At 36.6% G+C, this 144,179-nt stretch overlaps 1 protein-coding gene and 2 long non-coding RNA genes across 5 annotated transcripts; 1 reads left to right on the top strand and 2 right to left on the bottom strand.

Annotated features, from left to right (window-relative positions):
• Positions 1–71,247: 71,247 nt before the first annotated feature.
• LOC120771210 lies at positions 71,248–73,307 on the bottom strand. 2 transcript variants are annotated; one of them, XM_040099113.1, is made up of 4 exons: positions 73,209–73,307; positions 72,786–72,955; positions 72,620–72,709; positions 71,248–72,535 (listed from the first exon to the last, which is right to left on the bottom strand). In XM_040099113.1, exons 3-4 carry the CDS (start codon positions 72,690–72,692, stop codon positions 71,403–71,405), a joined length of 1,206 nt encoding a protein of 401 aa, XP_039955047.1. In that variant the 5' UTR covers positions 72,693–72,709; positions 72,786–72,955; positions 73,209–73,307; the 3' UTR covers positions 71,248–71,402. The 2 variants fall into 2 exon arrangements, with proteins under 2 accessions (XP_039955047.1, XP_039955046.1); XM_040099112.1 differs by lacking the exon at positions 73,209–73,307 and having other exon boundaries at positions 72,786–73,111.
• Positions 73,308–82,472: 9,165 nt separating this feature from the next.
• LOC120771211 lies at positions 82,473–110,810 on the top strand. The gene is made up of 2 exons (XR_005704958.1): positions 82,473–83,374; positions 110,581–110,810. It is a non-coding gene; the product is annotated as an uncharacterized LOC120771211 (long non-coding RNA).
• Positions 110,811–128,445: 17,635 nt separating this feature from the next.
• On the bottom strand, positions 128,446–130,145 carry LOC120771860. Of its 2 annotated transcripts, XR_005705008.1 has the most exons (4): positions 130,004–130,145; positions 129,341–129,882; positions 128,631–128,827; positions 128,446–128,567 (listed from the first exon to the last, which is right to left on the bottom strand). It is a non-coding gene; the product is annotated as an uncharacterized LOC120771860 (long non-coding RNA). The 2 variants fall into 2 exon arrangements; XR_005705007.1 differs by having other exon boundaries at positions 129,341–130,145.
• Between the last annotated feature and the right edge of the window lie 14,034 nt (positions 130,146–144,179).

Genomic DNA, 144,179 nt, shown 5'->3' with positions numbered 1-144,179 from the left:
GCTCACATTGTTAAAGTTTAACAAATAAGAAAGCACTAAGTTCGGGTGCAACCGAAAATTTTATACCCTTTCGACTTGCAAGAATACTTCATGGTGAAAACAGTCATCCACAGGATTGGCATCCATTCCATTTTAAAGTGGGATTCATTCAATGTTCTCTACTTTTATAAAGAAAAAACACAGAAACTTTAATTTAATTGGTAATGTTTATTATCATTGGAAAGAACAATCTTTGGTATTTATTTTTTAAAGATTATCTCTTTCTAGATGGTCCAACCATTGAGTCGAATTTTTGATGACTCGTTCCAGCATTTCGACTGGTAACTGGCGAATGACATGCGTGATGTTTTGCTCCAAAACCTGAATTGAAACGGGATTGTCCGCATAGACTTTAGACTGTACATATCCCCACAGGGAAAAGTCTAACGGTTGGATATCACATGATCCTAGTGGCCAATCGACCGACCCAAAACGTGGAATTATGTGCTCACCGAAGTGTCCTCTCAATAAATAAAATGATTGACGCTTCAATTTCAGGCATCAAATAGTCGGTTATCATGCCGCGATAACGGTCGCCATTGACGGTTACATTCTCATCGGCATTATTTTTAAGAAATGTGGACCGATGATTCCACCGGCCCACAAACCACTCTGAACCGTTTTATGAATCTCTTCAGTTTGCTATACGTTCCAAATGAGGCTGTTTTGCTTGTTTACATACCCATTAAGCCAAAAATGGGCCTCATCGCTGAAAAAAATTTGTTTCGAAAACGTCGCATCTGCTTGGAACATTTCAAGAGCCCATAGAGCGAAGCGATGTCGCTTGGGTTTTTGCATAAGTTGTATTTTGTAAGCTTTCAACCTAAGATTTCGATGTAAAATGTGCGAAATCTTTCCACACGTCAGTCCGAGTTTCTGCAAACAGCGTCGATTCGACGCTTCACGGTCTTCGTGTACTACTTGAATCTCTTCACCGCCTACTGGTCGTGGTTTATTTATCGAATAATACCCAATAATCAATGCTGGGTCTGGATGACGTTTTACTTCTAAAGGTATTTTCCAGGCTTTGATTTTTGCAAGTTGCAACAGCATAAAGTGTTCGGTTGAACCCGAATTTAGCTCCTCCTTACTTTTTTTCTATAGTATAGGCTATCGAAATATGCAAAAACAAAACCAAAACAATTTTTACGAATGTACAAGCTTGGTCTGATCCTTAAACACTCAAATATGTATTTGACAATGTTTGGAATAGAGATCATGGTAAACCTTTTATGAGGACTCTTATTAGTATTTAGGGCTTTATAAGCACTAATTTGGTCAAATAAGCTTTGAAAAACGAGAAAGCAAGGCAATTATGGCTGCGAAGGCTTAACTTTTTGATATTGTTTACCGCCCAAAATTATGCTATGTAAGTGGGTTGAACACATATAGCCTTTTTTTTGAAATTTTGAAAAATTCTGTCCCAAATTTTGAAAAATAAAACAAGAAGATACATTATCGGCGACTGCACCGAAGTTGTAATACCTTTCCCAACTGCTCTACTTATAGCCTAAAATGGTAAAAAAAAAATTTGATTTTGATCGGTCGGTTTGCAAGACAGCTATATGCTATAGTGATCCGATTTAAAAATTTTTCTTGGAAATTGCATCGTTACCTGGGATACAATGAACTATGCCAAATTTCGTGAAGATATCTCCTTAAACACAAAGTGTTCCATACCAAAGGCTGGATTTGATTGATTAGTTTGTATGACAGCCATATGTTATATCCGATCTGAACAATTTCATTGGAGATTGTACCGTTCTCTTAGACAATAATTTATTCAAATTTTCGTAAAGATATTTCATCATTGAAAAAAGGTTTTTATACAAGCACATGTATTTCACCGTTCAGTTTATATTTCGATTTTGACTGACTGTTGATATCCGCAATTTTTGACGAACCAATTTCACAATTTAACTATTTATTCCTTCTCTGTATATAAAGGGCTTTCGAATAGTGTTTTTTAACCTCTGGAACAAAAGTGATATAAAATTAAAAACTTCTATTATTTAAAGGTAAAAATTGCATTAATTCGCTACAAAAAATAGCAACACTGTTGCACATCTACAACCACCGCATAGTAAAGTACTGAGAGATTTTCAAAAAGCTTGATATCTACTATACCAAAAGCTAATAGCATATGAAGCAATATTTTAGGGTAGGCGAGAGAAAGAACAGTTATACATACATATTTGAATGATGGCAAAAGAAGCAAAGAAGCACTTTCCACATTTTAAAGATTCAGTGTTAGCTTTTAGGTGAGCAATAGAAGTGAGCAAATAAAAATGAGAATATATAATACATACATATTTATGACTATGTATGTATGTGTACAGTTAATAAATATTTGTATCTGATAATTACATACATATATGTATGTATAATAAGTATGGATAGGAAATACAATAACTAACTTCTCAAAATTCGAATAAATATACATTTCCTATATTTTTGATATAAAGAATTTATAACATGCAGTTTTCTATGAGTAATAATAACAGAAAACATATTATTAGGCGTACAAGTATATATATACATACACACATATGTACATAATGCCGCACTTAATACAATCTATTTAGCACTTCCCCTGAAAGCTGCTAAGAAAATTATTGATTTTTATGTCGCTGCCCACGTTGCCGCTCAGCCCCTTAGTAGAATCACAGAAATTTTGCTGAGTATGCTTTGAGATACACACATACATATACGTATATGTGCATACATATGTATATATGTATATGTATGTACATACCTACGTATATGTATACTTTAAGTAATTCACGATTTTATACATATATGTAATTCTACAGCGCACAGTGGCAGCGCGTAAACTTGAAGAGCGCCAAAAGCTGTTAAAATGAGCTTTTGTAGAAAATAACAACCGTGAGATACTTTTAGAAGAATGCACGCACACACTCACGCACACATATACACACATACATACATACACTTTTATAGTTTATTACCAACTTTCAGCATTCCAATAGTTCGTACGACTGCGGTATGCAGAGAGCGAGAGAGGCACACACGCGCGCTTTTTGGGCGCACCTCATTTTTGTAGCGTTAGAAGCAGAAGCGTGTTAAGTGGCGCGCTGGCAGGTATACATACATAGATACCTACACTATAACTACGCACACATACATACATATGTATGTATATGGATGAGCAATAGTTTGCAGACGCGTTATTTGTTATCTTGGCTACATTCTTTGTACTTTGTATTTTATTATTGTTGCAGTTACGACGACGCTGCTCTCGCTGTCGACCTATTTACCGTATACAACAAATGCGGATATAAGTACATACATACTTATATACATTCATATGTACATGCACAAGAGCGAAACAGGGAGCTTTTAGCAGCCACAGGCAAATAAGCGCGCTGACAAGTTTTTGTTTTTTTTCTGTAGCGCGTTAGCAACACGCTCTGTACTGGCGGTGGCTCCTAAGCAGCATTTAAATATATATATATACATATATATGTATGTATATACATATACATATATTCATGAAAAAGGGGAGAGCGCACACCATTAGACACAGCTACACTGCCATTCACGCTCACTAACATAGATACACTCGCTTGCGCGGCGAATGGCGCTCTCTGGCGTTGAATTCCTACACAACCCACCACCTCACCGCACTGCGAAATGCTCCAGCGCAACCACACGCGCCATACAAACTTGTGCGCCTAAATAAATGTGTGTGTGTACATCCATGTATTTTCCATATATTTTCCATAAGATACAAAAGTGTATCTGTGCGCGCGCCTAAACGATTGCGTAGTAGCGCTGCAAAGCTACAAAAGTCTAACGAAGGAACGAACGAACGCGCATCTGTTTGAGTGCCAGCAGCGAAGTTAGAAAATATAAATTAAATAAAACAACAACGAGTACAGGAGAACAACAAAAGCAGCAAATGTTCATATAGAATATTTTTCGCCCAGTTTTGTTGTTGTTGTTAGTATGTGTATGTATTTTTTCATGGCCTACATAAGAAATTGTTTCAATATCGCTTGGCTACTCGTATCTCTAATAATCCGTTGAGCTTATCAGCATTTTCAGCAATTCATATGCTCATATAATGGAATTAGAAAACAAAAATTCTTTACATTTTTAATAGCGCATTTCATTTAATTTAGATTTTTCGTTCTTCTAGGCGCTTAGAATTTAGTAGTTATAGATCGCTAAGCGTTTTTTGCTGCATAGATACATAAAATATAAAAATTAATGTTCCTTCGTAAAAGTCTAACGACCCTAAGTATTGAAAATTGTAAATATGTAAATAAATAAATAAAAATTTTTAACATTTAAATTTAACATCTAAATTTATTTAAAATTAAATTCACTCAAAATTCTGATCTGAGGAATTCGCCTATGATTGCCAATAATACTGGCAGTGTGAGGCACTCGGAAAGCAAAGAAGAGAAATATGACGTAAAACATGTGTCTACTTAGATGATTATACAGACATACATACATTTAAACAAATTAGAATCGAATTCTTGTAGCATCTGCAGTTATACACCACAAACATGCCTTGAGCTCATGAAATCTCTAAGCAATCATAAAAGATGATCCAAATGCCAATTTAAAAAGCTTTTTTTTCATATTATTGCAAAGAAGAGTAAAAACAAACAATCGATATGTGTTTATTTTGTTTCCTTTTTTATTTTTGAAAACCAGTAAATGGTCATAAGTAGAGCTTAATGCAATAAAATACGCAGAACAGCATAAAACTCTAAAACGTGAACACGATTTTTTGTGTATTGACCATGCTAAAACTTGAACAAAGCAAGTAAGCTCTAAATCATGAACAAAAACGTTTCAATGTTTGAAATTACAGGTATTTTGCATCGATCTCAAATTTTTTTTGTTTTATTTTTTCATGAAGCGTCTAATATGTATTAGATTTAGTGTATAAAAATAAGTTCTAAAAAAGCTGTGTTCTCGACGTTAAAAGACAAATCTGAAATTCTCGGTAATTTACAAAAAGGGTCGAGGGTAAGGTTTTAATGGAAAAAACAAGAAAAAACGTTAACTTCGGCTGCACCGAAGCTAATATACCCTTCACAGGTGCATTTCTTTTAGTAACTATGTTTCCAGTTTGTATGGAAGCTATATGCTATAGTAATCCGATCTGAACAATTTTTTCGCAGATTATATTATTATCTTAAGCAGTAATCCATTTCAAATTACGCGAAGATACCACGTCAAAAGCGAAAGTTTTCCATTTAAGCCCTTGATTCCGATCGTTCGGTTTGTATGGCAGCTATATGCTATAGTCAGCCGTTCTGAACAATTTCTTTCGATATTACATTATTTCTATAAAGAATAACTAATACCAAATTTGCAAGTATTTGATTCCGATCATTCAGTTTGTATGGCAGCTATATGCTATAAATAACCGATCTGAACAATTTTTCGGAGATTACATTGTTGCTTTAGAAAATAATCTATACCAAATTTCGTGATTATATCTTGTCAAATGCAAAAGTTTTGCATACAAGAACTTTTTTCCGATCGTTCCGTTTGTATGGCAGCTATATGCTATAGTAAGCCGATTTGAACAATTTCTTCGTTTATTACATTACTATCTTTGAAAATAACATGCGCCAACTTTTGTGAAGATACATTGACAAATGAGAAAGTTTTCCATACAAGAACTTGATTCCGACCGTTCAGTTTGTATGGCAGCTATATGTTATAGTGGTCCGATACTGGCAGTTCCGACAAATGAGCAACTTCTTGAAGAGAAATTGACATTTGCAAAATTTCAAAACGATGTCTTAAAAACTGAGGGACTAGTTCGTATATATACAGACAAACGGCCAAGGCTAATTCTATTCAGCACAACATACTGATCATTTATATATACATATGTATATATGTACTTTATAGAGTCTCCGACGCTTCCTTCTGGGTGTTTCAAACTTCGTGACACACTTAATATACCCTGTTCAGGATATAATAAAATGTTGCTTAATTCACGATTTGCATTAAAGTAAAAAGACAAGGGATTTCAAAATGCGTAAACAACACATTTTTTTGGGTTCAAAATGGAGAATGCTCTTTATCGTTGATTTATCCGTATGCGAAATCCAAAAATCTGCATTTAAAATTAAAGGAATACGAAGCTGATTTTTACGCTAGCGATGGATGGCTTCAAAATTTCAAGAAAGGATAAGGCATACAGCCTCAGCAAGTTAACTCTTTTATAAAAAAACTTAGGGATAAATTGACCGAATTGGACTTAGTCAGGGATCAGCTATATAGTGCTGACGAGTTTGGTTTATTCTTTAAACTTCTGCCAGAAAAAACCTATGTCTCCAGTTCGAAAAAAAGAGCCTCAGTCGGAGAAGCAGGGGATCACGTTTGTGTGTTGCTCAAACGCCACTGGAACTCATAAGCTCTAAATCTTGGCAATTGGAAAAGCAAATAATGGATGACGTCGACAAGTTCTTCTCGAATTTTGTCAAAGTTTTTCTAAAAATTAATGTGTAAATCATTTTTAAAGGAGAGAAAATTGTCAATTAAATGTTTTTTCTACTAATAGACAACGCTCCACCTACAAAAATTGCGCAGTGCTTATGCCACCGAACGTTACTTCCCTCATTCAACCGATGCATCAGAATGCATTAAAAGGCACCAATCTGCTCTACAGAAACTGTCTTTTAGCTTTAATAACAGCGACGATATCTGATTTGTTCCAGTCAATGAAGAGGCTAACATTAAAAACTGTAATAAATGTTTTGGAAGGTGCTTGGAGTCCTGTCAGTGAAGAAACTCTTGCGAGTTGCTGGAAGAATATATTAAATTTTACGGAAAACGACGAAGATCAACAACCAACTATAAAAATATATTTATTCTGATCTTGATCGGTCAATTTGTATAGCAACTATTAACTAGGGTGATCCGATCTGAACAATATGTTCGGATATAGTAGTGCTACTTTGGGTAATAATATATGTAAAATTGAGTGAAGGTACCTTGTCAAATTAACAAGTTCTCCCTAACAGAACTTGACGTCCGAAAAATTTCATAACGATACCTCAGAAACTGAGGGACAGGTTCGCGTATACATATATGAACTGGCAAACAAACGGAGACGGTTAAATCGTCTCAGCTCGTCACGCTGATCATTTACTTAATATTGATGTTGATCTCTCTTTCACCAAGCATTGTAGCGCTCTGTACTCGTACAAGTTAAGAAATAAAATCATAATTTTCTCGACTCTTTCACAAAGTAGACAAAGGACTTTGGGTACCTTCAGATACCTAACCTACTATATAATGGATATTCAAAAAATAAAACTGTCATTAAATACTATATACATATATATGTAGATTCATCAAAGTAGACCAAGTAATATATCATGATAATTATAAGCACAAAGATCTTCCAACAATGGATCAAAATGGAACCTTTAGCGTACGTATATACGCTGCTTCTAACGTTCCGAAATCGAAGACAAAAAGCCGAGGAACACTTTCGATCCATTTACACGAAAACGATGGTGGCAGAACTGAAAATTGACGAAGAAAAACCAAGGCTCTGTGGCCGACAAACAAAACGCGAAAATTTCTTGCGAAGAATACTACAGGGTCTCAGTGTAAATTCCTCTGAAGAAATGGAAAATCTTATTGACTACTTGATAGATAGACTCAAAGGCTTTTAAATTTGATATTAGAAGGTCGATTTGAAATTTTTCCACCATGATATTAAACTGTATAAAGACTACTATAATAATCTTGATGTTTCAGGTAAATAAACATTCCCCCCCAAAAAACTATTTCTGGATCCGCCTCTTGAGTAAGTAATAGCCTAGTAACCACAACAGATCAGGACTTATAACCGATCAATGGTTAGCAAATAGGCAACGTACCTGAAAATTTTTTGAGAAATATTTTTTCCCGCAACGCATCAACAACAGAAGACATTATATTCTACAATAATGGAGAAAGTGAACTGAAGCTTTGAAATAGGAAATTATTTTCAAAGTAATTTCCTTGCCATTAGATCTAGAAATCGTCTTAGAAAAAAATATTGTAAGTTCGCCAAAACACTTTCTCGAGTAATTTGAGAAACAGAGCTCATTTTATCGCTTGAACAATGAAAAAATATGTAACGGAAAATGATTTTTGAAGTGAAACGTTTAAAACCTCCCGTGTAATTTCTCAAAGAAATTATAATTGTTTCTTCCATTTTTTCCTTTAACCATATGATTGCTCGGAACAACGTAATTCCCATAACAGAAAAAATTAACTAAAAAATTAATTTAATCTAATCAGCGCCAGACTACTATATTTATCTAAAACTAGCATATCTTAAATACATTATATTTATGTGGGAACTAGAAGCTTTCATATAAAAACTTCAGCGCTCTTAAATCGCAAATACTATACCTACATACATACGAATACATGTACATATGTATGTATGTATAAATCAAATTTGATTAATTTAGTTTTTATAACCTTCAAGGTTCTTGCAATTAAAAGACATGCTTAGTCAAGCTGCAAGGCAGTAAGCGAATGACGGCGTCGAATCAATTTAAAAGACTATCAATGATAATATCAATATTCTCTTGAAGACATCGTAAAGTGCGAATTTGACATAGCCATAGTCAGATTAAAACATGCGCTTTCTGACTGGTCTCGAACTAGGCTTAAAACTGGAATATTTTGAAGTGTGATTGAAGGAGAATAAACTAATACTCGTACGAATTAGATTAGTTTGCGCTTAGAAAGTTCATATTGAAATTTTACTACTTTATTATTAGACCTAAAGTTATGAGACTGAAAATGAAAACCCAAAAATATAACAATTATATGTAATACCTATATATAATTTAAAAATGCAGTGCATACCCTTTGATAAATAACCAAATCACTCTAGTTCCAGTATGAGATTTTCGATTTTCACTTATATATTCACAAAAAAAAATCTGAAAGGGAAAGAAAAATATTTTGAATTAATTTTTACGTCGTAAAATAAAGCGGTTTTGAAGTATTCTGTTGTAGAATCAAAAAATTTATTCAACTACTCGATTTGTATTCTACTCTTCTTCTTCTTCTTTACTGGCATAGAAACGATAGGTCCAGAAAATGCGCTGTTTCGACGGCGTCGGACCATAGGGACAGGGGTGTCATATGTGTAGGGTTAGCAGGGCATGCAAAGAGGTGGTTAGTGTCATGAGGGGGCTATGTTTGATATGTCCGTGTCGATTCTGGCTAAGTAGCAGTTTAACCTGCTATAGTATTCAGAACGAAGCTGCGCAAGTGTCACTCTCGATTCTCGCGGCAATTCGAGCTTTTCGTTTGCAATGGGTGGTGGTTTGACTCCCAAGTACGGCCTTCACTGAGAGGTAGTCTAAAGTTTTAATGGCTCCACTGTGGATGGCGGTCAGTGCATGTCCGAAGTTTGTTGCGTCCGAAGTCTGCTCTTCAATGGGAGACGTCAAGTGGCTCCTGTTATAGTCCGGAGTGCAGTGATCTGATATGTCTGTAGCTTCCTCGTCTGCGTTTTACTGTATCCAGGCGATCATATTGGTGCGTCGTAGTTAAGGACCGGCCGGCCGATTGCCTTGTATGTTGCCAACAACGTTTCTTTGTCTTTTCTTCAAGTACTGTCAGCTCTGTACTTTGGCAATAATCGCGGTCGTGTGAGCAGTGAAGGAGTACAGACTGTCGAATGTCACACCTAAAATCTTTGGGTTATTGACAGTCGGAATTTTAACGCTAGTCTTTACTCCTTCGCCCAGTTAGAGAATATGGTTGGTGTGGATTTAGTAGCTGAGAGTGGAATGGAATGAATGAGGAAAATTATTCCTTCGTCCGCTTGTCTGTATATACGCCACCTAGTAACATAGTTTTTGAGATATCGTTCGGAAATTTTGTACACGTCCTTTTAGTCCCAAGAAGCTGCTCCATATATCTTGGACCAAATTAGCATAAAGCTGCCATACAAACTGACCGATCAAAACCAAGTGCTTAGGTTAATTAAATTTTCCATACGAAGCGCTTAGAGCCGATAACGAATTTCTTGAGATGGCTAATGTCGGCTCCTGATTCGCCAAAGGCTGAGATGTTTTAACCTCAGTTTGCAAAAGTTGGACAAGAAGGAGAAAGAGTGTGGTTATTTCCAACTCACCTTCTTCAATACAATTTGCATCCGACTGGATTTTTAGCCTTACATTATGAATATCTATTGGACAATGTCTAGAACTGTGCAAAGAACAAATAGTTCACTAGATCTCCTACATTCTTTCTAGGCTATAAACATCTTCGGAATAGAAAAATACAATAGGGTGAAGATTACAAACAATGCCAATATATCTAAGATACGTAAATTGGCACTGACAATTATTAACGATTTATAAAAAAGAGGAATTATTACCAACGAAACGAACAACGCGAAAGTCCCCAGTCTACCAAACATTGTGACCATAAATTCTATAAGAATGATCACAGTATAGTGTTTTTCTTTCTTCAAAGTTTTGTGAAGAAATTCAAGTATATTTTTAAACTAGTCGGACGATTGTTGCATAATATTTGCACCCCGAAATTATCCACTGTTAGTTAAAATCTATCATGTTGCATCAATACCACCTCTTGAGTATGAAAATATCTGCGTGTGAAAGGCGCTCTTCAAATGCACTCAGCATATTTATTGACATAGACGCTCAACCACCCCTCTCCTCCCGAACATTTTTGTTTATTTTTGCAGATATGCATCTTGCGCATTGCGAGCGTGTGCAAATAACATGTTGCCATTTTCTTTGTTTTTATTTTTGCGATTTTTCATTTTCTTGGAAATCATCAATGTTGTAAAATCTAGCATTGTTGTTGTGCGCTAACATCGCATGTCTAATGCATCATTTTTGTTGTAGCATATGCCCATAGCGATGAGAGCTTACAAGTTCGAATGTGCATATATTTTTAGCAATGATGTAATATTCACGTCAACAACAAAACAAAATCAAGAAATATAAGAAAAAAGAGCAAGTTTATGAAAATGTGAGAAAAGCAGACGATTTTTTACGAAATAAGTTTAAGTGCCACTGGCGAGAAGGTGAGACGACAGGTAAGTACTTACAATTGCCCAGTATTAAGAGGCCCATTTCAAGGGCATTATTAATACTTATCAGCTTACCAGGGAAGATTGGAATGTACACTGAGTTGCATGAGCTAACAAACTTTTGAAAACTAGTAGGTGGAAGAGTAATAAATTTAGTAAAAGTAATGAGATAAGAAAGAGACTCGACATCCACCACCACCGTCGATTTCAAAGCTGCTTTCGACAGCAACAGGAGCTGCTTGTATGCCGCTATGTCTGAATTTGGTATCCCCACAAAACTAATATGGCTGTGTAAACTTACGTTGAGCAATACCAAATGCACAGTCACGATCGGGAAGGACCTCTCTGAGCTGTTCGATATCAAACGAGGTCTCAGACAAAGCGACTCTCTATCGTGAGACTTCTTCAAGAAAATAATTCAAGCTGCAGATCTGATTAGAGAAGTTACAATGCTCAGAATCCATCATTCGATTGACGCTTGTGAGCGATTATTTGACCTAAAATCACATTTTAACAATCAACCACTCCTCGTATTCACCTGATATGGCACCGTGCGACTTCTTCCTTTTCGGAAAAATGCAATTGCCCATGAAAGGAAAGCGTTATGCGTTATGCGTTATGCACACTGGCGGCCATACCGGCCAACGAGCTAAAATACTCGTTCGACATGCTTTTGGACCGTGCAAAGAGCTGTATTGAAGCAGAAGGAGACAATTTTGAATAAAATAAATTGATTTTGCCGAAAAAACCATTTGTACTGTTTTTTTAAGTCCTGTTTATCGAATCTTCCTCTTGGAAGTTTTCGTTGTGGCAAACTTTAATAAAAGTAAAAAAATATTACTCTAAATACAATAAAATGAATCAAAAGATATGCTGGCTTACTCAAACGACAACCCAAACCATAAGTGGCTGCTAATAAAGCAATTTTTTTATCTATTGCCAAGCTACGAAAGCCAAACAAATTGTTTAGCAAAAAATTAGCGATAATTCGACAAAAAAAAAGCACAAAGTAAAGCTTAGCAACTGGAAAGAATAGCGGCAGAGGCTAAAGTGGCGTCACAAAGCGTAAAGCAAAATAAGCGAGCATTTGCCGGAAATGGTATTTTCGCTGTTGTCGCCACAAAAGTGGAATTTATCGAGAATTTCAGATGTGTTTTTGTCGGTTGTTGTTGTTGATGGAGCAAACTTTAAGTCACACTTGACGATGTGGGAAAAAACTAATGGCATGCCGTGACAGACATGCGTATATGTGGGTATGTCGAAAATGACGGATATGTTGGTCTATATATGTATAACCGTAAACTTGATTATATACATATACATATAAGTATGTACATATGTGCGTAAAACGGATGACGATTTTAGTGACTATATGCTAGTTAATCTAACGTACATTTGTATGTAGTATACGGGTCATTCCATTCAAATATTTTTTTGTGTTCTTTGATGCTAAATACCATTAAGGACACGTGTTTTTGCTCCAAGACCTGAATCGAAGCGGGATAGTCCGCATACACTTTAGAATTTACATATCCTCACAGGAAAACGTCTAATGGTGTGATGACATGATCTTGGTGGCAAATCGACCGGCCCTAAACGTGAAATTATCCGAAGTGTTCTAACACTTACCGATCCAAACGGGGTTAGATCGCCGAAAGAACAGCCCTTGGCCGGATGAAATCCGAGTCGATTCCGGTGCGTAGAACCGGCTGTCGTGGGAATTGCGAAGTGTTCTCGCAATAAATCCCTTGATTGATGCAATGTAAAAGAAGTGAATCCGTCTTATGGAAACGAAATGTCGCCGATATCACAAGCTTCAATTTCAGGCAGTCGATTATCTCGGCGCGATAACAGTCGCCATTACCGCTTACGTTCTCACTGCCATAATTTTTCAAGAAATACGGACCGATGATTCCACCGGTTCACAAACCATTATTTTTTCTGCATGAAATGGCAGCTTTTGTATCCCTTCAAGTTGCTCTTCGTACCAAAGCGGCATTTTTTCTTGCTTACATACATCATCGCTGAATAAAATTTGGATCGAAAACGTCGGATCTTCTTGAAACTTTTCAAGAGTACATAGAGCTAACTGATGTCACTTGGTAATGTCCTTGGACAAGATGTATTTTGTACTCTTTCAATTTAAGATCTCGACCTAAAATGCGTCAAGTCGTTCGATATGTCATTCCGAGTTGCTGCGAACGGCGCCGAATCGACTCTACACGGTCTTCGTGTACATTCTCAGCTACGGCTGCTATATTTTCTTCACTGCGTGCTGGACGTGGTTTATTTGGTCGAATATTAACTAACAATGAGTGCTGGGTTTAAAAATATGTAATGTTGCTGCGAAAAGTACGCTCAGTATGCCGACTATGTTGACCTTAAGTTGAGCGAAGCGCACGAAACATATTCTTTACAGAACGTGGAATTTCATTATAAAGTTGACCGATTCGTAAACGTTGATCAGGCGTAAATCTTTCAATGATGAAATGCCAAATAATACTGAACAAAAATAACACGATAGCTTGACGCGACTCACGCGTGATTTGTCAAAAAAAAGGCTATTGAAAAAAGTACCTCTACTTGGATCACCCGTTATATATCTCACTGGAAAGCTGAAAATGTTTCACATTTTGTCAAAATAAAAATATATCATTATTTTGCTTGAAGGAGAACAAAAAAAAAATATTTCGCACGAAAAAAATTGTGAATGTAAATTAGAGAAAAAATCCACGTAGTCGAAAATTTCAGTTTTCAATTTTTAAACTGTCACTATTCGCTAAAAATACACCATTTTTGACTTTTTTGTATGTAGTTAACATTAGCTTACCGTTAATTCTGAAAAGGTATTTTCTTTTTAAACCTCGTCATGGACGACAAATTAAACGGATGTGCGTTACTGATTGCTTTCAACATCAATCACAACAATCAATTCAATATTTTATGAAACTGTTGTGGTAAAAATAAGTACACTTTCTATGCGAACTGTCCTGAATAATCTTGGATTACGGCCGCGACGTCCAGCAAAAAGAAAAACTCTTTTCATTACCCGAATGAAGGAACAACAGCTAGAGTGGGTAAAATCACACAAAACTTGGGCTGCAATCGACTGGAAAAATATTGTTTCTGCCGACGAATGCAAATTTAATTTGTTTGTACCCGACAAAAATGCCACAGTGTGTAGTAGGAAAGGCGGCCGTTTTTCGAAAGCTGTGTTTTGCATACCATAAACCATTCGCCCTATTTAATTGTGTGGGAGGCTATAACCAAGTTTGGTGTTGGGCAGCTTATTATGCTTAAAGGATCTGTGAATGCCGAAAAAATACAAAGAAATTTTAAAAGAAGGCGGTTTACCAACTATTGAACAGCTGTTCGAACACACTAAAAAAGTTTATTTTCAGGATGATCCAGCCCCTTGCTATAGAGCCAAAACAGTAACTAAAGCTAAAAAATATGGAAATAAATTTTACAATAATGCATTGGAAATACTTAAGTTACAAACCCAAAAAGACTTTTATGAAATTGAGTCTTTCACGTGGCCAGGAAACAGTTCAGAGCTCAAGCCAATTGAGAACTGCTTGCATTATATAGGCCAAAGGAGAAGAGAAAAATGTCCAAAATGTTTAAAAGAAATTTAAAAATAATAAAAGCTGTGTGGAATGAAGAAATTAATAAAAATTATTATTAAGGCTTCTTTGAGTTCCTGCCTAGCCGTAGGTGTGTTCTACAAAATGCAAAGAATTTTTTTAACAAAGAGTTTTGCTTTGTTATGTACATATTCTATTTTAAATACATAACATATGAAACGTAAAATATCTAAAAAATTTGCTTAAAAATTATATTATTGTTCATTACAAATTTTTGTTTAAGGGTTTCTTATGCGTGAGTTAGGGAACGTATTCCTTATAACAGTAACAAACATCAAAACAACCTTTTGTTTCAGAAAACAGAATGCATCAAAACAACCTTCAGTTGGAACAATTGAAATGCACAATCACTACAACAAACAATCCTCCACAAACAAACATCAAAACAACCTTGAATTTGAATACCACAACAACCTTATGTTAAAACAAAGCATATGTAAACAGACTTAAACAAATAATATAATCTGTATTTAAACAAACTATCAACTAGTAATAAGTATCATACTAGTTAGTATAAATGGAAGTAATAACCATGTAATAAGTTATAGCTGGACCATCGAAAAACGCTCCTCCCTTCCTCAGTTGCCGTCCGTAGCGAGCAAAATGTGTCAAAAGTTAAGCCCGTAGAAATCAGCCATCTTTGTTTGTTTTCATTTGAACAATGTTGCCATTGCAATTACAATTACATTTTTTTTTTAATTACATTTTTTCATAATATAAAATATGAAAGCTCAAATCAAACTATTAAAAATAGTTTATATATTTATAAATAATAGCATTCGACTCTGATTTCGAGTTAGTTTAAGAAAATTTCAAACATATTGAGGACAATTTTTATAATTACTACAGTATATCAAGACGGTAACCCTGCGTTGTGAGAGAACAATCAGTTGACTCTGGAACTGGACACGTGGAAATCTACGGTATCCTATGGTAAAGTGAGCGGTAGAAGCGGTGTTGGCTGATAATTTACATTGCGCTCCCATAAGATAGGTCGTATCAGCTGATTCGGGCCACGGTTTTGCGGAATTCGCTGTTTGCGCTCTTAGTCTTAAGAGTATAAATAAAAAGTACACATTTCGGTGCAGCTCAAAAAATCAAATCGTGTGTGCTTGCATTTTTCACTAAAACATGTCTTAAACTATAAGTTTATTATATAAAAATGCTTTAAACATGAAATAAATAAAAGTGGTGGACTCTTAGAAAAACTGTCTAACTTAAGATAACATGATCCTTTTTTTACTATATACAGCCACTGTGTAAAGTGCGTAGTTTTATTTTCGCTGAGTGTACTTTTGTAAACATATTGTCAATCTAAGAAACAAGTTTACAGAGCATATGCATATGTACGTATATAGTACATATATACATTTGAGGTGCATTTTTGTGTTAGTAAGTAAATGGCCTAATAAATGGCACAGATGCATTCATGGTTAGAAGTTACTGTACGATTTAAGCTTTGGTTTCTGATTTGGTTTTTCGAAGCCATGAGTCCAAAACGTTCTCTATTTGCTTTAAACCTATTTTTTAAGGTTATTGGAACAAAAAAGGAAACAGTTTTACGCAAAAGTTAAAATATTTCGCCTTAGGGTATTAAGATAATTCGAAGGGAAAAATTACTGAGTAGAGCTACATTCTTTACGATTGATTTTTTTCGTGTTTCCTATTAAATAAGAGGTAATTAATATTTTTATATATACATATCTTTGAATATGTAGCTGCGATAATCCAAAAAGTCAAAATCTTATAACAATACAATAATAGTTCAAAATTGAGAAAGTCAGAACAACTACAATTTAGCCGAGCTGTAATATATACACTGGCGGACACATAATTAAGTTACCATATTTATTATCTTCTAAGATATACATAGATTTATTTAAAATTTATCGAAAAAATTGTTTTCAATTCGATGTGCGACAAAAAATTCATCATATACGTATATCACTTCAGATTTTTGGTTAGTATATTGAAAATAATACTAAAAAAATTAAAATTTGATTATGAATTAATGTTTTCAGTTAGTATTTTGTCGGATAGACTTTTGATTCATGCACAACTTTACATCTTCTAGGCAGACTACCGACCAAACGCTGACATCGCTTAGTTGATATGCTCTGCCATATTTCCTTGACATTTTGAAATAATTCGTCAGCATTTTTGCTTGATTTTTTCCCCAAGCCTCTTTTGACATCTGCCCAGAGGTTTTTGATTGGATTTAAGTCCGGACTCTGGGCAGGCCAATCCAAAACCGTAATGTTTTCGGACGAAAGCCAAGTTTTAACACTCCTAGCAGTGTGCTTGGGGTCGTTATCCTGCCTAGAAATGTATGGTTCAGGCATGTGTTCCTCTGCAAATGGCTTCATTGTACTCGACAATATATCTTTATATAAATATTGGCATATTCTTTGAGTTATCCGTCAAATAGGACCTACACCGTATCACGAAAATGCAGCCCAAACCATCATACTGCCTCCACCATGCTTAACCGTTTTTAAAGTGTATCGAGGGTGAAATTCCTTGTTTGGCGGGCGTCGAACAAATTATCAAATGAATCAAACAAATTAAACTTGGATTCATCGCTCCACAGTATTTGTTTAAAAAAATCTAAGGGTTTTCCGATATACTCCTTTGCAAAGTTTGCAGTTGCGATACAACCCCGTAGCCCATTTTCAAGAAGACAATGTCTGATGATTCGTGTTGATACATCGTTGGTCAGTTGATCCTTTATCGTGCCGAGAATTTGCCTGGAAGTTAAAAAAGGATTCACCTTGCAAATTCTACAAATTACACGATCGTCCTTTGAAGTAATTTTTCAGGGTCGTTTTTTTCTTATTTTATTCCCTGTACTTCCGCAATGAATCAAAGCATTGTGCACCATTGATTTTGAGCACAAAAGCTCCTTCGCTATGGCTCTTATGAACATTTTTTCCTTCACGGACTTGTAAATAATCATTTTCCTCAGTTCTGGAGTACAACTCTTTTTTCGACCCATGTCTAAAAATTTTATTATTTGAATTTGAATATTTAGATAATATACAAATTTACACAACTTACCGCAAGTTTTTGTGTTAAAATAATAAAAATTCAATAAAAAAAATTGGTGTCCTTAATTATGTGACCAAACACTAGCACACTCAAAATACAATACGAGTAAGTTCATCAAACCGCCGAATTTTAGTCAAAGTGTCTAAATTTGTCACCCAAACACATGCTACATTTCTGTGCACAGTTATAATATACCGTTGCAATTTACAGTGGGTCTATAGGCGAAAATTTAGTGCTAAATATATTGAACTGAAACGCGTGCTTTACTCAACTTTATTTTGTCCCTAATTATGTGGCCACCAATGTACATGAAGAATTCTAATATGTCAAAACGATGAAAATATTAATATAAATATAATAATAAAATATTATTATATATGTACATGTGTATATACTATACTTATCTAAAACTCTGCAAAAAAATTTATCGAAATTACCTCAGGAACTCTTCTTCTTTACTGGCGTAGAAACCCCTTATGCGGTCATAGCTGAGTAAACAAGAGCGCGCCAGTCATTTGTTCTTTTTGCAAGTTGACGCCAATTGGAGATTCCAAGCGAAGCCAGGTCCTTATCCACCTGGTCTTTCCAACGGAGTGGAGTTCTTCCTCTTCCTCTGCTTCCCTCGGTGGATATTGTGTCGAATACTCTCAGTGCTGGAGTGTTTTTATCCATACGGACGACATATCCGCTGTCTCTTTATTCGTTGAAGTACATATCTCATCGTTCCATCGAATGCGATATTCGCCGTGGCCAACGCGCAAACGACCATAAATCTTTCTACGCCTCTGCACCATACAGCAAGACGTAAACAATGAATGACTTGTAAAGTTTGGCCTTTGTTCTTCGAGAGATGACTTTACTTCTCAATTTCCTACTCAGTCCGAAGTAGCACCTTTTGGCAAGAGTCATTCTATGTTGGACTTCGAAGCTGGCATTGTTGTTGGTGTTAATTTGGTTCCAAGATAGACGAAATTATCTTTCTTTTAGCATTTCCTGAAACCAATGGTTTCATTTGCAGCTGTACGTAAAGAGCTTGAAATTCTGTTGCGCAATTCCCTTATGACGGGTTACTGATGGGTGCTTTCAGAGCGCAAGATTGCAAGTCAAGCAGAAAATCGTTCAAATGTATGTTGTGATTGCAGCTTCTCGACGTCGAACATCCCTTGTGTTTGTTGCTGCACTGAAGCGGTTGTGTATAGTCGCTTTAACGAGATAGTGATGCGAGTCAATGCTAGGGTTTTGCATGTCTAAACCACTGAAGACGTAGTTCTCTGATCGTCATTCACTTAGGAGTGGCAAGAAACGATTATTTTACATATGGCTCGAGCAGTTCATGACTTCCAGCCTTCGACCAAGTATCCTTCGGATAGCCAAAAAACATCCGTTTGAAGGCAAGCTAAAGTGAGAAGCCGAAACATCCCTTCCCAAGGTTGTGCGCTGGGCTTGGAACCCGCCGCGTAAAAATACTACCAAAGAAAAGAATAAAACAGCCTCGGATGGGAGACCCAATTTTAAAGGATTGCGATAGAAGGGCATGCAGCAGGAATGTCCGATCCCTTAATAGGGAAGGTGCTGCTGCCCAACTGGTGGACGTCCTATTTTTTAATTTGAACTTTTATTGAAAAAGCACACTTACAATAATATTATTAAAAGTATTGCACATCTGAAGCTGCATCCTTTTCCCCATCTTTCTGGAACGTTTGCAGATTCCATCCCAAAGAACTGCGACGGCTTAGTAGCTAAGGATGAATCAAACGAATTTTCGATCTCCTTTTTTGAACAGCCGTTTTTTCCAAATAGTTTCTAAATGTTCTTGCATCTTGAAACCGACCGTTGTGATGGAAAACTTTTGTTCATGACTAGTCTCATTAGTACAACATTTCCATATAACTTTTTTCCATAGGACTTGCAATCTCCCTTTTCATGACCACAGATCGCACGTAAATTATTTTTCCCTTAATGTTTGTTATTTCCGTTTCCGATGGATCACAATCTACTGTGAATTTATTATACTTTCGGAACAAAGTTGCTAAGGAGAGTATTATAGTTTTGTTCACATAACGGTTGTTTGTAAGTCCTAAAACTAAAAGAGTCAGATATAGAGTTATACATACCAAGGTGATCAGGGTGACGAGTAGAGTTGAAATTAATTTGGATGTCTGTCTGTCCGTCCGTCCGTGCAAGCTGTAACTTGAGTAAAAATTGAGATATCATGATGAAACTTGGTACACGTATTTCTTAGCTCCATAAAAAGGTTAAGTTCGAAGATGGGCGAAACTAAGTCATAAATAAAGATATTAAAGTGAAATTTGGCACAAAGCATCGCATTAGGGAGGGGCATATTGGACGTAATTTTTTTGGAAAAGTAGGCGTGGCCCCGCCCCCTACTAAGTTTTTTGTACATATCTCGTAAACTACTGTAGCTATGTCAACTAAACTCTATAAGGTCGTTTCCTTCAAGCATTTCCATATACAGTTCAAAAATGGAAGAAATCGATAATAACCACGCCCACCTCCCATACAAAGGTTAGTTGAAAATCACTAAAAGTGCGTTAACCGACTAAAAAAAACGTCAGAAACACTAAATTTTACGGAAGAAATGGCAGAAGAAAGCTGCATCCAGGCTTTTTTTAAAAATTGAAAATGGGAGTGGCGTCGCCCACTTATGGACCAAAAACCATATCTCAGGAACTACTCAAACGATTTCAATGAAATTCGGTACATAATATTTTCTTAACACCCTGATGACATGTACGAAATATGGGTGAAATCGGTTCACAACCACGCCTTCTTCCAATATAACGCTATTTTGAATTCCATCTGATGCCTTCTCTGTATAATATGTATATACATACATTAGGAAATGAAAATACAATTCAATACTCAAAGTACAAAATTGATCTTGTCTAATTAATTTTACAGCAAAATAAAAAAAAACATGTAAATGACGGATAATGAAATCTCGATTATCACTTTATCATGCGAGAGTATAAAATGTTCGGTGACACCCGAACTTAGCCCTTCCCTACTTGTTTTTTTTTATAATTTTTAATTTCTGCGCTAGTCTACTTAACCTATTTTCAAAGAAAGCTATTTTTTTTAATTTTCGTCGAAATGATATTGAATACTTTTTCTTATTTTTCTATTTTTTCTAATTTTTCCTGCCAAATTCACCTAAATAACTACTCCTTACAGCGCTCATTTGCCCAATTATTGGCTGAGGCAGCATTTTCCATACTTTTAACTCAATTTGGCTTTTGTGGCTAAAACTTTCTTCGTCAATGCAACTGCAGAGTGTTTACCACAAACCGTGAAGCATAGCAATGCTGAAAAATAATGTAAAGCATTGTGAAGCATTAAATTAATTACGTATACGCAGCGGGGGCAGCAAACAAGGAAAGCATGTGGGAAATTTTCGTTATACTGACTAAAAGTTGAAAATTTTTCGAATATAATACCAAAAATGTATTTAACATATTTTTATTCAAATAACGGCACTTTTTAAATTACACATTTCGTTTAGCTGATAAATCAGTGCCGGCGGCTTCAGTTTATTACCAACACATTCTTCAATGGCAAACCTAAAAGAATGCCAAAATAAATATTTAAAATATATCACCCGCGTTGTGTGCTCAACTATCGTACATTGCAACTTAGCTGCTGTCAAAAACAGCATTAACAACAAAAAGTTTAATGATGCTTAATGACAACCGCAAATAAGTTAATGCCAAGGTATACACCGGATAGTGGTGCGGTGCGATCGGTGTGCTGCAATTTAAGGTGGGCGAGAAACTCATTAATGGTAAATATAAAATCTGCTCATGGCTATTATCATTTATATGCTGCCACTGTTGGTTGTGTTGTTAGCAGCAGCAACGCCTTGGCGGAGCAACAACTTCAACTGATCTGGGGCATAAAGTGCGAGTGGCAAAGCTAATTTCTGCCATTCACCGCTACAGCAACAAAGCAAACCGCAAAAGTCAACACAATCGCAACAGACTCAGCAACTACCGTTATGGCTACTGCTGCTGCTGACATTTCTGGCGCTCAGTCAGTGGGTCCTTTAGCAAATTGCAACAAATTTTATGCTCAAGTGGCAAGTGGGCAGGCAAGATAGAGGAGAGCAGAAAAAATATCAACAACAACAAATTATGGCATGAAAAAATGTATAACGGCAAATGTAGGCAATTAAAAGCGTTCTTTGTAGAACGGCAAAAGAAGTTAATTATGTGAGTTAATTAACTCACCGGCTTGCATTAATTATGAAATGGCTGTTTGTATGTAATATTAGTAGCCTATACATATGTATGTACTAAAAGCCTAAGTCTGATAATTTGGTTTCGCTAATTGCGTGCGTAATCAAAGGACCTTGCGTCTAATAATTCACCGCTTACTTCTGAGTTATTAGCTGTTATTTGGCATTAAGAGATGTTTAAAACAAAATAAATGTGGTAAATTTACAACTTTTCAACCATAATAATTCATAAAGAGGAACCGTTATTGCGGTTTTATTTTTATAATAGCTAAGTAACAAGTAAGTGCCACATTCTGTAGGAAGGATTCTATAAATTTAAGTTTAATAGATTCTATCAATTTTTGATATATCGATCTGAAATTTTGCACACTTCTTTTTTTCCGCAGTTTAGATCGGCTCATAACATATAGTTACCCTACAAACTGAACAACCAAAATATCCTTCTATAAAAAATTTGTATATTTGATTCCTGAAGTTAATCCAGCCTTCTTCTTCTTCGACATTAGTGGGGATCATTATTGCCTTCTTTGCTATTGGTATTCATAATACTATGTACAATACTATAAGATCCTCACGATAAGGACTTCGACTATCACAAGGGCAACGTGATCCATTCAAACAGAAGGTATCCTGAAGTCTTTCAGTAGGTTCTCCAAAATTAAGTTGCACTGCTTTATTTATTGCAGGCCAGTTTCTACTCTCTTTTTATCCAGGGATGTCTACGGTTTTGTAGCCAGCATCGAACTATTGGGCTAATCTTCTATTGATTCGAGTTCTCCGGTGCCTGAGCATCTGCGTCTATGTCTTTTCAGGGGATATAAGTACTCTTGTTTACATTGACACTAACTCCATAAGACTTCTTTGTAGAATATGTTCAAAGGAAAGCATGCCCGAATATTGGAATTTAAGTGTGCTCTGCCTATTCCACACAAAGGGATACCTCATAATCTACGCTAACTAACATGGGATAAGCCTCATCAATTTTGAATCTAAAGTTCTATCGAGCGTATTATGTAAAAGATTAAAGCAAACCGCCAAAAAACTAATTGGACCTTATCAGTGTGCTTTAGACCTAAAAAATCAACGGCTGACCAGATATTCACCATGTGCCAAATTTTGGAAAAGACTCTTGAAAAGAGAATCGACTCACACCACCTTTTCGTCGATTTCTTAGCTGCTCTTGACAGCACGAAAATGATCTGCCTTTACGACGCCGCGTCTAAATTTACTACCTCAGCAAAACTAAAACGGCTGTGTAAACTGACGTTGAGCAATACAAAAAGCTCCGTCAGAATCGGGAAAGCCCTCTCCGAGCCTTTAGATACCAAATTAGGTTTCAGACAACCTTCACTCCTGACTTCTTCAATCTACTCTTGCAGAGATTATTTCGAGCTGCAGATCTAAATTGAGAAGGTACAATCTTCTACAAGAGTTTACAACTGCTGGCTTACCCGATGCCATCGATATCATTGGCCATAACAGCCGCGCCGTCAGTTCTTGTTTCTCCCGATTGGATAAAGAAGTGAAGCAAATGGGTTTGGTAGTGAACGAGGGCAAGACGAAATATCTCCTGTCATCAAACAAATAGTCGTCGCACTCGCGAATTGGTTCCCACGTCACTGTTGACAGTCGTAACTTCCAAGTTGTAGATAATTTCGTCTATCTTGAAACCACCATTAACACCAACAACAACGTCTGCCTAGAAATTCAACGCAGAATAACTCTTGCCACCAGGTGTTACTTCGGATTCAGTAGGCAATTGAGAAGTAAAGTCATCTCACGACGAACAAAGTCCTAACTCTACAAGTCATACATCATCCATGTCCTGCTATATGATGCAGAAATATGGATGATAACAACATCTGAATAGTCGGCGTTACAAGTATTTGACAGAAAGGTTTTGCGGAAGATGTATGATCATTTACGTTTCGGTAACGACGAATATCGCAGTCGATGAAACGATGAGCTGTACGAAATATACTATACGACGACATTGACATACTTGTAGTTCAGCGAATTAAGAGACGGCGGCTACGCTGACTATGTCATGCAGCCGGATGCAAGAGAACTCTCCAGCTTTGAAAGTTTTTCAATTCAGTACCCACCGGTGGAAGCAGAAGAAGAGGAGACCTCCACTCCATTCGAAAGACCAGGTGGAGGAGGCCCTGGCTACACTTGGAACCTCTATTTGGCACCAAATAGCAAAAAAGGAAGAACGACTGGCGAGCTGTTGTAACTCGACTACAACCGCGTAAACGGTTTCTACGCCAATAAAGAAGGAGAAGAAGTCCATACTTATGGGATAGAGTTAGCGATGAATGCACCTATCGCTTGGTGATACTATTTGAGGCTTGTCACTCGGGAATCAAAAAACCTAGACCCAGTAACCGAAAAGCTTTTCATCATCTTAGCAAGGTCAACAAATAATTTTCTTAATCCATTATAGAATTCGAAAACCCTTTAGTAATTTCATGTTATCTGCTACATACATATATTAATTCTGAAATAATTTTTCTCCGGATTTGAGAAAAAAAATAAATACTATATGATAAAATGATTCAAAAATAATAAATTTACTACTTTTTCGATCGATTTAAGCTATAACGTTGGGGAGTACTGAGAGAAATATTTGTTTACATTTTTCGAGGTTATCTTTTTTCCTCTAAAAAAAACCGCCATTTAAAACTCACCAAATATATGGAAATAATTAAAACCAGAAGCTAAATGACCCCGCATAAACTATGGCCCACAAAAACGTCTAAAAAAATAATAACCAAATACATACCACAATAAATGGGTAAGTGGAAATAGAAAGGCCAAACTAATGAAAAAAGCGAGTGTGGAAAAATTGAATTTTACGCAAGTTTTATACAAAAGAAAAAATAAATAAACATACACAATAGGCAGCAATTACTGTTATGGCGTAGTACCGCCATAGTTGTTGTTGTTGTTACTATTGTTGTTGTTGTTTTAGTTAGTTTCGTTATAATGACTATTTGGTCGCTATTATGATTGTTCTGTTGACTTTATTGTTGTTGTTGTTGTTGTTGTTGTTATGATTATAGTTGTTTTTGTATTTAAGTATATAATATACAAGTATATATGCAGCAGCTTTATAGCGCGAAAGTAGGTCAAGCATTTGTAACATTCGCATGTGTGGATTTATTTGGATGTATTTGTACATAAAATGCTATATATATGTATGTACATACTTATATAGCAACACATATACATACTTATATGTATGTATAAGTATATAAAGTGTCTATAGAAAATATACACAAAAAATAAATTCGAATTTCTGTTTTTATTTCAGTTTTTCCAAGCTCACACGCATGCATATGCATACATATATCACTTTACGCATTTAAGTACATAAAAACGTGAAAAGCCAACGCATAATAAAACAATTACAACCGCAACACACATACATATGTATATGTATATTTACTCATATAAGTTTATGCTGAGTGCATTGTGCATAAGTGGGCTGGTATAGGTATAATAAGTATAAATATATATGTACATACACATATGCGTATACACATGCAGCTATTTCCATAAGTATAAGCATGAACAACACTTCACAACTTCTCATATTTTGAAAATATGAATTTTTATACTCTCGCAACAAAGTTGCTAAGGAGAGTATTATAGTTTTGTTCACATAACGGTTGTTTGTAAGTCCTAAAACTAAAAGAGTCAGATATAGGGTTATATATACCTGATCACGTTCAGGGTGACGAGTAGAGTCGAAATCCGGATGTCTGTCTGTCCGTCCGTCCGTCTGTCCGTCCGTCCGTGAAAGCTGTAACTTGAGTAAAAATTGAGACATCATGATTAAACTTGGTACACGTATTCCTTGGCTCCATAAGAAGGTTAAGTTCGAAGATGGGCAAAATCGGCCAACTGCCACGCCCACAAAATGGCGGAAACCGAAAACCTATAAAGTGTCATAACTAAGCCATAAATAAAGATATTAAAGTGAAATTTGGCACAAGGGATCGCATTAGGAAGGGGCATATTCGGACGTAATTTTTTTGGAAAAGTGGGCGTGGCCCCGCCCCCTACTAAGTTTTTTGTACGTATCTCGGAAACTACTATAGATATGCCAACCAAACTCTACAGAGTCGTTTTCTTCAGGCATTTTCATACACAGTTCAAAAATGGAAGAAATCGGATATTAACCACGCCCACCTCCCATACAAAGGTTATGTTGAAAATCACTAAAAGTGCGTTAACGGACTAACAAAAAACGTCAGAAACACTAAATTTTACGGAAGAAATTGCAGAAGGAAGCTGCACCCAGGCTTTTTTGAAAAATTGAAAGTGGGCGTGGCCTCGCCCACTTATGGACCAAAAACCATATCTCAGGAACTACTCAACCGATTTCAATGAAATTCGGTACATAATATTTTCTTAACGCCCTGATGACATGTACGAAATATAGGTGAAATCGGTTCACAACCACGCCTTCTTCCAATATAACGCTATTTTGAATTCCATCTCATGCCTTCTCTGTATAATATATAGTACATTAGGAACCAATGATGATAGCGGAATAAAACTTTACAAAAATACGGTATTTGAAAAATATGTAAATGACGTATAATGAAATCTCGATTATCACTTTATCATGCGAGAGTATAAAATGTTCGGTGACACCCGAACTTAGCCCTTCCTTACTTGTTCTCATTTGTTTTGTAATTTGTTCATTTGTTTTGTTCGCTGTTGCCGTAAAGTGTTTGCAGTTGTTGTTGTTGTTTGCAGGTACATATGTACATACATACTTAATTTAACTCTTTATCTTTAACATCAAAGGCAGACAGCAGCAACATGCTGGGTGAAGGTCTGTCCAAATGGCAAGAAGCGATTTTACCTTAAAAATTGTATATTGTATGTACATGCATGCGCATACATATATTACGTATGTATACACTTCTTTATACAGTTGCGGTCAAAAAAATAATAGTGCGCAAAATGTAGAAATTAAATAAGGAAAATGTCGGTTTGTTATTTGCTTGACATAGATTTTAACAAACTCTGTGGCATCACTATTTATATTACCTCCTCAAGTGTATCATACCGTGGTGATCCTAGATGCTTGCAGCGTAGTCTTGCCAATGCAGGAAAAGTGCACAAGAGATGCTCTATTGTTTGGCTGGTGCCTTGCTCTAGCCTTTTCCTGCTGTCTTCTCGATCTGTTCGCCCCATTCTGCGGACCTGTGTCGCCACCAGACAGTGACCAGTTATTATTCCTATCATGTTCTTACAGTCTCTCCTATCGAATGCCAATAGGAATTTTTCGAACTTCTATGGATTCCCCAACGTTGATCAAGTTTTCCGCTGTTAGCCGTACACCATTCTTGGCAATCTCGTCCATCATTGCCCTCCATGACTTTGTGACCACCCAGTAGAAGTGAAGTTGCTTGCTTCTGGCAACACTTTCCACTGCTGCTTCCCAATATACTTCTGACCGATATGTGATACGAGATTACTGCCTTGATTGCTGCTTGGCTGTCTAAGTAGATGTTGACTCTGGAATTGCCTGCACGTGCATAAGACGCCAACTCCGCTTCTTTCACAATAGCAAAAACCTCAGCTTGAAATATATTGCAGTGGTCCCATAATTTAAAAGGCTTACTTATGCCTAACTTTGGATAGTATATCCCCGTTCCAACTCCATCGTCCCTTTTCAAGACATTCGTATAAATGTTTAGAGTGTTGCAGATAGCTAACATATCTTTACCCCAACCATCCTTTTCTATGTTTACTTTGAACCTTCGTTCCTAGTTGAAAAGTGGGGTCATGTAGCTGGCGTTTGTCCAACCGCCATTACCCACCGAGCTATGCCCGAAGGTTTGCTTGCAGCCAGTAGTCGTCCCGCCGATTTTGCTGCACAGTTTTCAGCGAAATGGTCTATAGGTTGCAGGTTTAGTACCAGTTCAACAGCCGCCATTGGAGTTGTACTTAAAGATCCAGCTGTGCGAGCCTCTGAAACCTTTCCATGGACAACGGTAGATAGATTTCCGTATGCCTGTTCACCATACATACTACTGCACCGCAGAGCAGAATTGGTCAAACCTTAGCTGTGTAGTACCAATGAGAGAGAAAGAGAGCCCCCAGGTTGTGCCGAGCATTTGCCGACACGCATATAAAGCATTGGTAGCTTTTCTCACTATTTCTCCCACGTTGTGCTACCACAGTAGTTTGCTGTTCTAGACAACCCCAAGGTACTTGGTGCGGCTCTTGAGAGAGGGTTGTTTTCCATTTATCGAAGAAGGAATTTTGTGCTTTCGTGTGAACACAATCAGATCCGCTTTCTCCGAGTTTAACCCCAGACCCGCTAGCGATTCAGTAAAGGTGTGGCCGCTAGCGACACAGCTCATAGGATCAGTGTTCCCGCCGGGGGTAGCAACCTCTTGATACACTGGCGTTTGAACTGATATTCCAGTCCTTTGCTTTGTTGACTTCCATGTTGAGTTTTATGATTCGGGGCTCTACTCTTCCTTACCTTCAGGTACCTCATTAGGAATGGCTTTTGAATGAACAATTCACCTACATCTAAGGATGCATATAAAGCAGTCCATCATAAGAGAATTCTTGCGAAAATACGTCAGCCCTCGCTAAGAACCGCCTTCCTTCAATGTAATGACTCTGATAGGAGCAAGCTTGAAATCATGATATTGTAAGAGTTATTAACACTATTTTTCTGAAACCACTGCTGTGCTGACTTGCTTGTACTTTGGGTCATTGTCTTATTGAAAGACCCAAAGTAGCGGCATTTCCTCGCGGAAATTCATACTTATGTCCATAAAATGTTTCTTCATTTCGCTGGGCGCCAGTCGAAGTGGTCATTTGCAAACTTCAGTCGTTAAGCCACGTATTTTTTTTATAACAATGGCACTTTTCTTGCGATATGAGCTTTCTACATTTGCCTTCAGACTTAGTTCTTTCTTAATTTTTGTTGCAGGTGCAAAAGGATTCTGCTTTGATAATATTCCTAGGCTCTTAGCCTCTCTGGCAGTTATGGCCGGGCGACGGCCACGTGTTTCAGGATTCGGTATATTTTAAGGCATTGCGAATCGTGGTTGGTGAACAACAAATTAAATTTGCAACTTCTTTATACGTTTTGCTTTTTGAAGTAAGTTTTTTATAAGATCGCGTTGATAAGCTGTGTTGTGCTAACTTTCTCCCATTGATGACAAAATTTGAATAAGATTTTTACAAAATGATAACAAAAATACATCAAAACTCTCAATACTTACTTTTCTGAAGATTGTTTAACCAAATAAAAATTGTATACTTTCCACAAAACAGTATTTTAAGAGGAACGTCAAACAAATAAGTCAATATAAGAAATTATAAACGCTAGACTATATGCCACAATAGCACTACTATTATTTTGACCGTAGCAGTATTTTAATGAGTGGCACTTGTAATTATAAAACAAGAAAAAACGTTAACTTCGGCTGCACCGAAGCTAATATACCCTTCACAGGTGTATTTCTTTTAGTAACTAACTGTTCAGTTTGTATGGAAGCTATATGCTATAGTAATCCGATCTGAACAATTTTTTCGGAGATTACATTGTTGCCTTAGAAAATAATCTATACCAAATTCGGTGAAGATAAATTGTCAAATGTAAAATTTTCCATACAAGAACTTGATTCCGATCGTTCAGTTTATATGGCAGCTATATGTTATATTGGTCCGATATCGGCTGTTCCGACAAGCGAGCAACTTCTTGAAGAGAAAATCACGTTTGCAAAATTTCAAAAGGATGTCTTAAAAACTGAGGGACTAGTTCGTATATATACAGACGGACGGACGGACAGACAGACAGACGTTAAATCGACTCAGCTCAACATACTGATCATTTATATGTATACTTTATAGGGTCTCCGACGCTTCTTTCTGGGTGTTACAAACATCGTGACAAACTTAATATACCCTGTTCAGGGTATAAAAATTACATACTCAAAACAAATAGACGGAAAGCTTCTCAAAAAGACTTATTTTCTCATGGTTGCATATTTGAAGGGCGTTTTCGAAATAATAACAGTAAAAAGCTTATATAATATACGCGCACATATTGTGAACAGCAATTGCGCTTATTAAAAATTATAATTTTTTATGATGAGTTGGGAAAATGCTCACTTTATTCACATAATTCAAGGAGAATCACAAACTTTTTCTAAAGCTGCAAAGCCTTGGTTGCCGCCCCTTAAATGAAATCTTATTTAACACAATTGAATTCATATAAAATATTTGTTTGCATTTTTTCATGGAGTTATTTGGTTCATAAACTATGAATATACAGATATTCTTATCTCTTAAAAAAAAAACATATTTTATTTACAATTTATATGTACTTATATTTTTAAATTGTTGTTGAAACGCAGACGTCTAAAAAAGTTGATAAAAATTTACTTATAAGAAATATCTATATTTATTTTTGTTTAATATTATTATTATATATTATATATGTATATATAATATTTTTCATTAAAAGATTAGTTAGATATACTATAGTGATCCTGAACCATTCTTCAAATAAAGTGAAAAAACGTCCCTGTCTATGCCGCTGTAGCGTGGAGGCGTTCGCTTGTAATACCCAGAACGTCGGAGACCCTATAAAGTAAGTATGTTTATATTCACAACTTTATCGGTAAAGTTTGAAATTTTTGATGTCATAACGTTTTGATATACGAGAGCTATCGTTGTGTTACTTCTTCTTTATTGTGTCTTTGTGATGTTACAGTAACTTAACAGTTTCATCTCACCCAAAAATTGAATTATTTTTTACATCTTTCGACATATGTATATAGGTTATCTCAGTAACAGTATCGTCACGTGACCTATCGTGCGATTGAGACAACTGCAGGCATTAGCAGCATACATTCAATATTGCACGGACATTTGACTGTAAAAAAGTATTCACATTAGATCCCACACAATTTTTCGATGGCTCAAGAAATTATACTGGTGTCGATCAGTCAAGGGAAATATGTATTAAAAAATGAAATAGCGGTACACGTATGATTCCAAAAGTAACATGCAATCGACTGTATGGATATTTGCAGATAAACCGATTCCAACAAAAGCTGTTCGCGCAGGAATCATTTCTAAGATTGCCAGGTTTTTTAGAAAAACTGAATATCAAATAGTTTTTTGCAAGTTGTCTTCCAAGAAATCAGGACAATTAACCGCCGAAGACTAATTCCTCTTCACCAAGACCATTCGAGCTGTAACACATCGACTGAAATAACTGCATTTTTAAGCACTCAAAACATCGTATAGTTTTTATTTGACACTGAATCAGTTCTTTTTATTTCCATAAGTAAAAAATAATCTAAAAGGTCACCGTTTTTCGACACCGAAGAAATGGTTAGGGTGCTTAGAATGCATTTGATGTTCAATCAAAGTGGTAACGGTTATTCGACAATTGTTTTGAACGCATGCAACATCAATACATTATGTTAAGGGAGAATATTTAATAATATTTATAAAAAAGTCGATTACCTACGACTAATATTTGTATTTGTTTTCTAAATGCGAAATATAAAAGGCAACCTTCGTACATGCGAGCTAGACCTCAATTTTCGAGATGTTGATCAAATTTCAAATTTTACCCATGTTCTTTTCTCATCAAGAAACTGCTTATTCGTCTTACAATATACTTCTTCTTCTTAATTGGCGTAGACACCGCTTACGCGATTATAGCCGAGTTAACAACAGCGCTCCAATCGTTTCTTCTTTTCGCTACGTGGCGCCAATTGGATATTCCAAGCGTAGTCAGGTCCTTCTCCACCTGGTCCTTCCAACGGAGTAGAGGTCTTCCTTTTCCTCTGCATCCCCCGGCGGGTACTGCGTCGAATACTTTCAGAGCTGGAGTGTTTCCGTCCATCCGGACAACATGACCTAGACAACGTAGCCGCAATACAATATACTTAGCTCCCACAAAAACTGTCCGATCAAAATCAAGTCCTTGTATGTAATACTTACAGCGTCTTTACTTCTTCAAGCGTACACGTGGTGGCCATATAAAAGAAATTAAACGCCGTACATAATGGCGTCGAACGTACTTTCACATTAATAAAGAAAGAATTTTTTTGTGGCGCTCTTTTTAAAAAATCCTATATCTAGTTATAAGAAATGCAACAGGGAAGGGTATTTTTGCTTCGGTGCAGCCTAAATTAACGTTGATCTTGTTTTACTCGAAACTGAATTTTTCAAATCGTTTGTTTGATTGATGTAAATATAAAAAGTACACAATCTATGAGGAAGTTTCAAAAATATTAAGATGACCTCTGTTTTTGTCTCATATAAGACCGTCATAGAATCACCGGCGTCTGCAGGGCCGGCCATGAAAAAGTTGAAACCGAATATCCATGACCGCCATTTTGTAACAAGCTTGAAAGTAAAATGCGATTACATTTTCCTTACGCATAGAAAATTTTTTTGATATCAGCCCTGTTTTATAAGTTTAATAAAAAACATAAAAAAGTAATAAAAAAAATAGCCCTTCTTAATGAATTATTTAATTGGATCACATAACCTTGCATACAATTATGAATTTTGGTATTAAAACTAAATATGGGAAAACTAAAAAAAGTTTTGTAAATAGAATAGCTTTTTTTAAATCCACCATATGCCATGGAATACAAACTGCCAGATGTTAATTATCTCTATGGTGAAAAATAAACTTATTTACAAATTCATACATTTATAGCATTGCCTGTTCGCATTTAAATATTTGCTAATACAACGCGCTGTCAATAAATACACACAAAATTATTTAAATTAACACGCCACAAATAGTCTACACAGGCGTAAACTCTATGTACTTAAATACTATATACTCATAAATATACACTAAAGTATATGGTACATACTCAAATGCATCCAACATTTATAGATAAAACGCAAGAAACTTTTAAATAACATATACATACATTTTTATAGGTATATACACAATAAAGGGTGATTAATTTTACCCAATAAAAGAAGTCGCACTGCAAGGAAGAACGATATAGCTTCCAAAAAACTAAGTTGAAATAAGGTAAACTTATTAAGACCACTGAGGAGCAAGATCCATATTTAAGGAGTCTTCATTGAATCATCCTGGGGATAAAGAATTTAATCCAAAAAAAAAAAAACGTTAACGTTGGCTGCACCAAAGCTATAATATCCTTCACAGTTGTATTTATTTTAGTATAAAATGGTATAAAAAGATCTTTACCTTGATTATGATCAGTTTATTTGTAGGGCAAGTATATGTATGCTATAGTAATTCGATCTGTCAAATTAAAAAAAAAATTGCACCAGCCCTTTATTGCGATCGTTATATACTATAGTGCTCCGATAACCTTTTTCTTCTTTACTGGCGTAGACACTGCTTACGCGGTTTTAGCCGAGTGTCAACAGTGACATGGGAGCCAAGTCGCGAGTGCGACGATTGGTTGTTTGATGGCGGAAGATATTTCATTTTGCCCTCGTTCACTACCAGACCATATTGCTTCTCTTCCTTATCCAGTCTGGAGAAAGCAGATCCCACAAGGAAGCTGATGCATGCTCCTTATTAGTTCTTCGCTATCATATTTGATTATCTTAGCCGCCATTTTATTAGCCTCCGCCACATTGCTGTTCTTCAGACGGGTAAGTGCTAGTCGAACTTCTTCATGGTTAGGCAATGGAAGAACGTGTGCACCGTCGTCATCGATTGAGGACGGTTTCACCATCTCCTGGCGTTATGCTTTCACTGCTTTTAGCAGGCTGGAGCGGTGTGAAGTGAAGCTCGCTCTGGGCATTAGTCACTAGATCACCTCTCGGGGTTCTATAAGAGTTAAGAGTTCTATAAGAGTTTAACATAAAAACAAAAAAAAAAAAAAACTACGTTTTTGCCAAAATGTTACAGTTAAGCGAAAAAACATCAAGATATGGAAACATTTAAAAAGTCATAAAAAAACTGACACATACGAACGCCAAACCATTTGAGGCTTTTACTATACTGAATTTCTCAGCCCCAGACAATAATCCCAAAAACGTTCCACTGTGTAATTTATTATCCGCTGTCTCGGAGCTGTCGATTCTTTACATAGCTGCTATGATTTTATGTTATTAGACCAATTTATTATTAAAAGCAAAAAAAAAAATAATGTGACACCCTTTAGTCAAGCTCAATATGCAAAATGCTAGAAAATATTGAAATAGTTGCTTTTCAGAGTTTTCGTGTGCATTTGTATGTCTCGGCTCGTAAATGTGTTAATGAAATGTGCAATAATAATAAAACTCAGGCCATAAAATACTTGCATGAATTGTAAATGTGGTCAACAAAGTCATAAACATTACAACAAAATGAGCGTAAAAATGATCACGTTTTCAAGTTGAAAATTCATTTAAAAGTTTTTCTTGCCTCACTTAAACTATTTCTCACATTGTGGACATATGGTATATATGTATGTATGTGGATATTTATATTATATATTTCCACACAACTTGTTCGGAGAATTATTTAAATTTTTCAATTAGAATTTTGTCTTTATAGATAACTAAGAGAACGAGATCACTCGAAAAGGATGAAAAAAGAATACTATCAGATTTTAAATACTTTATGCTGATATGGTATTTCTCATTAATAGTATTACCCTATAAACATAAAAAACAAACAAGTTTAATCTAGAACTAATGGGGAATCCAAGTAGAGGTACTTTTGATTTTTGATAAAATTGCCGCATTTGGGACGAACAGCAACTTGAAGAGGTTCACTTTCTGCCATTTCGTCCAGAAAAACGGTTTGCTGATTTGCCGCTGGAGAAAATGCGCAGTGCGCTATATCATGGATAGTTCAAGGCTAAGAGGGAAGATTGGAGGAGGAATTTTCTGTAAATAGCACTACCCAAAGCTTAGCTTTAGGCAACCGGAGTACTGTAGCGAATTTCAGGAAGAAGGAGTGAGACTCGTTTCGGTGTCTGGTCCCTAAAAAATGTAAAACCCACGAGCTAGCAAAAAGAGGTATCTCATATTGTGCTCTACCATTGGACCTATGGACTCCCTGTGAACTCAGCAGGCGTTAGTCGACGAACAGCTTTTGTGCGGCTGCGAGATCCTTGTGTCGAAGTTCGTCTTGACGCAATCTTAGGAGTTCTCATTGGAAATTGTTCAATATGCATTCATGCTATATGCCAATTTTCCAAAATAAATGGAAGAAGTTGACGTGGAATTATTCAGGCTCTTTCTCTACTACTGTCCAGCCGTTACATTCAAGACTGACATACTTTAGTCTTCCGAACCGAAAGACTTAGCTGAAACTGACATTGGCCGATTTAATAAATTTGTGATCGGCTCAAAGCGGTTTGACGAATTAATAGGTCTTTATGACCAATTTATAAAAATAATGTCATTTGCTTTGTCTGAAAATATGCTCAGATGCAGATAATGCTGCTCGCTGAAATATTCTTTAATACTAATATTTTATTTAATGTTCAAACATATTTTTAATAGAAATTAAAACAGACATACTCCAATGTTAATCAAACTAGTCGGTCTTAAATTTGATTTCAGCGGAAGCTTTAATGACATACATATCTCTTCTTATTTTAGGAATATAACAAGTATTATATACTTCATAATGTCCATTCAATTTGTTGCTATTTTCGACACTTTGTTCATCATTTGACAAATTTTACAATTCGGACACTGAATTCTAATTAATTCTTGTGTCTAGCGCTGATCAAAAGATTTTAATATTCGTATTTTTGTCGCAATAATAGAATTTCTGAGAGCAAATTACTAAAGCGCATATGTATATTTGTGTATTTATCTTTAATGTGTAATAGACTCATACCAAACGACAGGAAACATCTGTTGTACACACCTTGGAAATTAAACTTTTTTTTGTATTTTTATGGGGAAATTTCTACGCTTTGCAATCTTCTTCGCGGCGGCATCTTCTGAGGAATCAAATGTACATATGTACATTTGTATGTAGAAAGCTTGTATACAAAAGTACATATGTACAAAAAATTTTTTAGGTACATACTTACATATGTACATACCGATGTCAGACGTATGAGTAACGGTATCGGACAAATATGTAGATATTTTTCTAATAGAATTTAATTGCAATTTGGGTTGGCCCAATAGTAAATATCTCTTTGATTGTACGTACTAAAATTGAATTATGCATCCTCAGCTCACTGAATCTACAATACAAGAACGGAAATTATTGTACATATTTCTGAGTTTTTTGGTCATACTTTATCAATTATCTCATGTTGACCCTTGTGAAGATGGTATAAACATTAGGTATATGCTTGGGATATATCATTAAGAATATTGGGATATCAATGAAATTATGTATTCGATACCATTATGTACGGAACTCGATTTCTTTTGCATGGCCACCACGGGCACGCTTACAGAAGTCCAGATTCTTAACCTAATTTTCGGCGTTTTTCAAACATAAATCGGCCGATACTTCTGCAATTTCACGTTCGACATTCGTACGAAGTTCATCAATCTTCGCTGGCTTGTTCGCAGAGACCATAGAGTTGACGTAGCCCCACAGGAAATAGTCTAACGGCGTCACATCACACTACCGAGGCGGCCAATAAACTGGGCCATTTCGTGAGATAACACGTCCACCAAACTTGGTTTTCAATAAATCGATTGACATTCGCTGTGTGGCTTGTGGCATCTTCCTGTTTCAATCATATTACTGTGAACCAATTCCGGCCAAAAATATTCGGTTATCATTGAGCGGTAGCGATTCCCATTCACAGTAACTTGCCGTTCTTGATCATCACGGAAGAAATACGGCCCAATGGCATCGTCGGCCCATAAGTCGAACCAAACCGAAATTTTTCGCTATGAAATGGTGACTCATGGAGTACGTGTGGATTTCTGCCTGACCAATAATGCATATTTTGCTTATTGACGAAGCCATTCTGACGCTGAAGATGATTTTTCGATGAAAATCCGGATCATTTCAAGTTGTTGCTCAGCCCAATTCACGAAGATACGACAATTCTTGTAATCACGCGGCTTCAGTTCTGGCGTCAATTTGAAGTTGTAAGGATGTAGGTCAAGAGCTTTTCGCAAAATTCGCCACAACGACGTCACAGAGGGAGACGCTTGAGAACAACGTGTGAGAGACTGATTTGGGGTTTCCTCAGTTAATGCGCTAGCGGCAGCAATATTCTCAACACTGCGGCACTTCTTTGTTTCACTGGCACGGGATGATTTTGTACTGTGCCTGAAAATTCAAATTTTTGCACTAGACGCTCAATTGTGAATCTGACATGACGATTATGACGACCATAAATTGGACGCAGCGTTCTTAAAGTAGAGGCCATTGAATTTAATGGTGCTTGATTTCCATTCAGAAATTTAGAAAAAATGTTTTTCCCATACATCACACATATCCAACAGATCTAACGACCTTCAATTGACAGAATAGAAGTGTTAGCCAAACCCTGAAACTTCAACAATTTGTGAGACATTTAAAAACTTGTCTACCAACCCACCATTTCTCCATATTCTGCGTGTGTCTAATCCACAAATTAGAACCTCGCCGCATGAAATTCCTTATTCAGCACAAGTCACGAATCAAAAATGGGAAATAATTATGTACGAAATTAACATTAAAGTTAATTGAAAGCATCAGTCGATTTATTAAGACGTTAAAAGCAAAAGTCCGAAAATGGCATCATACGAACGGCTACACCAGACAATAGGTGTTTATGAGTGTGTGTATGTGTATAGATGTTTGTGGTTTGTTAACTTGTGCATGTTAATCGAGGTAGTAACTAGGAACTAAGAGGCTTATGTACATATGTATATAAGTACATAGATGCACGAGAACTATAAAGAATTAGAAGCTCTATGTTTTATTTATAGACGAAGTGATATCATGTCATGACATCATGACACACAGCCAGCAAGAGACATCAACGCGCATCACTAAACGCCAACACAAACAGAAAAACATACTAATTTCCATAGAAGAACAACAAATAGATAGCTAGTGCAAATATATATGTATATACATATCTATTTGTTTGTGTTTGGTAGGCTCGTGTGGGTTGTGTGTTCCTACGTGTCAAAGATCTCAGATCTATCGAAAACCTTAGATACACACACAAGCTTTCGTACATGCATTTATTATATGTGTCGCCCTTGCCCTCCGCTCCATACGGCCCAGCCATAGAATTGAGTTAATCTAATGAATTTCCATGGACATCAATGCATCATTGCATATTATTAGCCATGTTCTCCCTGGTGGCATGTAGGTGGTTGCAATTAAGTATGTAGACTCATGCTGTTTGTACAGCGACCAGGGCGGTAATTAAATAGCAAACAACCGGTAATACGATGCTGTAATGTAAAATACATAGTGGAGAATTCAGGTAAGGAATCTATGCAGAAAATTTGTACACAAATTTGATTGAAACTATGGTCAGCTTCTACTAACATAAATCAGCTTACCTTTCACTATGTGTGTCTGACCAAAGTAGCTGTGTGTATGAAGCATGTCACTACAAAGCCCAGAGTCGGTATTTCGAATAGGATACTTTTAAATTTCTAGATATAACGAATGAACTTATTCATGTGAGGTGGCTTGAAACTTGGAGACTTCTCTTTAAAAGCAGATTAGAGAAGTTATGCCTTTGATTACTCATTTAGGCCATTCTTTCAGAGAATTTAGCTCAAAAACACTACAAAGAAAGCTACAGGAAGTACTAGGAGATATTTACAAGATCTTTTTATTTCTTTGTGGCTTAAGCTTTCTAAATACTTTAAATAAGCAAATACACAAACAGAAAATAAGGAGAAGAACAAAAATAAAAACTATCCGAAATCAAAGCGCAGCTCAAAGTAGAATGGACTTATAGCTGTTTTCGATACGACAAAGTTTAGATAATGGCGAATAGAACAAACAACTGGAATAATCCCACTTTGGTAGCATTACAAACACCTGTACTACCACCTCATCTATGTACATATATTATAAAGAATTCGCTTTTTTTTAAAACTAATAGCAAACCCTTATTTTTAAAATAAAGCTAAATTCCTGGCAATAACAATAAATTACATATACAAATTTCATTTATTCTTGAAAACCACATATCTAAAAACAAACACTCTTGTGTTTAGCAATTGAAATATGTGTAAAATTTCGTTGATATTTTTCCATATCGAAACTGTGATCCAACACAATGCTGTGCGTTTGTAAGGCGATTCATTTTGATCCAAGATTTTAACCTAAACCATACCTAACAATAACATATTTAAATGATGGCACATGAGTTTTGCTTATTTTATCGATCATTTTAAATTTCTAGGAAAAAAGAAAATTCAGATCCAAAACATCATTGTACTTTATAATAAATCTAATCCACTTTGGCTTATGATTTAATGCTACATTATATCGATTCGTAAAACATGTATGGAGGATTGAGTCATGTGCAGAAGTTCACGCAAGTGAAGAAAGTTCTCTGATCGCCGTTCACTTCGGAGTGAACAGAAACGATTCTTTTACACATGGCTCAAGCAGCTCACTACTTCCGGTCTTTGACCAAGTATCCTCTGGGTAGCCTAAGAACATCCGTTTGAAGGCGAGCTATGCAGGGGATGTGCGCTGGGCTTGGGACCCGCCACGTAAAAAACACCCCCAGTGAATAAGTATAACCAGCCTCGGATGAGAGACCTCCCTTTTGATGACGACCATGACAAACGAAATAAGGACTACGAATTGAGGGCATGCACCTGGAATGTCAAGAAATGCGATGGACGGGACAAGGACAGAGACGAGTAGGTCCTTGTGACATTTACTACAGTGGCCATATAAAGGAGCGCAAGTTTGGTGTAGGATTCGTGGTGGGAGAGAGACTCCGTCGCCGAGTACTATCATTCACTGCGTTAAATGAACGTCTAGCAACAATCCGCATCAAAGCTAGGTTTTTCAACATATCGCTGATTTGCCCCCACGCCCCGACGGAAGAGAAGGACGATGTGACCAAAGATGCCTTTTATGAGTGCTTGGAGCGCACTTACGAAGGCTGCCCCCGCCACGATGTCAAAATCGTGCTTGGCGACTTTAACGCCAGGGTGGGCAAAGAAGGTATCTTTGGCACTACGGTCGGTAAATTCAGCCTCCACGACGAAACATCCCCAAATGGGTTGAGGCTGATTGAGTTCGCCGGGGCCCGAAATATGGTTATCTGTGGTACTAGATTCCAGCATAAAAAGATTCATCAAGCTACCTGGCTGTCTCCGGATCGAAAAACCAGCAACCAGATCGATCATGTTGTGATAGACGGAAGACACGTCTCCAGTGTTTTAGATGTGCGTGCGCCCCGAGGTCCTAACATCGACTCGGACTACTATCTTGTTGCAGCCAAGATTCGCACCCGCCTCTGTGCAGCAAAAAACGCACGCCACCAAACACAAGGAAGGTTCGACGTCGAGAAGCTGCAATCACAACAGACAGCCGAACGATTTTCTACTCGGCTTGCACTCATGCTCTCTGAGAGCACTCGTCAACAACTCGGTATAAGGAAACTGTGGGACGGCATTTCAAACTCCTTACGTACAGCTGCAACCGAAACCATTGGTTTTCGGAAAGTGCAAAAGAACAGCTGGTACGACGAGGAGTGCCGTGTCGCAGCGGAGAGAAAACAGGCTGCCTACCTCGCAACACTACGATCGACCACTACACGTGCGGGATGGGATAGATACCGTGAGTTGAAGAGGGAAGCGAGACGCATTTGTAGACAGAAGAAGAAAGAGGCCGAAATGCGTGAGTACGAAGAGCTTGATAAGCTGGCCGACAGGGGTAACGCTCGAAAATTCTACGAAAAAATGCGGCAGCTTACAGAAGGTTGCAAGACCGGAGCATACTCTTGTAGAACCCCCAAAAGGTGATCTAGTCACTGATGCCCAGAGCATACTTAAATTATGGAGTGAACACTTCTCCAGCCTGCTGAATGGCAGTGAACGCACAACACCAGGAGAAGGAGAACCCGATTCCCCAATCGATGACGATGGAGCAGACGTTCCATTACCCGACCATGAAGAAGTTCGAATAGCAATTGCCCGCCTGAAGAACAACAAAGCGGCAGGGGCCGACGGATTGCCCGCCATGCATCAGCTTCTTTGCAAAATATGGTCGGACGAAAGTATGCCCAACGATTGGAATTTAAGTGTGCAATGCCCAATCCATAAAAAAGGAGACCCCACAATCTGCGCCAACTACCGTGGGATTAGCCTCCTCAACATCGCATATAAGGTTCTATCGAGCGTATTGTGTGAAAGAGTAAAGCCCACCGTCAGCAAACTGTTTGACCTTATCAGTGTGGCTTTAGACCTGGCAAATCAACAACCGACCAGATATTCACCATGCTCCAAATCTTGGAAAAGACCCGTGAAAGGAGAATCGACACACACCACCTCTTCGTCGATTTCAAAGCTGCTTTCGACAGCACGAAAAGGAGCTGCCTTTATGCCGCGATGTCTGAATTTGGTATCCCCGCAAAACTAATACGGCTGTGTAAACTGACGTTGAGTAACACGAAAAGCTCTGTCAGGATCGGGAAGGACCTCTCCGAGCCGTTCGATACCAAACGAGGTTTCAGACAAGGCGATTCCCTATCGTGCGACTTTTTCAACCTGCTTTTGTAGAAAATAGTTCGAGCCGCAGAACTAAATAGAGAAGGTACCATCTTCTATAAGAGTGTACAGCTGCTGGCGTATGCCGATGATATTGATATCATCGGCCTCAACACCCGCGCCGTTAGTTCTGCTTTCTCCAGGCTGGACAAGGAAGCAAAAGAAATGGGTCTGGCAGTGAACGAGGGCAAGACGAAATATCTCCTGTCATCAAACAAACAGTCGTCGCACTCGCAAATTGGCACTCACGTCACTGTTAACAGTCATAACTTTGAAGTTGTAGATAATTTCGTTTATCTTGGAACCAGCGTAAACACCACCAACAATGTCAGCCTAGAAATCCAACGCAGAATAACTCTTGCCACCAGGTGTTACTTCGAACTGAGTAGGCAATTGAGAAGCAAAGTCCTCTCTCGACAAACAAAAACCAAACTCTATAAGTCACTCATAATTCCCGTCCTGCTATATGGTGCAGAGTCTTGGACGATATCAACAACGGATGAGTCGACGTTGCGAGTTTTCGAGAGAAAAGTTCTGCGAAAGATTTATGGTCCTTTGCGCGTTAGCCACGGCGAATACCGCATTCGATGGAACGATGAGCTGTACGAGATATATGACGACATTGACATAGTTCAGCGAATTAAAAGATAGCGGCTACGCTGGCTAGGTCATGTTGTCCGGATGGACGAAAACACTCCAGCTCTGAAAGTATTCGACGCAGTACCCGACGGGGGAAACAGAGGAAGAGGAAGACCTCCACTCTGTTGGAAGGACCAAGTGGAGAAGGACCTGGCTTCGCTTGGAATATCCAATTGGCGCCACGTAGCGAAAAGAAGAAACGACTGGCGTGCTGTTGTTAACTCGGCTATAATCGCGTAAGCAGTGTCTACGCCAATTAAGAAGAAGAAGAAGAAAACATGTATATTTGACAAAAATCCTGCATTACTTCGAGTAAATATGAAGGTCGAAAATAGAATAAGATCTCCTGATACAGCGTAACTCTAAAGCCGGATCAATTGAAGAAAGAGTTCACACTGAACAAGAAAAGTCGACAGAAGACCCAATATGTTGCCCTAGTTTTAGGCAAAATATTCTTAAACTAAAAACCCCCTAGATGAATAACAAATACCTGAATTTTTTTGTGCAATATCGTAATATTTGCTTCAGCTTTCATAAACTGCAGAACGTTAAAGATAAGTGAACTTATGAAACAATAAAACATTGTTAACAGAAGTAAAAACGGGTATGTTTTTTAAGGAATGGTACCAGTCTTTTTAATATAAATTAAGTGTTTTTGATTAATTATTTAATTTATTCCCTAAAAATTAAATTTATTAGCAAACAATAAAAGTTATTTTCTTTATTTAACAAGCAGAGTAATTAATTATTTAACAATTAGACGGGCCCAACTGTAATTGGCGTCATTAAAGTTCGTAATTACAACAACAGTAAAGAAAAGTGGAAAAAGCTATCAGGGACGCTGAAAAGCAATGAATGCGATCATTAAATAAAGTTTATGATTTACACCACCACACCAATTAAAAGGTCATTAATATAGGTTTTGTGTAGGCCTATTAATGCTGTTGCATACTTTGCGGAAATGAAATTCGATGACAGATTTACAAATATACATATATGATGTATGTTCATAACATATACCAGGTAGAGATTAAAACATGATTAGGAATGATTGGGTTCAGGGGTCTTTCTTTTAATTAGATTGTCTGCCATAAAACTGTAATCTGTCACGGACATAAGCGAAAAATTTTTCCGAAGAGACAGATGTAATGTATTAGAAAAACACAGAGCTTATGAAGCGCTTAAATGTAGTCTTATCAAGAACTTTGCAATAACGGGCAATATTAACAAGCATCGATTTTTATCCAGCTCCAGACATCTAAACTCATTTTATTCCTCAAGATTATTCAATATAAAGAATGCTTTGAACTAGTATACAAAAACACTACTACTGGGAGGATTCTATGTATATTAAAAATCCTATGTATATTAAATTGAATTAGAGTCCTGAATGAACGTTTTTTTAAGAAAACGCTCTAACACTTTCTTTATATCATATGACCAATACCACGTTGTTTTGAGTTCACTATACATAACCAAACTTCTTACGAAGTTCAAATAGAAACAGTTCGAATAAAACCCAATTCCAAAATGCTTTTACTTAGTTAATAGCATACAATCAGTGGCTAAGTCATATTTGCGCCTCAGGATCCCGTTAAGGAGTAAGACACTATAAGGGAGCATAAAATCATGTGTAGATCAATCAATTTATCAAGTTTGAAGATTCAGCTGATGAAAAATCATCATTCTTTGGTTAATTTTGTTGACTTTAATAAGCAAATCGTGCGATGACCCTTTGATGGTGTTTTTCAGCATCCACAACTGTCTTCTTGGAACGAAATTAAAAAAAAAAACATTTTTAATCTATATGAGAATACCCAGAGAAGTACGTAGCGAAATTTGATAATACCGATTACTTCAAAAATTCTAGGCATTTAGACAGAAAAATATAATTTTTAGTAAATAACTTCGTAATAAACTCGCCTTAAAGAAAAGATTTTTAGAAAATTATTCTGTGGTCATAACCCTTAAGACAGAAATAAATAAGGGTTTATGAGTTTTTTCACTAATTTACCTACTAAAAAATATAGAGTTGAACTTAAAGTGAGGTGGATAGGGTCACAGTGATATGCATCTATACGGTTGGGTCCAAACTAGAAAATAGTGTAGGAAGTGGTGTCTTTTCAGAAAAATTAGATACCAGAATCGCCTTCTATCTACCGAACCACTGCTGTGTCTTCCAAGCGGAGATCACAGCAATTAATACTTTAGTCTTCTTGTTCTATCCCTAACTTGTTCCACAAACAGGAAAACGTGGTATCAATGAAATCTGCGTCGCACATCTCGACTATAAAAATTCAAAATTAATGACATGAGAACTCTAATAAGAGCGCCGGCTGACAACATTTGACCTTATGATTATTTTAAAAGCTGTCAATAGATACTTAGATGAGGAGGAAATCAAAAGTATGTATAGGAAAATAATCACACTCATGGGTTTCTTGATGATGTTTCGCAAGTTGCACAGATAAACATTTTTGTGTTAATGAACTTCATCAGAAAGACCGGTTGGTTCAGAGAGCACATAAGCATAGTAGTTTACAACCCGATTTTTCGCACATTAAATGATCTATTTCGAAAAGCAAAGCTAGTGATTTGGACTGGTATATTTATGATTACTCTGAACTCTGAGAATGGAGATCTCCAGAGGTATCATCAGAGGCTTATAAAGAAGAAACAGCATAGATATCGTGTATAAAATTTAGCAGCTGCTTTATTTCACTGTTACAAGGAAACTACTCACGTGGTTGTGCATTTTGATTCGATAATGCAATTAAGTCAAAAGCGCTCTACCGGCTGAGAGGTCCATCTGTTTTGTTAGAAACGGACCTTAAGGGAATAGGCATTTTATTTAATGACTAATTAAAAACAAAGTACATTTACAGAATTTAATGTACTTTAATAATAGACGATTCAAAATGCTAAGTTTTGAACACTCTTGTGAACATAGCTGAGCACCAGATGGGCCTCCGAAAAAAACATCTAGCGGAGAGAAAATTGTTTCTGTTTAAAAATTCAAATTTATAAAAATGAATAGAGATAATGATCGAAGAGCTAGGCAAAATTTTGACAAGATGGTGTATAAATTTCAAGTAAAAAAACAGCAATTTACGAAAAAGGTTCTTCGCCCTAAAAAGAAAGTTTCGAGAAAAACGCTTTTAAAGTTTGGAGATCTGATTACCTAAGTCAAAACATTACATATGCATGTAAATAAGTATATCGAAATGTATTTGCCGATCAACAACATAATTTCAGGGAATACTTCCAAGTACATTCGATTGTATGTATGTATACCTTGTGACATACCTTGAAATAGACATGTGGATATAACCTCTGAATGCGGTCCAAATTTAAGATGAGCCATCGCTGAAAGCCTGGTGAAAATGTAAACTTCGAATACTGAATTTTCATAATCAAATTTTCATTATCTTAATTGCACAATTCTTAATTACGTTATGTAAATTAAGAATATTACCTAACTCACAAACAAACAACAACAAAAACCAGGTAAATAGCCAACAAATTCTAAATAAAGCGACCGATTGCGGAATTCCAAATTTCATTAATTCACTCGAGCTCGAAAAATATACACAAACACACGTGGATATGTATATATATATATATAAATATGTATGTGTGCACATTAAATGCGCCTGCACGCACTTGGTCGTTGGTTGCACAGCTGCAACATCAGCATTGTTGCAATGTGCAACGTGCAACATGCTGCATTTGCGTTCACAGTGCGTGTCGATTTCAAAATATCCGCAAAGCGAGTTCAACGAACTCATTGTTTAGTTTCTACTTCTCATTTTTTTGAGAGTTTTCCCCTTTTCGTTTAATTTTTTTTCAAGCGTTTTTTGTGTTTCATTTTTTCGGAGTTTTTCCCTCTTAATTTCTGGCTGCTAGTTAATCGTTTTCGGAGAGTAGGATTTGGAAAATGCCACAGCATTTGTTTGCATACGAATGGGCAGGTAGTTTTTGTTTTGTTGTTGTTGTACGCGTATTAGAGTAAACAAACCTCATGCCTGCCTGTGGCGTGGCGCAATCAACAGTGGCAAGTAGCGGTTGCATGCAGCATGTTTACGTCATAATAGCTGACAGACGTCGCTGCCACCAAGTCAGGCGCGCACACAAACTCACACATACGGTGCATTAGTGTGGGTTTATGCATATATATACGCAAATATGCTGCATTGCATTGCCGTTAGCTGCCGCTGCCACGCTGTGGCATGCAATTGGAAAAGTGCACACGCAAGCAAGATTCAAAGAAATGCATGCAAACACTCGTATTTTTGTTTTTATACCCTAAACAGGGTATATTAAGTGGGCCAAGAAGTTTGTAACAACCCGAAAGAGACAAACGCTTCTTCAGCCTGCTGAATGGTAGCCAAAGCATAACACCAAGGTGAACCCGATTCCCCAATCAAAGACGATGGAGCAGACGCTCCATTGCCCGACCAAGACTAAGTTCGAATAGCAATTACTGATAAGAACTATAGAATAAGGTCGGAAGAAAGCATGTTTGAGCCAACTACCTAGGGATAAGGCTTCTCAACATCGCATATAAGGTTCTATCGAGCATATTGTGTGAAAGATTAATGGCTTCCGTCAACAAACTGATTGGACCTTGTCGGTGTGGCTTTAGACCTGGAAAATCAACAACTGAACAGATATTCACAATGCGGCAAAAGTCACTGTTGACAGTCATAACTCCGAAGTCGTAGATAATTTCGTATATTTTGGAACCATCTTTAACACCAACAACGACGTTAGTCTCGAAATCCAACGCAGAATAACTCTTTCCAACATGTGCTACTTCGGTCTGCGTAGGCAATTGAGAAATAAAGTTCTCTCTCGACGAACAAAGACCAGACTCTAAAAGACCCTCATTATTTCCATTCTACTATATTGTGCAGAGGCATGGACGATGACAACATCATGTAGACATTACGAGTTTTCGAGAGGAACGTTATGCGGAAGACTTATGGTTCTTTGCGCATTGGCAACGGCGAATACCGCATTTTATGGAACGATGAGCTGTACGAGATATACGCTGACATTGATGCAGGTTCGCTCATGTCGTCCGAATGGACGAAAACACTTCAGCTCGACTCAAATCCCGCAGAGGAAGAGGAAGACCTCCACTTCTTTTGAAAAACCAGGTGGAGAAGGACCTGGCTACAATTAAAATCTCCAATTGATGTTAGACAGCGAAAAGAAAGAACGACGCGCTGTTGTAAAGTCGGCTATAATCGCGTAAGCTGTGTCTACGCCCATAAAGAAGATATGAAAGATCATTGAGGCCAGCTAAGTATATCGTCGATATCGGACCACTATATCATATAGCTGCTCTACAAACCGAGTGATCGGAATCCAGTACTTGTATCGTTAACTTTTTCATTTGACGGAATATTATCAAAAAATGTGGCATGCAATCTTCGAAGAAACTGTTCAGATCGCATGACTATAGCGTATAGCCGTCACACAAACTGACTGAGCACGCTCAAGTTCGTGTTTAGAAACTGTTTTATATATTAAAGGTATTCCAGTTTCACTACAAACGAAGTTAATGTTTTTTTCTTGTTTTTGCAGACTAACATTCATGCCAATTGCACTTTTCATGGGAAAGTCTACGTTATTCCTCGTCTTGGCGCGCTCCGCTCACTCTGCTGGACAGAAGTTTATGCTGCAACTCTTATACATACATATGTTCATGCACGTGCGTGTGCATACCTTCGTTCAACAGCTGTTTGACGCATACATTGCGTCCGTCCACGCAATGGAATTGTTGAATTTTCCCATTTACCGACATTTATTTACGCGAAACCCTCACGGGAGTATGCTTTGAATTGGTTAGTTCGCTTCCTTTCGCATTCCCTTGTTGATTGGACTTGGGTTTTGCTTGATTCTCTTTTCAATCAAGAGCACTTGCGTTGCCAACACACGCACAAATATGCACACGTGCAGCTCATTGCCTTTAATTTCGGATTCGAATGCAACGGATCCTCATTTTCCCCGAGTTCATTGCACCCCCCGCCCCGCCACAATGCGTTTTCTCTCGCTTAGACTGCGATTGTCATTGTTTTTGTAGTAGTAGTTTCAGACGCCGCATGCGCTTGAAGTCACCACCATTAAGCGGCGTGCGTAAGTCGTAGCACCTTCTCTTCAAGTCGCACGCTCAGCACCAACGAAGCTGTACTACTCAACAGCGTCGCCGTCTTGTTGCCAAGGGTTTTCCCCTAGTTTTCATGCATAGCAAATGCGTGTCGGGCATTCTTCTAAGTCATGTTTTTTCGTTCACTTTACTTTTTTGTTGTACAACAATACTTTCTTACTTTTCCACTTTCTTATTTTCGTATTTTTTTCGTGATCTTTTTTCACTTTATCCCCCTTCGGCTTTCGTTTGTGATGTCATAAATATTAATGAGTTTATTGAACTCTTTCCTGGATCAGATTTCAAGTTAACGACCGTCTTTAGAAAATTGTCTCCGATTGTTTACCTCGTCCTGAGTTCATTGCCTTCTTATGCGTAAGTTTTTTTTTTGTTTTTTGATTTTTGGTTTTCGTGGAATAAATAGGCCAACCAATCTGGTGTTTTTTATACAATCAGTTTGTAAGTTGCAAAGATATATACGTGCACACATAGAATTACGTATGTGTATTTATAAACTCGGTAATGAATGTCGTCAATGGGATGTCAAACCAAGGTGAGGCGAAGTGAGAGATATTTTTGTGGTGAGGCAACCATGCCACATTTGCGGTTAAGTATTAGATAAGCAACTAATTTGGAAGTAAAAAGAACATACATATAGACACACCTTGATACATACATACGTGGTTACAATAACACTAGTGCTTGAAACGATCTCCCACTTTTTTCACTAATTTCTAGTATTACACATACAACCACAGCGTGTCTCCACTTCTGCTGTGAAACTTATCAAAAGACCATATCTCGTTATATAAATCAGAGAAAGGTAATTCGAATATTTATTTTTGCGTATAGAACATATTGATCCTATTTGGATACGAGCTTCATCTTCTTTACTGGCGTAGACACTGCTTACTCAGTTATAGCCGAGGTAACAAGAGCGCACCAATTTTTTCTTTTACGCTATTTGGCACCAATTCAAGATACCAAGTGCAATCAGATCCTTCTCCACCTGATCTTTCCAACGGATTGGAGGTCTTCCTTTTCCTCTACTTCCACAGGCGGACGACATGACTTAGCCAGCGGAGCCGATGTCTCTTGATTCGGTGAACTCTATCAATATTGTCGTACAACTGATACAGCTCATCGTTCTGTCGAATGCGATATTCGTCTTTGCCAATGCGCAAAGGATCATAAATCTCCGCAAAATCTTGCTCTCGAACACTCCCACGGCCGACTCAGATGATGTATGTCATTGTCCATGCGACAGCCCTATATAGCAGGAAGGAATTAAAGAGTGACTTATAGAGTTTTGTTTTTGTTCGTCGAAAGAGGACTGTCCTTCTCAATTGCCACCTTAATCCGAGGGACCACCTGTTGGAAAGAGTTATTCTGAGTCGGATTTCGAGGCTGACGTGGTTGATCCTGATTTCATGATAGACGAAATTATCTACAACTTCGAAGTTATGACTGTCAACAATGACGTTGGTGCCTAGTCACGAGTCCCACGACTGTTTATTTAATGACAGGAGACTTTTCGAATTGCCCTCGTTCACCACCAGACCCATTTGCTTCGCTGCCTTATCCATTCTGGAGAAAGCAGAACTAACGGCGCAGTTGTTAATATATCAATATCATTAGCATACGCCTACAGCAGTGCACTGTATTAGTAGAAGATGGTACCTTCTATGTTTAGTTCTGCAGCTCGAATTATTTTTTCCAAAGGTGGGTTAAAGTGGATTCGATAGGGAGTATGCTTGTCTGAAATCTCGCTTGATATCAAACAGCTCTGAGAGGTTCTTCCCGATCCTGACGGAGGCTTTGTGGTACTCAAAGTCAGCTTACACAGCCGTATTAGCTTTGCAGGGATACCAAGTTTAGACATAGCGGCATAGAGGCAGTTCCTTTTCGTCCGGTCGTAGGCGGCTTTAAAATCGTCGATGAGGTGGTGTGTGCCGATTCTCTTTTCACGGGTTTTTCCAAAATTTGGCGCATGGTGAATATCTGGTCACCTGTTGATTTTTCAGGTCTAAAGCCACGCTAATAAATCCAATCAGTTTGTTGATGGTGGGTTTTAATCTTTTACACAATACGCTCGAAAGAACCTTATACACGATATTGAGAAGGCTAATCGGTAGTTGGAGCAGTTTGTGGGGTTTCCTTTTTGTGGATTGAGCAGAGCGCAATTCCAATCGTCGGGCATGCTTTCCTCCGACCATATTCTATAAAACAGGTGATGCATGCTCCTTATCAGTCCTTCGCCGCCGTATTTAAATAGCTCGGCCGGTAATCCATTGGCCCCTGTCCCTTTTTTGTTCTTTAGACGGGTAATTGCTACTGAAATTTCTTCGTATTCGGGCAATGGAACGTCATCGATTAGGAATCGGGTTCACCATCTCCTGGTGTTATGCTTTGGCTGCCATTCAGCAGGCTGGAGGAATGTTCTCTTTTCCATAACTTCAGTATGATCTGAACATCAGCCACTGCTTATTATCGAGTGTAAGCAATATACATACTTAGATATCTATCTTGTGAATAATTTTATTCCGAATTGAAAAGTTGAAAATTGAACATTTCTAACTTCAGTAGACACTTGAGTTCGTAACTCCCAGGAAGAAACAGACACCCTATGAAGTATATACATACATACATACATAAATGTTCAGCGGGACCATGTCCGCCTGTCCGTCTGTCTGTATATACGCGAACTAGTCCCTCAATTTTTGAGTATTGCTCTAAAATTTTGTAGAAGCTTTTTTCTCCCCAAGGAACGGTCCATTTGTCGGAACCTCCAATATCAGACCACTATAACATGTAGCTGCCAGATAAACAGAACGATCAAAATCAAGTTCGTGCATATAAATTTTTTCTTGTTTCTTCTTTTTAACAATTTTCCAAAACTTAACTCGTTTTTCATAACTTTATAACTTTTGTCTAATAATTGTATTCAAGCATATGTTTTTCGGTTGAACCACAGTAATCAATCGTTCCACACATTAGCTAATGTGTCTTGGAATTTTGGTGCCACATTCACAAACGTATAATCATAACCTCAAATTAATTTGGGTCATTCTTTCTTCCGCTTGCTCTATTTTTCGTCTTCCTCTTCGTTTGTATAACTGCGAATGTATTCGTATGCATATATGTGTGACTGCAGTGCTTTGTCGTTCTATGTGTGGCATGCAACAATCGTTTCCGCATCGCTTGGTATTTCAGCATGAAATATTTTTGGCATTTTTGAGCGTTTTGACTGTGGAAAATCGACAATTCGTTGTTTGTATGTATGTATGTTTGTGTGTTGTATGTTGTTGCATGGGTGTGTGTGTATCTTTTTTCTGACCTCATTTCTTTATCACACTCCGTTGCTATGTACCGTTATGCGTAGAATTTTGTGTGTTATTACACGCGGCAACTTTTGTTGCGGCAATTCTTGGTTTATAGGCGAGCGGGCGACGAGGAGGGGAGAATCGCGCCGAGTTTCCAGTGTTCAGCAACACGCCTTGTGTTCTTATTCGTAACAGTTCGCTGCGACGTTCTTCGGCATTCGTGTTCTTTCTTTCGTAGTACAAAGTAAAGAGTAGACAATGGGTTAAAGTAAAGTGAAAGAGAATGAGAAAAAAACTCGAGCACAGTTACGCAACACAAGTTGCTCGTGTGAATGTAATGGGCGACAGCAAAAAAAAATCGCCCGAGAATTGGCAACAAAAGTTGACGCGTGTAATAACAGACTATCTGTCGATTCGTGCTATTTCGTAGTTTTTTTAACCCTCTTTCTATGGCTTATCTATTTCTGCACCGCTTTTCTCGCATAAAGCTCTCAGGCACTTTTGGTATTCGAAGTTTTTTTCGTTACAAGTTTTATTTTTTGACTGCACTTATGTTGACTTGATTTTATTGCATTTCTTCACGCAAGCCCTTTCTTCATTTCTTCTTTATGACTTGCCGTATCTATATAATTCTTTGGCTTTGTTATTGCTTTTCGGCTTTGTTGCACTTTTCCTGTTTGTTGACTTCTTTTTCAAACTGGTGTCTATAGTTTTTAATGATTGTCTCACTTCCTTCCATATCGTCTTTGCCGTCTTTTTTGCACAATTTTATTGCACTGTTTTGTGGGGCTTGCAGTTCTTAAAGTTTCTATGTTAGTTTTGTTTAATCTACATATAGTACATACATATACATATGTATATGTACATGTATGAGTATTTATTTGCGCCCTTTGTTGCATTTCCACTGCTGAAACTTTTATTGGACCCAAAGAACAGCACATATGTATGTATGTATGTACATATGTACAAGATTCATCTCTGCAGTTAACTCGCATTACTAGGGGTAGATTTCGCCCCGGTTAAGGCCAACGCCACGGAGTGTCTGTATGTACTCCAATATACTTATGGTAGTAAGCAATCGCTGCATAACGTTGCCAATGAGATTTTGGTGTCATATTTACTTATTTGCAGCAGCTGAGTGAAGGAATTTCCTAATGAACACGAAGACTCAGCCGAAGTTTGCTGAGGCAAATGTTTTGGAAATGCGGAAAATGTAAAGGTATGCGCTTATTACTGTGTAGAGAAATTTGTGGTATCTTAGACCTAAAGACTAACTTCTTTTCGGAAGGGAATAAAAAAATATAAGGTGAAACGAGGGTAAATAGAAGGATCATACATATATACCACTGTGAAAAAAAAGGTAAAACTTTTTAATTTAAATTTCGCGCGGCAATCTGATTCGTCGAAAATTTTTTTCCAGGTTAGTATGACTATCAGTGACATCTGTGCTTAATGTCACATGAAAATAATCATTAGTGTTTAGTATGCGCTTGTCTTTCTGAAGTATATAATTATTCAAAGAGGGTCGAGAACACGACGAACCACGTCCAGAACGGTCATCAACATCAACTGATAATCAACACGTCAATAAAATGAAGGAATTGAAGTTTATCAATCGACGATTAAAAGTCAGAGATCTTACCGTCATCCTTCAAATATCGGAAGGATCAGTGAAAACCATTTTGTAAGATTACTTGGGCCTGAGAAAATGAAAGTATGACTGGTTTAAAAATGAGTAAATTTTTTCAAAAAACGTCGTCGCGTTAGCATCTGTGGAACAATTTCAACTTTCGGACTAACAAGATGCCATGAAACGTATTATTACTGGCGATGAGTCTTGAATCTATTTTTACGACTTGGAAGCAGACGACCAATCTGCCCAATAGCGTGACAAAAACGAACCGAAACCGAAAAACCACGTCAAAGCAGGTGAAACATTTTTCTTTGATTATCGAGGTTTCCTCCGACCGTCCAAGCTGTCAACATGAAATACTACATATTTGAATGTTATGCAACGTTTGCGCGAATCTATTCATAAAAAGATACCCAAATTAAGGGCCGACAACTCTGGGTTTTTGCCCCACGATAATGCACCGTCGTAAACTTCGTGAATTTTTCGCCAAAGTTTCAACCAATGTCGTGCCGGAACCACCCTATTGGCCTGATATAGATCCGTGTGACTTCTGGCTATTCAGCAAACCCAAACGACCGCTCCGAGGATTCCGTTCTGGGTCAATTGAAAACCGTAAACGTGAATAGCTACGCGTAGTGAAGGATATTCCGGAAATTGACTTTAACAACTGTTTCGAGGATTGGAAAAAACGTTGGCACATGTGTATTGGGGTCAAAGGGATTACTTTGAGGAACACGACATAGATTTTGAAGAATAAATTCGGAGTTTGTGCTCATGCTCGTATGTATTTACATATGTATGTAAGTATGTCTTTCTATAGATTCTTAGTTCTAACTGAACAATAGATGGCAAGATGCCGGAATAGCTTTTGGAAAATTTGGAAAAGAAGTATAAAATAAAATATATCTAAATATATAGTTATCACGGCCAATTGTCGAAAATATCCATAAAATAATGGAAATGGAAATAATTGGATTGCACAAAAAACCCGGTTAAATGGTTCTATTAAATAAGGTAGGGTTCGAAAAGAATCCGGATGTATTAGTCTGTTTGTCATCTTTTATCTTTAGTGTGATGGAAAGTCGGTCACTCATGACAACTTCACGCGAAAATGGTCGTGATCGAATCGCGGTTAGCTGTGTTTTTGCGGCCACACTCTTAATCTTATTCTGTCAACAATTGAACTGTCTAAAGCAGTGGTTCCCAAACTTGTTTTGCCTACCGCCCACTTTGAGAATAAATATTTTTTTTTTAGCGCCCCCATCACCTATTTAAAAACCACTATAACTTAAAATTAATTATTGTGACCTACTTATATACATATGTATATTAACGGAGAATTCTAAACGAAACTTTTACTATAACCATCAACTTGAAACCTAAGCGCAGTAGGTAACATACAACGGCGCTTAGGTCTCAAGTTAACTCTTACGGGCTCCACCTGCCAATAAGAATGATTATTGAAACACAACTTTATAGTATTAAAACAGAGAATATTATATTATCTGATGCTGTTTAATACGTTTGTTAATATCACGTTCCAATTTACTCAAGAAAAGTCGCAAGTCGCCACGTTCGGTAAGTCCGCGATTACATGCGGCAACTTTTGTTGCTAATTCTCGGGCGATTCTCTTTTGCTGTCGCCCATTACCTTCACACGAGCAACTTGTGTTGCGCAACTCTGTTCGATTTTTTTTCTCATTCTCTTTCACTTTACTTTAACCCATTGTCTACTTTTTCCTTATAGGTATTTGGGCCACTCTATTACATATGTATATTAATCAGCCCTGTCAATTAAGAAATACATTTTATTTATTAAAACAAAGATATATCACCCTTTTTACTATCGTCTGAATCAATTTGTATGGCTTCCTCCATACATTTCACAATATCTTTAATTAATTCGATTTTTTCGTCATACTTCATTTTCTAAAATATTTATTTTATATTATGTATATTTGTATACATATTTGCAAATTACTTACCAAAAGATGAAATTAAATTTTTTAAATATATTCAAAATATTAATTTCAAAAAAAGATACGCAAATGCAACTATGTACTACGAAAGAAAGAACACGAATGCCGAAAAACGTCGCAGCGAACTGTTACGAATAAGAACACAAAGCGAGTTGCTGAACACTGGAAACTCGGCGCGATTCTCCTCTCCTCATCGCCCCTCGCCTATAAACCAAGAGTTGCCGCAACAAAAGTTGCCTCGTGTAATAACGCTCTAACAAGCAAACGATTTCTGTTTTTAGTAAGCAGTGTTGTCACAGCACTAAATCTACGTTCATACAAATATGACGATGGTAATGCTATCAAGAATCGTTGAACGATTGACCACAATCCAGGGTACAATTGCAAGATCGGTTTTTGTAGCCAAAATCCTTGGTAACCATTTTTGAACTTGATTTTTATTTCCTCGTTTGTTGTCAATTCTATAAGTTCTTCTTCCAGCTGAGGTGACATTGCTGTGTTGACATTTGAAAACGGATCCAACACCCAGTCTGGTATTTCCAAGTTCAAAATGTCCTGGTATCATTCGGTGAAGTCAATGTGGAGGTTTTCCAAATGTTGGCAGTAGGCAAACAATTCGTCGTTACTTTATGATACTGATAAATTCGGAAAATTGTGAAACTCACGTCTCCCCAGATTCTTTTTGTGTAGAAGCAGTTTGGCTGCGAAAGCAGCAACGACGTTTTTTGTTTTAATTAAATTTAGTTTATCGCCTTGCAGTTGGAGATTCATGTCGTTGAACAATTTATACAGGTCTGTCATGTAAGCTATATCATTCTTTGATGTTATGAGCTTGTCTTGAAATTCTGTATCTTTAGTTTCCAAGAACTCTATAACAGAGTGAAACAGGTTGTAGAATCGGGTCAGACAATTGCCTCTTGATAGCCAACGAACTTCAGTATGAAACAACAAACGATTGAAATCCTCGTCATTAGTAACACAAAGCTGATGAAATAATCTATCATTCAAAGAGCTGTTGCGGATTTTATTGACTGCTTTGATGACATATTGCAGTGATTGAAATAGTTTTTCACTTAAGTTTCTAGCAACTAAATGTTGTCTATGAATAACGCAATGTACACCAAGGACATCTGGAATTTTATTTTTTAAGTACGCTATGAAGCCTTCATGGCACCCTGTAATAGCTGGAGCGCCATCCGTAGCAACTGAAATAATATTTTTCAAAGAAATTTCTTTCTCATCGCAAAACTTTTCCAATATATTGAATATGGTTTCGCCTTTTGTATCGGTCTCTAAATTTCTATCAAATAATAGTTCTTCACATATTTTCTCATTTTTAATAAAACTCCCGTAAGACAACAACAATGCTTCATTAGTTGGTAAAGTGGACTCATCCAGCTGAATTGAAAATTGACTTGACCTCAGGTGATCGCACAATGATTCTTCAATGTTTTCAGCCATTTCATCAATTTGTCTTTGCACAGAATTATTACTCAAAGGAATTTTTCGGATAATATCTGCGGCCGCTTTATGAAGCACGGTTGTTATTCCTTCATTTATTGCTGGCAATATTAACTCTTCTCCGATGTTATGTGGTTTGCCTTTTTGAGCAATTAACAAAGAGATATTGTACGAAGCTCGAAGTCCGTCGTCATCTTGCTTAGCAGCCGCCGAAAATAGTTTTGCTACACTTGGCTGGGTTATATGCTTCTTCTCTAGGTCTTGAAAATATGCTACATTCTTGTCTCTCTTATCTGGATGCATTTTATTCAAATGATCTTGCAGTCTTGAAGGCTTCATTGCTTCATTCGAAAATGTTTTAGACATAGAAGACACAAAGGCGAGGATGGGTTTGTGGGATTTTCAATGAATCCGTATGTAATGTATTGCCGTCTCTTCTTTTTTACTTCCGACATTGTTTTGCTTTGAGAAATACGTTTAACTTCGAGAGTAGTGTAAAGGAGGCGTAAGTAATGCTCATCTATTACGCGCAAAACCACAAATGAATATAAAATAAATATTACATTGTTTATATAGGAATGCTTAAGCACAATTATTATATAGTAGTCCAAAAATATGAATTCTTATTTTTCCTAGAAATACATTTGTAAAAAAAGGATTTTTCTCCTTTTCGTATTATCTTATTTTTTCCAGAAATACATTTGTAAAAAAGGATCTTTCTCCTTTTCTTATTATCTTATTTTTCCCAGAAATACATTTGTAAAAAAAAAGGATCTTTAACCTTTTTTTTATTTTCCCCAGAAATACATTTGTAAGAAAGCATAAAGATCCTTTTTTTATTTTCCACATAAAAGATTTAAGGAGTTCAAAAGCTCAAAACGTGCGTTACACCAGCTACCTACCCGACGTCATTTCGCCAGTGATAAAATAAATTATTCAAGAGCTCAAATCATTCGCTACATCAGCTCGAACCTACCTACCCTAAACCTTTGCGCAAATGATTATAATATGATAGCAAATGCCCACATACAGATTTGGCAATGGCAATAGCAATACGTTTGACAGTTAGTATTCTATAAATTCTATCCTGTCGAGATGCCCCGTTATGAAACGGAGCGACCGATTGACATGACTTTCATTTTTTCTATATTCAATAAAATAGGACAGATATATGAACTACGCGGAGAGAAATATAGAACCGAGTTTGAGCAATCTTTTAATTCATATTAGTTGATGTTCACAAGTTGTTGAGAGTCGAGAGCTCATGTAGTCGTTGTCTAAGAGGCCTCCTAGCTACATAAATAAAATTACAAATAACCCCCCAGGCCTCTACACAACGCACCCATTTTCTTTCTGGGTCTCTTACCGCCCCCCTTGATACCTGCAGCGCCCACAAGGGGGCGTTATCGCCCACTTTGGGAAACACTGGTCTAAAGGAAGTGATAGCCCAAAAGCGGTTTACTTTGGCCAATAGGAATGGTATTGTATTCCAAGACAACGACTTGCTAGAGGCTTCGGGCTTTCTTGATTCTTCAGATCGATCTTCGAGCTTGCAAGAAATGGCACACATCCTTGCATTCGAGTACTGGCGAAATCCTTTTGACGAAGAGTGGAACAAAAAAGTCCATTAGACTGCTATATCTTAGAATATTCACAGCGCCGCAATGATGACTCCCTAACTGGACACTGTCCCACTCAATAAATTTGATACATACCTAGAAGTTCTGGGCATTGCAACGAACAAGCGTCTATAGCAGTCCAAGTTGGATTTTCGTGTCCTCCGAAAATGATAGTAAATATTTCCTTACACGTAAGATTTTCTATTTTATAGTCAAGCGGTGTAGGAGTCAAACCACCACTATGGACTAAAATGACAAAAGTATATAGCTGTTCGTGTTGAAAAATTGTTGAACTCAAATTCGTACAGGCCACCTGATATACATCACAGGTACTACATACGATCAATTTATTGAAGGAAACTTTTAGTGTGGTTTCGAGCCCTCGATTTTTAGGGCAAAGTTTAAAAAACTTGAGTAATTGGTTGTGTGGAAGATATGTATGTATGTGACATAAATGCCCGATTTGAAATATTCCGAGAAATAATAAAAATGCACCTACATATTAAATTTCATTCGGATACCTCGGAAACTGATGAATAAGTTGTTATGATCCTAAAAAAACTGCGCCTTAAAATCGCTGGTTCCAAACCGGTTTAAAACCCATAGTTTTAGGCAAAGTTGTTCAGAATGATCCGTAGAAGTTATAACTATATGGCTACCAACACATACACACATGTATGTTTGTATGTAATTGCGACTAATACTTGCAATTTTGTCACTGAAAAAGCATTTCCTTCCGCTCCATCATAGTCTTCTTCTTCTTTATTGGCGTAGACACCGCTTACGCGATTATAGCCGAGTTAACAACAGCGCCCCAGTCGTTTCTTCTTTTCGCTACGTGGCGAAAATTGGATATTCCAAGAGAAGCCAGGTGCTTTTCCACTTGGTCATTCGAACGGAGTGGAGGTCTTCCTTTTTCTCTGCTTCCCCCAGCGGGTACTGCGTCGCTACTTTCAGAGCTGGAGTGTTTTTGTCCGTTCGGACAACATGACCTATACAGCGTAGCCGCTGTCTTTTAATTCGCTGAACTATGTCAATGTCGTCGTATATCTCATACAGTTCATCGTTCCATCGAATGCGATATTCGCCGTGGCCAACGCGCAAAGGAAAATAAATCTTTCACAGAACCTTTCTCTCGAAAACTCGCAACGTCGACTTATCAGTTGTTGTCATCGTCCAAGCCTCTGCAGCATATAGCAGGACGCCAATAACGAGTGACTCATAGAGTTTGGTTTTTGTTGGTCCAGAGAGGACTTTACTTCTCAATTGCCTACTCAGTCCGAAGTAGCACCTGTTGACAAGATTTATCCTGCGTTGGATTTCCTGAACGAAATTATTTACAACTTCAAAGTTATGACTGTCAACAGTGACGTGAGAGCCAAGTCGCGAGTGCGACGACTGTTTGTTTGATGGAGATATTTCGTCTTGCCCTCGTTCACTACCAGACGAAAATGGGTTCCCTGTCCAGTCTGGAGAAAGCAAAACGGCCCCCACTGCTTTGTTATTCTTCAGACGGGTAATTGCTATCCGAACTTCTTCATGGTCAGGCAATAAAAGGTCTGCTCCCATCCCGCACGTGTTGTGGTCGATCGTAACGTTGCGAGGTAGGCAGTCTATTTTCTCTCTCTCTCTTCGGTGGCAGCTGTACGTAAGGAGCTTGAAATGCCGTCCCACAGTTCCCTTATACCGAGTTGTTGACGAGTGCTCTCAGAGTGCAAGTCGAGTAGAAAATCGTTCGCCTATCTGTTGTGATTGCAGCTTCTCGACGTCGTTGACGTTGGTGGAATTTCCGGAGACAGCCAGGTAGCTTGATGAATTTTTCTATGCTGGTATCTAGTACTACAGATAACCATATTTCGGGTCCCGGCGAAGTTGATCAGCTTCAACCCAATTGGGGATGTTTCCTCGTGGAGGCTGAATTTACCGACTGTTGCGCCAGAGATACCTTCCTTGCCCACCCTGGCGTTAAAGTCGCCGTCATAGTGCTGGTTCAAAAAAAGCTCAAGCAGATGGCAAATGTTTGTTTACCGGAAAATGAAACGCATTCATAAAATTCTATGGAAATGCATACGCAGGTAAATGACGACAGTTACTGCTCTTATTTGCATATACTTATATATGTACATATGTAGATACATTTGGACAGGAATACCTACATACATACATATGTACATATTCATACTTATGTACGTATACAATTCAGTTTACAGTTTTTTCTGCGCTTCGGCGCAGTCATCAAACTTTTGAAAAAATTGCGCTTTAAGGTCACCTTTAATTACGCTTCAGCTATGACAAATATGTACAAATGTTTGTAAGTCTGTTTATTTCTTTGTTCTATGTAACTACAAAAGTATCTATGGGTAGTTTTCCTTTCAACATACAATTTATCGAACACTTATTATATGCGGAAGTGTATATTATATTAAGGTCGTCCTGAAATAGAGACCGAAATTCATTTAATCTATAACTCAATATCTACACCGATATGTGTAAGTAGTATCCATAGTCGAAATCATAATATTTTTTGTCATACTCAGAAAGCATTAACCACATATGAGATTTAGGGGGAGCCAAAAACTTCAAATACTGCACATAAGAAGCTATCTTTTTTAGTAGTAATACAGAACTTTGAACATTAAGCTCTTTTTAACCACCCTGATGAGGTTATCTATGGTATCTTCTGTTCGAATTTTCGTCGAAAATCATTTTCAGCATTGTTGTAATGACAATTTGAAACGCAATTTCAGCTGACAACGACGTCCGAAGGCTATTTAGATACGCACAAACACCCATACACACGTACATATCCATACATGTAATACTTGAATATGTGCATGTAAAACGCAATTCAATCCAATATGCTCGTAAATGCTATCTTTATAACGCGACACAACAGAAGCCGCTATCAAAATCATATGAAAACATATACACATACATAGTACATAAGTATGTACATCCATATGTACTTACTAACAGTCGCATGCATTCATTGGAAAATGGGCTTCCTACAAACTTGTGTGTGAGTATATCGTTCAGTGACGTAATTTGTACGTCTTCCTTCACAGCTGTGAACCAGAGTTCAAGTTTTCTTTGTTCCGTTGCCGAAAGATCCCAGTACTAACGCTACATTTGCTTTGAAAAACGCTTTGTTTATTGCGTTTCGCTTTTGGAAATACATACACACATACGTAGGTATGTATGTACATATGTATATAAAGTAAGGGACCAAAAAGTGTTCACGAAAAGGCAGTAAATTATCAGTAAATTTAAATTAAGTATATACATATGTACATATGTACATACATATATCTCTACCCAGGAAGACAGGCGGCATAAAAGCTCTTTTTAATGAATATCCTCAATCTATGTAAGTATACCAAAAAAATATGTACATACATATACTTATGTATGTATGTCTAACTCTATTTTCAAGTCTTAGGCATCGAACAGATTTAATATTTGAAGCTCTACTCAACAACTATAGAAAATGGTAACAGCTCTAATCCATTCAGATAGCAATACTGCAAGCCCGAATATAGGCCGCTGGCACTCCAAAGTGTTCTCGCAAATGCAAGATATTAAAGCCCTATGTGATATTCTTCATCCCCAATTCTTTGCATGTATCCGAGGCTGTTGTTTTATTGTTATTGGGAGTGGTTTCTACGTGGCGGTTCCCAAACTCAGCGGACAACAGCGTTAGGTGAGTAGTATATAGCGAGCCGCTTATTTCAAGGCCGACGACCGCTCGCAACCGCACCTCTGGTGAACAGACGCAGACGCTGCAATTAGACTTCGGCGAACCCTTCGAATATAAAGGAGTGGCTCCGCTGGAACTTCGAAGAGTATGGGTCTGGTTGTGAACCAGGACAAGACGAAATAATGGGTTGTCAAAGAAGTCTTGCGGTATTTTTATTGAATTTTTTTTTATTGAAATGAATTTTTGATGACTCATGCCCAGCTCTTGACCGATGCTACGGCTGCTACTATGCCGGTCTCTTTCGACCAATTCAGCGATTTTATCGCAATTTTCGACGACAAGCCTTCCGGAGCGTGGCGCATCTTCGACCACCTCTACACCAGAACGAAAACGTTGAAACCATCGTTGTGCGGTGTGCAAATTTTATTGGCGGCTTGAGATGCATTTTTGTCTTTATCGTAATAGTAATGTAAAATATGCAGTATTTTCTCTTTATTTTGCTCCATGTTTGCGACGCTATTACTCACGAACGACTTGTTAGCGCGTGAAATGAGCTTTCCAAAAATGACTTTTTTGACAACCTAATATTTCCTGTCATCAAACAAACAGTCATCGCTTTCCCGACTTGGCTCGCACACCAGTGTTGACAGACATTACTTTGAAGTAGTAAATAATTTCGTCTATCTTGGAACCAGCATCAAGACCAACAACAATATCAGCCTTGAAATCCAACGCGGAGTCACTCTTGCTAACAAATGCTACTTTACACTGAGCAGGCAATTGAAAAGTAAAGTTATCTCCCGACGAACAAAAACCAAACCCTACAAGTCTCTTATCATTTCCGTCCTGCTATATACATACTTACATATATTCGCAGTCAATGGAACGATGAGCTGTACGAGATATGCTTACGACGACACTGACATAGTTCATCGAATTTCAGAGGAATGAATATTAAACTGTCAGAAAAGAAACGAGATCTCACGATAGTCCAACATATCAAAATGGTGTTCCACAAATCACTTAGAGCTTGAGGATGTAAATTAAATTTCTTCCCAGTACAATTCTCATAAAACCAATGCATTGATGCATTGCTGCTCAGCGTGCCAGCACTGTAAGCATATGCTCTGGATTTTTATTGAATATGCGTGATGAATTTTATAAGCTTATCTAACAACTGTAAACCGGTTAAATCCCCTTAAGCGGTTATTAAATCATTTAGGAGTGGCCAATTAATTTGTAGATTCAATATACATATGTATGTATATGTGGTTACATTTAAACATACATACATACATATGTATATCAGTACATTAGAATGGGTAGAATTTTTCTTAGACAAAGTTGTTCAGAATGATTCGTAGAACATTTCCCGCGATTTCGCTATTTTCCGTTTTTCTGACTCCCTGTAAATCGATCCGCTCTAATATACATCTAATCAGTTTTGCTGTCCCTCTGATTTATAGATTATAAATAATAGATTCAATAAAGCATATAATTAAGATAATTTTTCTAAAAAAAATATTTATTATTTTATCAACAAGCCTCACAATCTTTTAATTAATCGTCTATACCGATTAGCCATTGGAAAGCTACTTTCAACAGTTACACATTGAATGGATGTACATACATACGCATTTAACGGGTGGTCCAAACAGCGGTACTTTTATTTCAAAAGCCGGTTTTTGACAAAGCACGTGTGAGTCGTGTTAAGCTCTCGTGTTATTTTTGATGAGTATTGGTTGTCATTTCATTATGGTAAGACTTACGCCTGAACAATGTTTACAAATCGTTCAACTTTATTATGAAAACTAGCTGGTCCCGCAGCCGTTGTCTTGCGTGAAATTATGTGCTTTGAAATGAAAAGAAAGTTGAATCTATCATTTCATTTTTTTCCAATGTAACGCAGCTTGATAAAAAAACATTTTTGGGTTTCTGTTCCTGTGTACAGAAAAGATGGTTTTTCAACTCGTGAGCATGCCACGTACTTATGTATGTAAGTATATCTGGCCGTGTGAAAAACATAGCATTTCAATATTTATGCCACACACTATGCGACTATCCCTGTGTCCTGTTGATTGTCATCTCAAATGCAATTTTCACTGGAAACGGAATACGTTTGAACTGAAATGGCAAATCGTTACAACTCAAAGGAATTCGTAGAATCAAGCATTCTACCTCCTTGTATTCAATAGCTGCGTCACAATCAGTCGGGTTCCATTACACAGTTTCGGCGCATAAAGATTGCAAAACATAATAACGACAGATCTTACTTTGAGACGGATATGATGCGGTGGCATACAAAGCCTCTCCAAAGAATTTAGAAATTCCACTGGATAATTCACGTCGTCGTCTTCATTGTCAAGACGATCGATCGATTAGTATGAGCGCCAGTGGCCCGGAATTTGACTTTGAATCTTCGAGTTTAAGTCAACAACATCGGTATTTTTGGTAGCTAACATTGCGAATCTTAAGGAATCGTAGTTACGATAATTTGGCCAATGTCCGAACATTCGTGATGAGTTCATCTTTCGTGAATTGATAAACGGCAGATAGAATTGATATCAAACCACCGGAAGTATCAACCGGAACTAACCCATTTCCAATTCTCACGATATAAAATGTATTCGGCATTGTCATTTTTGTTCGTATACCACAATTAACGCGGATTTGAAGGCTGATACATATGTACATATTTCGAAATTATTATCGCGAAAAGTGTGCGATCTTCATTTGCATTCGAAGTAGCTAATGCATCGTCCATCGTTTGATTCCAGTGATTATCATGTTCCAGCATTTGTAATTGCTGACATGCTTCTCAAAAAGTTGCACACACCGTACCATTCACACTACGCAATGACTCAAATGAAGTTAAGCCGAGTAGTACATTAATCAATATCAACCGAAGGTAGAAGCAATCGTTGTTTTTCGGGTGGATTGTGTAAATTCGAACTAATACATTAGTTGAGAACACCTCTGGATGTCCATCTACTGGTTGGCCTTGCTTTCTGCCTAACTATTTCTCCGACGATGCATTCCATGTATAATATCAAAGTATTTCATAATAGAGCAATATTCTCGTAAACGGATAACTGACGAAAGTTGAGAAAAAACTCGTCAATGTTAATTTTGTTGCTGGCGGTGTTTCCACTGGCCGTACTGAATTCTCTGAGTTAAAGTACACTCTATGGCCATAATCCAAATTAACTGCAAGGCGCACGACAGTCGCCACACACACACAGTGAAAAAGTATATATCCTACAAAGCGCTTTATTGCAGTTCACGTATCGACCGTATCGTTCAAGACCAATAACCACCATGTTGCTTCCTTTGGTGACGTACTTACAAGCGTATTCTATCCATTTCACCAAACTGCAATACTCAACATTGATATGAGTTTTGAATGTGAATTAAACAATAGTGGGCTACGGTGGCTAGGTCATGTTGTCCGGATGGATGAAAACACTCCAGCTCTGAAAGTATTCGACGCAATACCCGCCGGGGGAAGCAGAGGAAGAGGAAGACCTCCACTCCGTTGGAAGGACCAAGTGGAGAAGGACCTGGCTTCGCTTGGAATATCCAATTGGCGCCACGTAGCGAAAAGAAGAAACGACTGGCGCGCTGTTGTTAACTCGACTATAATCGCGTAAGCGGTGTCTACGCCAATTAAGAAGAAGAGGAAGGAATATAGTACGATCCATGTGTTGTCAACTTCGATATTTACTCTTCTAAATTGAATGCTGAAAGTTCTGCATTGTCGTCTGGTGAGCGACGCCGATATAGTGGATATCCATTGTTTCCAATTTGTGTTTCCGAAAGAAAAGCACGTGGATAGTATTTCGTGCATTTATTGTCAGACATACAAACCGAAAATGGATTGTAGTGTCCGCAAGGTTCATGAACCATATTGGTTTCCACCACTTCGTACAATACTGGATCTATCTCTGGATCAGGAATTTCCGTAGAAATGATTTCATCAATCTGACCTGGTGTAAACACCATCCAAAGAAGAATGTGTGCGTGCGGCAAACCTCTCTTTTGCCACTCAACAGAGTATATTAAGCATCTAACAGCACCACATATACGTTGCTTCTAGATAAACTCCATCAACCATCGTAAGTGTTGTTTGAAAGGTCGTGCAGTGACATCGTGACATTCGCTTGCTGATTGACCGCGATCCATAATTCCGCACGTATGTATGTCATTGCATCATGGGAGTACTCGGTCATGTGCCTTGTGCTGCCAATGGATGTTGATGCCAAAAAGAATGGGTCGGCTTTAGTATACCGTCCCAGGATTTCGGGAAAAAAATTGGTATGGTCGGATAGAGGAGATTCTCCTGATTACGAATTTAGAATTTTTATTCGCGTTTAAAAATTAAAATTTGCAATATTTTAATAACATTTTTTCTCATTTTTACATTGGCGGCCTTCAGGCCGCTTAAATTTTTTATTGTTTAACAACGATTATGTTTCTTTTATTTAGGGTATAATATTTTTTTTTTATGTTTTTGTTTTAGTTTGTAAAATATTTGAGTACGTTAACACTTTATTTGACAAATTTATTTTTAAAAATGATGTCGATGAGGTAACACTTATCATTTGACAGTTGGAAATTAATTTGTTATTATTAAATAGTCATAATTCAACAATAATTTAAATGTATAATAAAAGCTATTTTTGCAATATATGATATAAAATAAATGTGAACAAACGAATTAGTGATGTGTTAGTGTATATAAAATTGAAAAATATAAGTGCAAAATTAATTTTAAATATAGAAAAAATGTTATTAAAATATTGCAAATTTTAAATTTTAAACGCGAATATCTCTTAAACTATAAGCTTCCTGCGGCTATAACCATCCTTGATCAGGAAAGTCTCCTCTATCCGACCATATTCTTTTTATCCTTGAAATCCTGGGACGGTATACTAAATTCTTCCCAAAAGAATGCCGACCGATATTAGCGCGACCTCTTGGTGGCATCGTAAAAAATTTCAATCTGTAATTGATCACTTTGTGTGAAACACACATAACGTTTTCACTGAATAATTTTTGCTTTGAATAGCCGGAATAAAGAAAGCAAATGACAAATTTGACGATTCAAACAATTGAAAAACAAAACAAAAAAATTTAAAAACAAAATTTTGTATGAAAAAAGTAAATTTTTTGGAATTTTCCAATTTTCCGACTTGTCCTCAAGAAAAGCGGTTTTTTTTATTTCTAAACCTTCCCCGATCTACAGCGAACAATCTCTGAAAATTTCATCAAGATTGGTTTAGCCGTTCTAGAGCATTAGCGTTACTAACAAACAAACATTCATTCGTTTATATGGGGAAGAAGAAAAGGGCTGGTGTTAGGGGTTTTCTGGTAATTATTCGAATTTTTCTCGCCGTAAAAACCATCTTTGAACCTCAACGAACACTTAAAAAAAAGAACATACATATGTATGTATGTATGTATGTATATATGTATATAAAAATGAATCACAAAATGTATTGCTAAGCGCATAACTCAACAACGGTTGGATCAATTTGGCCAGGCCGTGAAGAGTCGATTCGGCGTAGTTCACAGCAACTCGAACTGACAAATGGAACGACTTGGCGCATTTTAAATTGAAAGCGGAAAAAATACATCTTGTGGAAGAACTGAAGCCGCTGAAAGCTCGAAAGTTCCAAAAGGATCCACAATATTCTCGACAGCGATGATACTCATTTCAGGCTTAATAGGTATGTATGTTTGTAACCAAGCAAAATTGCCAAATTTCACCATGTCATCACGCCATTAGACGTTTTTCTGTGAGGATATGTAAATTCTAAAGTGTATGCGGACTATCCCGCTTCGATTCAGGCCTTGGAGCAAAACATCACGCGTGTTATTCTCCAGTTACCACTCGAAATGCTCGAACGACGAGTCATCAAAAATTGGACTCAACGGATGGACCATCTGAGACATAGCCGCAGCCAACATTTGAAAGAGACAATATGTAAAAAAATAAATGCCAAAGGATGTACTTTCGAATGATAATTAAATTTGAAGATTTTGAAAGTTAGGTCTGACTAAAAATCATATGGATTTAATACCATCTATATATCAGCCTACGAACTTTTCATCCCACCTCTTAAGTTACTTTATTGAAACCAGTATAAAAGAATTGCATTACATTTCAGTAGGTAACTATCGTAATATGTATCTCGCTTTGTATAAATGTGTTCGAGTTCCGCTGGCATGGCGTTAGAAAGATAAAATATCGCACTAAACAAAGCGTGTCAGACAGTTTCGTGATTACTGAATGAGTACATTTGTCCAAACTATAGATAGCTGTTTCTATTAATAATAAGATTAAAGTAACTTTTTAAACGAGAAATGGAAGACCTTGAAACAGAACAATTTTTTGCAGTGGATGAAGTATCTCCATTTCACATCACCTTAAGTACCTCGATAAAAGTGCAACAAATTTTTTTTTCAATTGAAAGCAAAAGTATGTGATATTATTTGAATGACACTCACAAATCAACAAAGCGCTTTGAGCCTAACACAAATCTGTTGACGACTTACGTCCTTAAAGATTTTTAGCTTAGCATATTGGATATTTCCCCAACGATTGCTGCATGATATACTTTCTTCTTCTTCTTTACTGGCGTAGACACCGCTTACCCTATTATAGCCGAGATAACAACAGCACGCGAATCGTTTCCTCTTTTTGCAACGTGGCGCCAATTGGAGATTCCAAGCGGATCCAGGTCCTTCTCCACTTAGTCTTTCCAACAGAGTGGAGATCTTCCTCTTCTTCCGGCGGGTACTGCATCGAATACTTTCAGAGCTGGAGTGTTTTCGTCCATTCGGCCAACATGACCTAGCCAGCGTAGCCGCTGTCTTTTAATTAGTTGAACTATGAACTGTGTCAACGTCGTCGTATATCTCATACAGCTTATCGTTCATTGAATGCGATATTCACCGTGGCCAACGCGCAAAGGACCATAAATCTTTCGCAGAACCGAAAACTCGCAACGTCGAATCATCAGTTGTTGTTATCGACGGGAATAATGAGGGACTTGTAGAGTTTTGTTTTTGTTCGTCGAGGAAGGATTTTACTTCTCAATTGCCGACTTAGTCCGAAGTAGCATCTGTTGGCAAGAGATATTCTGCGTTGAATTTCGATGTTGTTGTTTATGCTGGTTCCAAGATAGACGAAATTATCTACAACTTCGAAGTTATGATTTTCAACAGTGACGTGGGAGCCTAGCCGCGGAGGATGGAGTCTTGTGTAGAAGTTCACGCAAGAGAGGAAAGTTCTCTGATTGCTATTCACTTGGGAGTGGCCAGAAACGATTCTTTCACACAAGGCTCAAGCAGCTCACGACTTCCGGTCTTTGACCAAGTATCCTCTGATAGCCAGAAAACTTCCGTTTGAAGGCGAGCTAAAGTGAGAAGACGAAACATCCTCTCCACAGGGTTGTACGCTGGGTTTGAGACCCGCCACGTAAAAAACACCACCAAGGAAAAGAATGATAAACTTTGCTAACGGCAATTAAAAGATCTCCGGCCTTCTACTCTAGGTCAAAACGATCTTGCAGTCACACGGAGCGCGTGATTGCCCAGCGCCTGCTAAGCGCATGCGAGGTCCACTGATTCGGTGCTAGAATTCAAGATGCCAATAGAGATTCAACTTGATCCCATTGGAATGTGAGTAACCCATTCTAGCTAACTCATTGGTTTTGCAGTTGCCACCACTTTTGCTACGACCAGGCACCCAAACGAATCAGAAGACGAAATAGCTTGTTGAAATGTCTAGTGAGGACAGACTCTTTGACTAACTTCGATTGCGCAATTAGCGAACTCATCACTAGTATTGCCGCTCTACTGTTCGAGCGAATGCTCACCTCCTTGAAAGGGACTGCACCTCGCAGCAGTAGGTATACCATAACCTTAATAGCAGCCTCTTCTACCTGAAAACCACTAAAGTCGTCCAGTTGCAAAAAAATAAGATTGACGAGAAGCTCCCTACAGAAAACTCCCTCTCAACTTCATAAACTCGCCTTAAACTAAACTTTTAAATGTTTGTGACGATAAATATCTATTTTATCAATTTTTGGTTTCACTTTCATTATAGTAGTGTTTCTTTAACACAACAATAACAACTCTCAACAGTTGTTTATAATGGGTGTTCAAAGAGTGATGTTCTCTATTTTTTAAAGAAAAAACACAGAAACTTTGAAGTTAATGGAGAATGTTTATTATCGTTCGAAGGAAAATTCTTTTGCATTTATTTTAAATATCATCTCTTTCGCCGCGGCTACTTCTCATATAATCCATCCTTTGGGCCCAATTTTCGATGACTCGTTCGAGCATTTAGACTTGTAACTGGCAAATGACGCGCATGCTTTCAATAATTCCATTGAGTGATGCGATGATGCGAAATGATGCCACCTTATTGAAACCAAATGTCGACTCTCCTCTCTCTCCGTGTACACTTTCAGCTATATTTTTTCATCGCGAGCTCTATTTGGTCAAATTTTATCCTAAAATGAATGCAGGGCGAAAAGTACAGCCGATTATTGTGGCTCGCGAAACGCATTCTTTACAGAAAGTGAATTTTCGTAATAAAGTTGAACGATTTGTAAACATTGTTCAGGAGCAAGTTTTTCCATGACAAAATGCCAAACAATACTGAGCTAAAGTAATATGACAGCTTGACATGACTCACATGTGATCTGTCAAACAAAAGTTATTGAAAAGAGTGCCTCTACTTGGATCCCCCTTATGAGTGTGTAATTGCCATTTTGCTGCTTGGCATTTAACTTTACACACGAAAATAGTGTTTACCATATATATTTCTTGAGCACAACACAATTTTTTAAAAGTTTATGTCAATACCGCAATGGTTTTCAATAAAATTATACTAAATCGTAATTTAACCAAAAAATGTCAAATTGAACCTCTCGAAACTATCCAATAAGAGCACACAGTGGTTTATAAACAAACAAACACTAAACTCGAGTTTATGTCTCAACGTAAAGATGTTGAAAACCTTGACACCAATTAATTCAATTTTATTGAGCTGACACGCTACGTAAGGAACATATACACCACATAAAACTAATGCACAACTTAAAGATCACTTCATCATCATCAACACCATCCCTTATCATTAGTAATCACCATCGCTTAGCGACTCAGTCTTAACTTGCACCCCGGTGAGCGAATGTTGGGCATGCCAATATTCAAAGCTTTGAGCCAGATCCTCCACATCGTCATCGCCACATTCAATACCAACTTCTGGTTCCGTTGGCCTATTGCTAATGCCGCCACTCGCAGCAGCAACTGCATCAACATCACGAGCACCACCGCCACCACTATCTTCACCCGCATCCGCATCGTCCATCCACTTGCGCTTCAACATTGGCTTATCGCGTTTATAACGCTTCATATTGCAGAATTTCACATAGATTTTGCCACGTTTCTCGGTGCGATAGTATTCCAACTTTTCGCTGGGGAAGAGCTGCAATATCTGTTGCTCCAAATTATGACTAACACGCAGTGACAAATGATATTCATTCATATCGAAGAAATTCACTATCAACTGTATGAGCAGCGTACGGTGGACATTCATAAAATGCTGATGCTGCTGGTAGTATTCGAGCAGTGAGAGACCCTTAAAACCCGACGAGTTCAGTATGTGCAATAGTGGACCGTTATCAACTTCTTCATCTTCCGTGTCGTTGATGAATTGGAATTGTGGCGCTAAGCGTGTGCCACCACCACCACCAATAGTTGTTGTTGCAGTTGGCGTTGCTGTTGTGGTAATGGCTGACAACGCATTCGTTGCAGGCTCCGACATAATGCCGTCCTCCAGCATGCTCGGTTGACGTGTCAGCTGTGGCATCTCACGCAACACATCCTTAACGGGCGCCAGCGGCGGCGGTGTCTTACTCTGTGTCGGCATTTTAAATAACACCTCTGACGTATTGGTCGCTACGTTGACGCAACGCACTGCCGCAGTATTCGTAGCACGTGTTTGCACACTTTTATGAACCGTTATCACCTCGCTTGCTGTTGCTGTTGATGTTGGTGGCGGCATAGTATGTGCCAACGTGTGGCACGGGGTGTAGTGTTGGTAGTGATTTGGTGCGCTGGCAGACAGCAATGGCTGATTTTGATCACGACGCCAACGCTCGAAGTAATATTCAAAACGTATGCGTGTGCCTAGCTTGTAGGAATGTAATAGTTCGCCGATGTGGTGGCATTTCATCATTTTCAGTTCGTCGATGCCGATGTTTTCGTCTGTTGGAGAGGGTGGGGGAGGGAGGTGAATGAAAAAGGTTAAAATTATTTTATTTTTAGAGTTTGCCTGTTTAACGGCAATACCTTGAAATCGTGATAATAATTCGGGTAAGCCCCAGCTGTTTAGTAAAGTCTTCAGTGCAGTTGAGTCCAACATCTTCACTTTTTTGGAAGCTAAAATGATTAATAGAAATTTTTTATGAAAATCATCTTAGGGCATTTTGTTATGAATATGTGTGTATAGGCTTACCAATATTTCTGTCACTTTTATATAATCAATTTATGTACATACATATGTATGTATGTTTGTATGTACTCCAGAGCTCATCAAAACCATTTTTCGAACGAATTCATCAGTACCAAAAGTTACGATATACATACATACACATACTCATATTCACTTTTTTTACCCACTTTCGGCTAAAAATCAATTATTTGTTATTATTATTATTATTATCTTTTTGGGCACTGAAAAAAATCTCAATCAATTATTTTATAGTTAATGTACTATACATCCAGCCAGAGCGAAAGCGTGCATTCAACTAAACCAGAAGTAAAATGCTACATCCAAACCGCACAACGGTACATACTTATGTACATACATATGTACGTGTGAATGCATGCAAATACAACTATACACAACAATTCATCTTTTCAATGAATGCCCACTCACCAAAAACTTCAAGCTGTCTTCTTCTATTCAATGTACATAGCTTCTAGTTACACAATGGTGCTGAGTATTCTATAGCGCTCTCTTTCGCACACAGACGCATTGAATATGCATTAAATTATTCGAGAAGTAGGAGAAGAAGACGAAAATTTATTCATTATACATTTTGTTTTTGCTCGATTTTTCACTCAACGTTACGTATATTCATAATATTCCTAAGCAACAGTACAGTTATGTCTGTTTGTGACTCTACAAATTTACTGTATGTACTATACTTGTATATACATATGTACATATGAAAACAGCTGGTATGTACATACTTATGTATTGAGGCAATCCAAACATTTTACTAAAGTCATAAGTATAATTTTAATCAATTTTATTCAAAAATTCAAAAATGTACTCAGGGCATCTTGATGTATTCGCATTCATGTACATATGTATGTATGTACATATTCTGGTATGTACGTGTGTGATTTGTACATTTTACGTAGCTGGAATACATATGTTTAGGGCTTTGTTAGCGCTGGTATGAGTATCTAAACGAATTCGTATGTAAAAATATATGTATGCCTGTAGATATGTAGAATTAATGTTCATGCGTTCTGTTCGTTCGTTCGTATACACGATGTATTTACTCACTTGCATCGTCACTCAGTACAGTGGGCTGCAGTCAAGCTAAAGGTGTTTATGAAAGAGTTAGTGTATATGTAGTATACCTAAGCAATTTATAATTGAATAAAACAAAAATAATATAAACTTTAGTTTTTTTTACTAATAAAAAAAATAAGAAGAGCAAGACTTAAAAATAAAAAAACGAGAAAAAATATTAAATATTGGGTAGTCGAAAAAGTCTTTTCGTATTTCTAATCAAACTTCAACTTAATTTTTTATATTTATACTTATAAATACTTGTAAATAAACAAATATGTACCATTTTGGTCGACCACTTTTTGCCATTTTTTCCGCTAGAGGCATTATTCCATCAGTGTAAAACTTTTATCAAAGTAAATCGAAATTTCAAAATGTCTTCATTATTTTCACTCCTTTTTGAAAAGCTGCAATTTTTTTTAAACTTCACCGAATTTTATTTTTTTGGATAAATGAAGCTTAAATTCTCACCTTTCCAACACAATATGGACAATGTGATTGGTATCACTAGAGATATACGACTGCAACGACAACTATTGACAAAATACGAAAAGACTTTTTCGACTACCCAATATGTAGATTAAAAAAAGAAAAGAAGAATTATAAAAAAAATAAAGAGGCATACCAGGTGTAAAATTTAATAAATAAAGTAAATTTGTTTTTATATTTCGATTAGTTTATCTTAAAAAATGCAGTACTATATATTTTAAATAAATAAAAGATGGAGCCATGTGCAGAAGTTCACTTGGAAATGGCCAGAAACAATTATTTACGTATGGCTCAAACAGCTCCATCCGGTCTTAGACCAAGTATCCTGTGAGCAGTTAGCCTCCTCAACATCGCTTATAGGGTTCTATCGAACGTCAAATATTAAAGGCCATCGTAGACAAACTGATTGGACCTTATCAGAGTGGCTTCAGGCGTGGAAAATCAACGACTGATCATATATTTAGCATGAACCAAATCTTGGAAAGGCATCGAAACACATGAAAAGGACCTGCCTTAATTGCCTTTATGCCGCTATGTCTGAATTTGGTATCCTCGAAAAATTAATACGACTGTTAAAGCTGACGTTGAACGATACCAAAAGCTCCGTCAGGATCGGGAGCCGTGCGATACCAAGCGAAGTTTCAGACAAGGCTACCTATTGTGCGACTTCTTCAATCTAATCCTGGGGAAAATAATTCGAGCTGCAAAACTAAACAGAGAAGGTACAATCTTTTACAAGAGTGTACTGCTCTTGGCGTACGCCGATGATATTGACATCATTGGCCATAACAACCGCGTCGGTAGTTCTGCTTTCTTCAAATTGGTGTCGTAGTGAACGAGGGCCAGACAAAATCACGTCACGTCACCACGTCACTGTTGACAGTCATAACTTAGAAGTCGTAGATAATTTCGTCTATCTTGGAGCCAGCACTAACATAAACAACAACTTCAGTCTCGAAATCTAACGCAAAATAATTATTTCCAACATGGGCTACTTCGGACTAAGTAGGCAATTGAGAAATAAAACTCTCTCTCGGATGATGCAGAGAATGAGAAAGACTTCCCCTCCGTTGGAAAGATAAGGTGGTGAAGGCCGTAGCCGTGGAGTCTCCAATTGGCGCCAAAAAGTGAAAAGGAAGAACGACTGGTGCGCTATTGTAAACTCGGCTATAAACGCGTAAGCGGTGTTTACACCAATAAAGAAGACGAAATATTTTAAATCATAGCTAATAGATTTTTTAAGGATTATTGGAAGATAAATATTCCGATTACTACCAAATTTTTTCTGCATGGTTTTTGTAGGTCTCCATGCAATGACCTATTAGTTTTTTTATTTTTAGCAAGCAAAACTAAATTTTTTTTAAATGCGGCCCTTAAGCTGAGTAGTTCATTGTCCCGACAATATCTTTTAACATCCGCCGTCGTCGTTCGCGTTGTTGAAGCGAATTCTTTACAGGTAAAATCATTCATCTTAGACCAGAGCAGGTAATAAGCACTAGGGGCCAAGTCCGGTTTAAGGCTGATATATACATAAAAACTTCCCAATGAAGCACACAGAGCTTCTGGAAAGCAACTCTCTGGAACACATTTCCTCTTCTAATGACCATGACTGGCCGCTTCTGTGCAATTACTTTCTTTAAATGACCAACTGTGGGCACCGGTCTGAATTAAGGTTTTGGCTGTGACGAAGCAGCATTTTTTGCGACAATTAACCACATAAATTGAAGAGATAAAAATTTTTTTTTTTCATTTCTGATTAATATTTTTGTCATTGAAAAAAAAATATTTCCATTTTAAAAGTAATTTATTTGAACTCTGCACACGTTTGAACAAAAAATAGTAAGACTTTTTTATTTGCAAAAATCCATTCGTCGAAATTTTTTTTTCTAGGACTGTCAGTAACATTTGTGTCATATGTCATATCAAAATAATCATTAGTAATTGGTACATACATATATGCTTGTATTTCTGAAGTAAATAAAGTGCATTCAGCGACTTTTTAGATGAGTGAAATTATTCAAGAAAGAAGTTCCAAAAAATTGTGTGTCCAATTTCTTGTACCGAAACGTTGAGAATGTTGGAAAAGGCCCTCGGTGATAATTGTTTGTCGCGAGCAAGTGTGTTTGATTGGAACAAATTATTCAAAGAGAGTCGACGCGTTGACAACGAACTACGTCCAGACGTAGCGCGTATATAAAAAATTGGTGCTTGGGAATCGACGAATAAGAGACAGAGATCTTACTGTCATCGTTAGAATATCGAACCATTTTGAAAGATCGGTTGGGCCAAAGAAAAGTAAAAGCACGATTGGTTCTACAATCACTATGTTTTGTCTACCGTTGCTTTAACGTCTATGAAATAATGCTTTCCGACCACCAGGATGTCATGAAACGAATTATCACTGGCGATGAGCCTTACATCTATGCTAAAAAAGCCGAAAACAGACGATCTATCGGCAAACTAACGTGGAAAAGATAAGGCGAAACCGAAAAACACCTCAATGGTTTCATCGATTATAATCGACAATTATCGAGGTGTAGAGTACTACAAATTCTACCGGCCAAACTTTCAGCTGGGAATACTATTTGGGTATTAGGGGTCTTTTACGCGAAGTCGTTTGTAAAAAGAGGCCAGATATATGGGCCGATAACTCTTGATTTTTGCACCACGATAATGCGTCGCATACTCCATTGATTCGTCATGCGTTTTTCGCCAAACTTTCAACCAATACCGTGCCGCAACCCCCGTATTGGCCTGATTTAGCTCCGTGTGACTTCTGGCTATTCAGCAAACTCAAACGACTGCTCCCGGGAAACTTTTTTGAGTCAATTGAAGACATTAAACGCGAATTAACAACTGTTTCGAGGATTGAGGACACTTAGATTTTGAAAAATAAGTTAAGAATTTTAAAATTATTAACAAAGTCTTAATATTTTTTGCTCTTAGTAGTATGACATACATAAGTACTTTTGTTTAGCAACTAACGTATAAACGCCACACTGTCAAGTACATACCTGTCGAACGAGCCGCATTTCGTATGCTAACGAATGAATGCGCAAAGTAATCACGGAAAATGAGATGAATACTGAGCACACAATGCTAAGGGTTTGTTATGCATCCCATACATGAAATATGTAAATATCCATGTACATATGTATGTATGTATGTATGAATAGGTAGCAAGAAAATAAACACAGCCGCAGAAAATAATAGGAATATTTTCCATATTAAATACAAAATAAATTACAGATTTGAATTTGAAAAACGAATGTTGTGATGGCTAAAATAATACGTATGTATATGCATATGTACATACATAGACTATGTGTCAAACATATTCATTAGAATTTATTGCTAAAAATCCCATTATATAATATCTACATACAGGGCTAAGCAAGATTTATCCGTTATTTAAGGAGTTTCGAGGGTTTCGGCGGCCGAAAAAATACCCATTTTTCACCAATTTTTTTTTATATCATGAGCATATCAAAGAGCAACATTTGTATAATATTTTGTAAATTTTCCTTAAAATTTTTTTGGCTCTGAAAAAATCAGTTGTAATCGATAAAAAAAAAACCTTCGATCAATCACGAGGTCATTCTATCAAGTTTCTGAGAAATCGTGATCACCGACTTTGAAAACGATGCGCCGAGAAAACCACGATCACACATTATTGCAGTAGCCGACCGGTTTAGCCTGCCGGGCGGTTTTCCAAAAGGTTCTATTTCCCTCACTTTCATATCGAATGTCTTGAAACTCTGAAAATATTCCAGACATATCATACCATTAAAAAAAATAAAACGCTTTTTGAAATCTCATAATCCCACGTAGGTGAGAGTGTATGTGTTTTTTCAGTCGCTCGTATGTCGAAACGTCTCACCCTATCCGGTTACAGCTAAGTTACAAACGCCTTGGAAAGTAAAATGTCGCCGAATTTTATCAGCTAATGGTCTTATTGTTGTAGTTACTGAGCTAAAAACTAATTATCTTCATAAAACTCATCACTGTATTCGCTAACGGAAAAATTCCCTTGAAAACTTCAATAGCCGGTGCAAAGATAAATAAATATTACGTTAATAGATAAATATTGTTAGTTGTTTATTCTGATAGCCTGGCAAAATGTTTTACAGAAAGCATTTCGACTTATACTGATTCTGCTTTAACTTATTTATAGGCATTCCTAATCAGGGAGAGATATAGTTGGTTTTCTCCAGAAAATTTTTTTCAGCATGAAGCTCATTTTTGGTTGAATGTCACATTTGGAATCATCTACAAAGTCATGATTAATGGCTTTTCAAGCTTGAATTGGAGGATGTTGGTAGTGTCGACCTTTGGTTCCAACATTACGACGCTATATGCGATGCAATGAAGGAGACTTTTCGTTAGCTCATTACCACGAGTCGTGGGCTTCCAATAACTTGCGATTTAATATCGCTGTACTATTTTTATGGAGTTAAGTGAAGTCGGTTGTCTACGCATAATAAGCCTGAGACGATTGAACACTTGAAAAATAAAATTCCCAAATTGCTGCAAAAATTCGCCCAAAATTGCATCTCTCGACTGGAATTTATTCGAGTTAGCGGCGGCGATCACTTGCCGGAAATAATTTAAAAACAACTCGTATGACGCAAGTTTTCAATGAAGTCACGACATTTTTAACGATTCTTTAGCCGTGATTCCATTGGAAATAGAAAATTTCTAGCAAACCTTTTCTTTTCTCAAAGTTTTCGCGTCGTAAGCAAACAGCTGCAAAACATATTGGCATATGGAGATCAAAACATCGATTAGGTTTGGGCGCGCATATGGATAAGTCCCGATAAAATTTTATGTAATTGGTAATGATATATAGCTAAACAAATGAGGAGAAGAGAGATATAGGGCGAATTGGTCAAAACCGAAGACTTCTATAACAGATTTTAAGAAACTTATTGATTCAGTTTGCCAATAGCACTTTTCAAAAATTAAGTGAAAATTCATATTTAATAGATATCAGAAACTAAGTTGTATAAGATTTCTATTTGACCAAAAGTTATTGTAAGACCATGTTATTAGTAAGACCATGAAAAGGCCAACGGAAACCTCTGAAAGACGAATATTTTTATTTTATGTTCAGAGCAAAAATATCGCTACTCTAATTGATATAACATATACATAAATGTTCTGAAGTGATAGACCTAACAATTTGTGCAGTTATAAACTCTAAACAGGCAGTGACCAGCCTTAAGCATATACCTTTATAAATTTTAGTCGAATGAATTTGAAGTATATGAAGAATCATACAAGCTAGGGGACTTCTGTTCCATGAAGCGGTACATCAAGAGAGTTAATTATTTGAAGTTATGAACTCATACTTAGACCACTATGTACCGTACTTTGAAGAGCCAGATAAAAGCTCCGGTAGTGGAATATCGGCTATCTATCTATCTTGTATCTTGTAGATCCTTATAAATATTCTCAAATATATCTTTAACAGGATATATAAAGTTTAGTACGATATAATATATATATGTATATCAAGTAATTAAGGGATAAGTTCGGGTCCACCGAGCGACTCTTGCAACCTAAAAGTTTGCCTAAAGTTTACTAGAAAAACGAAAATCCTTATATGGAGTATATCGGCGTTCGGGTAGTATCGACCAGATTTTGTCTGTTCTTCCCAATACCACAAACTATTAACATGCCACATACTAATACAAAGTTTTCGCTCGATTTTATGTTTTAAGCACACTAATACACTGTTATGAGAAAAACACTCTCTCTCAATTTCATTGAGGTCACTCACATATTGACCGATATATGCGGTATAAAGTAACCCCGAAAGTTCAAAAAACCCGGTATTAGGTTAATGGGGGCTCAGAGAAGTATTAACCCGATTCAACCCATTTTTGACATATAGACATACCATTACAAGAGAAGGATTATCGCTTAATTTCAATTATATGTATATCTCACACATTGACTGATATTTTCAATCAAAAGACAACTATATGTACTAAATATGTGGCTTGATCAGTTTTGATTGAGTTTGGACAGTTTTTGGTCATAATATGGCGTACTCTAAGGACATTAGTCGTACAAAGTTTTATTTCATCATATTAACTGCTTCTTTATTTCTGGACTGGAAAGTGAAAATTCTCCTATATGGAAAGTAGGTGTGGCTGTACTTCGATTTCGCCCATTTTTACACTGCCACTGTTAAGAATGTAAGAAGAACGCCGCGGACTAAATTTAGTTAGTCGGTTGCTCTGGTCCCGAGATATGTGATTTCACTTAAAAGTGGGCGGTGTCACGGCCACCGTTTGATTATTACTCCAGCTCCCATTAAGAAAGCTCCCATCGGATGTAAAATGTTAACTATCTGGCAAATTTAGCTATTAATTTATCACATTTGTAGAATAGCGTTTCGTGGGCGTGGTAGTATTTCTAATCAAATTTCGATCGCGGAATAGTTGCGAATGTTGGAAAAGGTTTACGATGATTCAGTTTTATCAAAAACACAAGCCTACGAGTGGTTCAAAGCCTTAAAAGATGATCGAGAGATTGTTGAAGACATGCCTCGTTCTGGACCTTCGAACCCCTTAAGGGTTAGAGGGATGGCAAGAGAGCTCGCCTTCTTTCAGGAGTTCGATCAGTATATACGCGAACCAGTCCCGCAGCTTTTGAGATACCGATTTGAAAATGTGTGCACGTCCTTTTCCCCCAAAAAAGCTCTTTATTTATCATAACAGCCGATATTGGACCGCTATAGAATTAGCTGTCGAACAAACTGAATGATCAAAATCGAGTTCTATGGAAACTTCCTTATTTGTGAAGCGTATGCTAGCTTCCGTGCAACCAATGCTAACGTTCCTGTTTTCCTTTTGATTAGAATGATCAACTGGATCAGCAATGCTAGATACATTTCCATCAAAAGAAATCACCACGCACGCCAAACAACCAAAAAGCTGCTCTTAATCATCTCACTAAGTTAGCGACTATCGAAAACAAAACAAAGCGTGAAAAAAATGTCAGAATGTCATCACTTGTTCAGAGTTGTTGCCAACGCTACTTTCTTGTTTGCTTTCCTTGGGGACAAATTTCATAACAACGAGTGCAATTAATTGCATTATTCAACACATGCCCCCACTCCCCTGGAACGAATTAAGTGAATGATGCTGCTAACAAAACACGAAAAAAAACGAAACGAAAACGGGAGTAAAGCGAAAAATCAGCACACGAAGTACACACCCCACGAAAAGCTGAGATTTTTCCGCACTTGCTGTAGTTGTTGTTGCATGATTTTTTCAAAGTTTTTGGGTCGAGCAAGCAAAATGCCAAATCATATTGTAGGTACCCAGAAATGAAATGACGAAAAACTGCAAAAGCACCGAAGTCCAAATGCAGAGCGTGTGCAGGAATTGAGCGCCGCTGCCAAAGAATCGATCCGTCTGCAAAGTAAGCAGCACACACTTTGTCTGCTGAAATGTGCAAACTTTGGCACAAATATATTTAGAAAATTGTATGAAAATGTGGATGTACAAGGCGGCAGCGCTACAGAGCCGCAGCTAGTCGCTGATTACTCATGCCGCCTTCCTAGCATGCGCACAACGATTGCCCAAACACGAAGCTACAAAGCGACCCACAGCGACACAAACGGCAGCGCCGAGCTGACGAGCGCACGAAGCGCAACGAACAAGCGAACCAGCGACCCAACGACCCAACGGCCTACCGACACACCGACCCAAAGCCCCACTTCGAGGCCGAGCGCAGCCACACACACACATATGCATGCATGCGATATCGCCACACTTCACATCACAGCATAACACGCTGCGCTGCACCACTTTCAAACGGCGCGCCGCCTGCACCCGACTCCACCCGACCACAGCCGTATATTAAGCGAATTGCCGCTGCCGCTCCACTCAAGTTGGGGGTTAAGCGCTACTGCTGCGGCTGCTCCACTGTTGACGCAGCTGCTTCCCCAATTTGGTTTTTTGCTGTGCTTGCCATTATTGTTGTTGTTGTTTCAGTTTGCTACTTTGCTGCTTGAGTGCTTGACTAGGTTGCTGGTTGTTGGTCGCTTGTTGTTGCTGGGGGCGCACGAGCTGCGGCAGCCCAGCTCCAACCACGGCCGTACCAAGTGTACACCTACCCACCTACCTCCTCGGCCCCGCACTGCTCACATGCAAACCGTTTTGGACAGCAAGCGAGAAAAGCTGTCGCCGCTGCTGGTTGTCGTCGTCGTTGTATGGCAACATTTTTGCAGTCAATGGGTAGCACACATTAGCAGAAGTAAATTCATTGACGACAGACGCGTACATTTTGTGTTGCGGACTCGGCGCATCGGCATCGAGCCAGCTGTCATCAGAGCTCAAGCAATCAGCAACGGCCAGCCGCCGTACAAATAACTTACTAACAATTTAAATGGCATTTCAAATATCATACATCCACTTTCCAACTTAACAACGCCGCATTGTTTGCCTGTGCGGTTGTGTGAGTGCGATTGCCACTCTATGTGTGAGTGTGTGTATGAGCGCGTTCTGTGCAATGAATTAAATCACTTATAAAACGAGACACTTTTGAAATAATAAAAAATGATAAGTAAGAAATTGAACAATGCATGCATGTGTGTTTGTGCGCACACACGTACACATATCAGTATACAGCACACACACACACCCTTATATACTTATGCATAGTTCTTAATTGTCTAACTCGAGTAGTTTTCAAGTGCTTGCCAAGTGATGTAGTGGAAAAACAATTTATGAATTTCTGTAGTTAAATTGAAAATTAATGAAATGAATTCTACACACATGAACATACCATGTAGTATGTGTGTATTTAGTGTATATAAATACATAAAGTATTTGACGCAGCGTAAGAACATTAATTTGACGCCGTATACACACACATATTCACCATTAAGTGTAGAGAAAAGTGGAGGAATGCAAAAAGGAACTCATGAAATCTCTGCGGAAAACTATTATGTACCGTTACACTAACATTTTGCCGCAAAAAAGCAGTATAATGTTGGCCATAAGCATAATGTGGTAAGTAAATGATAAGTTGAAAATATACATACATACATATGTATACGAGTATAAATCTAAAAATTTTAATTTTTCAAATAAGTAAAACACAAAACATGGCTAAAATTTCAAACAAAATAAATGTATAATGTAAGAAAAAACATAATAATTTAAAGATAACGCATTTTGTGATCGCTACAAATTCTAAAAAGATCAATATTTAACATTACATAGTTATATAAGACGAGTTTTACGTGTATGTACATACATATGTATATGTACATATATGTATATTTGACAGAAAAACTACAAAAAGCCTCCAGTAAAAATCAATTTCGTTTAAATGTATTACGACACTTTAATATTCTTTAGAGGAAACAATAAATTACATATGTATATAAAAAATGTAAAAACTATATTTAAACATTTATTATAATTAAAAAAGAATTAAAAAATGTTAGATAAATAAAAACTAATTCAAAAAAATTTTAAAATTAAAAAAAAAAATAGTTTACCTCTTTTTTCAACACAGAAAAAATTAATCAATTTAAAAATTGAAAAAAAACTAACGATTTGCGAAAAACACGCCCACGCTCTACATTTTTATACTTACTACATATGTATGTACCTCGAACAGTTATATAATCTAATGCTCTGGCTGCATCCGCGATTTTTTCAACCAAGTTAAGGAGTCTCTGTAGCCTCGGTAGCTGTATAAAGCGAGCAAAAAACGGAATATTCTATTAAAATTCAAATCCGTGCAAAAAAAAAAATAAATTTCCTAATTAAAACTAATTTATCAGGTTATGAGCGTGGCACCGATGATTGAAAGCTTAATTTTGAAAATTTTAGTAACCACTTAACCACTTTGGAGAATTAATATTTTTATTTATTCATTGTGTGTCAGAGTGAAAAAAGGAGTAAGTCTTAGTTACCACTTTGGGAATTATTTTTTCTATTTATACATCTTGTATTAGGGTGCGTCAAAAAGACGCAAATATTTTGCTTCGCTTCATACATCAAAAAATAGGTTCTTAGACACCTATACGAAAATCTCTCCAAGTATGAGTGACAAATTGTAACAGGATGACTCTCCACTCTTCTATTTTTTTCTTATTATCAGCTAGAAAAATTTATAAATCGCGTCTAACAAGTACTTCAACTATATCTATTCATAGATTTTATAGGAAATTAAATGCTGTACAAAAAGTCTGTTACGATTTTTTCGTAAACTTAACGGTTTAACGTTTGAATTTTGATTATTTGAAACTTGAGCTTTTTCTTAGAAATCAAATTCAGTAGAAATCTTATGACTCAATGGAAGAAAAAAACATTACAAAATGGCAGCTTATAATTTTTCGATAAAGTTAAGGGTTTGCGAGATATTCATCGTCAAACAACAAGGCATTTCATATATACTTATGTATGTACATATGTATATACTATATTTTTTTATTATAAGTGACCATTGGTCTCCAACGTTTCAAATTTCGTGTCACATTTATTAAACCCTGTTCAGGGTATAAAAAAGTTAAAAAAAAATTACAAATAAATTCAGTTAATAAATATATATGTATATTGTTTGCGGGCTTTTGTGTTCACGTATCACATTTCATGGAAATCAAAGAAGTGGTTTTCTACAATCAAGCAATCAACTTTCTTTGAATCTGGAATAACATCAAGCTTTAATTTTAATGCATCAAATTTTTCTAATCTCAAAACTAGCTAAATGTTGAGGATATTGAAAGTTAGAGTGGTTTTCTATTGACCTCATTTTTTTCTATGGAACCAATATACTGTTTTTCAGCCTTATTTTTCATTAGGAAAATGCTCTAAATAGATCTAGCCGATTCCGACAAATGATCAATCGAATATAAGAATGTATCTATGTATTAAATTTTTTCAAAATCAATGCCTCGAAACAGGTTTCACATTCGTAGTCTCTTAGGCAAAGTTGTTCGAAATGATTCGTACAACATTTCTCGCATAGGCAATTTAATAGAAAAATTAATCGACCTGCTCTAATAAATCTAATACACGTTAAGTACGATTTAATACTCAAAAATTTCAACTATCTATTCCAACTGATTTTAGGGTCTTATTTGAGAGCAACACTCTAAAAATAAATAAATATTATATCTATTTTGATAAAAACATATTTAAATATTGCATAAGCTTGCAAATTTAGTCATAAGTACATAGATGTGTCATGTAACTCAGATAACCGATTTATTATGAAAAGCATTTACTATATTAATTTAGACAACGAATTGCGTTATCTATAATAAGGCACTTAAAGTCACTCATAACTTTGTTCATAGGTAATGAAATCTGATGTATATGTATTAGCTAAATTAGGGTGGTCCCTAAAGTTACGAAATTGCTAAACTACAAATTTAAAGTTAACCATGATGAAATATAGGCATAATAGGTTACAAGGGCAAAGAACTTTGCTACAGTTTTTATTTGCATATAATTATTATAAAAGGTGATCCCTTTCGAAGTTCCCTACTTTTTTAAAGAAAAAATACAGAAACTTTAAATTTAATGCGGAATGTTTATCATCATTCGAAAGAATATTTTTTAGCATTATCTCTTTCAAATGTTGGCCACGGCAACGTCTCAGGTTGTCCATCCGTTGAGTCCAATTTTCTAGTAACCGGCGAATGATACCCGTAATGTTTTGCCTGAATCGAGGTCTAACGGTCTGATATCACACGATCTTGGTGGTCAATCAACCTGCCCAAAACGTGAAATTATCTGTTTACAGAAGTGTTCTCTCAATAAATCCCTTGATTGATGCGATGTGTGGGAAATGGGGCCGTCTTGTTGAAACCAAATCTCGTTGCGGTCACGAGCTTCAATGTCATTCATCAAATAGTCGGTTATCATGGCGCGATAACTGTCGATGATTTCACAGGCCTACAAGCCACCCCAAACCGTTTGTTTTTTTTCTGGATGAATTGGCAGATCTTGAATCTCTTGACGTTGCTCTTCGTCCCAAATGAAGCAATTTTCTTTGTGAACAAAATTTGGCTCGAATACGTCTGATTTTCTTGGAACTTTTCAAGAGCCCATAGAGTGGACTGATGTCGCTTGGGATGGTAGACTGCTTAATTTTTTCAATTTAAGATGTCGACGTAAAATGCACCAAGTTGATCCATACGTCAGACCGAGTTGCTACGAACGACGCAGAATCGACTCTCTACGGAATTCGCTATATTTTCATCACTGCGAGACTATAGAGTAAAGTACCTTTAATTGGATAACCCGTTATAAAACATTTTTCATCAGTCATAATTCAATGAGCAAGCACTGTATGTACATACTTATATATATTTATATATATCTATGTATATTCATTAGAAATGTTTGCATATGATTATATAAGTATGTTTGGTATATAGACAACAAAATCAATAAAACACCATGTTCTACCTTAGCCCTACTAGTCCAGTCATTTAAGCTTAAATTAGGGTATACCTACCATATGTAGGTTTTGAGATAACTTTAGGGTGTCAATATACAAGTATTTACAGACATAATATATACATATGTAAATGGGTATATCGAATCCCGAGGTGAACTTACTATAATGACTGGACTATACACAGTTCAAGGTAGTGCACTCGCGTGTGTAGATATACCATATACTATATACATATGTACATACATACATTCATATATCTACACGAAGTAAATATACAAGCTCACTATAGTTGTAGAGCAAAAATTAACAGCAAATAAGGTGTAGGGCTAGTTTTTGTTCTTGCTGTAAATGTATCTAGCTTTTTCTCATAGTGCTGTATGCTTTGGTGGAGCTCAAGGTTCCATCTAAACTTCAGTATATAAGTACCGTACGTAATCATATGTACATATGTATATATACATATGTATGTCAATAAGCAACGATAGTAGCTTTCAATGCAACGAAGTTAATTGCAAATAAAACACACACATACTCGTACATATAAATAAGTACACGCTTGCAACTGTGTTTGAAATGACTTAATTTGCGACTTAAAGCAACATCGAGCAGCTGTTGTAATTCACGCTGAGAACGTTAGACACTTACGAAACGCAAACGAACTAACGACTAAATAATAAGCGGCTATAAACCGACACACGTACATACATATACATATACTCGTGCATGTGAGTGTACAAAAGCAAAATATTAAGTTAAAAAATAAAAACGAAAGCAAAAGCCAAACACACACACTGTTTACTAAAGTTGCATGCGATAATTTTTTTCCGTATTTCCTGCTATTAGACGGCACGTTATTGTTGTCTGACTTAGACTAATAATTGCATGGTTGAACGGCAAAAAATAAAAGTGAAATAATAACAAAGCCGATTGCAGTTGAAAAACAAATCTATAAGTATAGTATATGCATTCATGTATATGTACACACATATGTACATACAATATGCCATAGTATACATGTAATATATATTTCTATGTACAATTAAGATGTTAATAATGACTTTCAAATGTTCAAAGCAAAGCAGATATAAATATAACGTTGTATATTATGTATGTTTACTTGTGCAAATGTATAATGTATTTTAAACAAAAAATCTCAAGCCGATAAAATTGCATGAAAATTGCTACAGCAATTAATTGCTTTGCTGCAAGTCGTGTACAATTTTTAAATAATACATTATTAAGTATTATATTCAGATTTACATATGTACATATGTCTGAATATACATATACATACATATTTACATACACATGTCAACAAAAATGTACATACATACATACTTATGTATGAATTAGATATGTCACGTTCATTTGCACTTTGAAATCACGTCTCCACAGTAGACAGTTTGTATTTCAAATTCATGTTGAAATTTAAAAAGTTTATTTCACAAAAAAATTAATATAAAAATTTAAAACATAAAAATTAGAACAAAATTAATTAATTTAAATACTTAAAACAAAGTAATTAAATAATGACTAATTCAACAAAAAATAAAATAAAATAAAAAACAACAATAATTAAAAACTTAAAAATAAAATTACAAAAAGAAGTATTATTTTTTGTTAAAATAAAGCATATCAAAAAATTATTTTATAAACTTGTTGAAAATTATAAATAAAACAAATAAGGAAGAGCCATGTTTGGGTATACGCGAGAATTAAATACTCTTGCAACTTGCAAAGATCAAAGACCGGGAAATTCCCTCAGGTGCTGGCAAAACTTTATATTAAATATCGAATTTAGTATCGACCCGATTTCATCTATTTTTGCCAATATCACATACTATAAGTATTAACATGCTGTATACTAAAAATTCTTGGTGAATTTCAATTATAAATCTGACTCATGGACCAATATTTTCGGTAAAAAAGTCAAGTATAAGTACAGGGGTCCATATATTCAGTATCCAAGGACTTTAACAGTTTTCGTTAGATTTGGACAATTTTTAGCCCTACGGTGGTATATTCTTCAGACATTATTTTAACAAAGTTTTAACTCGTTATATTGATTGCTTCTTGATTTATACACTAGAAGGGAAAGAAACAGATGAATATAAAGTTGTATTGTATGGAAAATAGGCCCATTTTCATACAGCAACAGAGGAATGTCACATACCAAATTTTGTAGAAATTGGTCCGTTGGGTCTCGAAATATGTGTTTTCACTTAAACGTGGGCGGTATTACGCCTATCGTCCAAAATTTGACACCGGCTCCAATAAAGCCTTATAATACCAACTCGATGGTAAAATCTAAAGTCTCTAACTTATTTACTTATTGATTTGTCGCGGTTTTAGTTGTTTTTAACAGTATTGTTATATGGGGAATGAGCTGGGTTACCACCCGATTTTCTCACTTTTAACACTGTAGGTAGAAGTTCCAAATTTGCGCTAGGCGAATTTGGTTGTTGTCGCTTGAATGGCTTAAGAGATATGTATGTACATTAAACGAGTCTGATTGTTGATTTTCACTGGTAAGATTTTTTACGTGGCGGGTCCCAAACCCAGCGCACAACCCTGCGGAGGGGATGTTTCGCCTTCTCACATTAGCTCGCCTTCGAACGGATGTTCTTAGGCTACCCAGAGGATACTTGGTCAAAGACCGGAAGTAGTGAGCTGCTTGAGCCATATGTAAAAGAATCGTTTCTGGCCACTCCCAAGTGAATGGCGATCAGAGAACTTTCTTCACTTGCGTAAACTTCTACACATGACTCCATTCTCCAAGACAAGGAAGCACAGAAAATGGGTCTGGCAGTGAACGAAGGCAAAACGAAATATCTCCTGTCATCAAACAAACAGTCGTCGCACTCGCGACTAGACTCTCACGTCACTGTTGACAGTCATAACTTTGAAGTCGTAGATAATTTCGTCTATCTTGGAACCAGCATAAACACCACCAACACTGTCAGCCTAGAAATCCAACGCAGGATAACTCTTGCCAGCAGGTGCTACTTCGGACTGAGTAGGCAATTGAGAAGCAAAGTCCTCTCTCGACGAACAAAAACCAAACTCTATAAGTCGCTCATTATTCCCGTCCTGCTATATAGTGCAGAAGCTTGGGCGATGACAACAACCGATGAGTCGACGTTACGAGTTTTCGAGAGAAAAATTCTGCGAAAGATTTAGCCACGGCGAATATCGCATTCGATGGAACGATGAGCTGTACGAGATATACGACGACATTGACATAGTTCAGCGAATTAAAAGACAGCGGCTACGCTGGCTAGGTCATGTTGTCCGGATGGATGAAAACACTCCAGCTCTGGAAGCAGAGGAAGAGGAAGACCTCCACTCCGTTGGAAGGACCAAGTGGAGAAGGACCTGGCTTCGCTTGGAATATCCAATTGGCGCCACGTAGCGAAAAGAAGAAACGACTGACGCGCTGTTGTTAACTCGGCTATAATCGCGTAAGCGGTGTCTACGCCAATTAAGAAGATGTACATTAAACGAATATAGGACAGAGTCACGCCCACTTTTTTTAAAATTGTTTGTCACAGATGACCATTTCTACTGCGATCCCTTGTGCCAAAATCCAGGCGATTTGTGAGCGTGGCAGTAGTCCAATTATGCCCATCTATGAACTCGAAATTGTTTTGGTAATAAGGAACCTGTGTACCAAGTTTCATCGACATATTTACTCAAGTTACAGCTTGCACTGACGGACAGACGAACGGACGGACAGACAGACAGTCAACCGGATTTCAACTTTTCTCGTCATCCTAATCATTTATATATACATACATACATAATAACCCTATATCTATCTCACTTAGTTTTAGATGATACGGACAACCGTTAGGTGAACAAAACTATATTATTCTGTAGCAACTGGTTGCAAGAGTATAAATCGAATAAAATTGCATATGAAATATAGACTTTTTCGCCTACCAATAAATATAAGAAAAAACGCTTCGGATGTACCGGAGCTATAATACCCTTTACAGGTGCATTTCTTACATATTAGCATGTCTTTATCTTGGCTACAGTAGTTCGATTGGATAATAACTCATGATTCCGATCGTAACATTTGTATGCGATACCTACATATGAGCAACTTCTTTGGAAGAAAAGGATATACATATGTATGTAAATTTTCATATCAAAATCAGCCGAAAGCAGTATATTATGATATCACAACACACTATTTTCATCTTGAATCTTGGCATCTGGAACTACATATGATTATAGAAGCGAACTAGTTTCCACTAAAGAATTCCCGTCTTACACAAAATTTAAAGGAAAATTTTTAATTTTTCCATTAAACGTTTCCCATTGATATAAAAAATATTAATAATTACAATTCTGACACAAATGAGAATCCACCATTTGTCGGATGACATCAAACGTGACACCACACATTTATTTACCTCATTTATTATTTATTTTATAGTCCTCTAACAGAGGAAGAATCCCTATTATTAACTACAAATTGTTTTGTCTCTTCAGTGATCTTTTTAAAGTTATACAGTTAAATTCAAAAGCAAAAAGGCTCCTAATTAAAATGGCTTAACTTTTTTCCAGTCTAAGTCTGTGTGACTATGCCTTGCTTGTTCGTTTCGCCACTACCAAATTAATTAATGTGTTAAGTTAAATGCATTCGTCAGCCAGCTCGAAGCAGTACTACCGAATTCGTGCTAAAATGTTTACTACGCTAATATAACTAAATGCCTAGAACAACTAATAAATACATGTATCTATGTACATATATACTATATATATGTAGGTATGTATATGCGATTTACATATGTAACTATCTGAAACTATTGTTAGTCATATGTCGCGTTCAAATACAAGGTTTTCCACCTTTTGCATGTTCGTTTGGTTGGTTTCTTGCTTTTGTTGTTATTGCAACTACAATATTGTGTATTTCTCACACATTCGCATCAAAACTGCAATTTTCTCTTCGTTGTTTTTATTTATTGTCGTTTTTGTATTTTGTTATTTTTTTGCAATTTTATAATAGCTATTTGCACGCTGACTACATTTAATTTTTAGCGACACAGAAATGCAAATGAGCAAAACTTCAATAGCAGAAATCAAAAGGGAATAAATGAAAAGCAAAAACTATTAACTAAATCTTTAGACACTTGCTGCGACTGCGTATGCTTTTGAACGACGAATTCATTTTTATGAAAAGGGCTTAATGAAAAATTTAAAAAACATATTAAAAAAAAAAGAATAATAAAACAAAATTAAATTAACATACATATATTAAAATGTATTTAAAAACATAAAAACAAAAAAAAATTTTAAATTAAATTAATTAATTAAATTAAATTAAAACAAAATTAAATTACTTAAATTAATTCTTTTAATTTGGTTAATTTTAAAAATTAATTAAGTTAATTTGTGAATTAAAAAAATGTATATTAGTTAATTAAAATAAGTTTAAAGAATATTTAATTTAATTTGAGATTTAAAAATAAATTTAAAAAATTAATTTATTTAAATTAATTATTTTTTAAATTTAATTTTAATTGATCAATTTAATTTTTTTAATTCTCATTTATGATTATTATTTTTATGTTTTAAATACATTTAAATTTAATTAACTTTAGAAATTATTATATGTAGGTATTTTCAAAAAGAAATTCAAATTATTAATCTTTTTTTGATTTCCAAAAAAAATTAAATTATTAAAAAATAATTATTTATTACTTCTTTTACTAATTTAAAATTTTTTGAAAGTAAAAAATTATGTAATAGTTTTTAACATATAAAAATTAGTAATAATAATTATAAGAAAATTTTATTTAAAAAACTATAGGCAAATGATTTATAAAAAAGATCTGTGGACCTCAGTTGCGGTGTCATAAAAAATAACGAGTATAGAACATTCTATGAAATCAAAATGTCAAAAAAATGTATTCTATAAAAATTTCAAAAATATATACATATGTATGTATATTTAAAAAAATTGTGCGAACCTTGTATATTGTGTCACCCTGTTTTACACTAGTATTTATGTTTTACTGTTAACTTTCATCTCTCTTCTCTAATACCTAGTATCTAGATACACTTTGTTTACACATTGTATTTGTGCGGTGACAAAGTCTATTACTATTATTAATGTTCAATCATGCTACGAGCTGCATGCAAACTTCTAATAGTGGCCAATACAAACAAATGAAAAGTTTTTAAACGAATAATGTGCAATATGACAGGCTGTCAACGAAGTGCTGATGTTTAGCACAAATGAAAAAAAATACAAAGCTATTCTTCGTTACACAATGTACCCAGTAAGAACGAAATTGGAATTTTCATAAGAAAACGAAGTTAGATATAACCTTTGTAAAAGTATTATTATATGGATATGGAAATTTTCATTCTCACGTCAGAATATCAAAAAGTAAGTTGGCAAACATATAGCCAACTGACTTTTTGATATTTCTTAAATCTCTATGATTCAAAGCAGTTTTTTTATTTCATTTTATAAGTTTCGTGGTAGCAGCTGTTTAGTCTTAGAGGGAGTCTTCCTTTGCATTTTAATATTAAATTAAAAAATTCTCTACCTAACGTCATAAAACGAAGCTTTCCTACAGGGCATGTAATAGACATGAGAGTCCACTACCCATCCTCTACAACTGAAAGTAATCACTCAACTGGTGGCCTGACTAACAATCGTGCAGCTTGACTAGCTGAAGTCCACGAGTCGTCCAACCATTCAACAGTTCAATCACGCGATCGCACCACCTCCGATGCACACACAAAAACACATGTGCATATGATCAACCCTACCATTATAACTAACTGGCATCACAAAGTGACCAGTGAGAGTCTGAAAAATCCGCCTTCATATTCCACTTGAACCCCTCCTTTCTAGCACAGATGCGTTCTCAGCGCTTCACAGTATGAATTTCTATAGCTTATTTGTACGATCATAGCTACGTATGCATATGTACATATGTATGTATATTATATTCAGTATAGTGTTAAGTTGGCTAAAGATTTATGAGTGACAGTTTGCGTGACTTGACAGCAACGGCAAATGCAACTTGTCGTGTTGACTGACAATTATTTTTAGTAATTTTCTATTAATACTAGGTGTCTGTAGAACCGACTGATCGCTATCTTTATACATTTTTTGTACTTTTATTACAGGCCGATTAGTTTTGCAAAGAAAAGTGCAAAGCTGGTAATTTCTACTTTTTGCTCACACAACTACATAATTAATTGAAAGTATAGCTTGCTTGACAAATCGACTAAAATAATTGCAGCGTTAGGTTAGGTTGGAAAGTGGTTAGTGGAGCAAAGAGCAATTAATGTATTTATATTTTTATACATACTACTATGAGCCAAAAATAGTAAGATTTTGTTCATAATTTTAAAATTATTAATTTCTTTTTCAAAATTAATGTCGTCCCCCTTAAAGTAATCCCCCAATACACTTGCGCCTACGTTTTTTCCTATCCTCGAAATAGTTGTTAAAGTCAATATCCGGAATAGCCTTCAATGTTTTCGATTGAGTCAAAACGGTCTCCCCGGAGCGGGCGTTTAAGTTTGCTGAATAGCCAGAAGTCACACGGAGCTAAATCAGGCGAATAAAAAAAGTTTGGCGAAAAACTCACGAAAAATCAATGCAGTACGCGAAGGTGCGTTATCGAGGTGCAATAGACTCGCACAAACGACCTCTCAAATAGTAGTCGTTGTTGACAGTTTGGCCGATCGGAAAGAATTCGGAATGCACCACACCTCTATCAACGAAGAAAACTGTCAACATATGTAAGCTCGATTTTTGACATGATTTGATGTGGTTTTTCGTCTTCGGCTCACCTTTGCCACGATATTCGACCGACTGATCATCTGTTTCCTGGTTGCAAGCATTGATCCAAGACTCTAAGCCAGTAATAATACCTTTAATGACATTCGGGTGGTCGGAAAGCATTACTTCACAAAAGTTAACGGGACGCTGTTTTTCAAAAAAATTTAGTGATTTTAGAACCAATCGGGCTTTCTTTTTTCTTAGATCCAAATGATATTTTCAAATGGTTTCACTAATTCTTCCGATATTCCAACGATGCTAGTAAGAAATCTGACAGTTAATTGTCTAATTTCAAGCAATAATTTCTTTATTTTATTGACGTGTTGATAGCTAAGGAAAAAACCAGTCTTTAAAATATATTCTTAAAGTCAGAAGCTCCAACCCAGAACTATATTTCTATTGAACTAATATATGCGAGTCAATGTCAGCCAGAAGTGAATGATGACAATTATTCCATTAGTTTCGGTTGGGCCACCGCGAAACAGACGGCACCAACGCAACATAATTTCTTTTTTGAGATCATTTAACACATTGTTCTTAAAAATCTGTCTTAAAACATTTCAAATGATCAAATCAGTTTTCTTGAGACATTTTACGAAAGCTTGTCCGTTTATCAGAGATAGTTTAAACAAAACTTTAGGAAAATAGTGTTCGTGTCCGATCATTGAAACGTACTCAAGTCCGGTTATAGCAATTGGTTTTGTATGAAAGTTATAATGAAAACGTTTTGTTCATGAAATTTATCCAGTTATTGTAGATGTCCGACTGTGAGGACTGTCCGTAATAGGAATTTCACTATATACACTTTATAGGGTCTCTCAGGGTATACAAATATTTTTATAATAAATGTATAGTCTAACGAATATAGCAAAGCTTACAAAAAAGAAAAACAGTTAACAACAAAAAAGCAATAAAAACAACAATATGTCGTAATGGACAATGATTTGCTTGCAACATGACATAAAAACGAATCTAGGATTGTGTCAGCAGGCCAAACGGGTCCAAAGCTGTGCAATTAGCAGCAACAGAGAAGTTGATTGCAAGTGGCAAACACACTAACACATACGTATTACTAAATCTACACATATTTGTATGTACATATTTGGAATGTATATCTAAGTATATACATATGCATGTAATATTTAAGCACTATTTGAAAATATACAGCTTTTCTATCTTTTTCGTGCTTTTATCGTACTGCCAACTCGCTACCCACCAAAATAGTGTTTTTTATTTTTAATTTTGCTCTTTCAAGTGAGTCGCCCGCATCTCGCGAACAGTATGGCGGCAAAAGCAAACTGTGGCCTCTTCAATTTTTACGTGCCTTTTTCTCCAGACAAAAGTCAAACAAACAGACGCGAGATCGCTTGTATACATACAAACATATGCATATGTATACATGTGTAAATACATACATACATACATACATATTTATTCAGCAAACTTTGTAGGCAACCGAACGGTATTATACCGAAATTCAATCTTTTGTAGCTTTAACCAGTTTCTATTTGGTTTTACCGTTTTCTTTTTGGCTAAAGTTTTATTTACCTGCTTGTTCGGTTCAATATGGCTGCGATGCTGGTGTATTTTGTAGATAATTTGGAAACTTTTTGATTACTTCGTTCGTTTGTTTGACTCTTAACTTATTGTACAGAGGATACAAATATGCTTGTAGTACTACATACATATGTATATGCCTAAGCACTAATGTATGTACATACATGGTATATAATACATCTATGCATATACAACGATTGTATACACATTAGGGTGTGTCATGCAATGTCAGTTTATACAGCCGTATTAGTTTTGCGGGGATACCAAATTCAGACATCGCGGCATAAAGGCAGCTTTCGTCCGACCATATTTTACAAAGAAGCTGATGCATGCTCCCTATCAGTTCTTCGCCACCGTGTTTGAATAGCTCGGCCGGCATTCCATCGGCCCCGTCGCTTTGTTGTTCTTCAGGCGGGTAATTGCTACTCGAACTTCTTCATGGTCGGGCAATGGAACGTCGGCTCCATCGTCATCGATTGGGGAATCGGGTTCGCCTTCTCCTGGCGTTGCGCGTTCACTGCCATTCAACAGGCTGGAGAAGCGTTCCCTCCATAATTTAAGTATGCTCTGGGCGTCGGTGACTAGATCACCTTTGGGGGTTCTACAAGAGTATGCTCCGGGCTGGAAACCTTCGGTTAGCCGCCGCATCTTTTCGTAGAATTTTCGAGCATTACCCATATCGGCCAGCTTATCAAGTTCCTCATACTCACGCATTTCGGCCTCTTTCTTTTTCTGTCTGCAAATGCGTCTCGCTTCCCTCTTCAACTCTCGTTATCTATCCCATCCCACACGTGTTGTGGTCGATCGTAACGTTGCGAGGTAGGCAGCCTGTTTTCTCTCCGCTGCGACACGGCACTCCTCAGCTCTCATAAGTGCGATCCAAGCACTCGCTAAAGGCATCTTTGTTCACATCGTCCTTCTCTTCCGTCGGGGCGTGGGCGCAAATCAGCGATATGTTGAAGAACCTCGCTTTGATGCGGATTGTGGCTAGACGATCATTCACCGGAGTGAATGATAGTACTCGGCGACGGAGTCTCTCTCCCACACCAAACTTGCGTTCCTTTATATGGCCACTGTAGTAAATGTCACAAGGACCTACTCTTCTCTGTCCTTGTCCCGTCCATCGCATTTCTTGGATGGCGGTGATATCAGCCTTTATTTTCACGAGGACATCAACCAGCTGTGCAGCGGCACCTTCCCAATTAAGGGACCGAACATTCCAGGTGCATGTCCTAATATCGTAGTCCTTATTTCGTTTGCCATGGTCGTAATCAAAAGGGGGGTCTCTCATCCGAGGCAGTTGATAGTCTTTCATTGGGGGGGTGGGGGTTGAGGGGTGCTTTTTACGTGGCGGGTCCCAAACCCAGCGCATAACCCTATGTAGGGGATGTTTCGCCTTCTCACTTTAGCTCGCCTTCAAACGGATGTTCTTAGGCTACTCAGATACTTGGTGAAAGACCAAGATATGTAAAACAATCGTTTCTGGCCACTCCCAAGTGAATGGCGGTCAGAGAACTTTCCTCACTTGCGTGAACTTCTACACATGACTCCATCCTCCATTTGGCATCTTATATAATCCAGCTTTCATTTTTGAGGAACAACCATAGCGCTAAGAGTTTAAAATCTGTTAGCTAAGCTCGAGTGCACTGGTACTGCTCATCCAAAACTTACACGAAAACTTCCTATCCAGGGTGATTCCTAGATATTTCACTGTTTTTGCTGGTTACTGGATGTCTCCCATTTGCGTCAGGAGATAAGTGAATACATTAAATGTAAACAAATAACTTCTAATTTTTGGTCGGAAAATGGCATAAGGCACTTGATCATTATATGTATGTACTTACATACATTTATAATTATATTTACAACCCCAAAACTAAAATAACACAGAAATACGTTACAATTATAACCCACAAAATCTTCCGATCCTTAAGCTTTGCATATGTCATCATAACAGGTTATGCTAGCTTATTCTTGCTTTTGTTGTCATATACAATAAATTAATTTTACAGTTATACATACATATGTATGTATGTTTATATATCCACAGTTTTTCATCGGTATTTACCTACGCTAAAAGCCGTTACTCCACTTATTTACTGCAAGAAAATCATTTTTCCATTTTGTGATGTAATTTTTTTTTCTGGTTCATTACATACATATGTGTTATTTTTTTAGCTGTGCATCTAAAATCAACAAACGACATGCAAACGTAATAAAATCGTGTTCAACTGGTTTTTCTCCGCCTTTATTTTCTACTTTCTTTTTCACAATTTCTTCAACTCATTCTTTTTCATTTATTTGCTCCACAGCTTGTGTTCGTCAACGCATTTTGTTGTTTAAATTTTTTAGTTTTTCGCTTTGGCTGTTAAGAGCATTTTATTTCATTTCATTTTTTAAAGGCAATTGTAAATATGGTTATGTACATATATACTTAAGTATATAAGTATGTACATATGTATGTAATTTTTTGTTGGTTAGTTGATGCTGGAAATTTGGTGGGAAGGCCAAAGTAAATAAAATGGGATTTTACCAAATATGTAAGCAGTTATTTATAGCATGGTACCGTAAATTATTCGTCATTTATTACTTGTCTTCTAAAATTTGAGATGTAAATATGTAATCATCGTTTCAAAATTTTTGTCTAGCTAATAACATTATTATGTATGCATGTAGATGTAGATGTATACGTATTTATTTTTTGTTAGTTAAGCCAGTTTCTAAAACCGTTAGAAATTTTAAATGACTTCGATATCTTTACTGCGCTTTTATTAAAACAAAATTATGGAGATTCTTTAAGCCATGGAAGTAAATAGCGTCACCTAAAATGCAAGGTAAAACGTAACATCACTTTTCATAAGTTTACAGGCGAAGGAAAAACGATATAATAGACCACACAAATTGAAACAAAATTTGAGTTTTCGTTAAAAATGGTTATATATTGGTTATTATATCTGATTGCGATTTTCAATTTTTTTTATACTTTGATGCATTTTAAGTGGTGCAGATAATGTCTTCTTATTCCATATACTTACATATGTATGTATATACATACTTATGTATGTATTTTTCAAGAAAAATAATATGCATTTATTCAATTTATACGTACCATATACATATGCTTCCTTCCCTAAATAAGGTCCTAACTAACTTAAAGTTAACTAATTAAATATTAATAGCTTTCAAATATACAAGTAAGGGAAGGCTAAATTCGGGTGTAATCGAACATTTCATGCTCTTGCAACATGTCAAGATCAAAGCGGGGCAAAAATTTATTTTAAAGATGTTTCGGAAGAATTCAGTGCTCCTTGTACAACGAAATTATTAATGAATTACACTCAATTTTGTGTTGGTTGGTCTTATATGATCTATCCGTCTAAAAAAAGGTGCTCTCTATAATGATTCTACATAAATTCTTGCAATAAATTGTAAGAAATTTCGAACTCAAGTTGTTTCAGACCTTTCAAGATGTTACTCCCTTGTCTTCTCGTTACAACTTTCAGTCATGACTTTTAACAATACTTTACACTACAAAATTTACACCTTTCCTTTCATTTAATAATATTACTATTAATATTAAACCATACGAAATCAATTACGCGGTTAACTAGTGTATTAAGGAGAATAGGAATAAAATCGCTTACAAGTAGAAGGGGTACTTAGGCAGCCAAAATTATTGCTGAAATTGAAAATTGCTTAGACAACTAAAAACCATTTTAATACAAAGTGGGGAAGCGTAACTAATACAAATATGCACGCAATATATCTTTAATGGTCAGGTGGTTGACAGCGACGTTTATATTAGCTGCTGCAGCTTCTGTCGCCTGTCCTGCAACGTCAATTTTTCGCTACCACAAACGCACACGTTAAGGGGTCAGTAGGGTAATCTTTTTATACTCTCGCAACAAAGTTGCTAAGGAGAGTATTATAGTTTTGTTCACATAACGGTTGTTTGTAAGTCCTAAAACTAAAAGAGTCAGATATAGGGTTATATATATCAAAGTGATCAGGGTGACGAGTAGAGTTGAAATCCGGATGTCTGTCTCTCCGTCCGACCGTCTGTCCGTCCGTCCGTGCAAGCTGTAACTTGAGTAAAAATTGAGATATCGTGATGAAACTTGGTACACGTATTTATTGGCTCCATAAGAATGTTAAGTTCGAAGATGGGCAAAATCGGCCACTGCCACGCCCACAAAATGGCGAAAACCGAAAACTTATAAAGTGTCATAACTAAGCCATAAATAAAGATATTAAAGTGAAATTTGGCACAAAGGATCGCATTAGGGAGGGGCATATTTGCGTGGCCCCGCCCCCTACTAAGTTTGTTGTACATATCTCGGAAACTACTATAGCTATGCCAACTAAACTCTATGGAGTCGTTTCCTTCAGGCATTTCCATATACAGTTCCAAAATGGAAGGAATCGGATAATAACCACGCCCACCTCCCATACAAAGGTTATGTTGGAAATCAATAAAAGTGCGTTAACCGACTAACAAAAAACGTAAGAAACACTAAATTTTACGAAAGAAATGGCAGAAGGTAGCTGCACCCAGGCTTTTTTTTTAAATTGAAAATGGGGGTGGAGTCGCCCACTTATGGACCAAAAACCATATCTCAGGAACTACTAGACCGATTTCAATGAAATTCGGTATATAATATTTTCATAACACCCTTATGACGTGTACGAAATATGGGTGAAATCGGTTAACAACCACGCCTTCTTCCAATATAACGCTATTTTGAATTCCATCTGATCCCTTCTCTGAATAATATATACATTAGGAACCAATGATGATAGCGGAATAAAACTTTACACAAATACGGTATTTGAAAAATATGTAAATGACGGATAATGAAATCTCGATTATCACTTTATCTATCACTTTGCGAGAGTATAAAATGTTCGGTGAACAAGTGTTTTTTTAATTCTTTATTTAGATCAACATATCAACATACAAATAAAGCGCTTAACAATGTTAAACACTTCACAGGTCGGCTTTAGAATACCGTCCCAGGATTTCGGGAATAAAATGGGTATGGATTAATACCCAATACATATACATAATTAATACACAATAAGTTTAATATTGATATAAAACTATTTTTGCACTATATAATGCAAAAAGTGTGTACAAACGAAAAATGAACAAGTAAGGAAGGGCTAAGTTCGGGTGTCACCGAACATTTTATACTCTCGCATGATAAAGTGATAATAATTTACATATTTTTTTATTTTCCTGTAAAATTAATTAGATTAGATCAATTTGTGTACTTATTGAATTGTATTTTCATTTCCTAATGAACATATATGTATATTATACAGAGAAGGCATCAAATGGAATTCAAAATAGCGTTATATTGGAAGAAGGGCTGGTTGTGAACCGATTTCACCCATATTTCGTACATGTCATCAGGGTGTTAAGAAAATATTATATACCGAATTTCATTGAAATCGGTCTAGTAGCTCCTGAGATATGGTTTTTGGTCCATAAGTGGGCGAGGCCACCCCCATTTTCAATTTAAAAAAAAAGAGTGGGTGCAGCTTCCTTCTGCCATTTCTTCCGTAAAATTTAGTGTTTCTGACAACATAACCTTTGTATGGGAGGTGGGCGTGGTTATTATCCGATTTCTTCCATTTTTGAACTGTATATGGAAATGCCTGAAGGAAACGACTCTATTGAGTTTGGCTGACATAGCTATAGTAGTTTCCGAGATATGTACAAAAAACTTAGTAGGGGGCGGGGCCACGCCCAAAATAATTACGTCCGAATATGCCCCTCCCTAATGCGTTCCTTTGTGCCAAATTTCACTTTAATATCTTTTTTTATGGCTTAGTTATGACACTTTATAGGTTTTCGGTTTTCGCCATTTTGTGGGCGTGGCACTGGGACGATTTCGTCCATCTTCGAACTTAACCTTCTTATGAAGCCAAGAAATACGAGTACCAAGTTTCATCATGATATCTCAATTTTACTCAAGTTACAGCTTGCACGGACGGACGGACAGACAGACATCCGGATTTCAACTCTACTCGTCACACTGATCACTTTGGTATATATAACCCTGTATCTTACTCTTATAGTTTTAGGACTTACAAACAACCGTTATGTGAACAAAACTGTAATACTCTCCTTAGCAACTTTGCTGCGAGAGTATAAAAATACATAATTCAAATAGTGGTAATTTTCAACTTCAAACGCAAATATCTGAAAACTATAAGTTTCCTGCGGCTATACTATATATATTCTTGATCTGGAGAACCTCCTCTATCCGACCATACCCATTTTATTCCCGAAATCCTGGGACGAAATACTAAAGTTTTCCCCACTTCACTTTCAAATACATATGTACATACATATGTATCTTTGAAACTCACTAACGCTGAGTTTTTGAATACGTTCTTTTTCCACAAGAAGCTGCTATTTTTTCGTTATCAGACCACTTTAGCATATTTGTTTGGTAGGTCTTACAAACAGATTAATTAAAATGAAGTCTTTGTATGGCGCTTTTTTATTTGACAAGTTATCTTAACGAAATTTGGCATGGATTACGAATATTGCCCGAAACGACGCTACATTCTCCGAACAAATTGTGCAGATCGAAAAAGCTGACACTACAAACTGACAGATCAAAATCAAAATACTTAAGTACAAAATGAACTGCTTACCAATTTTTGACACATCCTTCTTCTTCTTAATTGGCGTAGACACCGCTTACGCGATTATAGCCGAGTTAACAACAGCGCGCCAGTCGTTTCTCCTTTTCGCTACGTGGCGCCAATTGGATATTCCAAGCGTAGCCAGGTCCTTCTCCACTTGGTCCTTCCAACGAAGTGGAGGTCTTCCTCTTCCTCTGCTTCCCCCGGCGGGTACAGCGTCGAATACTTTCAGAGCTGGAGTGTTTTCGTCCATTCGGACAACATGACCTAGCCAGCGTAGCCGCTGTCTTTTAATTCGCTGAACTATGTCAATGTCGTCGTATATCTCGTACAGCTCATCGTTCCATCGAATGCGATATTCGCCGTGGCCAACGCGCAAAGGACCATAAATCTTTCGCAGAACTTTTCTCTCGAAAACTCGCAACGTCGACTCATCAGTTGTTGACATCGTCCAAGCCTCTGCACCATATAGCAGGACGGGAATTATGAGCGACTTATAGAGTTTGGCTTTTGTTCGTCGAGAGAGGACTTTACTTTTCAATTGCCTACTCAGTCCGAAGTAGCACCTGTTGGCAAGAGCAATCCTGCGTTGGATTTCCAGGCTGACATTGTTTGTGGTGTTAATACTGGTTCCTAAATAGACGAAATTATCTACAACTTCAAAGTTATGACTGTCAACAGTGACGTGAGTGCCAAGTCGCGAGTGCGACGACTGTTTGTTTGATGACAGGAGATATTTGGAAAGATCTTGCCCTCGTTCACTGCCAGAGCCCATTTGTTTTGCTTCCTTGTCTAGTCTGGAGAAAGCAGAACTAACGGCGCGGGTGTTAAGGCCGATGATATCAATATCATCAGCATACGCCAGCAACTGTACACTCTTATAAAAAGATGGTACCTTCTATTCTAAGTTCTGCAGCTCGAACTATTTTGCCTCCAGAAGCAGGTTGAAAAGAGTCACACGATAGGGAATCGCCTTGTCTGAAACCTCGTTTGGTATCGAACGGCTCGGAGAGGTCCTTCCCGATTCTGACGGAGCTCTTCGTGTTGCTCAGCGTCAGTTTGCACTGTGCCGTATTGGTTTTGCGGGGATACCAAATTCAGACATCGCGAGCATAGAGGCAGTTCGCTTTTCGTGCTGTCGAAAGCAGCTTTAATGGAAATCGACGAAGAGGTGGTGTGTGTCGATTCTCCTTTCACGGGTCTTTTCCGTAAGATTTGGCGCATGGTGAATATCTGGTCGGTTGTTGATTTTCCAGGTCTAAAGCCACACTGATAAGGTCCAATCAGTTTGTTGACGGTGGGCTTTAATCTTTCACACAATACGCTCAATAGAACCTTATATGCGATGTTGAGGAGGCTAATCCCACGGTAGTTGGGTAGTTTTTGACACATCACTTCTTATTATAACTTTGGATTTTTTCTTTGTAAAAAAAGCATATCGCACTTTAAAATCCCCCTTTCCTTACATGCATTCCATAAATTCAACTATTTACATATCTGTACATACTACTTAAGAATAATTACATTCATCACGAAGCATAAGTTTTATTACATGTACTGTGTATAAATAAATACATATAAATATACACATGTGCGTATATACACATACATATGTATGTACAGTTGCGAGCATTGAAATAGTAGTGCCCATTGGCCAAGAGAGTTTTGCTTTAAATTTTTTTTCTTTTATGATATTGCCGTCGATTATTATTTTAGTTATATTCTCTGAAGAATAACGGTCCTGTTACACACAACAATAAGTGTGAAACACTTACCATTACTTTTTTAGACCCAATTTTATTGGGATATCTATTTTTATGGGCAAGCAATAGAATAGTAGTGTACGGTGAGCTGATTGCAAACAGATAATTTTTACTAAAAAAAATTAAATTTTATCAAACAAAAAGTAAGGTTCCTGATCTTTTATTTATTATTCAATGCAAACAGCAAAAAAATATGACTTTGCACCTTTTATTGGGCCACGGGAAACACTGTAGTGAAGAAAAGCGAGAATGGATTCAAATCCTACAAGGGAGTGGAAATACTTGTTGCGTGTTATGCTGTATGATATGTACATATCTACATATGTGTGCCCAATTAAGTGTAGCAAAAATTGTCCTCTGACCACATTTGACTTTCATGCAAACCTTTGTGAACTACAAAATGTCTACCAAATTTGAATTTAAAACTATTTATTGTATTGAAAGAAGTAATACGGCATTTGTACAATAAATTATTGTTAAGAATTTTAGTCAAGAAATGGCACAATTCCGATTTCTTTGGCGCCGCGATTTGAAGGTACCGTTGGAAAGAGGAAGTCCTCCTGATTAAAAAATATATAAGTAAGGTTATAGGTACCGCAAACGCTTAGTTTAGGAGATATTCGACCTTAAAGTTCAAAAATTCGCAAAATTCGAACATTTCAAGAAGCTATTTCACCACGTTAAACACACTTTATTCACATTTTTCTCTTCAAATTAATTAAATTACACTATAAACTTTTAAATAAATCCACATTTTACACTTTTAGCAGGTTTTTTTATATAAAAAATCTTTATTTCAAAAATTACATTTTACACTCTTTTGAAACTCATTTGTTTACCAAAAATTACGAAGCAATGGAGCGCTGCCATGTGATGACAAGGCAATTCGCTGAAATTCCTCTTTTTCGCAAAAATTCCTCTATTCATGCATATGGATATTTTCTTTTTTAAATTTATTAAGCAAATAAGTAATATTGTATACATGTATTAGTAATATTATATAATAATATTATATACATTTGTATAAGTAATATTATATAATAAAGTGTAAGGTGTACAGGTGTACAGGTGTACAGTACAGTACAGTACGAAAACTCAAATTTTGTTTCAATATGAGTGCATGATAACCGAAAAATATAACCACTTTATATCCGAAACTCATATTTTAAATATAATAATATATATAATGTAAAAAATAAATGGATATCGCTGACAGATATAATAACTAAAATGTATCAATTTTATAACGAAAACTTAAATTTTGTTTCAATATTGGATATAAAGTGGTTATATTTTTCGGTTATCATGCACTCATATTGAAACAAAATTTGAGTTTTGGATATAAAGTAGTTATATATTTTGGTTATTATATCTTTCAGCGATTTCCATTTATTTTTTATGATACATTGGTTTGTATTTTAGGTGACGATATATATATTATTATATTTAAAATATGAGTTTCGGATATAAAGTGGTTATATTTTTTGGTTATTATATCTGTCAGCAAAAAGTTAATATGTTTTTTTATTTTTAACGCAGAAAGAAGTACTACGCGAAAGTACTACAGTCACCCCGGGTATTCGCTCGGCCAGGGTTATTTTTTTAGTGCGCGGCCGAAGGCCGCCAACGCAGAAAGGAGTACTACGCGAAAGTACTTCAGTCACCCGGGTATTCGCTCGACCAGTTATTTTTTTAAGCGCGGCCGAAGGCCGCCAACGCAAAGGAGTACTACTGAAAGTACTTCAGTCACCCCGGGTATTCGCTCGACCAGGGTTATTTTTTAAACCGAACGCAATGCATAAAGGAGTACTTCGCGAAAGTACTTCAGTCACATAAATTACGTTTTACACATATACATAGGTAGAAAGTATTTTTTTATGTTTAATATAGAAAAAAGAATCACGCGATAAAACAAACAAAGAAAAATTGTTAAAAATCCTACATATTTACTGTTTAAGATGTGGCAAGGCTCGTTTTCCTCATAATTGTAAACAATCTGACCTTTTCAACGATGAGTGTGCTAAGTGATTTTTAAATTACAAAATTTAGCTTAAAAATTGAAAAATTAATGTGAAATGTGAGCTTATTTCAAAGCTTAGAGTGTGTATTTAAATATACAAAGTAAAAAATGTGAAAAAATTTTGTGAAACATAGAGAAATATTATGTTTTCTTAGTGCAAATTTTTGAACTTTTAATCGTGAATATTTTAAAAAATATTAGTAATTTTTACATTATTTTTGGATATTCCTCCTCTGGAGGAGCTTACCTATCCGTAGATACCCCATTTATACGGAAATTCGTTTTTTTTACCCCTCCGCCAAAGTAATCGGAATCGTGCCCAAGAAATTATCGTAAATTCACTCTTTATTCCGATGGAGCTAACCGCCGTACAAATTGGTAGCAGATTCTTTCAACTCGCTACTTTTTGTCCTTCCCCTTACTACTTTCAGAGCGATTTTTGTAAAACACACTTTCAACCACATAAATTACTCATTTCCTTCAATTTCACAATTATTTCACTAGAACTACTATAATAACACTGATAAATTAATTTCAAACTAATTATTTTGAACATTTTAACAACAATTTCGCGACTTTAAGCGACTTATGTAACTTAAATTCACGACACTCGCGGTTACAACTGCGAATAACTGTTGGGATGAAATGTCAATTGCTAGGTTACCTATGTACTTAAGTACATAGTATGAAGGAGGAGACAAAAAAGACGACAGCGCTGCTGTCCTACAAGTCGAAGGGGTAATTAGGAGTACAACAGATATTAAATGTAATTTTTCTGCGGCTTAAATTAATTTTTGGTTGGTGGCGGGTCGTTGACAGCGTTGTCTTTCGCAGCTATTACACACTACTCCAAGCGGCGCTGCAAAGACAGTCTCTACTATATCAAGCACTAATTTTTAGATACAGCAACAATAACAACGACTTACCCCGCCTCTGCCACCAATGCTGTCTTTTAAAGTCGCAGCGGCAAACAACAAATCTTGTAAAGGTGGTTAGCAACATAATTTATGCACACTTATATTTTTTGAAGGTGGTTGCTGTTGTCGTGGTTCACTATTTCTTTAAATATGCAACAAATTGCATCGATAACCCAGTTAACCATATAAAAAATAAGATAACGCATTGAATTGTTACGTGTACTGGCATATAATATACGTACATACATATGTACATTGAGAAAAAATATATCCATATGTGTGTTTGGATTACCTTAAGCATATACATATGTACATATGTATCTACATACATAATCAAGAAGGTAACAACAAAAATCAGCAACACAGTGATGCAAAAATGTTCACTGGCTGCTTGTTTGCTGTAGTCATCAGCTATATAATTGGTTTTGTTGTTGTTTTCTGCTTTTGTTTCATATTTGTTGCAACTTGTGCTCGGTAGCAAAACAAATTGCTTAAAGGGGCCATACACGACACACATGTGCGTTCGATCTGTATGAAATCGTTTCGCCATACACGACATGCAAATCCATTTTGAGTTTGTTCTTCAAACAGTGAACATGTGCGACAGGCAAGCGGAACATTTCTTTGAATTTATTCCTAATGTTTATCTATTTTTTTGTATTTCGTTAATAAGTTATTCCATCTTTTATTTCTCTCAATTTTATTTTTATATTTATCACTTTTCGTTTGCCAAATTAGCACTTCATTTTTTATAAGATCAATAAATTCTGATACGAAATCTTTAAGGGAGAGCCTGCTTTAGAAGCTTCAAACAATCGAATTTTTTTTTCTTAAATCTCTTTAAAATTTATCTAAGAATCTGTCCCCAAAGTTATAGATGGGAATTCGAAATATTATCGAAGCTAGAAGGGAAATAGCGACCGAGCGTTTAGCAGATATATTTAAACAACATGAAGTAAAATTTTTTGGTCAAAACCACTTTTTTTAATTTTTAAAAAATTTGTAAAATTGTACACTTTTTTGGAATTTTCTTAGTTTAACTAGAAGATAAATTATTAAAAAATATGAATCTCTTTGCATACTTTGTTTTGATAGAAATTGCGACCTGCATCCTGCCCGCCGTCCGAAAAATGCACATGTGAGATGCATCGGGCAATTGCTTCCCAAAGGCAGAATATCAAAGATTTCGTATCCAAGATGTTCAAATATATAACTATAAAGCCTAGAAATTTTGCATGAATCAATTATTTTTTTCCCTCCCAAAAAATTGATATTTTGAAGCCTCTAAAGCAGGCCTTAACACTTGCCATTGTTCGTCCGCCATGCACGACACACATGTGTGCACACCGATCGTAAAAAATCAAATATTTTCGCGAACATGGATCGGTATGCGCACAAGCCCATACACGAGTAAACCGCAATCGCACACATACCGATCGAACGCACATGTGCGTCGTGTATGGCCACTTTTATGCACGCATAAATAGAAGTAAAAACAAGTTCTTATCCTGTCGTCCTCTTTACTCTCTGTTCGGCCAATGCTGATGCTGCATTTTCTATTCCCTTGTTTGGCCTCAATAAAGTGGCAGTCATTCTAGGCGTGCATACTTACATACACACATACATACGTATAACTTTATTCAGAGTTCGTTTAAGCATTTCAACAAATACATATGCATACATAAATTGATGCCCTAAAGGAATGATTGAGTCAGCGAATATTGTAAAAAAATATTATTGAAAAGAAATTTTAACTAATTGTTTAATATAATTTTATTGAAGAAGTTAAGTCCACTTGTGCATTTCATATTTTTTTTCTTCGAAAATTCGGTAAATAGTTGCGGAGATAGAAGCCTATTTATAATTTTATTTTTAAGAGATCGTCCCAGTGTGATGTTCAAAAAAAACCTTCCATAGCGCAATAGAGAGAAGAAAATTTCTACGAAACGGGTTGGACCGATCGATGTCAAATACTCCGCGCCCTCCTTAGATTTTCGACAAACAATTCTTCATAACAAATATTAAGCCACTTTGAACTGTAATTTTTTCACAAAGATCTAATTTTGTAGGTACATAATGTATATTCAATCCCTCAGCAACAAACCCACATCACTATCCTCAATTTTCCTACAGAGTACTCACCATCGCTATTTTGTCCCACTTCCAGTGTTGCTCATTCAACCAGTTCGTTCTCCCATGTTGAAACAACCTGTGCATGGCCCACTTTTAGCTGCAATATATTCGCAGGCACTTGCCGCAAAAACAACAACACTTTTGGTAGTTGCATTGTGACACACTGCGCATGGATGTATCACCGACATAGTAATCTATGCGCCCATATAATGCAATACAAATATACAAGTGTATATGTAAGTATGTATGTACATGCATAGATATTGTATTTTCCCGCATTGTTGTAATTCTTCTGCTTGCTCTACTTACCGTATTTTGTAGCATGTCATTTTGAAGCTGTTGAGTTGTTGCCAGCGTTGCTTCTCCGAAGCTTTTAATATGAGTATGTGTGTGTGTGTTTATAGGCGTGTGTTTCAATTGGGTATTTAACCCACTGTGCTACTTTGTAACCAGATGAGACTGGGAATGAGTGTACGGATCAGATGATTTTTCGCAATCTAATCAAATGTTATTGTGGCACGTATAGCAGTGCAATTGGAAGAATATATACATATGTACACATACATACATAAAAACTGATTAGCAAGAGAGGAGTTGCATACATACATACATATGTAAATATGTATGTATGCATGAGATTTCGAATTAAAAACTTTAACTCTAACTGTAAAATTATTATGGTTTTTTACTTTTTAGTTATAGAAACAATTAGACTGTTCTCTGAAGAATATTAGGAGCAAAAAATGCCACTTTTGTGAAATTTCCACTTTTTTCTTGGTAGTATAAAGTTATTTTCCAACATTTAAACAATTTTTTGTTAGAAATATTCTTTAATATTATACATATACATATGTATGTACATATGTATGTACATACATAAGTATGTATGTAATAAAAATATTAATTATAAATTTCTCTCTTTTTATTTCAGTTCTTCGAATAAATATGGCAAAGTAAATGAAACATTGAGAAGAGGAGCAGAACATTTGGTATATTGGAGGTATTGGAAAATAATATACCAAATATTTCTTACTCTTTTTACTAGTAATAGAATAACTATGTAAACTTTGAAAAATGCAAGGAGTAAAATTTGTCAAACTGTTTAGAACATAGTGGCTTTAAGTTTAAAAAAAATATATACCTACATAAATAAATCTAAAATATTTTGGTTATTTTATAGCATTACCAGAGCAGCAGGCAAAAGAAACTGAAAATTAACAGACATTTTAAGAGAAATAACCCCTAATTATACTACTTATAATCGTGACTCTCTTTTCCAATAATCTAGGTGTAATAGTAGTTTCAAAGTTACATAAGTCAGTAAGTCAATATACAAGTATGTACATATGTATCATTAAAATGGTTTATGATGATTCATACCAGTTGCTTGTTCTATTCGCTACTCTCCAGTTTAGATACATATTGCATAGGTTAGGTTATGAGATCGATCTTACTTGGAGAGCTAGGAACACCGATACATTGAGGTATCTAAAAACTCCATTTACTGAATTATTAGACCCCTAAAAATCGACTAAACGCTTTGGGCCTAACACAAATTTGTTGAAACGCCTGGTTCGCCGAAAATAAAATTGTCGAGATGTTTCAACCACAGTCTTTCAAACGCTGTACAATGGAGGAGATTGTGCCTGTATATTTCCAATTCACCATGCTCAATGTAAAATAAAGATAAGATTGACGGAGAGCTTCTTACAGGAACATACACCTTCAACCTTCATGTTATTTCTCTATGTTTCACAAAATTTTTTCACATTTTTTACTTTGTATATTTAAATACACACTCTAAGGTTTGAAATAAGCTTACATTTCACTTTTATTTTACCTAAATTTATTAATTTAAAAATCACTTAGCACACTCATCGTTGAAAAGGTTAGATTGTTTACAATTATGAGGAAAACGAGCCTTGCCACATCTTAAACAGTAAATATGTGGGATTTTTAACATTTTTTCTTTGTTGGTTTTATCGCGTGATTCTTTTTTCTATATTAACTATAAAAAAAATACTTTCTACATATGTATATGTGTAATACGTAATTTATGTGACTGAAGTAATAACGCGTAGTTCTCCTTTCTGCGTTGGCGGCCTTCGGCCGTGCTCTAAAAAAATAACCCTGGCCGAGCGAATACCCGGGGTGACTGAAGTACTATCGCGTAGTACTCCTTTCTGCGTTGGTGGCCTTCGGCCGCGCTCTAAAAAAATAACTCTGGCCGAGCGAATACCCGGGGTGACTGAAGTACTTTCGCGTAGTACTCCTTTCTGCGTTAAAAAAAAAAAATAAATTGACTTTTTGTTATAAAGTGGTGAAAGTGGTTATATTCTTTGGTTATTATGCACTCATATTCAAACAAAATTTAAGTTTTCGTTATAAAATTGATAAATTTTGATTATTATTTCTGTCAGCGATTTCCATTTATTTTTTATGATACATTGGTTTGTATTTTAGGTGACGATATACACACATATGTATATATTATTATATTTAAAATATGAGTTTTGGATATAAAGTGGTTATATTTTACACAACAAAATTTGAGTTTTCGTACTGTACTGTAACCTTACACTTTATTACGTAACATTATTATATAGTATTACTTATACATATGTATGTATATATAATATTGTTATATAATATTACTAATACATGTATATATTATTACTTATTTGCTTAATAAATTTAAAAAAGAAAATATCCATATGCATGAATGGAGGAATTTTTGCGAAAAAGAGGAATTTCAGCGAATTGCCTTGTCATCACATGGCAGCGCTCCATTTCTTCGTAATTTTTGGTAAACAAATGAGGTTCAAACGAGTGTAAAATGTAATTTTTAAAATAAAGATTTTTTAAATAAAAAACCTGCTAAAAGTGTAAAATGTGGATTTATTTAAAAGATTATAGTGTAATTTAATTAATTTGAAGAGAAAAATGTGAATAAAGTGGGTTTAACGTGGTGAAATAGCTTCTTGAAATGTTCGACTTTTGCGAATTTTTGAACTTTAAGGTCGAATATCTCGTAAACTAAGCGTTGGCGGTACCTATAACCCCATATATTTTTTAATCAGGAGGACTTCCTCTTTCTAACGGTACCTTCAAATCGCGGCGCCAAAGAAATCGGAATTGTGCCCGATAAGTAAATACACAGATAAATACTAAAACGTACATACATACATACATACATATGTATATACTTACATATTTATCTCGAAATTTTGAGGCAAAACGCCTAAAAGCTAACAAAAATTGCTCGTTTAATTGCCGATATTATTAACAAAGTTATTTACATACATATGTACATAGATAAGTATGTATGCATACATGTATGTATGTACATACATACAGCTGCTGCACTTCTATGCTTCAAAATTAAATTGAAAATCGAAAACAAATTAATCAATTTCCTTCGCCGCGAAAATGTTATTCGCCAACAATTTCGTTGTATACATTTTTTCCCGAGCGAAAACATATTGTAATTTCCGTATTGACTGCCAAGCAGAAAAGCAATAAACAGAAAAAATAAAAGAAAATAACAGCGATGACAACACCGTTGGAATAGAGAGTAGTGGAAATTTCCTTCACCAACAGAAATGAACGCACCAAAAGCTAACACACAGTGTGCTGCGAATGCCAAAGCACAGCACAGCAGTCAGGCAAGAAAAAGTTGTAGCAAACCAAACCAGTCTCACATGTACCCATATATGTATGTATGTATGTAGATACAAACATACTTAGAGATAAAATGTATGTATATATGTATATATACATATATTTATGTATATATACATATATGTATGTATATATACATATATGTATGTATATAAATATGTATGTAGATAAATATGTATGTAAAACTAAAGAATGCATACACTCGCATAGCACCAACATGGCCCAAGTGCCCCACTGCTCCATAACGCTTTGCAGCCAACAACTTTTCATGCTACAACGTAGCGGTTATGTGGCGTCGCCAACAACGACGGCGAAAGCAGTGGCACGAGCAACAAAATAGCAGCGAACAGGCAACAGTAGAAAATGTGTGTCAACGACAAACTTGCTCAACTTGTTTATGGGTACAATATGATATATACACATGCATATACATATACATATGTAGATTTTAGATACACATATATATATATAGAAGACTGCTTATATATATAATGTATATTTGTCATTGTATATAAACGTGTGTGTGTGTACATATGTATATAATTTCTTGTTTGTACACTCATCGATTTGCAAGGCAACCAAAGTTGTCTCCATTGCTGCTGTCGTCGTTACTCGTGGCAGCAAAAAGCTTTCTCCACCTTGTTGGCCGCTCTTTATATTATACACACATACATATGTATATATGAGTATGAGTATGAGAGCGCGGCCAAAAATGAGCACGAACTCACGGAGGCATGGCAATCAAAGCTTCAAAGCAAGCATATAGCGAGAATTACTAACTGCTGACCTACAAGCATTTGAAACTACAAATGAAAATATATACACACAAAAACTTTTGCAGAGATAACTGCTGAAAGCTCGCTCAAATTCAATGTTTCTATATATTTGCAGATACACATATGTATGTATGTAGCTGTTTCCCCAGTCTGCAGAACAGCACATTGAGTGCTCAACAATCAAGCGCTCTTTTTAGGATTTGCGCTTTACTCCTTTTACCCTTTTGGCGCCTAAAAAACTTTGCACACATAGCAACCAAAAATTATTGCCACAAAAAGCTTTTTCTTACACTTACTTATATAAGAATATAAAAAGATAAGCACAGCAAGCGCGCTCTTCAGCGTTGGCAGAACTAACAACAATGACGCTGCCAACGACTACGTTACATGGCCGCTGCGCTGCAAAACCCGTCTGGAGTAATAAAAAAAATGTTAGAGAGCTTATAATTTAAACCGCAGTAACTGAACGTTTAGGAGGTAAGCTACAACATACAATTTCCCCAACACTTGTGCAGTGCCCAACACAGGTAAAGTAGTTTTCTCCGGGCTGCAAAGAGAGAGTCACCGCCACAACGTTACAAGTCGTCATCAACATTGCCCCTGTTGGCATAGCGCTGTTGCTGAACACGGCGATTCAGGCCGCAGCGATGTTACGATGTTGACGTCGGTCGTGTGGCCTGGTCGCGGCAATCGTTCGAAACGGAGGTTGATTTTTTGGAACAACGCATTTCTGTCGCCTTTTTCTGTTTCACAATTCATTCGTTCGTTGTTCGTGGTTGTGTACGGTTCGTGTTTTTACGTCGAGCGCTTAAAATCGCTGTGCTTGAAGGAAAAAATATGTAATATATAAAATGTGTGTGAATATATTTGGTAAAAAAAATGTGAATGTGAACTAATTGAAAGTAGCAATGATGTCGTTCGTCGTAGTTGCTTGCTGCTATGCGCGCCTTGTTGGCAGTCCAATTGGGCTAATTCTGAACTTTGACTAATGCTGAGTAAAAACAAAAAAAAATTCAACGTGTAAATTATTATGAATAAAAAAACCTTTTCAAAAAAGAAATTAAACATTAATTGATATGAAATATAAAAATCATTTAAAAATTGCTGTTGGAACAATGAAATGTCACGTGCATGTGTTTAACTTCAAGGAGTTGATGAGCACGCCGAAGCGAGGACAAAAATTATAAAATCAATTAAAATATAAAAGCGTACATAAAAAAGGACATTTATGGATTTCATATTTAATTTAAAAAAATCGATTTAACATATTTACGTTATAATTAATATAATTAAGTATGCTGGTGACTCACAACGATTACGTAAAAGTTTAAAAATCAAGTGCCAGCTAATGAAAAGCACATTTTCGTTGAAATAACCGAGTGCTTACAGAGTTGATAAAATTTCCGCCAAGCATAATAATTGAAAAAAACGAGGCGTACCACGTTGCAATGCAAAGCAACGAATAGACGTATAAGAAGGAAGTGATGAAAATGATGACACATTTTTGAGCTTTTGAAAGAACTGATGATTACGCAATATGCACTGCGTAGTCAAATGGCAACATTGGTGGTGTGGTGCGTTGCTTCCGCCTATTTCACCCGCCAGGAACTCGTGTAGTACAGTAGAGTAGGAAGAAAAAACGATTTTTTGTTTGGGTATGTGGGACTTAAAAATAACCCATAATTTAATATTTATAGTTTTTTTTTTTATTTTTTTTTTTTTTTAACAAATTTGCTAGCAATTGCAAATGTTTGACGTTTTAATGTGTCTGCACATGCAGCATAGTTATAAAAGTTTTTAAAATTATAGATATTCAAGTACTAATAGTCAAGTTTTCCTACAGTAAATGTTTAATTTAAAAAAAACGAAAAGTACTTTTTTTTATTAGAAAAAAACTAAACCACGTAGTGCCAGCGTATATTTTTCTGCTTTACTGTTTTTTTATGGAAATATTATAATTTCCCTCTTCAAACAAGGAAAGGAGCACCATCATTGATTAATTTAAAATACGCTAACTTTGCCGTCGACTCAGCGCGCTACTGCGGCCGAAGTGACTTTGTTTTGCGCGCATTTCTCTTAACAGCGTCGTGTACGAATACATTCTCAAATTCACATGCACACAAACCCGCAATCGCTCTCATCAAGAGCACGGAGCATTCGTCTACAAAACGCGCGCGCATTTATTTGCCCATTGGTTGGGTTCGGTTTTCCGTTTCATGTCCGCATTTCGTCGTTTCAAACGTCATTTGCAGCTGCACAGTGGAGTCGTTTGGTTTGGGGCGCTCATACACTAATTTAGCTCCCCGGTAGTTGTACGTGATGATTTCTAATAATGAAATGGCGCTACATTTTCAAATACGACGACGTGGCTACAAAGGCGATGCAATACTAGCACACTGTAAATCTTTTTACGGAGCTCAACGGATTTAATCAGCAACAAATAATTTATTGTAGTGAAATGTGTAGTGATGAATTAATGTCACTGCGTGATAAATTAAAATTAAATGTATGTTTTCGGAGTAAACGTTCTGCAACCTATGTGGGAGCGAGATAGGGACTTGCTGTCATTTGAAAAACTTTTACAACCAGTCAGTCTTTTTCTCTCTCCTATAGAAATTGCGGGCGTATCAACATGTCCGAAACATATTATTTCAAAAATTAAAAACATCTAAAAAAAAGAAAAGGTAAAACGAAACAGTACGGGAATTTTCTCACACAAGAGTGTATCTCAAATATGCGCCTACCAATTTTTATGCCTACAGGATGTCTAATCGAGTTGGCATTAGCAAACGACCAGTTCTCCAACAGCGCGTTTTTATACTGTTTTGGGGTGGATTTCTTGCTGCTACCGTTGTGTATTTGTTGCAGCTGCTGTTTTGAACATTTGTCATTTCCTCATGGGAAGGTCACACGTGAACACTTGTATGGTGTATACAAGATAAATAGAATACAAATGAGGCCATTGACAAGGGATTATCCAATTAGAATTGTGCTATAATTGCAAAATGCAACAATGTTGAATCTTATTAGATCAAGCTAATTGGAAATTCTAATTAGTAAATCAATTGGAGTGAATAGTATTTGATGAAAATAGTATATATCCTTTAAAAAAATACTTTGGTATTGCTTATAATAAAAGTAAATTGAATGAATTTTTATCACAAAAAATACTTCTATAATAAACCATTACATTTTAAATGCATTTAGAAGATATATATTTTAATATAACACTTAAATATTTAATAAAAGATCGTTATTCAGGCACTTGAATTTTTAATTCGAAATTGCCACACATCTATTCATCATCATATTTTATCCATAAACTCATTCAATAACAATTCATGTAGTTTATCTAAAATTTTATAAAAATAAATTTCTCTAGATAAACGCTGTTGGAATTTTAAGTCGATCAACAAAGATTTGTTGGCTTTTATCTTATTTTTAAGCAGCTTTCAGTCAGTTAAAAAGTTTTATAAATCTTTAAATGAGGATATTCATAAGTGGAAGAAATTTGTTTTCCAAATACATATCTATCAATATTTTTTTAGTTTAAAATATTAGGTAGATATTTTAATAACCGTCAGGTTCTTTAATGTGAAGAGACTTTAGAAATAATTTACTTTTTGAACTCTTGAGGAAATCAGCCAACTTTTCAAATATACATATGTATTATTGTCTTATTTATTGTTATTTATTGTCTTAGCCTACGATTACGTTTTATAATTAGTCAAGCAAGAGTGATATATTTCATGTTTTTTTCTAATATGTGTATACATGTTGCTACAGAGTATATTATTACTATAATGGTTGTTTGTGTTACCTAAAACTAATCGAGATAGATATTTAGTTACATATATTTTAATGATCAGGTTAACGAGACGAGTTGAATTCCGAGTGCCTGTCTATCTGTCCATCCATCCGTGAAAACTTTAACTTCAGTAAAAATTGTGATATCGTAATGACACTTCGTACACTTCTTTCTTGGTAAAAAAGGAAGAACGACTTCGTAGATGAGCATAATCGGTCTAAAGACACGTCCCCACAACGTCATTTAATGAAAACCTATAAAGTTCCATAACCAAGCTCCAAATGTAGATAAAAAATTGTAATTTGGGCCTGGGAATCGCATTAGCAAAGGACATCTGTGGGAAAATATTTCTGAAGAAACTATAAAACTGGGTGAAATCAGATAAAACAACGCCCACTCCCCATAAGCGTATGATAAATAATGAAAAAAGTCGGCAAGAGAAGTTAAATTGTACACCCGATGTGATACGACAAGGTTTTATTGGAGCCTACATTTCAGTGAGAAACAACGGGTTAAGCCCCCAGAAACCCCGGTTCCTACCGCGAAGATTTTATCGGAAATATTGCTCATGCTGTAATATATGTTTTTCGAATTCGGAGAAAATCCTTTCCTGATAGCACTACGCCTGTCTGCAAAAATGGTTTTGATCGGATGAAGGTTTCTCTTAGCCGTCATATACATATACATATTTCCGACGTTTTCTTCTGGGTGTTGTAAACGTCGTGTCATACTTTATATACCAGTGGGAATATAAAACCTATTTGCAGATGTAATGACTCATAATTTTAATCTCGGTTTTACTACTGCTCTGGATGCAGCAACTAAAAACTCTCACGTAAAGCTATTGCAGCAATTCTTAGAAAAATCATGATAATAATTAATAAGCAAATTTGTTTATGAGAAAAGAAAATTCATTAGACATCCATGAAATGCCAATGAAGGAATAAGTAAACCTTCATAAAGGGTAATCCATTTCGAGGTTCCCTACTTAAAAAAAAACACAAATTGAAAATTTAATGGGGGAATATTTATTAACATTCGAAAGAACTTTCTTTGGCATTTATTTTCTTGAAGATTATCTCTTCAAATTTTGGCCGTGGCTACACCTCAGACGTTCCTTCCGTTGAGCTCTTGAATTTATTCAGGTTGCTCTTCGTACCAAATGCGGCAATTTTGCTTGTTGTTATATACCCATTGAGCCAGAAATGGGCCTCATCTTTGAACAAAATTTGGCTCGAAAACGAACTTTTCAAGAGCCCATAGAGCGGAGCGATGTCACTTGAGAAGGTCGAGCGGCTTCAGTTTTTGCACAAGCTCTAATTTGTACTCTTTCAATTTAAGATCACGACGAAAAATGCGCCACGGATCGTTCTATACGTCAGTTCGGGTTAATTTATTATTTATTGAATATTTTGTGAATGGCTAAGTTCAAAAAAGGCACAGTTGACATTGACAGACTACTGATATAGATCCCCGGTTCGACACGCACTGATTTCTTGCTATGGGGTTATTTGGATAGCAAAGTGCACATCAAGCTCAAAGTTAAAATCAATGCTATACCACCAGAGATGTTCCAAGAAATAATGGTGAATGCATCCGTTTAATTAATACATTATTAATAAGGCAAGCAAGTTGTAGAGATCCTAAAACCAGTTTTATTTTTATTCAAATTTATTGTAGAGAATATTATAATATGTTTGAAAAAAATGCGAGAAAAAACAAATTGGGATGTGAAAAATTATGTTTATGTCTTTATTCCTAATACTTCAAGCTTTTTAAGAGCTCTATGTTATTTGAGTAAATAATAATAACAATAGTAGAGACCGATCAGTAATTCCTTAGCGTATAAAAGAAATAGGGAAATTTTATGTCGTTGATGGTTGTGAAAAGTCGCATAAACTCTCGTTATCCGTAGTGAGTAAACATGGCATTGGTGACAGCTTTCTCATAAAAAATATTTCATGCAAGATACAATCCAAGCCGTCTTTTCTGATGCCCATATACAGTGGGGTTAGTTATCTCATTCAGCTTCAATTACACCGGTCAACAAAAAAAATATTTTTTTTTGGGTTTCTGTTCTCATGCTTGAATTCTGATTCTAGACATTGAAAAACACTTAAATATTAATCTTTAGTTCTTTAAGATTGCTTTGGGCTGATCTACATCGATAAGTATATTTGGGGTATAATACGACAGAGCTCATATGAGCATAAAAGAAATACAAAAAATATTCACTTTTAGACAGTAATTTCTTGTTATTTTACAATTATATATTGTTTATTGTTTATCACACATCTTGAATAAAAACGACTCTTGTATCTAAAAAAAAGTTTTCTAATTATAATCTATAGTGAAATTGTAGAAAAAATATAAAAATCATCGAAAAAAAATTACTCTAATTTCTACGAAAGCAAACTTGAACCGGAAAAAAATTTTTTTTTCCTTATTTTTGTCATAGGAGAAACTAAAATTTAACATGTAGATGTCAGACCCAAAAATCGTGTTGACCGGTGTTAATTGTCATTCAGTCGATGGATATTTGAGCTTTTGTCACAAATTCACCGTCTTAGACGTTTCCAGGGCGGTTGGGAGTATAACTCGTTAAACCAGATACATATATTCTTTTTTTCAAGAACTAGAGTCACCGTATAAAGCATCTAAGGCCTCTTTTACTTCACTGCCCGATTTCTTTTCCAAAAACAAGAACTTACTCAACGATCGATCTGATAAAATCCTCTACGAGTCCGATTTGGCTTTTGACAGTACAGGTTGTACAGGTAAAAGGTAGTAATATTACCTTGCGACAGTGGCATCATGATGTATTAACTTATCGGCGCATACTCATATGAAATTTATTATAAAATTAATTACAATTGGTACAATCATTATGTATAATGTCTGACCTTTCAAAATTTATAATATTGCTCCAAAGTATTCCAAGGGACTGGTTTTGATACAGACCTCTATACACTCACTCACACAGTTCTCTGGATGTCAATTCTGACTTTCTTTTCTTGGTAGTACATTTCATATATTCTGTCTTGATTGCTGTCGTGAGAACTCATTGTAGGTTAATGACTATATGATGTACATATGTGTATAAGTCATCGATATCTTTAAGCTGTCCTATACACATACTAACTCGTTATCTGCTTATTTTTATATTCTTGCAACATGTTGCTACAGAGAATTATGTATATATTAAGGGGTTACATACAGTTAGGATTTTCAAAAAATCGATTTTTGTGTTTTGCGTTTTCTTAATATACATACATATATGTATATGTATATCTGAGTATACACACACAAAATTTCTAGTCGATCCGACGAATATTTTCGAAGTTATAGACACATTAGTGAAGGCGCGCCGACTACATGTAAAGTGCTTTCAAAATTTTAAAATCGTTTTTCTCGAAACGGTGTTTTCAAAGTCGGTGAGCAAGATTTCTTAGAAACGGCTGAACCGATCGGTCTGAAATTTTTACACAAGCTTCTTAACGATATTTTTAGTAATTAATCGAAGGATTTCCCCATCCGATGAAAATTTCTTATTTTTATAAACAATTAAAGACCCGAATTTTGGTCGAAAATCGAACCTTTTGCTTTGAGTAGCCGCGATTTTGTCAAAAATTTTTTTTTGCTAATTTCTTCGATCAATCACTAGATTATTTATTATATTAATGAAATTTATTTGGTTTTTGCATTTTAGATGATCCAGTCCAGAGATATCGTGCTCACCGCAAGAGGCTTTTTTTTGCAGACCTCTGCAAAATTGGCAATATCAACCTTCCCGATAATTATTTTTGGCAATAAAAAATATGTGAATATAGTTTAAGGTTGTCATAATATACCTGCCAAGTTTCAAATCAATACACTAAATAGTTTGCTTAGAAAAAATTCTTGAAAAATGCCTTTTTTTCGACTTCCTAACTGTATATAACCTCTTAAAGAGACGGGATGAAATCATGGTGACTGTCTGTCCGTCTTTGCAAGCTGTAACTTGAGTAAATATTGAGATATAGTAATGAAACTTAGTACACGTTCACTTTGACAAAAAATGGAGTACCAGTTCGTAGATGGGAGTAATCAGACCACTGCCACGCCGACAAAACACCATTAAACGAAAGTAAGCACTAAATTATATATTAATATTAAAGGAGTTTTCAATAAAAGCGCTACCAAATTCTTTATTGCTGTGAAAGTATATTCGATGCCATTATGTATGGAACTCGATTTCTTTAGACCACCACGGGCACGCTTACAGAAGTCCAGCCGCTTAACCCAATTTTCGACGGTTTTCAAGCATAAATCGGCCGATACTGCTGCAACGATATTCGTATGAAGTTCATCAGTCGTCGCTGGCTTGTTCGCATAGACCATATACTTGACGTAGCCCCACAGGAAATAGTTTAACGGCGTCAAATACCACGATCGCGGCGGCCAATTGACTGGACCATTTTGTGAGGTAACACTTAAATTTTACCTCCGAAATGGTATGAGAGGGCTTTATAAGAGCCGGTGTCAAAATTGGCACCGCCAACATTTAGGGAAATCACATACATATATACATCGCGACTTCTTCGACTGATTTCAACGAAATTCGGTACATAATATTCCTCTGACATTACCATGTTATAGTGCGAAAGCGGACTAAAACCACGCCTTTTGTCCATATAATAAAATTTTAAATTATATTTTATTCTTTCACTTTCCAGTATACAAATTACGAAGCAACTATTGTAGTAATGAGATAAAGCTATGAACGAATAGTGCTTTTAAAGTATACCATCTTATGACTAAAAATTGTCCAAATCGAACTAAAACCGTTCAAGTTGAGTTCTATAGTTGATTTTTGACCGAAAATATCGGTCAATGTATGAGATATATAATATGTACTATATATAATTGAAATTCAAAGGAAATTCTTCCCTGATAATAACTAGTATATCGGTGTGTCAAAAATGGGTTGAATATGGTAAATATTTCCCTAAGTGCCTATACAAGGTGTGTTCCAAAGTAAACAGGACTTTTTAAATCTAGCTAAGATTCTAAGCTATCTATTGCTAAAATCGAGTTAATACCACTCGCAACTCTCATATACTACGATAATGATTTTCGTTGTTCTAACAAGTTTTTTGCGAACATGTCGGTGAGTGAGTATTATTTATGTATATAGAATATTGTTTCAAAATACCCATGTTCTCGGGTATACTTGAGTAATATCAAAATTAATACAATAAGCCTGATCCTTTCTCTGACCGCATATCCCATAAAATATTTTCGGGAAAACTTTAGAATACCGTCCCAGGCTTTCAGAAATAAAATGGGTATGGTTGATCTGAAGAAACTTCTCTATCCGGCCATACCCGTTTTATTTCCGAAATCCTGGGACGGTATTCTAAAGCCGACCCATATTTTAAGGAATTGACCTATACTTTGGTCTAAACCTAATATGCGTAATAAAATGAATTCCGATACTCTGGTTGACGTTTTCCACATCAAATAAAATGTATAAATATATTAAAAATAGCCTCCTCAGTCGAGTATTTTGTTTTTAATATAATTTTAGCTGACGTGAACTAAAATTAATACAAGCAAGAGTACAAAATGTTCGGTTGTACCCGAACTAAGCTCTTCCTTATGTTAACCTTACCTTTGAGTACGGCTAGCAAATTGATTAATCGATGGACATTTATTATTTATGTATGTATGCATATATATATGTAGATAAAAAGAACTAAATAAAAATTTAAATACTCGTTATTAATTTGGTTTCAATTTTGCGTGGGTAGGTATACATACGATCAGCTAAACATATTCATTATGCTGGTTGAAATAAAGGGTACTTTAGTAAGTCGAGAGGGTTAATATATACAGTAGTCTTCGAAGATCTATGATCAAAATTTTGTCGGCAATCTGAATGTACTGCTTTTAAGTGGAATAAAAAATCGTCTTCTGTTTGGTTTAAATCAAAAAAGGTTTCTATTATTGCTTGAAAAGTAGGAATTTCCTGTCTCCACCAGATTTAATGCCGGTAATCATACGGTTCTTATTAGCGGAACCGGAACGAAGACGTTTTTATGGGGACAATTACTTTTGTCGGAAATAAGGATCGATTTTGGTCCTAAAGACGGGTCATAAAAGCTGTTGAATGAGTGATTTTTGGATGGCTAATAGGATCTTCGGTTGTCCATAGTAATTTCCTTTGATTATCTATTAAATTTAGCGAATAATCTTTACAGCGTTGATTTTGCCTTCGTTTAGTGGTGTTCTTCGATACCGCCGAGGTAGCTGTCCTTGACCGTTTAGAAATCCAGGCTCATTCCATCGATCTGAAGCAAAGGGAACGCGATTTATCTGTGAGTTAGTTGTTGTTTCGCCTTTTAGACGACAAACAAAAGGTTCTCATAAGCGCGGGACTTACACTAGAAAACATTAATAGCGAGCCCAGCTTGCCCCAATTGAGAACCCCTATATATGATAAATGTTAGATTTTAAATGAACAACTGTAATTGGCTTTGGCTTTCATTTAAACTAGTAAAATTGATTACTTTGTTCAACGGTTTGGTCATTTGGTTTAGACAGAAGATTAAGTAGGGTACCTAGGCAACCTAATCAGAAACAAATTCAGCTGCGGAGCGATATAGAGAATACTTCAAAACTGTTAACGGCTAAAATGATGTCGACGGTAGAAAATTGAATAAATATCAAACTGACGCCACAGCTTGCTAGGTCGGTTGCTAAGTAGGTATTTACTTTGAGTATTCTTTTACAGTTGTAGTCATATTAATAGTAGACAGACATTGCAACATTATTTACGAAAATATAGTTGCAGTCGACCGAATTTATCCAATTATTGAAAATTGAGAAAGATTCTAATGAAGTTGATGAATGGAAGTTGCCTTTCTTGCAGTTCTAAATCCATATTTTTTATTAAATCTGGTAATTTAAAATTTTTTTCCAGCAATGCTACAGAATGCGCTCTGTCTATCCGTACCGTGACTAAAGACGATTTTTGGGAGATATAAAAAGTTTAGCTATGTGCCACACTCATGGAGAGAGTGTAGGGGAGTTTTTATACCGAAGGCAGATAGAAACAACCAAGCTTATCTTCCTTTCTGCTAAAAACTTTAGAGAAAATCTTAGACGTGCTCATTAGAGCAGCAGCGCCGCCCAGAAGCTTGTGCAAGACGCAACACGCATATACGAGAGGCAGATCAGTATAGACTGTACTCCATACACTGGTATTTAATATCGTAACGGCTCTTTAATATAAGGAATACGCTCTTGGAGCATTCCTGGAAATTTCTGGATCGTTCAACAACGTCTCTACAGAATCTATTCTGAATAGTCTTAAGTCAATAGGTCAAACTAAACATAGAAAAAGATGGTTGGCGTAAAAGTTTGTTAGCTGTGCGCAATATTCTAAACATTTATACGGACGGCTCGAAAATGGAGAATGGAGGTTACAGAGTCTGTTGAAATTCAAGCGAAGGAATTATAAAGAATGACTACTCCTCATGGACTTAGTAACTGAACTCCATCTGGTTTCGCAAAGGGCCAAAACTAGTCTATGCGTGGCTAATTGGCCTACTAGACTAACCTAACTAAACCTTTAGTGAATTTAAAAAGTACCAGCCAATTTTTTGACTAGGAAAGACTGTGTTGATTCATCATGAATATTGGAAAGAGATCGAAGGAGTGGCCAGTTAAAAAGAAGAAAAACGTTAACTTCGGTTGAACTTTATTCCAACTCGATTCTATTTTAATGGCCACCTACTGTAAGTGTCCACATGTGTCAGCTTAGATAAGTTTCTAAGCAAGACAAATTATATTACCAAAAAAATTTAAAATTTTTACTGTTGAACCGGTTCTTTGCTTCGTCGTCTATCTTCAGATTCTAAGATGCGAGTTTATTTAGCGCTCTTCCACACTAGCAGAGGCAAAAATTAAATTCAATGCTTAAAGTCCGCTTTTCATGAATGTTTTTTCTAACGTCTAATGCATTTTGATATATGGCGCAGCCAAAAGCCATGACGTCAAGCCAATAAACAGCAAACTGGCTTTAGTAGCGTCCATATTTCAACTGTCTAATAATTAGACTCTAATTTGTTTAGTTTTCGTCTAGAATTATAGAGTTATAGAATTATACAAGTATGTGTATGCATTTCGGAAAGTAGCATAAATTTATCGGAAACAAATGGAAAACTGTGGGCATTAAAATTAGAATGATGCAAGCTTCGGATATATGTACATATATATATATATATATATATGTATTGCAGATATATGTATATATGCATGTATTTATATACAAATAATACCAACGATAAGTCGCTGCATAAACTGTTGGTTGGTACGTTGTGTTTTGCAGCTTTTGAGTAAACGCTTTTTCTGTCTAATTACTTTGCGCTGCCTTTGTTTGGTATTTTTATGAGCTGTCAAGCTTCTCTTTTATTTATTTCGTTTTTTTTTGTATTTTCATTGCTGTTGTTCTTGCTGCTGCTGCTGACAGCATCTCTGATAAATGTCTAACCTTGAATCGTAATGAGCTTCAAATTATTAGATGCAAAGTATAAATATATACTACATATGGCTGAAAGTGTGCACATGTGTGCCTATAACTTAGGGCGATCCTTAAATATTTAAAGAAAATTTATATAGTCGCAGATATCACAAATAAATTGTAGGACCGTAAGAGGTGTCTTATAGGGGCTATAGGGGCTAACAAAAACCAACCAGCTTTTTCTTCAGTAGAAATGAATAATTAACTGTGTCTTTCTTCACACAGATGGATTGATTTTAGATAGAAACTTTTTAGAATAAATGTCTGTCAATTTTGAGGTATCTCTCCTAATTTCAATACTATATGTTTTTGGAAATTTTATTGATAATTATTCTACCCACGTAAAATATTTCTCAAGTACTTTTTTAATTAATATCAATTTTATGAGACTGAGTTTACTTTATTTACCTGTTTGATGTGACTTTTCAAAAAAGTGATCTGATATTTTTCTTTTAATTTTTCTATATTATAATTTTTCATGAAAGTGGCAGCATTAAGTTTTTTCTTAAAATTGAGCAATGTTCCTCAAAAACTTGAAAAAATTGTAAAGTGATAGCAACACTTTTGAAATTTTTGAGTTACAGGCTTCTAAAGTGAGCCGCTCGTTTCAGTCAGCTTTAGTAGTTTATTCTCTCCAACATTCATCACTGCAGACAGGGAGGAGGTTCTTAAACTCACTCTGAACTAGCATGGAAATACAGCTCTGATCTCAAACCGAAGGATCCTTGACGATCACTCCTTCTCTGAACAAAGGTATATCGTTCAGTCTAGTCGGAGAATATCCTCCCAGAAAGTTTTTTAGAAATCCTAGCAATACAAACTAAGAAGTGTATTGTAAGAGACTCCGACAAGCTCTTCCACGCGCCTGAGCTGGATTCGTTAGTGACCACAGACACTGTGGACGGGTGGGTCGAAGTCCTAGATACAGGTCAGTGCTCCGGTATCCTCTTATGTTCTACTAATAGATAGCTGGGCTTCGCGGGAGCTTGGACAACTCTGTACAACCATCGGTGCATGCGCTGTCTCAAAATCCTTTTGGCCAAAGATCGATGGCAAGAGAACTAATGATCTCTTTGGCCTCAGTAAGGCGGAGAGGCTAGCCTTTTGTGGGGGTTTTAACAGGCCATTGCCCTATTGGCATCCATGATGTAAGGCTGGGAATGTTACCAGACGCCATCTGCAGAAACTGTATGGAAGAAGACGAGGTGGAAACAACTCAACCTTTCCTTATTGACTGTGCCGCGCTTGGGAGGACAAGGCTTAAACCTTCTTCCTTCAGACAACCCACTGAACTGGCGGGTATTAAAATTAAACACCTGTGCAAATTTGTATTGGCCACTAAGCGTTTTGCTTATTTATGCATTCGAATACAGCAGTTCTTCTTTTCTATGGCTTCATGTGTGATCTCTCTAGATCAGCCATCTTACCTAACATAACCAAATCTAACCCTTTACTATATGCTTCATATTATAAATTCCTTACTTTAAGAGTAGTATACTGGTGGCAACATTCCAATCTCCGTTTTCGATTTAATCATCTATGGGATCCATATTAATTCATCGACGTCTTGAGTTAACTTTGTTAAAATCTTTAGAACTTAGCAGTAATGGAAACAGGCCTTCACATTTTAAGGACAACCCTACAATGCGGCTACACTCGAATCACGTTCTCAAGCAGATTACTCAACGCATCTATATGTCGTCAAACAATCACTGAGATGATGTAGGCGTATTAACACAAACAAATCTTGCTCTTCAATAGTTCAAGAGAACTTATAGAACTAATAGCTGACATGTTAGTTCGGGGAATTGGAATTATATAAATATTTTCAACCCTTTGTGGGTGCTTCACACTTAGTCTGGAAATCTTAAAGAAAATTTGGTCATTTTACATTGAAATACAATTTCCAGCAAAATCATATTGATTTCTTTCTATATATGGTATATTCAATTAATATTCACGATCTTAAGGTAAACAAATTTATTATCTGGTATTTAGAATTTTATTATCTGCCCCTTTTTCCAGTAATTAGTTTTTTCCAAAAAACTATGCTATAGTTGCCCGGGTGTGTTTCTGATGGTTACGCTCTACAGAGAGAACAATTTTATATTTCGGGATTAGAGAATAAAAGCACTTTACATGCTTTATACCAATTTTCGAATCACTTTTGCCACTCTGATTGAGGTATCTCCAAAACTTGTGTTCTTTACGCATCAACCGCCCCATCAAGTGTTGAAAAACGCTGACCTCTTAGTTAACTTTTTAAGAATGTACGGAGTTAATAGAAGTCATGCGGTGCCAAGTCAGGATGACGATGTAGCATTGGCATCAAGGACGTAGCCAGGATCTGAAATAGGGGGGAGGCAGCTATTAATTTAAAATTTTTTTTTAACTTACAAATTTTTATGCAAGTAGTAGACGTCTAGGATTTTCTGAAAATTTATTGATGATTTTTTTTCAATGAGCTGTTGATGTTCTTTCACAAATGTGCGATGAACGCTCATCAGACATAATCCAATAGTCTCTCTTCTCCCATCGTGCTCCGAAGCCAAGTTTTAACTCTCCTTAGCGTACTAAATGAACGCTCCACCGTTGCTGTAGTGCATGGTAATGTACATAATATTTTGAGAGCTTTTCGAATTGAAGGGTAAAATTCATGTGCTTGTTTGATCAATTCAACAACTTCAATTTCTCTTAATTCCATTTCTGATATAAAAATGTAACTTCCAGCTGAGGCTTTCGTCAACCAACTGAATAAAATTTTAAAACCTCTTAAAAAAAAAAATCTAATAATGAATAATAATGAAAATAATAATTTTTCAATCTGTAGGGGGGAGCAGTTGCCCACCCCTGCACCTACCTGGCTACGTCCTTGATAGGCATAGTGAAGAGTGATCCGTCTGCTCTTTTTTTCCTGATTTCTTGAAAAGCAACCGGCGAACAAATGGTTGTGTACCACTCTAAATTTATAGTAGCTGCAACATGTCCAGTTTTTCCAAAAAATAGGCGATCGTTTGCTTGGAAGTGCTTCATATAGAAACAACCTTTGTTGCTCATACGCCTATATCCACGATTCATCACCTGACACGATATCATAAGCATGTTTCTAGGTAGCGATATCGTGATCGACAAATTGTGTGAGATTCAACTTAAATTTTTTTACAGTCAAATGACCATGCAATATTGTATAAATACTATACTGGTCCGTCCCACTAATGACCACTGTAGCCTCTATCTCACGATAGATCACATGACTATCTGGCAATATTAATTTGGGTACAGCATCAATAATTTCCAGAACAACAGCTGATTTTGGATGACCTCCACGAAATTCGCCTTGGAATGATCTATGAGTTCGATTGAATTCACCATACCATCGATAAACACTGGTCTTTGATGGAACTTCATAGTTAAAAATTGAATTTAGTTCAACGATGCAAGTTAATTCACGTCGAAAATTGTAAAAATTAATATGTTTGCGATTTAATTCCATATTTTGGCCGAGATTAATATTTCAACTTACTGTAAACAACACAAATAGCGCTTGTATGTCAATGTATGTTGAGAGTTGTCAGATTGCAATACTAGGGTTGTCAAATCCCAAACTATAACGGACCCAGCATTCATTACTGCATAATATTCGACCGAATAGACCACGTCCAGTGAAGAAAATATAGCAGCCGTAGCTGAGAATATAAATGAAGACCGTGAAGAGTCGATAAGGCGCCGTTCGCAGCATATCGGACTGACGTACGGAACGACTTGGCGCATTTTACGTCGATATCTTATATTGATAGCTTTCAAAGTACAGCTTGTGAAAGAACTGAAGCCGCTCGACTTTCCCAAGCGGCATCGCTTCGCTGTAGGGGCTCTTGAAAATCCAACGTTTTCGAGCCAAATTTTTTTCAGCGACGAGGCTCATTTCTGGCACATACCCATTGTGCCAAGCGAAATTGCCGCATGTGGGACGAAGAGCAACCTAAAGAGATTCAAAAGCTGCCAGTTCATTCTGAATAAACAACGGTTTGGTGTGGTTTGGCCAATGGAAACGCAACCGTCAATGGCGACCGTTATCACACCATGATAACCGACTACGCGGTTCCCACGCACCACATCAATCAATGGATTTATTGAGAGATAATTCGGTGAGTAGATAATTTCATACTTTGGGCCATTCGTTTGGCCACCATGATCGTGTGATATCACACCGTTAGACTTTTTCTTGTGAGGATATGAAAAGTCTAAAGTCTACGCAATCACGTTTCGAATCGGGCCTTGGAGCAAAACATCGTGTCATTCGCCAGTTATCAGTCGAAATGTACGAACGAGTCATCGAAAATAGCACTCAATGGATGGACCATCTGAGACGTAACTGCGGCTAACATTTGAAAGAGATAATCTTCAAAAAATAAATGTTACAAAATGTTCTATCTTCTAGTTGTACCTACATTTTTTCTTTAAAAAAAGTAGGGAACCTTGAAATGGATCACCCCTTACAAGACAATCTATGTACGTATTTGTCAAGGTATCTTCAAGAAATTTGGCAGAGATTATTATCCAAGGCATCGCTACATTCTCCGAAGAAATTGTTCAGTCGAACAACTGTAGCAAATATGCAAGCTGTCATTCAAACTGACCGAACCAAATCAGCAGAAACATCTTTTTATACCTTTTTATGCTATGGAAATGAACCTGTAAAGGGTATTGCAGTTTTGTTGCAGCCGAAGCTAAAGTTTTTTCTTGTTTTGAATTGGGTGTACTCCAACTAAATGGGCAAAATTGAATGCCGGAAATCCTCTTATTCAGTCAAGGTTATCCTGAAAGAAGAATGATTTGTCCATAAATACTTCGCGGATAAAATTAGAGGATATGCAAATTTATAAATTTACAAAATTATATATTTGTATATAAATATCAAATGGTAAATATAAGTAAATAAAATTAATGTGAAATAGTGCTCAAAATTCATAAAATTTGAAGTCAGATTTGAGCCTGAAAAATTTACAAATGCTTATATTTACATAACCTACACACACACACACATACTAATTTTTATAAATTAAATTTATAAAGCTTAACTTTTTTCCTATAATTTTAATAAATATTACGTAGCATTTATAACATGTACCTATGTATGTATGTATGTATGTATGTATGTAGCGACGCTGCAGCAGCTCAACATGTCGTATGATAAACATGAACTTTGCATTCTAATTGCCGTTTTCAAGGTGAGATTCGCACAGTGCGCGGCGTACCAACTTAATTACCGCTGTTTAAATGCTTGTGACTGGCGTTTACTTTTAGCCAGCCGTTGCAGTCATGCAATATTTGCTTACAAATGTGTCTATATATACCTACATATGTATATCTATCGAAATTATAAGCAACACCATTACATTAGAGAGTCACATTCACACTGTCACTCCATAGTCACTGCTATGGAGGTTTACAGAATGCGCACAACTACAACGACACACAGAGTTATATTGGTAAATACATATACATATATTCACATGATCAATAATGGCAATTGGAACCATAAAATCCCTAGCGAGCGCAACAAATACGCGCGTCGACCAATGGCAGCTAGTTGGTTGGGTAACCTTGACTGAGTGGCAGCGCAGTTAGCTTAAGCACAGGTGAGTTTAAGCATTTTTACTTAATTTTTGTAAGTCTCTAATCGCTTATTGATTTAGTCGCTGCTTGGTCGGTGCATGCAGCTACTATGTGGCAAGATCGTTATAATCCGATGTTTGAGCCGACATTCGTCCGTAGTCATTAGATGCTGAAAGCTTTTAATTGACGCTTGAAATGCTTTATGCGTTGCCATCTGCCTTGAAATTTAGAAACCGTTCAAATTAATAAGGTCAAGAAATACTTTGACATTATACTACGTTTGAGAAAGCTCAGATTTGAAAGTTTTTCAATCTCGAGAACTTGCTAAAGAAATTCAAAAGTATAAATTTTTTCTCAATGATGACATGCCTTACCAAAAGGGTATCATATAACGGGAGATCCCAGTAGAGGTTCTCTTTTCAATTCATATTACGCCTGAGCCGCGTTAAGTTGTCATTTTAATTTTGTTCAGTATTGTTTGGCATTTCATCATGTAAAGACTTACGCCCGAACAACGTTTAAAAATTGTTTAACTTTATTACAAAAATTCACGTTCTGTAAAGGAAGTGGTTCGCGCGCTTCGCTTAACTTATGTTCATCATTTTCCGCTTACTGAGCGTCCTATTTACCACACCATCATCCATAATAAAGCTCAGCATTCATTGCTGGATAATATTCGATCGAATACACCACGTCCAGAACGCAGTTAAAAAAGTATAGCAGCCGTAGCTGAAAGTGTACACGAAGACCGTGGAGAGTCGATTCGGCGCCATTCGCAGTAACTCGGGCTAACATATGGAACGACTTGGGGTATTTTATGTCGAGATCTTAAGCTGAAAGTGTACAATATGTAAATACATCGGCTGTGGGGATACGTAAAGTCTAAAGTCTAAGCGGACAATCCCCGTTCGATTCAAGCCTTGGAGAAAAACATCACGCGTGTCATTCATCAGTTACAAGTCGAAGTGATCGAACGAGTCATCGAAAATTAGACTCAACGGATGGAGACGTAGTGGCGGTCAACATTTGAAAGACATAATCTTAAAAAAATAAATGCCAAAGAATGTTCTTTCGATGATAATAAACATTCCCCATTCAATTTGAAGTTTCTATGTTTTTTCTTTAAAAAAGTAGGGAACCTCCAAATGGATCGTTAGCAAAATAACAAAACTATATCTACCCTGTAAATTCTTTTATATTTCATTATTTCGAAAGCATGCCTAATAGCGCTCAAGTTAATGCTTTGTTTAAGATGATAAGCTAAATGGCAACTCTGTCCTTTTTATATCCTAATCATGGTATATTAAGAAACGTCGAAGAGCCTTAGTATGTACATATAAAAACAGGACTTAAAAAAACAGAACAGTAAACTTTTTGAATCTAGCGCTCCCTGGTTATACAGTGAGAATTTCATGACATTTCATCGATTGGAAGTGAAGTTATTGCATTTTAAGTGTCAGTATGTTTGTGTTACTGTCACTAACACTAAACCAACGCCAATATACGTAAGAGAGGAAAACTCTGGCGCTCTCGTTAAAATATTTACTGAACTTATCGGCAATAATAACTTTCATATAAATTGTCAAAATACCTAAATGAGAAAAAGATTAAATTCTACACTTATCAACTTAAAAGTGCGAAAGGCCTGCAAGTTGTTATTAAAGGTATTGAGCCAAGTGTTGAACCCATGGAAATCCACGAAGCACTTAAAGATCACGGTTTTAACCCTAAAAATGTTGTAAATATTTTTAATAAAAAGAAAATCCCACAGCCTATGTTCAAAGTTGAGTTAGAACCAGAAAACAAATAACTTGGAAAAAATTGTGTGCACCCCATTTACAAACTACAATATTTGCTACATCGTATGATCTCTGTGGAGGAACCGCATAAAAGAAATGGCCCTGTACAATGCACCAATTGTCAAGAGTATGGTCACACCAGGTCTTACTGCACACTTCGCGCTGTATGTGTAGCTTGTGGAGAGTTACATGATTCTTCTACTTGCACGTCAAACAAAAAAGACCCAAATGCAAAAAAGTGTGGAAACTGCGGTGGAAACCACACTGCAAACTACAGAGGATGTCCAGTCTACAAGGAGCTAAAAAACCGGATCAACCAACGTGTAGTCTCCGAACGCAATCATAATGTACCGAACTTTGTGTCCTCCAATGTGAATCCGCTGACAGCTCCATCAAAAACCGTCACGGGCGTATCGTTTGCAAACGTCCTAAAATCAGGCCTAGGAAAACCTACAACAACAGCAACAGCGAGTCCTATTGAGCCGCAAGAACAGCAGCCCCACGTTCAATCAGGTAATCAATCGAATATCGAAGCAATGATAGCGTCAATGCAAAATAGCATGATGAACTTCATAACATTCATGCAGAACACAATGCAAGAACTCATGAGAAATAAAAACACATTGCTGCAACTGCTTGCTAACCAAAATTCAAAATAATGAGCTCGCTTAAAATTGTTTTATGGAATGCAAATGGTATACCTCGCCATAAACTGGAACTGTCAAAATTTCTCAACGACAAGGAAATTGATATAATGCTCCTTGCAGAAACTCAGCTAACCAATAAATACAACTTTAATGTATCGGGATATACCTTCTATTGTACGAATCATCCAGATGGAAAGGCACATGGTGGAACTGGTATCTTAATCAGGAGTCGAATTAAACACCATTATTTAACTGGAATTGCTGAGAATTATTTGCAAGCAACATCAATATTCGTGCAGACAAATCAAGGTGACATTACTTTGTCCGCCGTTTATTGTCTCCCACGTTTCCCGATCACAGAAAAACAATTTATAGATTTCTTCAGCTCGCTGGGAGAGTGCTTTCTTGCTGCAGGTGATTATAACGCGAAACACCCTCACTGGGGTTCCCGGTTATGTAATCCTAAAGGCAAGCAATTGTATAACGCCCTTATATGTAAATCAAACAAACTGGACTACGTGTCTCCTGGAAAGCCTACATATTGGCCGACAGACCCGAAAAAGCTGCCAGATTTAATTGACTTCGCAGTAGCTAGGAAAATTCCTCATATCCTTATTACTGCTGAAACAATAGCAGACCTCTCATCAGACCACGCACCAGTTCTCTTAACTTTACGGCATCAGTCACACTATAAAGAGCTACCCTATATGCTCACGTCAAAAGCTACAAACTGGTTAAAGTACAAAAAATACATCAGCACACACATAAAACTCGAACCAAATTTAAATACACCGGTCGATATTGAAAACACCATCGCAGCATTCGAATCAACCATTATAACAGCCGCCAAAATTTCAACTCCTCAAAAAGGTTATATGGAAAACAAAAAGCGATGCGTAACTAATAGGGAAATTGAAATACTAGAATAACAAAAACGACGCCTACGAAGGGAGTGGCAGGTTCATAGATCACCAGCCTCAAAACAACTGTTGAAAGCGGCCACACATGCACTGACGAGAGCCCTCAGAAGCAAGGAACAGCGTGCGCAGTACCAGTATATTCAAAAGCTGTCACCGACTAGTACAAAGCACCCGTTGTGGAAAGCACATCAAACCCTAAGTTCGCCAATATGTAGAATGTGAAATGCCAATACGTGACAATAATGGCAAATGGGCTCGGAGTGATGCAGAAAAGTCAGCAACCTTCGCTGCTCATCTAAAAAATATCTTCCAGCCAAACCCAGGAACTAATGACTTTACACTTCCAACCGTACCTTATTTGATGGAATCTGAGCCAGTGAAATTCGTACCTGAAGAGATATCAAAAATAATTATGGAGAAATTGAAACCAAGAAAAGCTCCTGGGCACGACTTAATTACTCCAAAAATGATTATTGAGCTACCAAATTGTGCTATAATCTGTATATTTATGTTTTTCAATGCAATCACAAAACAAGCTCACTTTCCTCAACAATGGAAAAAGTCAACTATAGTGATGATACCTAAGCCTGGAAAGGACAAAACGCAGCCATCCTCCTATAGACCCATCAGCTTGTTATCGTGCATGTCGAAATTATTTGAAAGACTTCTTATGCTCCGCATTAAGCCATATCTTGAAACCCACAACATAATACCATCTCATCAATTTGGCTTCAGGGAAAAGCATGGAACGATCGAGCAAGTACATAGGATCACATCTGAAATTCGAACCGCCTTTGAAAAGGGGGAATATTGTTCTGCAATATTTCTTGACGTCGCGCAGGCTTTCGATCGATTATGGTTAGGTGGTCTTATGTACAAAATAAAAACGCTACTCCCGCAAAACACCCACGAACTGTTTAAGTCCTACCTTTATGATCGAAATTTTGTAGTTCGATGTAATACCACTACATCTGAAGCCCAAACGATTGAAGCTGGTGTACCACAAGGCAGTGTTCTTGGTCCAATGTTATATGTTTTATACACTTCAGATATCCCAGTATGCGACCGCTTGACTATGTCTACCTTTGCCGATGACACTGCAATAATCAGTCGCTCCAAGTGCCCAATTCATACAAATGCGCTCCTAGGAAATCATATTGAAGCTGTGGCCAACTGGCTCGCAAACTGGAGGATAAAGGTTAACGAGCAAAAATGTAAGCACGTTACATTTACCCTAAACAAGAGCAGCTGTTCGCCTTTGACACTGAACAACGTACAAATACCACAAAGCAATCATGTTAGGGGTCCATCTGGATAGGCGACTTACTTGGCGAAACCACATATAGGCTAAAAGAACTTACCTTAAGTTAAAGGCATGTTCTTTGCACTGGCTTATTAACTCTCGCTCAGCCCTGAGTCTGGAGTATAAAGTCATTATATACAACACTGTTTTAAAACCAATCTGGACCTATGGGTGTGAGCTGTGGGGCAACGCGAGTAGCAGCAACATCGAAATTCTTCGTCGTGCGCAATCAAAAATTCTTCGTACAATCACCGGAGCACCGTGGTATATCCGAAATGAGAACATCCAATGCGACTTAAGAATTCCCGACGTACGAACTGAAATACATAGAGCAACGAAGTGCGAAACCAACTAGCAAGATCGTTATTGCGTGTGAACAGGAGCTCAAGATTACGTAGAAACGACTTACCAGCCCAGACGTAATATATTTTAGGCCCAGTTTAAAATAATAATCACCCATGTAGGGTGTAAATTAAGTGAGTAGTTTAAGATTCGCAAACTTATTGTTAGGCTCTTAAGTAGGGTAGATTCAATAAATAATAGCAAAGTTAATAAAAAAAACAAATGTTTGTGTTATCGGTGCGAAAATGAGCTTCGTACAAAGAGCCAACATTAAATTTTGTTTTAAAATTGGTAAAACTTTTACTGAAACGTTTCAATTGGTGAAACAAGTACATGGCGATGATTGCCTATCCCGTAGCAGAGTGCACGAGTGCTTTCAACGTTTTCAAAGTGGTCGTGAGGACATAAATGACGATCAAAATCCGTGATCACCGGAAATTCCATCGAAACTGTGCGTGAATTCATCAAAAATCAGCCGAAATCATCATTGAAACTCATGGAAATGGAATTAAACATCAGGCACCGGCATACTGGCGGCCATACCGGCCAACGAGCTAAAACACCCGTCCGACATGCTTTTGGACCATGCAAAAAGCTGTATTGAAGCAGAAGGAGCCTATTTTGAATAAAATAAATTGAGTTTGCCGAAAAAACCATTTGTTCTGTTTTTTTAAAGACCTGTTTACTTTGGAACGCCCCTTGTATATTCATTTCTTGCTCGGTTTAGAACCTTCAATTCTTCATATGGCTTTTGGACAAACGGTTTATTTGAGTTTAGTCTTAACGTCAACTTAGTATTTTACACCTGTTACTGGGTTACGTGAGTAATTCGAGTATGTAAATTCAATTGACAAGTTTTAAAAAGTTCGAGTTATCGCTGTTGATAAAATTTTCGGGTGACAACCATACACCACGGGTACTCTGGTCCACTATCTCATTGTCCTCGATGCCTTTATGACGTGGCTACCAGCAAAAGTGAAGTCACTTGTTTTTGGCGACACTCTTTATTGCTGCCATGCCCTCCAAGACACTGCCGGCCGATATACGAAGCGAGGTTACAGCCTCTGCTTGAAATATACTACAGTAATCCGGCGGCTTAAAAGCTTGCCTTTTGTCTAACTCTGGACAATATATCTCCGAAACAACATTCATGCATTTTATCTCATTATTTTGATATTACAAACTAGATTCAAACACTACTGTACTATTTCATATACATATAACCTCGGCCGTTACAAAGCTTTAACTAGCTGCTCAAATCCCAAAATTCAAATCACATTTGTGTTCAAAACGTAAACATCAGCGTACCGCCGCCATGAATGCCGATCTTGCTAACCGATCGCCACCGAAAAGGTCATCAATATTGCGACCCTGTAATTAAGAATATGCCAATCAAATCTTATTACCAATTCACCAACAACGCGGGCACATCTGCGCTTAAGTATTTGATCGTAGCCGCCTGGCTGGGTACCGCTGTAAATAAAATTCGCCTCCATTCATTCGTATTTTAGGTAGCTTTAGCTGATGGATCAGTCACCTATTATAATTATGCGGTCACATAATCCTGTACAACAACAACGACAAAAAGCCACAATTAACATCTGTGTCGAACAAACAACGTTCGAATGTTGTTGGGATCGCTTGGCGTTTGGCATTTAGAAGAGCAGTTCACCTTGAAGTTTTTACGACGATCACACATACGAGCCGATACGACTACACATGTATGTGTGTGCATAGTCATTTGGACTTTTAATAAATTATACGTTTTGTGCAGGTAAAAACCGTATTTGTTGTATTAAATATATGTTTGCTGGCATGTGTGTATGTTTGTAGCTTACTTGTTTTGTGCAATGCAAAGAACGTTTGCTGAGTTGAAGGCATTATCTATCTAAGCCGCTTCGTCGAATACTCGCTCAAAAGCTTCGAAATTAGCGAGAAACAGAAAATACTCGTTTTTACCTGCAAATACTCGTATAATACAAGGTGCGTTCCAAAGTAAACAGGACTGTAAAAAAAACAGAAAAAATCGTTTGTTCGGCAAAATTTATTTTAATTTCAATTTATTTTACTCAAAATAGTCTCCTGCTTCAATACAGCTTTTTGCACGGTCCAAAAGCATGTCGAACGAGTGTTTTAGCTCGTTGGCCGGTATGGCCGCCAGTATGCCGGTGCAAGTCTTTTGAATGGCCTCTACATCTGCGTAACGCTTTCCTTTCATGGGCAAATGCATTTTTCCGGAAAGGAAGAAGTCGCACGTTGCCATATCAGGTGAATACGGGGAGTGGTTAATGGTTAAAATTTGATTTTTGGTCAAATAATCGTTCTTCGAATGTTGGATTCTGAGCAATTTTTGGTCGTCAGTCCATTTGTGCGGTACAAACCGTGCACACACCTTTCGTAAGCCCAAATGTTCAGTAAAAATGCGATAAATCGGTGTTTTGGAGATGTTCAATTCCATCTCCATGAATTTCAATGATGATTTCCGCTGATTTTTGATTCACGCACTGTATCGATGGAATTTCCGGTGATCACGGGGTTTGCTTGGCCCACATGTTGATCGTCATTTATGTCCTCACGACCACTTTGAAAACGTTGAAACCACTCGTGAACTCTGCTACGAGATAAGCAATCATCGCCATAAACTTGTTTCATCAATTGGAACGTTTCGGTAAAAATTTTACCAATTTTGAAACAAAATTTAATGTTGGCTCTTTGTTCGAAGCTCATTTTCGCACCGAGAACACAAACATACTGACACTTAATATGCAATAACTTCACTTACAATAAATGAAATGCCATGAAATTCTCACTGAAGAATCGATAAAGATAGCAGTTTCTAACGCACCAGTCAACATATAGATGGCGCCACCAGGGTGCGCTAAATTCAAAAAGATCTGTTTACTTTGGAACGAACCTTGTATATGTTCACAAAGATATGGCTGTATATACTTAGTCAAAGGGTACTTGTAATATAATAAGAATTGCCGTTTGTCACTTTTTTCTTGGCGTTTGCTTCGTATCATTAGCGTTGAGCTGAAATTTATGCGCGAATTTTTTTCCAAAAAATTAAACTCCCACGTTAGAAACTGGAAAATTAACATACGAATTGTTATGGGTTATGCGCCTCTAGCCGAGCTGCCGTAAATCTCGTACAAGGTTAAATCAATAAGTCAGAGTAATGTTTTAATAACTATTGCTATAGTTTTTCGGGGAACTTTAACTGCGTTTAGCTAAAAACAAGAACAAGAAAAAATGCAACTTTCGGTAGCACCGCAGCTATAATAACCTTCCCAGATGCAATGATACCTTAAAAAGAAAGTGATTAAATCGGATCACTATAGCATATAGTTACCATAGATCAAAGATTGTGCTCCGATCTGAATATTCTTTTCGGAGATTGCAGAGTTGGCTTGGGCAATAACCCATGTTATGTCGACTTAGTACAAAAGGGGTTTAAACCTGGCGAAAGGATGAAGCATTGGGATTGAGTTCAAGATCAAGCCTTCTAAGACGACCATCGTCCCGTTTACAAGACGTACGTCCCTGCCCGGTCTCAGGAACCTTACCTTTGGGGGCAGAGAGATAGAGATGACTAACATATTCAAATATCTTGGTCTCACGTTGAATTCCTCTCCCTGCGGTGGAAGGGTTAAAGTGACTAAAGTACTAATGGTGTGCAATCGACTAGCTGGTAAATTTTGGGGTTGCAAGCCAAGGATTATCAGGAAGTTGTACACCACGATCGTGCGACCGATAATCACGTATGGGGCGGTAGCGGTTGCGCTCCAACTAACAAGGATCCAACGACTTCCATGCATCTGCATGTCGGGTGCAATATGCACATGTCCGACAGCAGCACTTGAAGTCATACTTGAGCTCACACCACTTCCCTTAGTAATAGGTCAGGTAGCAAATCACACACTGTTCCAAATGACAGCAGAAGAGTGTGACAGAGGTAAAGAAATCTCATCTCATGCATATTGAATAAAATATCTAATCGACCTCCGTAGCGGACTGGCCACTGCAAGCTTAAGAAGCACTTATATAACATGGGACCAGCTTCTTGTGCAAATTACCAGTTCTGCGACGAGTAGCCTGAAACTCCAGAGCACTTGATAATTGCCTTCATAGCAGTCTGCAGAATTTATCAATAAGTACTCTGGGGCTAGGTGGGTCTTTGTGATATAAGGTCGCAGTACAATCCTCGTATGTTTATCTTATGTCGATTTTTGTGAAGATATATTATTGAAATTCAACATTTTTACTAAATTTACTAGGTTATCTTTTGACATTTTAATTGTCGATTATTTCCTCATTTAGTTTTCACCATTCAAAACCCTTTGATCAAAGACCAAACTCCACAAGCTTCTCATTATGCCCGTCCTACTATATGGTTCAGAGGCATGGACACTGACAACATCTCATGAGTTGGTCTTAGGAGTGCTCGAGAGAAAGTTTTTGCGGAAGATGGTCCTTTGTGCAATGGTAACGGCGAATACCGCAATCGACGGAACGATGAGCTGTACGAGATATACAACGACGTTGCCATAGTTCAGCGAATGAAAAAACGCGGCTGCGCTGGCTAGGTCACGTCGTTCGAATGGATGAAAATACTCAGCTATGAAGGTATTCAATTCAGTACCTGCCGACGGAAGCAGAGGATGAGAAAGACCTTCACTCCGATGGAGAGATCAGGTGGCTATACTTGATATTAGCGCCAACCAGCGAAGAAAAAAAGTGACTTGCAGTAAATAAAAAAACTCAAAACCCTTACTACTAAGCTAAACCGATTTCTTTATTCTAACATGTCTTTATATCTTCAAAGTAACCCTCAAGAGATTTCTAATTATGTTATGACTTTTTCTTCTTTTTGAAGATATTTGAACTTCGGAAATATACATATATAGAAACAGTTAGGTGATTAGCGATGTGTTAGAGTAACTTGGTAGACACCTTTTTGGCTCCTCTTCTCTGAAGATTTATTGAGTGGATTCATTAAAAATATTGAAAAAATCTTTTAAATGCTAACAACACTATTTCAAACTCTATTCCATACATTTTTTGAGATTATCGCCGACTTGTTATGAGTGACTGACCTTTGCCACTCAAATCTTACAAATATATATGAAATAAAACAATTTGTTAAGTATTGTATAGGCTCAGTAACGGTGTATAGCTTCCTTAACTGATTGATCCATATTTTTCCAATAATTTAATGGAATGCACACATTTTTCTTAATTGAAAGTCCGAAAATCTTAATAATTAGGGTGTCATAGGCTTATCAAACTATCCTCATAAACACACTCGTTTATGGTAGAATTAATCACATAATGTATGCTTGTTTATAGACTAGTAGCACTACGGTAGTTGGTTCGATGCCTACTTGAAATCAAATACGTGAAGTAATGGAAACATAATCAATATGCTGCACAATATTGAAGACAACATGGCAGATGAACGATAAAGTTCATAAAGAAGCTCCGCCCAAACCTGTCGAAATTTTGAGTTGTCAACTTCATACATTCATATATCCAATTCTTGTATGGACATATTTTACCGGATTTTGTGGTGAACTTTATTACCATCGTAGCTTTTATAGCATTTTTTCATTTAAATAATAAACAAATTAAAATATTTTGTATAGACTTGCGACAGAAGATATATAGACTGATAACAATTGACATTTTAATCTAGCCGTTATTAACGAGTTTTTCAAAATTATGATTTTTTTGGGTAAATGTTAAAATTTGAATAGTTTTTATAATTTAGTAATTTTTTGAAATGAGTCATTTATATTGTATCTACCAAGACCATAAGTAAATGAAAAGTTCTAAACTACTTTTAAATATCTGTCCGGAAATAGCCATTTTTTTGAAAATTGTAGGCATTAGTAATTAGACTATTACAATTCGCCGCTTTGAGCCTCCCACAAATTTGTTGAGACGGCTAATATCCGTTTCGACTATGTCTTCTGATTTGCCGAAGGTAAGGCCACCGAGATATTTCAGCCCCAGTCGTACAAAGGCTGGACAATGTAGGAGAGTGTAGTGCCTGAATGTTTCCAATTGCATGGATGCCTATTGGATAGTGCCCAGTATAGGCAAATAGTTCAACAGAGCTCCTGCATTCTACTCCAGGCCAAAGGGATCGCGCCTTCCCACTGGAGTTGGTTTTCGACCTGCTAAGCGCACTCGAGGTCGTCCCTTTGGCTAGCTCATAGGCTTTGCAGTTGCCAGCGATTTCGCGGCGACCAGGCATCCACCCGAGTCTACCACCACTTTGATTGCAGCTACTTCTGCCTCAAAACACTACACTGATCCGGTAGCCTAAAGCTAATATTAATGGACCAGTTTACATTGGTTTATAGAAGAAAAAATAAAAACGCAATTATATCTGCCAGATATACTATTTTTATATTCATACATGAAATGTGTAAAGAGATGTTTCACACACAACATATACATACATTCATATGTGCTTTTGTCTATTGCAAATACCTACGGATGAAGTTTACAGCTCTGATCTAATGAAGTTTTTTTCTATCATTTATTTTACAAAGCAGCTAGAGAATTCGCAATTAATAGAACCTCGCTTCACTTTGCTTTTGTACCTTTGTAAGTCGCTATAAAAGAGTATGTGTGGGTAATTTTCTCAACCACTCGTCCATAAAATGGCCGCATGAAATATTTTCCATTGTTGGCATTGTAGTGTAAAACTATTCTATGGAGGAAAATTGCTACGTTTGCTATTATCTAGCTTCGATCGATTCACTAACAGAATAACTACACTATTACTGAAAGAGAAAGCATTTGTTGTGTAATCTATTCTATGGTATATAGTACTCCAGAGAAGAGTGTGAAAGGGACGAGATAGACAGGGACTTAGGGCTCCAAACCAGATAATCGAGTGCGAGGTGGTGTTTTTCAGAAAAATTGGATGTTTACCAGACGTTTACCAGACCACTGCAGTATATTGCACCACCACTCTGCATTTAGACAAAAAAAAACAAGAAAAAACGTTAACTTCGGCTGCACCGAAGCTAATATACCCTTCACAGGTGCATTTCTTTTA

This window comes from Bactrocera tryoni, chromosome 3 (genome assembly GCF_016617805.1).
Source record: "Bactrocera tryoni isolate S06 chromosome 3, CSIRO_BtryS06_freeze2, whole genome shotgun sequence".
Taxonomy (NCBI): Eukaryota; Metazoa; Arthropoda; class Insecta; order Diptera; family Tephritidae; genus Bactrocera; species Bactrocera tryoni.
Note: the sequence above shows the minus strand (reverse complement) of the source record. Positions and strands in the feature narration are given on the sequence as shown.

Excerpts from the sequence above, each read along its gene's own strand:
- LOC120771210 (XM_040099113.1), bottom strand. The coding sequence starts at position 72,692 with ATGTTGGACTCAACTGCACTGAAGACTTTACTAAACAGCTGGGGCTTA. Across the intron at positions 72,536-72,619 it reads ATTATTATCACGATTTCAAG|ACGAAAACATCGGCATCGAC; the intron begins GTATTGCCGTTA and ends CCTCTCCAACAG.